At 39.5% G+C, this 144179-nt stretch overlaps 1 protein-coding gene and 1 non-coding gene across 5 annotated transcripts; one reads left to right on the forward strand and one right to left on the reverse strand.

Moving 5' to 3' along the window:
- The first annotated feature begins 18844 nt into the window (after positions 1-18844).
- On the forward strand, positions 18845-18951 carry LOC131232086 (small nucleolar RNA R71). The gene has a single exon (XR_009164689.1). It is a non-coding gene; the product is annotated as a small nucleolar RNA R71 (small nucleolar RNA).
- An 18706-nt stretch (positions 18952-37657) lies between these two features.
- LOC131231940 (signal peptidase complex subunit 3B-like) lies at positions 37658-102042 on the reverse strand. Of its 4 annotated transcripts, XM_058228344.1 has the most exons (7): positions 101790-102041; positions 101538-101585; positions 93686-93748; positions 86083-86136; positions 62628-62714; positions 60344-60436; positions 37888-38077 (listed from the first exon to the last, which is right to left on the reverse strand). In XM_058228344.1, the coding sequence occupies exons 1-6, from the start codon at positions 101913-101915 to the stop codon at positions 60389-60391; spliced, it is 426 nt and encodes a 141-aa protein (XP_058084327.1). In that variant the 5' UTR covers positions 101916-102041; the 3' UTR covers positions 37888-38077; positions 60344-60388. The 4 variants fall into 4 exon arrangements, with proteins under 4 accessions (XP_058084325.1, XP_058084326.1, XP_058084328.1 ...); XM_058228342.1 differs by lacking the exon at positions 60344-60436 and having other exon boundaries at positions 37658-38077; positions 101790-102036; XM_058228343.1 differs by lacking the exons at positions 60344-60436; positions 86083-86136 and having other exon boundaries at positions 37658-38077; positions 101790-102042.
- Positions 102043-144179: the final 42137 nt, after the last annotated feature.

The following is a 144179-nucleotide window of genomic DNA, read 5'->3' on the forward strand; positions in this document are numbered from 1 at the left end:
ACATGGAGTTCTGAAAGAAATTTGAAGGAATAGATTTTGAAGACCTGGTAGATTTGTCAGATCAAGCTACCAGGTATGAATGGTTGCTCAAAGACGAAAACCAAAGGAGAAACTCATCTTCGAGTACTTATTATCGTGATTCAAATTATTAGATTGTATTGGTTGAAATCCATCTTTGAAAGGTTTTTAGGAAAAATCGAGGATAAATAATCTCTTCAATGTTTTGGCGTAGTTAAGGGAGTTTCAAAACAAAATAATAGATGTTTCTTTGATATTATAAAGGCCAACGAGATATTTGATCTTTTGTTGACGACCAAACTCATCAAACTTTTATCGAAATAAAGAATCCATCTACCGAAGGAATTGAAAAAGATGGAGTATTATAAATGACACGTTTTGCATTCTCATTCTACAAGGAATTATATTGTTTTCAGGAATGTAATTATGAAATTGTGCCCATGGTGTAATGGGATTACTATGGCTACGCTTGCGGAAGCTTGGCGGAGCTAAGAAATGAAGGTTATGCCCTAAAAGGGGTGATTAGGACCTATTTAAAAATTATAACTATTTAAAACAATAATTGCTTAACTTAAACTAAGTAAGGCAATACAACTCTAAGGCTTCCAAGCCAATAGAGGGTCCAATCACATAGATTACAAATGATGTGCAAATAAACAACTAGTCTATACCAAGCTAGTGTAGATGTGTGTGTGGGATGTGCTACCTATCAATCACTAAGCGTTCATCTAATCATATATGTATAATACAAATGTTCAAATTCATAAGCATAATTAAACAAGTGCGCAAATGACAATCAGTGTACCGGATTTCACTATCGGAGGTTTTAAATTAGGTTTACCTCGAACCTTTATAGCTCTACACAAAGACTCTAAATTTAAGCTTTATTCCCGAGCCAAGGTCCTACATTAGAGCCTGGGTTTTAGGCCCTATGCAAAGGCCAAGGTCCTACATAAGAACCTGGAGATTTAGGCTCTACTCCTGAGCCAAGGTCCTACACAAGAACCTAAAGGTTTAGGCTCTATACAAGAACCTTGAGATTTAGGCCTTACACAAGAGCTAATGTCCTACACAAGAACCTAGTCGAGTTTGGTTTTGTAAACTTTTACCCTCAATCCTACATAAGGAAAGAGACTAAACTTGGACTCTTACAATTGATAACTTACTTGTCAGATTGAGCCTTTTTTGTAGCGTCTTCTTAGGTTTCTTAATCGTCGCTCTCTTGTACTTCAATTAGCTCCCCAATGCTCCTTTGACCATTGTGTCACTGCTTTAATAAGGCTTCAACTCTATGATCAAACACCTTACATATAATCCTCCTTTGAGGTGACCAAGGTGATGGGAGGTTGGTTGAATCTCCTACAATTACTAGGAAGTAGTTTTTCCTAAGGGATTCAACTAGATGGGTCTTATAGATGATTTGGACAATGGTATGCCAAGATTGTTTAAGTCCAATATTTAGAGAATGGAAGGGTTCAAGCACATCTTCAATGTGGCAGTTGAAATACTCATATGAGTGTGAATCTCAAGGAAGAGTGCTTAGAACTCCATGGAATAGAGGCTAAGGATGAGGAATATGAATATGGAATTACCCTAACTTCTGTTGCTCCAAAAACTCGTCAAAAAGTCCAAGAACTTATTGTCCTTTATAAAAAGTTTAAGCTCCAACGATAAAAAAAAAAATAGACAGAAAAGGGCTCTTTTAATATCATCAAAGGTCCTTCGATGTTACCGAAAATAGCTTCGATGTCATTAAAGGTTTCCTCGATGCCATCGATGAATCCAGACATTTTATATTGATTTGTCGCTGGACATATGTGAATCATTTCTGATGTCATCGAACATCCTTCGATGTCATCAAACTTACCCTTCAATGTCATCAAAGGTGTCCTCAATGCCATCAAGAAAGTCAAAGATAAATCTGATCTCTTTCTGGACTATTTTATCTCTCAATCGATGTCATCGAACTTATACTTCGATGCCATCGAAGGTACCTCGATGCCATCGAGAAATGTCAAATCTTGCTGGACAGTTCTGACTCTTGATCGATGTTATCGAGGGGTATTTTGATTTCATCGAACTTATACTTCAACGCCATCAAAGGTACCTTAATGTTATCGAGAAAATCAGAACATGTTGGATAGTTCTGATTCTCGATCGATGTCATCAAAGACTTATCGAAAGCTATTGTTTTAGGTTGTCTTTTACACAACAGCTTTGCACCTCTTCTAACATTGTTTATCATGTTTATCTTAGTTTTCTAAGGCTAAGGGATGATCAATTAGGTATTCCCATAAGGTCAAGATCATCTAGAGATATATGGGTTGTTTTAGGTCAAGGGTTAAGGTCACCAAGGAACTTCATGTACCTGTTCTTGCTTCCTTAATGCTTCAGCTTCGCTTGTGTCTTTGGTCTTCACTTTCCAAAGGCTCAATCGACTACATGACACAATGACTCAAGTGCTTGACAAACTAGGTGCAAAAATTAGTGTACTAACAAATTCAGGATAACATAAATTCAGGAATGCTCAAATTTTTCGACAAAGAGATTTATGCTATGTTGGTTGACGTTGACCCATTCCCACCAATGTTGGGGATTAACATAGCCAAAGTGGATCTATGAAGTATGGATACCTCTAAACCGAGAAAAGAAAAAGATAATTGGTAAGAATTAGCAATTATTATATTTAGAACTTTAGCTCCAATAAGGATGAATTGCAACATAATGTTTACACATCCTCCTAATATCTTGGCTAAACTAGATCAGTCGAGTAGTATTAAAGGAGACATTGAAGAAATTGGATCAATATTGATTAAAGAAGAAGAGGTTAACAACAATATAAAAAAAAAACACCATGAAGAGTCATATTCCATTAGTATCAAATCTGGCATAGATGCTGAGAAAATGATTTTCGATCTTAAGTCATTAATTATATCGGCCCATATGAACGGATATCCCATTCCCCATATTTGGGTTTACAATGGGGCAGCCGTGAATATTTTGCTAATCAAAATGTTAAGAAATTTTGGGAAAGCTTATGCGATTTGATTCCTACTGAAGTGTTTGTTACAGACTTTACAAGTGGAGTGATGAATACAGAAGGAATTTTGTTGGTTGATTTGGTAGTTGGAAGTAAGAGAGCATCGACAACTTTCTTTGTTATACCATCACATTCTAACTACAATATAGTTCTTGGCCGTGATTGGTTTCACACCAACTTCTGTATTCTTTCATCTCTGCATCAGATCATGATCTTCTAGAATAAGAGGAAAATTGAAATAGTTCCAATATATAGTAAGCCTTTTCAGGCTGGATTTAATGTAGCGGATGCATATTTGTATGAAAAAGGATGTTAGACCTGTAACTTTTATCAGGTGAGATCAATTCGATAATCTGACTGGGATATCAGTATTAAAAAAGCTAATTATTAAGGTAAGGGATGAAAGCTTACATGCTAAAAGGGAGGTAGCTGCTCCGTGAACAGTAGTAGTGTATCAGCCAAGGCAATCTTACATCATTGAGGAGTCTTCATGAATATGACCATAACAAGAAAGCAAGAAAAGGTTGTGATTACGGCCTGCTTCGCTAGGATCAAGCAAGCTCAGGAAAAAGATGAGTTAGGTAACTGCTATATGGTCAATATAATTGAATGTCTGTTAGTGTAGGATGAGATTGCTAAAAATGACATAGCTTTTGAGGAATTAGAGGTGGCACTTGCCAAACTCGATGATCTGTAAGAAGATGTGCAAGACCCCCTGATTGAAGTTAATCTTCAGAATGAATAATGTCATCAGCCGATGTACATTAGTAGTTATTTATCGTTTGATGAACATGTGGTGATGGCCGAACTTCTTCGATATTTCAAAGATTGTTTTACATGGGATTACCATGAAACACCTGGTCTGAGCAAGAAGTTGGTGGAGCACTGATTGTCGATTAAAGAAGAATTTTGTCTAGTCAAGTAACCACTGTAATGGATGACTATGGAGGTCACCCTGAAAATTAAGGATGGAGAGATATAGGGAATATGAATTGAAAGTGTTTGTATAAGAAGTAATAGCAATGATTATCTCCAAAATTTCTTTAATTTGTCGGTGCGTATGTATTGATTGATTTAAGGAAAGTGTACATCATGAAAATGGAATAACTTGACCAAAACTAAATTGCTGAGCAAGAAGGTTTGGCGAGTAGAATTTAACGACGTTCATCTGATATTTCCCTCTATTTTTGTCAGAGCCACCTATTGGGATATCTCAAGCCAAGAGATAGCTAACCCAGATCACATTTTTAACTTCGATTAGCTTTGTGTTAGTCATGTGGACTTTGAACCAATTTGGTTCAAGCTCCCTATTCACATAGGGGCAGAACATATATTAAGGTTAGTCGAATTGAACAAGGAAAAGAAATGAAGGCAGTCGTCAAAAGAAGTAATCTTGACATAAGCTTTTATCCGACAATATTAATAAGACTTCAATTTCTTAGTAAACCTTGCAATTTTGTTGCTAAATTCATGAAAATATTCACAAAACCATAAATGCAATAGCTAGAAAGGACAGTCTATCATTTGTGAACTAGTGAAGCCAAGGTATACATACTCTGGTAAAGATGGCCAAGCAAAAATGGAGCGAGTGCTACTTGCACCCTAGATGCTAGCAGATCAACTAGGTCGACATTTTCTTTTATAATTTTGGCGGCTTTAACGCAAATGAGTGATTTGTAAATCCACATCAATAAGAAAGTGCAGTGTTCTTAATGACTAACCTCCCCTTCGATCTTGTGCTCTTGTGTTATAAAAGTTATGTAAGCCATATAAAGATCATCAACGTTAAATATAAGTTCGCTAGACATGCATCCTAGTTAGAATTGATGGCTTGATGGAACTAGAGAGGTGAGAACACAAATGTCCATGACTGTTGGACTCATCAAACCACATTGGAAGTGAAATGAATTTGGCGAGCAACTCCAGAAATAAGTCATTGTGAGTATTAGGGATGGATGTGGAGTGATTTCACACACAAATAAATGAATGCATTCTATAATGCCAATTTCTATCCATTAGACATGAACTGCTTCTTGACTTGGGCATACCATTCAGGCCATCCATCAAGGTGTTCGGGCCATAGTTGCGGAGTACTTTCCCCGTATTTTCAATCAAAGGCATCATGAGAAATCAAGAAATTCTCTTCTATCTGCTGGAAAGTAGTTGGCAATGGCAGAGAGATCAGGAGAATAAGATGAATTAAATGTTGGGCCCAGATAAATATTAGAATCTAAATCGAAAGAAATGATCGTTTTTGTAGAAGCAAGAGGAAGAAGTGGCTCTAGAAGAGTATTGAAAGATGAGGTTAAAGGTGTTGGAATATCAGAAAGCTTTGCTATCTTTGGATACTTGTAGAAGAGGAAGAAATGATTTTGTGTTTTAGAAAAGAAAACAAAAGAAGAAAGAAATGGCATCTACAGAGCACCCACAAGGATATAAAAATATGTCATCTTCGCTACACATGGCGCTTGATAATAAAGAATGAGGCAATGGTGATGCCAACTAATATTTTGGAGGTAGAAAAATTGACATGTGTTACTAAAATCAACTCACAACCACATTTTCAACTCTTCTTTGTCGAAAAGCCATAAATGTGACGGAGCAGTGTTTGTACCAACATCCTTACAGATCATATGAACAATATTAATGTTACCACCTGGTGTCAAAGACATTTGAAAAGAGCAAACGGTATGAGGTCAGGGATCGACTCGGTCCTAGACATTTTTTGCATTTTAGCCTCATCGGATAAGGGTAAGTGGTTAGCCTAGCCATGTCAGCTTTAAGGTGCACGTTTATGGGTATGGGCAAAATCATGGTAGATAAAGTGTAATCGCTTGTTCTCATTTTTCAAAGATAGTTATAAGCATTGCGCTGGTAAAGGGTTTATGTTTGGATTGGAGGATTGGATCCCGATTTCGTGTTTTCTCCTGCTATTTATAGCCTCTCCTGCTGAAGTCTGAAGATAACCGATGGCCCATCAGCATGTAACCAGATGGGAAAGAGTGGTTATCATTCTCTCGATCATGGCTTGCCTCGGTTGAATGTGCTTCAACGCTGACATGTCGATAATGGCTATTCATCATTATCCGGAGATGGTTTGGCTGACGTTGCATCTAAAGATATTATCAACTCTTTGGATATTTGGCATTCCAACTGGACATACTATACATGCCACATGGCACAAATCATGCTATTAATTTGATCTGCTAGATTTTGGTACAAATAGTAGGCATGTAATCCCCTGATTATTGTTGCATAATTCCTAGCATTCCGATATTTTATGTGCATGCTTGACACCCTTATTGGACACATGTGACCGCGCCTGACATCACACGATCACACAATTTAGGGACACACATGCATTATAATTACACTTAGGTAAGTGGCCATTCACACAGCACATGATCACATAGTCGAATGACTGAACATACATCACAAAGTACAAAGGTTAAGAGGCACCACACCTACCACAATCCTCTAGGATAGTAGGCCACAAAAATACACAAGCCACATAGTCAGGTGGGCCCACAATTTTAAATAGTTCAGTCGACCTGCTAGTTTGTATAGTTGGGTGGGCCCCTTAGAGGGTTTAGATGGCAAATAAGCAATACAGTGGCCTGGACATTGTGAGAATACAACACATCGAGTTGGGACCTATCGTTTAGCGGGCAGCTTGCAAACATGCGATGGGCCCCACTTTCAACGACCACAAAAGTTTTAGATCAAGCGAATATTTATGTTGCGTGAGTATGTGTGAGGTGTGATCACATGGATCTAATAGGGGTGCCAAGCAAATGCACAAAATATTGGAATGCTCATGATTAGATAACAATAATCAAAGCTATTATAAGTCCCATGACCTAGTAAGACCTACTATATGGCCCAACCCACTTAGGCCCATATAGGCTCACTGTATGGCTCAACAAGATGTTGGCCCATAGCTTATTGTAGACCCAACATGCATTGATTTTTAAGTTGATTATTTATAAATTTGGGGGCTTAAATCAAATATTATAATGTACTAATTTTTGGAGATACGAGGGACTAATTTAAACATGTGATGAGGTATAGTTGATATAATTGAAAATATGGGCTTGTTTTAGAGATATAATTACTTTTCATGTTAGTTTTTTATTAGGCTTTATCATATTAAGAAAGATTAGATTGGTTTGTAATAAATTGTGATTGATTCTCTTACTTGATGAGATTTTAATTAAAAATTCATTTAAATTTTACAAAAGGGATGGTACCATAGAATACAAAAGGGATGGTACTATAGAATTAGTCATAGTGTGAATTTTCTTAAATTTTAGTAATGGAAGAAAGTTAATATCAATAAAATTCTCTCCCTCTACTTCATTGTTCTTATAAGTACACTTTTTTAATTTTTTTTCCAATTTGTGTATTGAGATCTCATTGACTCGATACCATTTTGGTATTAGAGTGGGCCATCTTTGGAGATTTTTTACTCAATGTCATCCTCTAATGGCTTCGAAGGAGGTGACACAGGAAGAGTTTGTACAATTAACTCAATTGATTCGCAGACACATAGAGTGAATATATTAACTCATGCACATGGTAGATATCGTCACTAATCAAGTAGGAGAGCTCCAACGTAGAGGGAATCTGAAGACCGAAGTTGAAGCACGTGGACACATAAGGAGAGGTCCCCACCAAGGTCCTAACCAACTGCGATCGGCTCTGATTTGTGAAGATGCCAACGATCAAATCCTTTGAGTGTTGGAACGTGATAGAGAGCCTAAAATTAAGGTATAAATTCTAAAATTTCATGGCCAATTGTATATTGACAACTTCATTGATTAGCTAATCAAGGTAGGAAATATGTTCAAGTATAAGGAAGTCGTAGATAATTGGAGTGTGAAGTTAGTAGCTGTGAAGTTTTTCAATCATACATTGGCATGGTGGGACAATTTCCAAGCCAAACAAATTCGTCAAAATAAGAAGAAAATAAATTCTTTAAAAAATATATGAAAAAGAAATTAAAATGGAAGTTTCTATATGCGACTTATGCACGTGTCCTCTATTAAAGATGTCACAATCTACATCAATGAAACAAGTCGATAAATGAATACATCGACGAGTTTCATACCTTAACATCCCAGGCAGGATTTTGCGAATATGAAGACCAAAAGATTTCAAGATATCTTGATGGTTTTAATCTACATATCATAAATGAATTTTCTTTTAAAGACATTTTAAAATGTCTAATGCATATACACTTGCATTGAAGGTCGAGGATATAATTAATTGGGGATTTGGGAGATGATTTAGTGCTCCACGAGGGTTGTCATTAACGACAAGGAGGCATGCTAACTTTTCACGTAAGGCAATCATAGGGCTTCCCATGAGCCAAGGGACAATGGGTCAATGTCCAATAATAAAGCTAAGCCCTAACTTGGGAAAGGTTATTATGAATGAGGGGCTAATGCACCCAGGATGGGACAAAGCAACATTCCTTTCACATGCTTTGAGTATGGGCAATCGGAATATCATTCCTTTCATTGTCATGGGCATCAATCCATAATTAAAGTAAATTTGGATGAGAAAATGAGAATATGTTGAATATGCTCCCGACTGCATGCAAACCAAAATTGAAGTGGACATAGAATATAAAGACCATGCATATGAAACTGAGATGGCTATTGGGGAAGATGAAACAAATGTGTATGGTGATAGAGGAGAGTTATTGGTTATCTAACGAACTATGCCATCAACACCTTGAGTAGTTGATGATGGGCAATGGCTATGACACAATATCTTTGCATCACTTATACTACTTGTAGGGAGATATGTATCATTTTAGTATAAAGAGGGAGTAGTGATAACATTGTATCATAAGAAATGGTGAACAGATTAAAACTCAAAGAATATAAGCATCTATGACCATATTAAATTGTTATTTTAAGAAATGAGGAAAAGTTTCTAGTAACTCCAAGTGTTAATTTCCTTCTCTAATGGATCTAAGTACAAGGATGATGTGTGATGCAACGTGGTTTCTAGGGATACATGCTTCATTTTATTAGGAAGACTATGATTGTGGGACCAAGATATGGTGCACATTACTCGATCCAACACCCTATTCCTTCATCAAGGATGGTGTTAATATCACATTGCATAGCATGAAACATCTTCCAACACCTATATCCGATAAAGAAAGGGGTAAAAAATTACTTTGTATGTAGAAATTTGAAGACGAAAATAAGGAAATTGACATTATTTATGTCCTAATTGCTAAAGAAGACGTGAAGAAAACGGATGTTCCACCTTCTATACAAGAGCTTATTCATGAATATAAGACTTGATGGCCGAAGAACTCCAAGCTAAACTTCAGTTTATGAGGAACATTTAGCACCACATCGATCTAATGACAAATATAAGCCTACTTAATCTTTCACACTACCGGATGACAAGTTACTGAGTTACTATAGAAGGGTTTACTTTTAGAAAGCATGTCACTGCATGTTATTCCTGCATTATTAACCCCTAAGAAATATGAGTCTTGGAAAATGCATGTGGATAGTCATGCGATCAACCAGATTATTATCAAGTATTGGTTTCCTATTCCCTGCTTTGATAGCAAATGTCTTTTCAAAGATCAACCTATGAAGCGAATATCATTAAATACATATTTAGCCCAATGACAAGTGGAATATTGCATTTAAGACTCGAGACAAGTTGTATGAGTAGCTTACATTCAGCCTTTCAAATGCATCAAGCACTTTCAAGAGGTTGATGATAGTAGTAATCCACCCTTTTATAGGAAAGTTCTTAATTATCTATTTTAATGATATTCTTATTTTTAGTCTTGATGATTTTGTGCATCTTGATTATTTACAACAAATATTTGATATACTATGGAGGGAGTCACTATTTGTTGACTTGAAAAAGTGCTCATTCCTTGTCGATAATGTTGTGTTTTTTAGTATATTATGTTTATAGAAGAAATCAAGGTAAATCAAGAGAAAATCAAAGCCATTGAGGAGTGGCCGACCCCACAAACCCTTTTGAAGGTTTGTTCTTTCCACAGCTTAGTAACATTTTACCAAAGATTTATTCAAAATTTCAGCACGATGATCACACATATTATCAATTGCATATGGGGAGGCAAGTTTGAATTGCCTAAGGCGACAAATTGAAACTTCGGGGTCATAAAAAAGAAGATGACAGAAACTCCAATTCTTGCACTTATGGACTTCAATAAAGTCTTTGAAGTGGAAAATGATGCTTCAAATATTGGTATTGGTGAGGTAATGAGTCAGGAAGGAAAGTCGATCACTTTCTTTAATGAAAACCTTAATGTTGCACAAAAAAACTACTACACGTAAGATATCAAATTCTATGCAGTAATCTAGGCACTATAGCATTGAATACATTATTTAATTAATCAAGAGTTCATTCTATACTTGGATCATGAGGTGGTGAGATATTTTAACTCTCGAAAGAAGTTGAGTGCTCATCATGCAAAGTGGATGACTTTCCTATGAGAATATACCTTCCTTTTGCATTATAAAGTTGAAAGCCATAATAAAGTGGTGGATGCTTTGTGTAGGAGGGTGATTCTATCAGGAACTCTCACAGTAGAGGTCACTAAATTTGAGGCATTAAAAGAAAAATACAAAGATGACCCCGTTTTTAGCAAAACACTCTACAGGTGTGTGGATGGTCGAGATCTAAAGTGTGATTTCATCTCACGCTATCAATATTTATTCAAGGGTTCTCGCCTATACATTCCTAGAAATGACCAATGTGAAAGAACATCCCATCTAAGCTACATAGAGGAGGATTGGGTGGACACTTTAGAAGAGGTAAAACATTGGTCATGATAGAGAAAAAAAAATTGATGGCCCTGTATGTAGCATGACATTAAATGATTCACAACACAATGTCACCGATGCCAAGTTTTCAAATGTCATGTGCAAAATACTTGTTTTTATACCCTGCTTCTCATTCTAGTCAAGCCTTGGGTGGATATTTTTATGTACTTCATTCTATGTCTTCCTAAGACTTAAAGGGAGAGCATATTTGATTTTCGTTGTGATTAACAATTTTTCGAAAATGGCCTATTTCATTCCATGCAAAAGGACAATGGACGCTACACATATTGCGAACGTATTTTTCAAAGAAATTATGCAACTTCATGGGTTACCAAAGATAAAAACTTTATACTATGATTCAAAGTTTGTGGGCCACTTCTAGGCACTTTATGAAAGTGATTTGAGACTAACATTCAATTCTCTAGTGCATACCATCCTTAAATAGACGACTAAATGGAGGTAGTCATAGGAGTCTTGGTAATTGTTCACAACCCCAAGTGTAGGGTCATGATGAAGTAATAATCTCGATAAGACTAATGTCGAATGCACAGGGACTGAACTCGTACGTTTCTGAAGGTAATTTAGAAATAGAACTAGAAGAAGATCAAAATTAGAAATCTGACATAAAAGAGTAATTGTGAATATTGTAAATTGAAACTTGTGAATTTAAAGGTGGGAATTAGAGTGCCAAGGATCCACTTGTAGCTATCAGGTTATCTTTTTTTTTTTTTCTTTTTTTTTCCCGGTTAGCTCATTAGTACACCCACTGTCAGTTCACATTTCACTGTTAGCCACCCCCTCTAAGGAATTGATACGTACAAAGACCTCAGTGTTGAAACGAGGTATCTTTCACTCAGTCTACCACTTGATACCACTATCAGGATGTTTTCTTATTTGATTCAAGGAATACAATTGGAATTGGAGTCCTATCCTATCCAATTGGAAGATATATCAATAAAATCAATCTGAACTATTATTGACCTAATTATCAATAGAGGAGAATTGTGAGGGTTGGAAGGGATTCCATCACCCTACCATGCTCAAGAGATAATGGAGAACAATAGGATTTACCAATCCCACAATCTCAAATAAGAAAAGAAGATACTCAAAGCTATTACAGATCTATTGTAATTTGAGACACAACAAACCATTAAAAACTAAAAGTATTCCTTAAATATCAAATTATGATGAAAGAAATTTAACAAGAACAAGAATCGAAGCAAGAAAAACATCCCAATACGTTACACGCTTCACCTCTTAGCCCTAGCTAAGAGGTTTAACCAACCATAGACATGATTGGATCTAAAATCCTCAAAGAAAGCATTAAAAACTGGGAAGAAAGGGAAGAAGAACTCTAAAAAGACGGCTCCACCTTTTGCTCTACTTCTCAAAACCCCAATATCCCTAGAAGTGTTTAGGAAACCCATATGTATAGCCTTGTCCATGTAAAATCGGAAGACTGCATCAAATTTAAGCAGTTTGTGTAACTCTACGTAACGCTTTCGATGTCATCGAATAGCCTTCGATGTCATCAAAGGGGTTTGAATCCGGAAGTCATGCATTTTCACCTTTCGCACTGCGTAACTCTTCTTGTCATCGAACATACCTTCGATGTCATCAAACAGTGCTTCGATGTCATCGAAAGGTCTTTGATCCATCGAGAATAAGTCCAGAGAGTTTTAGCGAGTTGCTCCAGAAATTCATAAAAAGACCGATGACATTAAATTGTCTTTGATGTCATCGACCAGATCTTCGAGTCATCGAACAGGTCTTCGAGCCATCAAGAAATTGTATCCAATATGTCCAGCGACCAACTTGATTTTCATGTAAAAATTCGATGTCATCGAACTGTGGTCGATGACATAGATAGTGAAGTGAATTTCAGCACTTTGTTCTTTCGACTTCCTTCCTTCTCCACTTGGTTTTCTTGGATCTTGAGGTCCTGAAATCTTTAATCTTGGTCTCCATAGATCCATTCCTTACCTTAGTGATTCTTGAGCACTAAATCCATCCTTTTAGCATTCTTTTCAATCCAAGCTCTCAAACTCACCTTGCAACACAAACATGCGTAAAGTATACCATTAAGCAGTACGATGTTCATAAAACCAAGATATAAATGGGGGAAAATATGCAATATTTGACACTCAACACACTCCCCAACCAGCATTTTGCTAGTCCCGAGCCAAACATGCGTAAAGTAAACCTCAATTCTTAATGTTCAAACCTTTTTCAGAAATCAATCTTTTGTGCAATCAAGTATGACCGAGTATAATTAAGATAAGAAAGTTAGCTTTCGAAGACCTAGAGCCGAATCATATAAGCAATTCATCAAATAAATTTTTTACCAATTACATCAGAGCATAAGTTCATATATCAAGTTTTTCAATATGTTCAGTGAAAAATAAGTTACTTCTCATAAGAGTACTATCATTTCAAAATGTCAGCCATGCTCACCATATTAGGATTTATTGAACAATCAAGTACTGATTCTGAACTTATCCCCTTCTCCTTCTTTTTCCAGTTTTTGATTTTATATCAATGGTCATTTTTATACATTCTTCTCAGATTTTGCATTATTTTCATCCTTCTTAGAATTTTCATGACCTATTTGTCGATCTCACTGTTTTTTAACTGGTTATTTTCATCTTTTAATGTGGATACAATTCTCCAGATTCAATTCTCAAACATCTATCAATGATTTCATGATAACAATCAAAGATTCTAGCACAACTCACAAAAAGCAGTTTGACGTGGCTTATGGCATAGATTGACGTGATATTCAAACTTTCTCTTAATCGATTGAACACAAGAACTGTAAGTGACAAGTTAGTTAATCAAACTCTAACAATTCAAACTTCAGTCTCTATCATATCATCATACTCAAAACATTCTTAAGAGCAAAAATTATCATTTTCCAAACAGATTTCAACTTGAAACATTAAGAATTTTTTAAAAAAAAAATTGCTCAAAGCTAAGAAAATACTGATTAGTTTACCTAATCCACACCCCCAAACCTAAAATCTACATTATCCTCAATGTAAAAGAAATCGGCATGCAATGCATATGAGGCAACGAAAAGAAATGGAGTAGTGATGGAAAGATAGTACCTGAAAAAGAAAGTTTCCAATTTTGCCAAGGATCTTAATATAAAGATGGGTCAGCACAAAATACGAAATAGACGAAAAGCAAACTATCTTAATCCTAAATTCTACGAAAGCAATAAACCTAACTACTCCTCCGTCAAACTAGGAGGTCAATCCTAATAAACGGGATCAATAAGAGGTATGGACATGTCCTCTGAATCAAATTTCTCAATAAACGGCTTTAAACGATGTTCATTCACTTTGAAAACATTGTCATTTGTTGGATTCTGAATCTCAATAGCCCTATGAGGATAGACATTAGTAACAATGAAAGGGTCGGTCCAACAAGATCTAAGTTTTTTTTAAAAAAGATATAGTCGAAAATTATACAGAATGACTTTTTGACCTGTTAAGAATGATTTTCGAAGGATGTTCTTATTGTGGAACACCTTTATCCTGTCCTTGTAAATTCTCAAGTTCTCGTATGCTTCATTTCGGATTTCCTCGAGTTCATTTAACTGAAGTTTGCATAGCGAACCAGCGTTGTCCAAATCGAAGCTCAGATTTTTAATAGCCCAGTAGGCTCTATGTTCCAATTTCACAGGCAAGTGGTAAGCTTTCTCATAGACGAGTCTAAAAGGAGACATTCTAATGAGACTCTTTAAGGTTGTACGGTAAGCCTATAAAGCATCGGTCAAGCGAATTGACCAATCTTTGCTATCAAGGTTAACCATTTTCTCCAGAATATGTTTCATCTCCTTGTTGGAAATCTCAGCTTGCTCACTTGTTTGTGGGTGGTATGGAGTACTCATCTTGTGAGAGATGTCATATTTTTTCATTAAATTTGCAAATGGCCTATTATAGAAATGTGAGCCTTCATCACTAATGATGGCCCGAGGCATTCCGAACTAGGAAAGGATGTTCTCTTTTAAGAATTTAATGACCGTTTAATGGTCATTATTCCGGCAAGGGATTACTTCGACCCATTTAGTAACATAGTCCACTGCTAGTAAAATATATAAATTCCCAAAGGATTGGAGGAGGTCCCATGAAATCAATGCCCCAGCAATCAAATGCTTCAATGATAAGAATTGGGTTCATAGGCATCATATTTCGATGAGACAATGCTCCCAATTTCTGACAATGCTCACAAGCTTTGCAAAACTCATGAGTGTCCTTGAACATAATGGGCCAGTAAAAGCTGCACTGTAGAATTTTGGTCGTGGTCTTTTTTGCAAATAAGTGACCGCCACAAGCCTGAGAATAATAGAAGAAGATGACACTTTGGTGTTCATTGTCTAGCACACATCTCCTTAGAATTTGGTTTGGGCAATACTTAAACAAGTACGGATCATCCCAGAAAAACTTACGTACCTCAGCAAAGAATTTTTTTTATCTTACGCAGTCCAATGTGTTGGCATGAAACATGTAGCAAGATAATTAGCAATATCAGCAAACAAAGGTAAGTGAGAGAGTTTAAACAGTTATTCATCAGGGAACATGTCGTTTATGAGTGTCGTCTCAAGTAAATCAGGAAAAACAAGCTGTGAAAGATGGTCGGCCACTACATTCTCTATTCTCTTTTTATCTTTTATTTCCAAATCAAATTCCTAGAGTAGAAGGATTCATCTTATCAAGCGTGGCTTAGCATCATTCTTAGAAAGAAAATACTTAAGCGCCGCATGATTGGTGTAAATAATGATCTTGGATCTGATCAAGTAGGACCTAAATTTGTCCAAGGCGAACACTATGGCTAAGAGTTCCTTCTCCATAGTGGACTAGTTCACTTAGGCATGATTTAGAGTTCTACTTACATAGTGAATGACATATGGCTTCTTGTCTTTTCTCTGGCCTAACACTGCCCAATAGCATAGTCAAACACATCACACATAATTTCAAAAGGAAAGTTTCAGTCAGGTGGCTGCATGATAGGTGCGATGGTCAACATGCCTTTGAGCTTAGAAAAAGCTTCCTGGCACTGCTCAGTCCACTCTTATGGTACATCCTTTTGAAGTAGATTGCATAAAGGACGAGAGTGGTGACTAAAGTCCTTTATGAATCTTATATAAAACCCAGTGTGTCCTAAGAAGGATCGCACGCCTCGTATTCTCTTAAGTGGAGGTAAGTTAGAGATAAGATCAATTTTTGCCTTATCTACCTCTATTCCCTTGGATGAGATGATATGTCTAAGAACAATTCCCTTACGAACCATGAAATAACACTTCTCCCAATTTAGTACCAAATTCTTTTCTTCACATCTCTTCAGCACATTTTTTAAATTATCCAAACATTCACTGAAGGATGGATCGAAGACAGAGAAGTCATCCATGAAGACCTTTAATTAATATTGCCCCACTATGTTAAAAAAATACTCAACATGCATCGCTAAAAAGTGGCGGGGGCATTACACAGTCTGAATGGCATCCTTCGATAAGCAAAGGTCTTAAAGGGACATGTGAATGTGGTCTTTTCCTGATCTTCAAGGGCTATCTCTATCTGGTTGTAGTCCGAATATTTGTCAAGGAAGCAACAGTAAGAGTGACCAGCTAGCCTTTCCAAGATTTGGTCAATGAAGGGCAAAGGAAAGTGGTCCTTCCTAGTGACGGTATTCAACTTCCTATAGTCAATGCACATTCTCCAAGTAGTAGTGACTCTAGTTGGCCTGAGTTCGTTGTTGGCATTGGCTACGACGATGATTCCGAACTTCTTGGGAACCACCTGAGTTGGACTCCGATATAGGGTATATAATACCCACATATAATAGTTCAAGAACCTCAGCCTTAACCACTTCCTTCATGTTTGGATTTAGTCTATGTTGTGATCGTCAAGAGGTCTTCGCATTATCCTCAAGATGAATGCGGTGAGTACAAATCAAAGGGTTAATTCCCTTGAGGTCCATAATTGACCATCTAAGAGTTCCTTTATGCTCAATGAGAGTAGAGATAAGTATGCTCTCCTGTTCTTTATCTAGGTGGGATGAAATTACCATCGGATATGACTCATCTTGACCTAAATAAACATATTTGCGATCAGAGGGCAAAGATTTTAGGTCAAGCTTCGGAGCCTTGAAGCTAGAGGCATTACATTAGTTTGGGGCAATTTTTCAAATTGAGGCCTCCACCGGTTAACTTCAAGTATCGGCGTAGCATCTAGCAAGGCATCCATCTCCCTAATCATGTCATCATCTATATCAAGGGAGTGAGCCAAACACGTCTCTAGAGTGTCAGAGTATAGAGTCAGGAGTGTTCTATCTTCCACAAAAGAATCGATCATGTTAATGTCATAGGTATCATCATCATCCTCTGACTGTTTGCTCATATTGAAAAAGATGTCGAGCTCCAATGTCATATTTCCAAAAGAGAAATTCATAACCTTATTCCTACAATTGATGATAGCATTGGATGTAGTAAGGAACAGGTGGCCAAGTATGACAGGAATTTGAGTGTTCATATCCACGATGGGTTGAGTATTTAGGATGATAAAATCTACTGGATAGTAGAATTTGTCAACCTGGACCAACACATCCTCAATTATCCCTCTCAGTACACGAACTGAGCGATCGGCAAGTTGTAATGTGATCTGGGTGGGTTTTAACTCACCTAGACCCATTGTTCGTAGACCGAGTAAGGGATTAGATTTACGCTCGTCCCTAAGTCAAGAAGTGCGTGCTCAATCCGGTAGTTCCCAATTACACAAGGGATGGTTGGGCTACCAAGGTCATTGTATTTTCGTGGCACATCTTGCTTGAGGATGGCACGCACTTTTCCTGTTAGAAAAATTTTCTTTTTAATGTTATACTGCCTCTTGGTTGTGCATAGGTCTTTTAGAAATTTGGCATATGAAGGAATTTGTTTCACAACATCCAGTAGAAGAATGTTGACCTTTACTTGTTTAGGACCCTCTAGAATGTCCTAAGAGTTAGAGAGAGGTTTCCATTGGAGGAATGGAGCCATTGGCTTATTTCAAGGTTCCGATTCCAACCCATCTGGGGTAGTGCTAGGTCTATCATTTGTATCTTCTTCCGGGTCCTTAGACTTTTTAGCCCTTACTGGAATAGATTTGTCAATTGTTTTTCCACTCCTAAAAGTTGTGATAGACTTGGCTTGCTCCATTTGGTTTGAAGAACTTGGTTCACTAACTCCGTATTGCGGTTTAGGATTGAGGATAGGTTGACCTGGAAGGATCCCTTTTTCATAACCGCAACGCATGAGTCTATCTTTTGTATAGCCTTTGTAAGTTCTTGTAAGGCTTGGAGAGTACTTTGCTAGATAAACTCTTGACTTTGTATGGAATTTTGAACCAAATCCTCTTGAGGTTTCCCTTTATTTAAAAATTGGTTAGGGACTCCTTGAGGATTAGCAGTTTGTCCATTCTTCCAGCTGAAGTTTGGATGATTTCTCCAACTTGAATTGTATGTGTTTGAAGTGAGTCCTTTAAAAAGCCTTCGGTAATTGTTCATGGCATTCGATTGCTCATTTAGTATTTCTTAACAAGCATGTATTGTTGGACAATTTTCAGTTGTATGAACATTGCAAGCACAAATACCGCAAACAGTTTCCTTATCCTTCTCCTTTTTAAGTTTCATGGCCTCGAGTTTCCTTGTGAGATTGGCCACTTTAGCATTGGTACCGTCTTCCTCTTTCAACAAATACATTCAGCCCCTCTCCTTTGATTGAGTAAGCTTAGAAGTGGTATTAGGTCTAGGGGAGATGTCCCATGATTGTGTGTTTTCAACAAGCTTGTCAAAATAATCCCACACATCATTGACATCTTTGCTCATGAATTCCTCATTGCACATTGTCTCGACCATTTGGTGCATGAAAGATGTCAGTCCATCGTAAAAGAAACTTATTATGCACCACATTTCAAAACCATGTTGTGGACATGAACTAACAAGATCCTTGAACCGCTCCCAACATTGGAAGAATGTTTCATCTTCCTTTTAGGCGAAGTTCATGATTGACTTTTTAAGGTTGTTCGTTTTATGATATGGGAAAATTTTCTTTATGAACTCCCTTGTCATGTCGTTCCATCTACCAATTGATCATGGACGTAGTGAGTACAACCATGTCTTAGCTTTTCCTTTTAAGGAGAAGGGAAAGAGTTTCAGCCTGACTGTGTCCTCAAACACATTAGGAAAATATAAAGTGGTATAATCTCATCAAACTCTTTTATGTGTAAATATGAACTTCCAAATTCAAGTCCATGGAACTTTGGAAGGAGTTGGATCACTCCTTGCTTGATATCCATGTTTCCTGTATTTTTTGAAAAAACCATACAGGAAGGTGTGCTCACCCCCGCCAGTTGTAAATAATTTCGCAAAGTGTGAGGCGGGGGTGCTTGATGCACCTCATTGTCATCCTGAATTTCCTCAATCAGAGGTTGAGGTTGAATTGCAGGTTGATTGGCCGGTTGATTTTCAGCCATCACTTCAATTGACTCTGAGGATCTCAAGTGGTGTCAAATCCTGTGAGGGATAGGCAACCCTTTGACCAATCCTCCTTCACTTAAGAGACGTCGAGTGTTGTCATGAACCCACTTGGGATGAAACATTCGCAGCCTTCAAGTCAAAATTTAAACCTAAATCTAAGAATTAAAAACTACAGCAAGAGAGAAGTAAGAAAGAGAGAGTTAGAACGAAGTTACCAGATAGGATATGCTAGGTCAAGATCCTACAAAATAGAAAACAAAGTTAGTTTCTAAAAGCAAAATAGAGAAATTTCTAACCTAGAAATAAAACAGAAAGTTAACCATAATCTTAACCTAATTCTAAAACTAATTAAATTTAGAAAAATGCAACAGTTAGTCCCTGACAACGGCACCAAAAACTTGTTCATAACCCCAAGTGTAGGGTTGCAATGTAGTAATAATCTCGGTAAGACCGAGGTCAAATCCATAGGGACTGAACTCATACATTTCTGAAGGTAATTTAGAAATAGAACTAGAAGAAGATCTAAATTAGAAATCTGGAATAAAAGAGTAATTGTGAATATTGTAAATTGAAACTTATGAATTTAAAGGCGGGAACTAGAGTGCCAAGGATCCACTTGTAGCTATCGGGATGTTTCCTTATTTGATTCAAGGAATACAATTGGAATTAGAGTCTATCCTATCCAATTGGAAGATGTATCAATAAAATCAATTTGAACTATCATTGACCTAATTCTCAATGGAGGAGAATTGTGAGGGTTGGAAGGGATTCCATCACCCTACCATGCCCAAGAGGCAATGGAGAACAACAAGATTTACCAATCACACAATGTCAAATAAGAAAAGAAGATACGTAAAGCTATTGCAGATCTATTGTAATTTGGTCACAACAAACCAATAAAAACTGAAAGTATTCCTTAAATATCAAATTAGAATCAAAGAAGTTTAACAAGAACAAAAATCAAAGTAAGAAAAACATCCCAACACGGTACAAGCTTAACTTCTTAGCCCTAGCTAAGAGGTTTAGCCAACTATAGACATAATTAGATCTAAAATCCTCAAAGAAAGCATTAAAAACTAGGAAGAAAGGGAAAAAGAACTCTTGGAAGATGGCTCCACCCTTTTACTCTGCTTCTCAAGACCCTTATATCCCTAGAAGTGTTTAGGAAACCCATATTTATAGCCTTGTCTGTGTAAAATCGGAAAACCGCATCAAATTTACATAGTCCGCGTAACTCTATATAATGCCTTCAATGTCATCGAAGGGGTTCGAATTCGAAAGTCGTGTCTTTTCACCTTTCGCACTACGTAACTCTTCTTGTCATCGAACATACCTTCGATGTCATCGAACAGTGCTTCGATGTCATCGAAAGGTCTTCGATCCATCGAGAATGTGTCCAGAGAGTTCCAGCGAGTTGCTCTAGAAATTCATAAAAAGATCGATGACATTGAATTGTCTTCGATGTCATCAAGCAGATCTTCGAGTCATTGAACAAGTTTTCGAGCCATCGAGAAATTGTATCTAATATGTCCAGCGACTAACTTGATTTTCATGTAAAAATTCGATGTCATCAAATAATGGCTTCGATGTCATCGAACTGTGGTCGATAACACAGACAGTGAAGTGAATTTCAGCACTTTGTTCTTTCGACTTCCTTCTCCACTTGGTTTTCGTAGATCTTCAAGTCTTGAAATCTTCAATCTTAGTCTCCATAGATCCATTCATTGCCTTAGTGATTCTTGAGCACTAAATCCATCCTTTTAGCATTCTTTTCTATCCAAGCTCTCAAACTCACCTTGCAACACAAACATGCATAAAGTATACCATTAAGCAGTACAATGTTCATAAAACTAAGATATAAATGGGGAAAAATATGCAATATTTGACACTCAACAGTAATCTCTTGAGTATTGTAGGCGAGTTTGCTTACAACAACTTAGTGAATCGTACTACTAAAAAATCTTCATTTGATATCATAAATGGAAAATGTTTACATCAGGTACTTGACTTAGTGTCATTACCAGTACAAGATCAACTGAGTGAAGATGTGATCGAACCCAAGGGTTAATAACCCCAAGTGCAGGGCTACGAGGTAGTAATAACTCGACGAGATCGATGTCAAATCCTCAAGGAATGGGGAACACGGTTTAGAACTGATCTAAATCTTTTTACTCCAACGATTCAAAGACGGGTTTTAAAATAATAAAAATAAAAGACTAAGAATCCAGGAATCCACTCATAGCATTCACAATATCTAATTTACAGATTTAATGTATAACTTAATTGGAATCGAAGTCATATCATATTCAATTGAAAGATAATTTTGTTAAACTAATTATGGACACTAATAAGAATATGATTTTAATTGAACGTTTCTCTTATGAACCACTCAGATCTCAATCGTAAGAAATCAAAAGCATCTGAAGCACCCTTGGCTGACAATAAATCAATCAATTATACAGATTGAATCATTATCCAATTCATGATAAACAATTATTAAATCAAAACATTCATTGTACCCGCAGCGCATAACTAATCAAGAAATAAACAATTCAAAGACTTTAAAATAAATCCAAACCAAATCAATCTACTATTATCATTCAATCCTTTGTTATTGAATCAAATGCTAAATATTGTAATTGAACTACAAGCTTCATCCCTTAGCCTTAGCTAAGAGATTAGCCTAGCATGGATAACATTTTAGAAGAAAAACTAAAAGAAAAATTAGAAAGATAAATTAGATTTGAAGGGAAGAAGAAGAAGGACAGCTCTATGGAAGCTCCATCACCCTTAGGTCTTTCTCTCAAGCCCTAATTTATAACTAGAAAAGTCTAAAATACTCCTTTAAATAGGAAAAATCCACACTCTCTTGAAATTGATTTCAAACTTATGCACTTTTTTATACTTTAGTCGCACCGAATATACACTTTGGTCACACTGAATTAGTCTCTCAGTTACATCTAAATTTATTCAATATTCATCCGGAGTCTCTATCTATCTTAGGTCGCATTGAACTCTTCTTCGGTGGCATCGAACATGTCTTCGGTTAGACCTAATGTCAAGGCAAAATATCTTTGAAAATCATTGTTTGATGTTGAACTATTCTGTGCCATTTGGATGGACTAAAACAACCTCAGGTGGGATTGAACAGTCTATTATTTCTATTAATGTATTTTGTGATTTTTCTAAACTTTTTTTTATCCTTTGTCCTTGAATTTCTTGGATCTTTATCATGTGAAATCTTTATTAATGTCTTCTAAATCTCTAATTATTCACCATCTTTGTTTTTATCTCCTTTTGAGCTTTAATCTTCTCTTCTAAGCATATATTTATCTTTAGATCAAAAATTACATTGCATGAAGAAAACACATATAATTAAATCGAATTAACACTTAATTACGAGGAAAGCTAATGTATTTGAGACTATAAATATACAATATTTAGGCGTTATTAAGATATTGATGCTTTCCTCAAGCAAGTCTAAGACTTGCAAAATTAAATAAAAAAGAAGATTGAAGACAACAACACCAGGTACCAAGAAGATGCAAACGAACATCAACACAAGAAGGTATATTAAGAAGGTGACTTGGTTATCCATGAAAAAAGATTTTTGATGGTAAATTACAATAAGCTCAAGTCCAATAAGATTGGCCCATGCCGAGTCAAGAGGAGTTGGGTAACAATGTCTATGAAATCGAGTTGCTAGAAGACTTAGGTATCTCATCAACTTTTAATGTGATGGATTTATTCAGGTATCATAGCGAGGCATCTAACATACAAGATGAAGCCATCAACAATATGGATAAATATTTCTCAATGAAAAATAAGGAAAAAGTCAAACAAGTGTTGCGAATAAAGACTACTAGCACTCGACGGGGCCAATGCAAACAATATTTGGTAAAACGGAATAACAAGGCTTATTCTAAATGCACATAGATCATAGGTGACAAATTGAAAAAATAAGATCCATACCACTACTAGTATGAAGCATCGAACTTGTCGAAGTCAAGTTCCTTCCAACCTAGGGGGAATGATCCAGGGCCACTATAGGGCCCAACCCACTTGGGCCCATATATGCCTGTTGTATGGCCCAACAAGACGTATGCTCATAGGCTACCATAGGCCTAACATGTGTTAATTTTTAGACTAAGTATTTATAGATATTGGAGCCTAAATCAAGGATTATAATTTACTCTTTTTTTTAGAGATATTTGGAGCTTATTTAATGATGTCATGAGGGTGTATTTTATATGATTCAAGATATGAAATAGTTTTAGAGATATACTTACTTTTCATGTTTACTTTTTATTAGGCTTTTACCATATTAAGGAAGATTGGATTAGTTTGTAATAAATTGTGATTAATTCTCTTAATTGGTAAGATTTTAATTAAAGATTTATTTAGTATCTATAAAAGAGGGTGGTAGTGTAAGAGTTAATTATTCGAATATTTTTTTTTCAAGTGTGGATTTTCTTAAAAAATTTATAAGAGAAAAAGGTTGATATCAATAAAGGTCTCTCCCTCTCTACTTCATTGTTCTTGTGAGTACACACACACACACACACACACACACACACACACACACACACACACACACACACACACACACACACACAATCTACGCATCAAGATCTCATTAACTTGATAATCAAGTTACACTAGTTTCATACCCATAGGAAACTCGGTTAGTCAAAGTAAAGCTGACAATACCTTACAGACACAGTTTGGCAGGTAAACCCAACACAAGCTAATTAGCTAGTGTTAAAGCTCTATGAGCCTCACCATGATATTTATGTTTTATCTACGTCATCCATTCATTTCGTCATATCATTTTACGATAGGAGCCCAAAAATGAGGCGGATCCAAAGCTCAAGTGTGTTGTCGTGATGAAGACGCGGAGGCGTCTCCTATTGAGAGATGGTCTCTCTCTTCATGTCTCCTTTTTCTCTATCTCTCATACATACGTACGTATGGTCTGGTGAAGGTCTAGTTAGTTCCTCAAGTATTTTTCACCGTCTCTCTCTATTGTGGTCTATATAAGGAGGACCATGGGCAAAGACAGGTACGCAATTTCATTAATTCATCTTCTGAGGTATTCTTTAATGTGGAGATTCCTAATACATGTTGGAGAGATATAAGCCTTATATTTTTATTTATCTTATTTCTAGTGAAGAACAAAGTTGATGTAGAGCGGGTCGCGGACAGTTACATAGCCAAGATGGATCAGAAAAGGCCCAGTTGACGACAGAAGTGATCCAGACCATCAAACCTTAAATCGGGTGTATCTTGCAATCCGGAATGAGTTATCTGACGTAAAATATATGATTTTGGGGTAGAACGAGCTACTGAAGCCAACCAACCCCGCTTGCCGGGTTGCGTAGCCCGGAATTGCGAAAAACCCCTGGATCGACAGTCGTTTCCCTGTTTTAATTTCGTTTTTACTATAAATAGTGAGTTTTAGTTTGATTATAACTCTTCATCCGTCGGGCTTTAGGAGTTGCGCCCAACGTGAAAAGAGCTTAGAATAATTAGGAGAACGGTTTGGTGAAGCCAAATAGGACACTTACTATTTTTGGCCGAAAACCTTACGCACTAGTAGACATCACGACTGTCTATAAATAGTAAGTTTACTATTTATAGTAAGTTGCGGATTCTAAGAGTTTGAGTTGTAGTTTGATTCTGATTTCTTTCCCATTGCTTGGTACCCCTATTTAAAGGGTTGTGAACTCATTTTTATTGATCAATTAATCAATTTCGAATTTATTAGAATTTATTTCTATTTTCTGCTTTCTTTCTTCGGGGATTCGAGAAGTCTCTATGAGGAGTCCAAAGAAGCTCCGTGGATTTAGAGTAGTTATCCTCATCACGTTCATCCCTACGTCAATTGGTATCAAAGCGAGGATTCCCCTCGGGCGGATGGCAAACAACGAAGGTATGAATCAAAATTCTGTGGACGGTGATCCAGGGATTTGTTATCTTTCGAAAAGAATGGAAGCTTTCCACCGGGAGAGTCAGTTGACCATGCAAGGGCTGCAGGCAACTCTCGACTGTCTTGCGGATGCGCTACTTCCGCCTCGAGCCCTAGGTAGTGCTCCACCACCCATGGTTGCTGTACGACACAACCCTGATTTTCGTAGAGCACTACCAGTGGCAAGCCATAGGGCTACACCAAATGATTCAAGTTCTAGCGACAAGGACCTTAATGAGGGTTTTGCTTAAGGACGAACCCATGGAGGTGATCATCTAGATCGTGCTGAAAGAGACTATCAAGGTAAGGTTGAACTTCCTAGTTTTAACGGTTTATTACGTATAGAAGATTTTCTCAATTGGCTAGCCGAAGTAGAGAGATATTTTGATTACATGGACATGCCAGATCATAAAAGGGTAAAATTGGTAACGTTTAAATTAAAATCTGGTGCTTCTGTATGGTGGGAACAATTACAACTCTTACGAGCTGCCAGAACAAGGCGCCCATCTCATCATGGCCACGGATGAGACGTCGTCTTCGATCATGATTTCTCCCCAGTGATTATGAGTAGATATTATTCCAGCAATATCAAAATTACAGACAAGGAAATCGAACTGTCACAGATTACACTGAAGAATTTCAACGGTTGGCTACACGAAATGATCTATCAGAATCTGAGTCACAGAAGGTATCACGATTTATAGGTGGGTTGCGACCTATAATTCAGGACCGAGTTCAGATGTACCCAGTCGGGACTGTGGATGAAGCAGTTCAATTGGCGGGTAGGGCAGAAACACAACTTGCAAGAGCTCCTGCTCATCCATATCCTTCAAATCGATCCCCATGACGGGTCCCACGCAGGTTTCAGTGTTGCCATGAGGAAAAGATCCAGTACCTTAACTTCCTACAACCGCAAACTGTGATACGGGGAGCGGCTCATCCAGACCTCAACGTGCAGCACCCACAACAGCGGTCCGAGTAAGATTCCAAATCCTTATACTCGGCCAAGGTCGAACAATTATTACCGCTGTGGCCAACCAGGCCACTTATCAAACACTTGTCCTCAACGTCCTGTAACGCACTTGACTATAAATTTAGGGGGCACTGAAGATGAGGTCGCAGAAGAAGACCATCGCTTTGATGAACATGAACAAACCACTGAAGAAATAGCAGGTGGCGATGAAGTGACCGACGAGGATCATGGCGAATTTCTAGTTGTGAGGTAATTACTGTATGCCCCACAAAGGGAATTACATCCATAGCGACACAATATATTTCGTACTCGGTGTACCGTCAACGGAAAGGTCTGTGATGTGATCATAGACAGTGGTAGTAGCGAAAACATCGTCTCGAGAGTAATGGTGGACAAGTTGTGGCCACCAATGATGAAACATCCTTCCCCATACTCAATTGGCTGGATAAAAAGGTGAATGAGACCAAGGTAACTGAACAATGCACTATCTCATTTTTAATTGGTAAAAATTATAAGGATCAAATACTCTGTGATGTGGTCGATATGGAAGCTTGTCATATGTTACTCGGTTGACCTTGGCAGTCGGACCGTGATGCGACCCATCGGGGACGAGATAATGTCTACGTATTCGTCAAGGATAGTCGAAAAATAATCCTTGCCCCTATGGTACCAGAGAACCACCCTGAAGCCTCTAAAGTAGAGGGGAGTTCCCTCTTGACCATTCGGAATTTCATGGAGGAATTCAAGGAAACTGGCGAGGTATACGCCGTAGTAGTGAAGGGCGAGGAAGAGGAACCCTCATACATCCCTCCAAGTTTAAGACTGTTGTTAAACGAATTCAAAGAAGTCTGGCCTGAGGATTTACTTGATGGATTACCCCCCATGAGGGACATCCAACATCACATAGACCTCGTCCCTGGGGCTAGCCTGCCCAATCGCCTTCATTATCAGATGAGTCCGAAGGAGTGTGCGATACTTTAGGGGCAAGTGGAGGAATTGATCCATAAGAGTCTCTTAAGAGAGAGCATGAGCCCATGTGTCGTACCAGCATTATTAATGCCAAAAAAAGATGGAAGCTGGTGCATGTGTGTCGACAGCCGAGCAATCAACAAAATTACCATCAAATATCGGTTCCTAATACCAAAGTTGGACGACATGCTCGATATGTTAGAAGGGGCCAAGGTATTCTCTAAACTAGATCTAAGGAGCGGGTACCATAAGATTCATATTCGACCCGGTGATGAGTGGAAGATGGTATTCAAGACCAAGGAAGGGTTGTATGAGTGGCTGGTCATGCCCATCGGCCTATCGAACGCACCAAGTACTTTTATGCGTTTGATGAATCAAGTTCTAAAACCGTTCACTGACCGATTTGTGGTAGTATATTTTGATGACATATTGATATATAGCCAGGATGAGGCGGAGCATAGGAAACATCTCAGGCAGGTGCTACAGGTCCTACAAATTAACAAGTTGTACCTCAACTTGAAGAAGTGTAGTTTTTAACTGACAGTCTGTTGTTTCTAGGATTTGTTATAACGTCCACAGGCATCCGTGTGGACGATGAAAATGTGTGAGCTATTAGGGAATGGCCGATCCCGACAAACATTCATGAGGTGAGGAGTTTTCATGGGTTGGCAACTTTCTATCGTCGATTTGTGTGAGATTTTAGCACCATAGTCGCGCCTATAATAGATTGCATGAAAAAAGGACTGTTCCAGTGGACTGATAAAGCTGATAAGAGCTTTCATGAGATCAAGCATCGTTTGTCTACAACACCGGTCTTGGTGCTTCCTAATTTCGACAAATTGTTTGAGGTTGAGTGTGACGCTTCATACGTCGGAATTGAAGGAGTATTATTACAAGAAGGCAGGCCGGTAGCCTTCTACAGCGAGAAGCTTAGCGAAGCCCGAAAGAAGTGGTCGACTTATGAGCTTAGGTTGTACGCAGTTGTTCAGGCGCTGCGACATTGGCGGCATTATCTGATTCAAAGAGAGTTTGTTTTGTACACTGACCATCAAGCATTAAAGTTTATTAATAATCAAACTAACGTGAATAGTGTACATGCTAGATGGGTTGCATTTTTACAGGAATTCACATTCCTTCTGAAGCACAAGTCAGGGTAGCAGAACAAGGTGGCTGATGTACTTAGCCGTCGTGCATCACTACTAGTTACAATGAGCAACGAGGTAGTCGGCTTCGACTGTCTCAAGGAGCTATATGCCGAGGATGATGACTTCAAAGATTCTTGGATGAAGTGTCAAGAAGGTCACCCCAGTGACCTTCATATACAGGATAATTTTCTCTTCAAAAGGAATCGATTGTGCATCCTCCAAAGTTCTCTGAGGGAACAGATTGTTCAGGAGCTATATGGAGGTGGCCTTGGCGGACACCTGGGGCGAGACAAGACGCGAGCTCTTATGGAAGAGCAGTATTACTGGCCGCAATTAGTACGCGATGTGAGAAAAGTCGTACAACGTTGTCATGTTTGTCAGACCTCCAAGGGGCAATCTCAGAATACGGGCCTCTACACCCCGTTACCTGTGCTTGATGGTCCTTGGGAGGATTTATCAATGGACTTCGTGCTTGGTCTCCCATGAACACAACGTGGCATAGATTCGGTGTTCGTGGTGGTAGATCGTTTCTCAAAGATGGTACACTTTATCCCATGTAAGAAGACCCTCGATGCAACACACGTGGTGAATTTATTTTTCAGGGAGATCGTTCAGCTACACGGGGTCCCCAAGACCATTACTTCTGATCGTGACACGAAGTTCATTAGCCACTTTTGGCGGACTTTATGGAATCAATTCGATATACGACTTCAATTCAGCAGTGCTTACTACCCACAGACTGATGGGCAGACCGAAGTTGTGAATCGCACATTGGGAAACTTCCTTCGCTGTATTTCAGGAGAAAAACCGAAGCAGTGAGATTTGTCCTTGTCCCAAGCAGAGTTTGCATTCAACAACATGGTGAACCGCTCGATAGGGAGATCACTGTTCCAGATTATCTACGGACGAGTGCCTCGCCACACACTTAACTTAGTCTCTCTACCCAAGCACCTAGGCACGAGCATTGCAGCAGAACATATGACAGACAAGATCATGGGCATCCATGCAGAAGTGCAAACCAAGCTACATGCCTCGAACGAGAAGTATAAGGAACAAGCGGATAAGCATCGGTGACAAACAGTGTTCGAGGTGGGCGTCCGCGTTATTTTCGATCGGGACGTACAACAAGTTGAAAAATAAGAAGATTGGACCCGTCTCAATCATCCAAAAGATCAATTACAACGCTTATATTGTTGATCTTCCAGATGACATGGCAATCTTACAGACTTTCAATGTCGCGGACTTGACCGAGTATTATGAACTAGAGCATGACGAGAACTCGAGGACGAGTTCTTTTGAAGTGGAGGAGACTGATGTAGAGCGGGTCGCGGACAGTTACATGGCCAAGATGGATCGAAAAAGGCCCCGTCAACAACAGAAGTGATCCAGACCATCGAACCTTAAATCGGGCGTATCTTGCAATCCGGAATGAGTTATCTAACGTAAAATATATGATTTTGGGGTAGAACAAGCTACTGAAGCCAACCAACCCAGCTCTACTAGGTTACGCAGCCCGGAATTGTGAAAAACTCCTAGATCAACGGCCGTTTCCCTGTTTTAATTTCATTTTTACTATAAATAGTAAGTTTTAGTTTGATTATAACTCTTCATCCGTCGGGCTTTAGGAGTTACGCCCAACGTGAAAAGAGCTTAGAATAATTAGGAGAACGGTTTGGTGAAGCCAAATAGGACACTTACTATTTTTAGCCGAAAACCTTGTGCACTAGTAGACATCACGACTGTCTATAAATAGTAAGTTTACTATTTATAGTAAGTCGCGGATTCTACGAGTTTGAGTTGTAGTTTGATTCTAATTTCTTTCCCATTGCTTGGTACCCCTATTTAAAGGGTTTTGAACTCATTTTTATTGATCAATTAATCAATTTCGAATTTATTAGAATTTATTTCTATTTTCTACTTTCTTTCCTCGTGGATTCGAGAAGTCTCTGTGAGGAGTCCAGAGAAGCTCCGTGGATTCGGAGTAGTTATCCTCATCACGTTCATCCCTGTGTCAAAAGTTTTATGTTATTGCCCCATGGAGTAGGTATACTATCGAACCATGTAAATCCATGTATCTCTTGTCTTTTATTTTTGTTTGACCCTTTTGACCATTTGTCTGATTTTCTTTTATGTTTTGGCCTCGTCTACATTAATCACATGTGGTGTTTCTCCATAATAATTAGTATTAAAACTAAAGATTAAGAAACCTTTTAACATAAGATTGGTGTTGGTGTTTATGTTGCAATAGTGTTTTAGATGGCTAGATCGAGTTCTATCAAATTCAAGGTGTCGAATTTTAATGAATTCAATTATGTGTTGTGGAACGTAAAGATGAACGAGGTGTTGGCGAAGGAAGGATATGCGATTGCAATTCAAAGAAAAGAAAAGAAGCATGTAGAGATGAAAGATGGGGTATTTGAAGAGAAAAATTAACTAGTAATGGTGGATCTTCTTCTTACACTAAATGATTCATTTGTGTTTAATATATCTAATCAAACTACTACAAAAAGTTTGTGGGACAAATTGCGAAACAAGCATAAAGGAAAATAGATGTCAAATAAAATATTTCTCTTATTGAAACTAAACAACTTGAAGATAAATGAAGAATCCTCTTTGCAAGAATGCTTTAATGGGTTTAATACCCGAATTGGCAAATTGACAGCAATCAATGTGAAGATTGAAGATGAAGAAAATGTTGCACTTTTTCTCTGTTCGATGCAAGATTCATGAGATGGTTTAATTATGAATCTCAACAACGGTCCAGATCGTAGTATCGAATCAGTCGTTTCTACGTTGCTTATCAAAGAGTCTCACAAAGAAAACACATGGGGAATCTACCAATGATGCCATGATGCTTAGAGGAAGATCTACTAAAAAAAGCACTAATGAAAGAGATCATATGAACTTCAAGTCAAAAGGGCACAAAATATGTGAGGTGGGAATAGCGAAAAGAATGACCGGTTACACAAAAAAATTTACACTTAGAAAAACAAATCAGGAATTTTCAAACCTGATTTGCATGATCAAGCATCGGACTCAAAGGGTTCACAAAGAAATATAGTTGAGAAAAATAATTCATCGGAAGACAGGAAAGTGTTGTAGACAGTGATTCTACAAGAGAATTTGAGCCATTAATAGATCTTAGATTCGAGCATTTAGTTCAATATGACTTCACATGGAGATTATTTTTACATATTTCGGTGATATGATGGTAGCATAGTTTATATAGGTGATAATAGTACATATAAAATTGCAAGAATTGAAGATATTAGAATTACTATGTTTGATAGTATTGCACATATAGTTTTTTGTGTGCAGCATGTACCAGACCTACAGAAGAGTCTTCTTTCATTGAAAAAGTTCGATGAAGATAACTATAAATTTTCTATTAAAAGAGTGAATTGAATATTTAAAAAGGGCAATGGTGGTAGCAAAAGGAGAGTTAATAGTGGTTGATATTGTTTGAACAGAGATACTGTAGTTATCAATGTTGTTATTGCCAAAGTCATGATAGGCCTACTGAAATCTAGCATAGGTAGTTAGGCTATATGAGCAAGGACTAAATGTATTTCTTAATTAAAATTTACTTTCTGATTTAAATTCTAATAATTTATATTTTTATAAAAATTGCCTATTTAAAAAAACTCCATAGAACTCGTTTTCTCCCTTCCACTACAAAATAAAAAAATAAAAAAATAAGGATGTTTTAAATCTAATCCATTCATATACTTGGGAGGCTCCAATCGAATTCTTTAGAGGTTCAACGTATTTTGTTTCTTTTATTGATGATTTCTCCAAGAAAGCATGGGTTGACATGTTATTTATCAAGTTTAAAGTATTGGTTATAAACTAGAAAGGAATGTGGATTAAGTGTCTGAGAACCGATAACAGAGGAGAATAGGCTTCGAAAATATTCAAGAATTTTTTTAACGACCATGGCACTGAGAAGCACTACCTAGCCCCTAGTACTCCACAATAAAAAGGAGTCACTAAACGTATGAATTATACACTTATGGATTGTAGTAGGAGGATACTGAGTTTAGCTAGGCTCGAGCAGCATTTTTTTGTCGAAGCCATTAACACGACCTGTCACTTGGTAAATCATTCACCTACGATTGCAATAAATTGTAAGATCCTAGAAAAGATATGGTCCAAAAAACTAGTTAATTATTCATTCATTTGTGCTTTTAATTATGATACTTATGTATGAATTTTCAAAGAGTACAAGACTAAGCTGGATGTGAGGTTTAGAAAATATATTTTTCTTACCCATTTAGATGAAACAAAAAATATAAATTGTAAGACCCTACTATCCCTAACTTAGTAATTAACCGAGATATATGTCTTAATAACGATTCATTGCATAAAAGATATAGAATTGCCAAGTTAGAGTCATAAGAATAATTGAATTTAAATCTTCAAATGATGTTCAAAATAAGCATATTGGTTCATATGATCAGCAAGTTGATGATATTCTTAAAGATGAGACTGATGAAGAACATACAGATGAGATATCAGGTGTTGACACTCAAAGTGACCAAGGTCGATCGAAGAAAGTTACAATACATTTTGTTTGGCTCAAGGATTATGTTATGTCTTATGCTTGCATGATAGAAAAGATAAACCGTATTTATACCAAGATGCAGGTGAATATGTGGACGCTAACCAATGGAAAGTGTCTATGGGTAGAAGATGTAGGCTTTACATAAAAACAAGACTTGCGAATTGGTTGAATTACCCAGTGGGCAAAAAGGTTATTGCTTATAGATGGGTTTATGAGCTGAAAAATTATACTAATAAGAAATATTGAAAGATACAAAGCCCAATTAGTGGTTAAAGGGTATGCTCATAAATCGGCATTGACTTTAACAAAAATATCTCTATAATTGTCTGATTGAGTATTATGTATGTTTGGTTGAGAATGACAGCGATGCTTAACTTGGAGCTAGAGCAATTGAAGTAAAAATTATTTTTTTTCACAAGAATTTTATAAAGAAATCTATATAAATAAACCCAAAGGCTTTATTAAAGAAAAAAAAAATCTGATTTGCTAGTTGAACAAATCGCTTTATGGTTTAAAGCATGCGCCAAGGTGTTGGTATAAGCTATTTGATTCCTTCATTATGAGTTTGAGATTTAAAAAATGTGTAGCAGATCATTATAGCTATGTTCATAGTTGTGGTAATGGTGACTTTATTATCTTGTTATTGTATATCAATGACATATTGGTTACAAGTATTGATAGAGATATGATTACAATATTAATAGCTCATTCGGCTAAAGAATTTTGCTACAATCCAGAGATTGTACACCCAAGTGCAGGTAGCAAAGTAGTAAAGTACTCGGTAAGACCGAGGTCGATCCATAGGGATTATGTAAAAATATTGCTAGAAAGTGATTAGAAATTTAGGTTTTCCTATTTAGGCAGATCAAAATTACTTAGAAAACAATCAATAAACAATAACTAAGGTGCTAGGGATCTACTTCTAATAAATTCTCAATATTTATTCATCAATTCAACTTGATAACTTAATTGGAATCGAATAGTGATTCCTTCCAATCCTAAGATAAAACAATTAAACCAATCTATAATTCTCAAGAAAGGTATGAATCTCGATTGATTGATTTAACATGAAAAACTAAGTAATTGATCACAATGAATTCCAATCATCTATTGTACTTGGAGTTAATAATAGATCAAGGAATTTTATTCACCAATACTAAAATTCAATCAAAACAATTATAATTCATCAATCAAAATATAATTCTTGAATTAAAAATGAATTAACAATAAGAATCAATCAAAAGGTTCACCCATTAGCCTTAGCTTAGAGATTAGTCAACCATAGCTAATAGAAAACTAATCTCAAAGAAAAAAAAACATGAAAACAAACTAAAACCGAAAGTTGGAGAAGAAGAACAATGTCAAAGGTCGATAAAGACGCTCCTCTCTCGCTTTCTATCTCTACTTTCAAGAACTAGGTTATGCTCTAATTGTGTGTAGAGAACATTCTTAAATACTTGTGCTTTCACTGATTTTGAAAATTATGCACTTACGAAAATATGTATGAATCTTCGAATGATGTCTTTAATCGATCAAGTGCAATCAAAGTTCCGATGATTAATCGAAATCTTCTAGCCGATCGAATCGAACATGTTCAAAAGTATCCAGTGGGATTTCTCTAAAATTTGGAATTATCTCGATCGATCGAATCATTCCTTCGATTAATCGAAAGTATCAAAAAGTGTCCAACGAGTTAATCTCAAAATCTCGTGATTTTCCCGATCGATTAACTTCCAATTGACATCAATCAAAGGTCTCTCAATCGATCAATACTTCTGATCGATTGATCGAAAATCTCTTATTTCTCTCGACTTCAAGGCACATGTTCAACGATCATCTTTCATGAAAAGCATCTTATATACTTTGATCTTTAATACTTTGCTTCTTTAAACTTCAAACTCCATCTTCATTTCTTTTTGGGTTTTAAATCTTCATCATTAGCTTGGTTTATCTTAAACCTCTAAAATTTTTCTGCATATTGAAAAATCATCTAATAAGGCCAGTTTATCATTCATATGCAAGGAAAAAGTATGTAAAATTGAGGTTAATCATACAATATTTAACAATTATCAAATTTGATATGATGAATTTAAGTGTCGTTAATCAGATTCTTAGAATAACCATCTTTAGAGATAGGAAGAACAGGAAAGTCTAAAAACCCAGCAGAGTTATGTTGAAAGAATTTTGTGTCGTTTCAATATGCAAAATTCTAATCTAGTTAGTACTCCATCCCATGTTGGTTGCAAGTTGTCTTTAAATCAGTGTCCTAGCATAAAAGCAAAAATGATAGATATGTGTCAAGTACCATATTCATAAGCAATAGGAAGCCTTTATGTTTGCCATGGGGTGCACTAAACTAAACAGTGCAAGCAGTTGGAGCAGTCAGTAAATACATGACGAACTCAAGTAGAGATAATTGGACTGCTGTGAAGTGGATTCTTTATTACTTGTAGGGTAATTCTAAAATGACTATTTATTATAATTGCCAAAATTTATAGTGAGTTAGGTTTGTGCATGCAAATTATGTAAGATATCATGATAAAAGAAGATCTACTATAGGTTATATTTTCTCTTTAACTGGCAGTGTAGTTAGTTGGATACTAAGATCACAATCATTGGTTAATAATTGAAATTCAAGTAAAAAGTGGTGGTGATTTACTGTGCCAGTTGAAGTGTGTTATACTTGGCAAAGAATCTGGTATTTCACACTTGGACTAAGCACATTGATGTCGGTATCACTTTGTTCATGATGTGGTTGAAGATGATCAGATCTCATTACAAAATATTCACACCGATGACAACGTAGTAGACAACTAATGCAAGGGATAAGTTTGTTTGGTGTAAGATTTTTCTCAAGCTTATTTTTACCTAGCGAATATGATGTTATGACATTTTTTTATTAGGGGTAGTTTTCGCATTATTAGAGAAACTAGTTTTTAAATAAGAGAATGTTGTTGCGATAAAGATGCGGAGACGTGTCTCTCTCTATTTATCTGTCTTGTATGTATGTATGGTCAAGTGATGGCCTAGTTCCTTTAGACTTTACAACTGGCTCTCTCTCTAGTGGTCTATATAACTAGGCTTGTAGGTAGAGAAGTATGCAATTTCATTAATTCATTTTCTAGAGCATTCCTCGGTGTGGAGATTCCTTGCACAGTTGCAAGCGATAATTGCCGAACGTAAATTTATGTACCTCTTGTTTTTTATTGTCCTTTGACTTTTTATTTGCCCCGTTTCTTTTGTGTTTTGGTCTTGACTAAATTGATCATGTGACGGTGTTTTCACAATAAAATGTACCACCACAAGAAACTTCTTAGGGACCCACCGTAATGCTTATTTGCAGTCCAACTATTCATAAAGTCACATAAGGCTGGATGAAGGAAAAACACAAACATCAGCTACTCCAACTGTTCATAAAGTCGCATAAGGCTGGATGAAGGGAAAAACACGAACATCAGTTAGATCCAAAACTTCTGTGCCCCAAGAAGTTACCAACACTAGGCATTCGATCCTCACTATTTCATGTAGTGGTCTACTTGAGCTTTGGATCTGCCTCATTTTTGGTTTCATGCCCTAAATTGTTTGGCAGAGTAACATCGTGGTGGGGCCCACAGAGCTTTGAGACCAGCTAGCTGGATGGTGTTGGGGTCACCAGCCAAACCACGTCCGTACCTTGCCCCGGTTCTTTCTTCTCTCCCTTTATTTGTTGTTCACCAATAGACTGTTTTAGCACTTTCCATCTAAGTAGAACTTCACCTTTAGACTGGTTTGGATCAGCCAACTACAGGTCCAGCCCCCATACGAAAATCACGTGCGTCGCGCAACTGTCTTCCACCATCCAAGAATGGTGAGTAGGAACTCAGCAAACATATCAAAATTTGCATTGTGAAGTGCTTTGCCACCTACTTCTAAAACTCAGTGTCTCAACTTGAAACTCAGCAGAGTCAACTCCACTCAACTAGAAATCAAACCGAGTTTATATGGCATGCATGACTCAATTCAGACTCGACATGACTCATCGAGTCAGCTCGCACATTCCTCCAACTCAACAAAACCTGGCATGACACCACATGCCAAGTTTATTCATTTTTAAATGATTTTTTTACCCCGTAATTTTCTAAGTATTTTTATTAGTGACATTGTTTCTAGTTTAACTTTTATATATCATGTCAAGTCCAATCAAGTTGACTCAAACTGACTTAACATCAGGTTGAGTTTTCTGAGTTTTTAAATTATGATTTCTATAACTGAATTTAATTTTTAAAATTTCAGTCAATCAAACGTTACTAAGCCTTTTGAATCAGACCAATATAGGACAGGTAACCCGATACAATGTCTACGCTATGCCGATTTTCCATTCTGACAAGTAGGCTCCATGGTTTGACGATCCAGGCCCACTAGTCTAGCACATCCCACCATCAATGCCTCTGGTCTGAAAATCCTATTGCCAAAACACTGCTAGATGTTATGCTATTCTCACTCTCTCAATGCACAAGGATAGGACTGAAAATGCCATTTGAGTGCCACGTTCCTAACCATGGCATGTCGTGCAAGATTTGGGCCATAAATGCAGGTAGAAACCCTCTGTGAAAAATGGATAATTAGAAGAAGATTGGGAGAACTCTATGATCAGCATGCAAGTGTGGGACACAGCTACAGTTGGTCCAGGACATGTTCATGGACAACAAGATGAATGGCCAAGATCTTGCACAGATGTAGCAGGTTGGCATGACCCATATCGTTTCTTCAGTCTACCCAGGCGTCCTGGACTCTCACAAAAGAAGATTTTGAAGTAAAGCTCATCATTTCCATTCAATCCCCACCACCTGAAATTTCCCAGTTTTCATCTTCGGACGTGTGCTAAAAAAAGGCTAACATTGATCTTTCAGAGAAGAAAGAGAAGAAAATTTAGAAAATAGAAAAGGCTATCTATATTCCTCGGGCAAGTGATATCCAGCCATGACTATTTTGTCAGCAGACATCTTGCCAGTCTTGGGCATGACATGCCAGTGCAGTGTCAAGTTGAAATCTTTGCCCCTGAGATTGCTTCCCTGCATTAAAATTAAAATTAAAATTAAAATTAAAAAAAAAAAACAAAAACAAAAAACAAAAACAAAAACAAAAATGCATTATTGTCAATATGTTGAATGCCGTGTACATTACCCTTAGGGTCTGTTTGGATTCATGAAAAGAAAAGTAAAGAAAACATTATTTCCCATGAAACTCCCTTTCCATTGTTTGCAAGCTTCTCCGTGGAAATTTGTGGGAAACACCATTTTCCACTTTTCTAAAAAATACACAAATATTATTTTCCAACCTCCACCCGTAAGAAGGGCATTTTCCCATAGTGGAAGGAAAATGGGTTTTTCAAGGGTTGAGCCCAAATGTGCTACCATCCATCTTCAATCGCCTCACATGTGACACATGTGCCAAATGAGTCATTGTCCATCTTCGATAATGCTCCACATGCACCACTATGCCACGTGTCACCACCCATCTCTTGCACCCCACATGTATAAAAGCATCTCACATGTCACAACACGTGCTAAATGTGCCACATGTGACACCATCCATCTTCCCTTGTGCCCCACATTTGCTAATATTGCACATGTACCACCGTTCATCTTCTCTCATGCCCCACATATACAAAACACTCCACATGGGCCCATCTGTTATGTGTTGGTCCATCTTCAATAGCTCTGGTGCCAATGTGCACAAGTGCTGCCATCTAGCTTCAAGTGCCCACGCGTCGACTGTGTTAATGTGTCTTCCGTGGCACAGCTTCAAGTATCTCACATGTACCACGTGTGCCACAATTCAGCTTCAAGTACCCACATATCCAACATATGCTACATGTGCCACTATCCATCTTCAAGCATCCTACATATGTGCCACGTGCTAATATGGCACATGCTATGACTGCCTAGATTATTATTTTTCAAGAAAATTTTTATTTTCACAAACAAAAAATTTGAAAATAGATCTTAAATAGAAATTTTTTGTTGAGAAACAAACAAGGAAAACAATGTTTACCTTCCCATAGTTTCCTGGAAATAAGGTTTCCCGTCCAACACTACTTCCTTTCCTACCCATTCCATGAATTCAAACAGGCCCTTAAAAAATGCCACTACATCACATTACCTGATATGAACCGGTATTGTCCACGACAATAAGGCTGTATTTGCCTGTGTCAGCCTGAAACAGCCCAATACAGACGATATGGGGCTGTATCCTGTACGATACCCAATTCACCATTTTTAAACCTTTCTTGAAAGACAGTAATCTTTATTGTATTTCTACTTCCTAGCAGACCTCATTATCCAAATTAAGAAAAGGATTATACAGAAAGCGAAGTAGAAGAACAATGATAGATGATTAATGGTTGATCAAGTGCAATAATAGATGATTAATGGTTGTTCAACTACATCCTACAGTTAATCATCTATCATTGCTAGGCCTGACCATTTATCACCATATGATCAAGGTATGGATCTAGTAATGATTGAAGATCAATGATCGGATCTAGCAATGTCAGACGAACAATGATCAAAATCTAATGATAATGAAACATCAACGGTGCTATCACGTCCATGCTCAGATATGTTGATTACAGATGATCAACAGTCAAATCTAGAAATGATGGAAGGTCAATGGCTAGAACTATTGATAATGGCTGATCAATGGTCAGATCTAATGACACTGAACAATCAGTGGTTGCTCTATTGGTAGTAGACAACCAATGGTCAGATCTCATTAAAACATAAACTCAGCAGTCAAATCTACTGATAATGGATGAATGACAACCAGAACTAGCAGCGATGGAAAATCAATGGCCACATCTTGTGATACCAGAATATAAATGGTTAGCGACACTGGATGACCAACGGCCAAATCTCATAATGGTGGACGATCATAGTTCGATATAGCGGTGATAGAATATCAATGGTTAGATCTAGTGATTGTGGAGAATCATTGGTCAAACATTTAAAAACCATATCTAACAATAGTGGATGAACAACAATCAGATATAGAGCAGTAGGAGAAAGTCAACAGTAGGATATAGTAATATTGATGACCAACAGCCAAAACTAGCACATATTTGGCATCAACTGATCCTGATGGAGCAGCACAATTTGAGTAGCTTCTACGTATTACATAATTGATACATGGTAACCAAATATGGATTTATTTTGAATAACTGTCCCTTACAGTACCATTTTCATCAAGTGACCATATGCATTCCATAGATGGCTTGGAATCCCAACAACTATAAAAGAAAAAAAAAAAAAAGTAGGATAATAGTTGTTTTGATTTTCTTGTCAATATAACTTTTTCATGGCAGTGTGTATAAATCATCACTGTTCATGTGTCTAAATCGATGGTGCGCTGGTGTTCTTATTTTCGTTTACTTTTCCTTTATATATATCAACCAAACAACAGATAGAAATTCCTAGATCCATGAAGACTCCCAGTCCAAGATGTAAACCAAATCAGAGTTGTCGATTATAGGACTAAGTTATACAGGATTCAACTCATTAAGAGTCCAAGCTCCTGAAACTTAACACCAGGAAGCCAAAATAATTTTCTTTTTCATTCCTCGAAATAAGAAAAACTGTAAATAGAAGAAACCTTTTTGCTTTTTCGCATTGCCATTTTCTTTACATACTGATGCAAATTTCTATATGAATAAACTTTCTTCTAAGATATAGGGGGTAGTTTCGAAATTATTGTTGGAAATAAGGTTGTTAACAACCTCGTTGAAGTCTTAAGAAAAATAAATAAAGGAAAAAAAAATGAAAAGGTGCAAAATAAAGAAAACATAGGTACATGCTTCTTCTCTTTCTTTTTTCTTTCTTCTTCTTCTGTTTTTTTTTTTTTTTGGAGAAGTAAACATAGGTGAATGTGCATGACATGAATGCTAATTTTGAAAAGCATACTAAACTCTGATTTATTTACCCTTTCTCATCTCCTTTTTCCACGGATCTAAACAGAATAAACCCCGATTTAGTTTTATTTGACCTGTGATTGACACTGATTAAATCAGGTCCTCACTAGCTTTAATTATATGGGACCAAAATGAAATGAAGCACAAGAAAGTAAACTAAGGCCCTGTTTGGTTTTCCTCGTTACTAGCAATTGGAAGTGAGTAATAATTACACACCAACTGCATTTGAATACAACATTGAATACTAGCATTTGATGAGGGTTGAAAAGGGGGGGAAATGAAAGTAAAACGTGGCGCCAAATCTCTTTCTCCCTGCATGTAATCGAATGGAGAAGACATCTCGATGGCGTCTGCAAATAAGACCATCTCTATTGACTAGTGGTCCGCAAGAGCACGATTGTACTCGGTGTCTCACATATCAGCTACATAAGCATGAGATCTGCATCTTCTGCTGAAACTCCCTTCTACGACTGAGTTGTCGAGTTTTACTCTACTGAAGTACTATATTCAGGTGTTGTTCTTATGCTTCCTTCCATATATAACATCAGATTTATCGTTTCCTATCCTCTGTGGTGTGTTGTAGAGATTTGAAAAACGCATTCCTTATACTTTCTTCTCTGTGGTGAAGGTCGAACGTCAGGGACGGTATCGGAGCTGTTTGGTTGGTTGGACATACGAAGTTTTCTTGGAAGGCAGGTTTTTTTATGCTTCAATGGAACCTTCTTCTTCTTCCGTCTCATTCCACCTATCGCAACAGGACTTCGAATGCCCGGCTTCTAATGTAGTTTCTTCCTTAATCCAACAGCAGGCTGATCGATACTACCCTGCAGACTCCACACATCAGGGACCCGTTATCCTCGACAGGTAGGTGCCAATCTTCCTGATTACATCTTCAGGAAATGTAGAGTTGTTTACCTTACTGTTTGAGGTTTCCACAATCATAACGTCATGTATTGATGGCATGGCTATCATGCATGTTCTTTGAGAACGATGAAGCCTCTTGCCATGACACACCATTCACGTCTGGTTTGATGTCCCGAATTGCGCAGAATTGGGTATTGTATATGTAGACCGATCGGGTCTGGCATGGGTGTCATATATGAATATCATGATATCGTCTGGCATGGGTATCATATATGAGCATCATAACGTCTGGCATGGGTATCGTCTTACGTTCCATGTCCAGATCTGTGTCTGTGAAAATCCCCAATGTGTGTTTCTTGCAGGCATTTGAGACGGTCAGTCCTTTTTTTTTTTTTTTTTCCTTCAAAACAACGTTAACTGCATATATGATGTTGATAGAGAACCAGTGTGCCCCATTTGTAAAAATGGAATATGGGTGCGTTTGGGGGGGCATTTGATAATGCAATATTGGTGTTACCACTGCTGTACATTTCTACTGTGACCGTGAATGGCTGATTTTTATTATTATTGTCTACATATATGAAAAATTCTATTTGACTGTCCTTTTTTAGGAGTCTTTGAAGATACTGTCGTCTTTGTAGCATTTGCTTTATTTTTAACTGGTAGGATATTATCTTTGGACTGATACATAACTGTTGAGCGAGCATCTGTGCTTCATGTGGATTGGATGCAATAAGGGCGTGAGTGAGGCTGGATGTGCATGTTTGGATCTTATATTTAATTTGAATTATGTCAATAGTTAATGAATTAGGGTGAATTTGGGTGTGTTGTTGATGGAGCTGACACTGGGTTGGGTAAACCTGCAGGCAGAACGACCCAACCATGCTTAACAGATAGGCTTTGGTTAAGCTTATGGGCTATAGGTTGGGCTCAGTTACAAAACATGTTCCATTTTCTGACTGGCTCAGGTTGGGCTCAGGTTGACAACCTAACTAGTTCAAAAATATCAGCTTCTTACAAATAATTAGTGAAGTGCATGTCCGTTGCATGTGGGAGAACGTCTTCAGGCCTTGAAAATCACTTCACTACTATCCTACTCATTGTGCAAGTGATCTGATGCAGGACATGAAAATTAACCATGATACGTAAGATCTCAGGCCTTAGATCAAACTAATTCAGAAACATTCACATAAAATTTCCACATCCCACACAAAAGTTCAAACATTCAAGTAAGGGGAATCTATGCGGGTCCAGGCCTACACATATTGGGGCTGGATCAATAGAAATTATAAGCCAAACGATACTCAAAGGGAGGTAAAACTCATCCACACATGCACAGTAATCAGTCCTTAATCCAAGAGATTTACCAGTTTCAATTCAGAGAACCCTACGATTAGAAAAAGGGCAAACAAATTGAAAATAATGCAATCTAGGGTTAGGGTTATGGAAAATAGGTATGAGAGAGGTAAAATAAGCGAAAATTCTGAACTTGGCGACAGTCCATGAGCGCGGACAATGGACCAAGCCTAACGCACGTGAGAGGGGGCCCCGAATGCGGAAAACGCTTCGGTGGCTCTAGTCAACCAGGGGAAGTCTTCAAAACCCCCGAGTTTCGTGTCGATCGGATGCGCAGTCTGTGCGTGGTGTTCCGCTGAAGTTTCAACCCTCCTGCAAGGCCAGATTTTGGAATCGGCTATAGGGAGAAGAACTGCTGCAAAAGTTGACGGATTTGAAGCGAGGATGGTTGTAGGAGGTGAGAAGAATGGGTCATAGGAGATAGGGGCAGATCGGGATAGATATGGCTTCGCACCACGGTATTTAACCCTTCGATGAAGGGAGGGCTTCACACTCAATTGGATTTCCACAACTCAAGAACTCAAAGGAGTAGAAAAACGCAGGAGTTTTTACTAAGCTTCAATGAGAAAAAAAAACTACAAGAGGTGCCTATTTATAAAAAAACCCTATACCCCAAAACTCGCGCAATGCGCGCAACCTATAACTTGGCAACGAAATAATAAAAATAATAACTAATCAAAATAATCTAAACCGTCCATAATATTCTAAATAATAAGCAAAACCTAAAATATGAGATTAATTGGACTAGTAGGCCACGATCATGAGAACCCATGATCGGCTTTACTTGACTATCGGGCCCACTCCAACGAACCAAAACTCAAGTCTTCTAACTAGGAGGCCCTCCCTGGACGTTGTCATCGAGCCAGATCGACAGTAGGGCCCTCCTCCTTGCATACGTGCGTAGGGGGGGTGACGTGCGTGTGCGTATGCGCGTAATGTCCCCATTAACTCTCCCCGACTGCGAAGATTTCGCCACTGGCGAAACAAAACTCCTGAACCGCTCTAGGATGTCAGGATCAAGTCTCTGAAGTTCCTCCTCAGTGAGCCACGTGCTGTCTGACACCGGGCGTGACTTCCATTTAACCAGGTACTTCTGAAACCTGCCGTCTAACATTGATACTATCTGATGGTCCAGAATATCTTCTATTTCTTCTCTAGGTGTGGGAAGGTTAGGTATGGGAGGTAAAGGCTGGGAAGAAAGGTCAAGAAGAGGCCATAGATTAAGGGACAAATCTGGAGAATCAGGATGGGTGGCCGAAGGGTCGGACAAAGTATCAACGGTCCCCTGACTAGATCTTCCACATGGAATGTGGAACTAATTCTCATAGAAGGTGGAAGATCTACCTCATACACATTGAGACTGTTTCGTTTTATAATTTTGAAGGGTCCAGCGCTACGCAAGTGTAATTTATGAACGGCCCCCTGAGGATACCGCTCGGGCTTAATGCTGACCATCATAGAGTCCCCAATATTGAATTCCTAGAAACGTTTATGCTAGTTTGCAGAAAATTTATAATGTTCATTACTAGTAATGATCTTTCGCCTGATTTCTTGATGCAATGAATGAACGTGATGCGCAAAGGACTCTTCAGACTCTGATGGACTATGAGACAGTGACATAGGGACAAGATTAATAGGCTTCTTAGGCTTATACCCAGTAATGACTTCAAAAGGACTTAGACTTGTGGACCTATTGACAGGAATGCAAACTCGGTTATAGGTAGTACGATGTCCCATGCCCTGATGTGCTCCCTTACTAAACATCTGAGCAAACTCCCTAAGCTCCTATTGACTACCTCAGTCTGACCATCAGTCTAATGGTGGTAGGCAGACGAAAATTGGAGCCTAGAATTCATCATGTGCCATAGTGTTTTCCAAAAGTAACTCATGAATCGCACGTCACGGTCAGATACTATGGTTTTTGATAACCCATGCAGTTTGATGACCTCACTAAAGAACAACTTGGCAACATGAGATGCATCTAAGGTCTTAAAACAAGGAATGAAGTGGGCTATTTTAGAAAAATGGTCCATGACAACAAATATGGAATCGTGTTTCCGAATAGTCTTGGGGAGTCCAATCACGAAATCCATACTGATGCCTTACCAAGGGATAAATGCAACTAGCAAAGGTGTGTATAATCCTGTATTTTGTTTCTTTTGCTTTGTCAGTTGACAAGTATGACACTACCCTATAATTCTGGCCACGTCTCGCTTGAGGCTTGACTAATGAACCTATCCTCCACTAGGGCAATGGTCTTGTCTCGACCAAAATGACCCGCGACCCCTTCTGAATGTAACTCACAGACAAGAAAATCGCGGAGGGAGGTGCATGGTATGCACAAGCGGTCACTCCTAAACAAATACCCGTTTAAAATCAAGTACTCGCTGCTAGCTCCTAACAGACTCTCTAACAACGACGCGTACATAACTATAAAATCTGGACACTCGGAATAATCTTCTTTTATGCGCTCGAGGCCCGTGACTTCGACACTCATGGAATTGAGTAACGTGACTCGACGACTCAACGCATCAGCAGGCTTATTCTCTACACCAACCTTGTGCTTAAGCACAAAGTGTACTCTTGAAGGAATTGAACCCACTTGGCGTGCCTAGTGTTTAATTTCTTCTGAGAGTTCAGATATCTCAAGGCCTCGTGATCTGAGAATAAAATGAATTCTTGCGGCAATAGGTAATGATGACAATGGCACAGTGATTACACTACCGCATAGAACTCTTTTGTCATAATGGAATATTTTTGCTTCGCCTCATTCAATTTATCACTAAAAAAGGTAACAGAGTGCCCTTCCTGACTAAGTACTCCTCCTATGCCAACTTCGACGCGTCACATGCGACTTTAAAAGCTTTTGAAAAATCCGGAAGTCGCGTGACTGGAGCTTCGGTCATCTTGACCTTTATCTCCTTGAAGGCCTTCGAGGCTACCTTTGTCCATTGAAACTCTCCTTTTTTTTATGCAATCTGTGATGGGAGCCATAATGAAACTAAAACCTCGAATGAACCGCCTATAAAAGGTAGCTAAGCCGTGAAAGTTGCGCACCTCATGAATATTGCGGGGTTCAGGCCAATTGGCTATGGCTTTGACCTTCTCGGGATCTGCCGATACGCCCTCAGTTGACACAATAAAGCCTAAGAAGATAACATTACTAGACAAAAATGCACACTTCTTTAGGTTGGCGTACAATTTCTCGGCTCTAAGGATCCCACAAACTTGCCTCAAATGGTTGAGGTGTTGTTCCTTGGTCATGCTATAAATCAAGATATCATCGAAGTATACGACCAGAAACTTCCCCATGAAGGGCCTCAACACTTGGGTCATTACACCCATGAAGGTGCCTGGGGGGTTAGTTAACCTAAAATGCATAACTAGCCACTCGTATAGCCCATCCTTTATCTTGAAGGTCTTCTTCCACTCATCACTAGGGTATATACGGATTTGGTGATAATCACTTTTGAGGTCAATCTTTGAGAAGATAGTAGCATTGGCCATCATATCCAACATGTCATCAAGACGCGGTATGGGAAACCGATACTTGACTGTGATTTTGTTGATGGCCCTACTATCAACACACATCCTCCATGTGTCATCCTTCTTAGGTGTAAGAAGGGCGGGCACGGCACACGGGCTCATGCTCTCTCGAATGAAACCCTTCTCTAGGAGTTCGTCAATCTGCCTCTTCAACTCAGCGTGCTCCTTTGGGTTCATTCTGTAATGCGGGAGGTTTGGTAAAGTCGCCCCAGGGATTAAATCAATGGCATATTGTATATCCCTCATAGGGGAAAGCTCATTCAGTAGGTCATCAAAAAAGACATCACGAAACTCATGCACTACCTGAACGGCCTCAGTGGGTAACTCTACACTAGCCTCTAGTACACTCTCCCTAGCTACAAGGGCGTATACCATCGAGTCTGCCGCCGTTTCTCGCTCAAAGTCCTTGGCATTTAGGATATGGAGTGGTTTGGACTTCGACTTCAACTCCTTCAATTCTTTTGAACCGCTCGCATCACTCTGTGGTAGACTCCTTTCCAGTCATGTTCTTGGGTGGAAGTGGATTTAGCTTGACTTTCTTGCCCTCGAACCAGAATGTACATACATTCGAACGACCAAATATAGTAACATCCTTGTCATAGAGCCACGATCTACCAGAATGATATGGCCAACATCCATGGGAACAACATCACACTAAAGTGTCTTTATAAGATCCAAACTGAATAGGAACAATACAACGGTGCAAAATTGGAATGGAAGTTTTATCAACCCAGGACACTCTATAGGGTTGAGGATAGGCTTCAAGCTTCAAGCCCAAATGGCTCACAGTGCTAGTCGATACCACGTTGACACAACTACTACTATCTACGATCATCTTACAATTCTTTTCTCCACATTTTGCATAAATATAGAAGATCGTGTTATAGCGCTAGTCATCAGTGTTCTTGGCTTGAGCCAAAGCGCAATACACAATTGCGAGGGTCACAGACTCTTGCGCTCCCTCTTCCTCATCACCAGGGGTCTCTACGGGCTCATATTCTTCCTCTTCACCATCACTATGTGGGGACACTACTTCTACTTGCCCATCAATAAGGAATACTTTGGTGCCCTCTCTCATGCCGCACTAGTGAGCAAAGTGACCAAACTCCTGACACCTAAAATACCTAGTTGCCCCACTTCCACGCGAGCTAGACCCGGCAATTTCTTTACCCATATCATCCTTGGGCCTAGGCTGAAAACTGTTGGAAGGTTTGTTTTGGTACCCAGTGTTAGGTTTAGCCCCAAAGGAGTTGGCCTTAGCACTAGGATCGCGAAAGTCAAACCACATTCCCATAAATACCTTGAGGTATTGCTCGACGTCTAACACTACTTAATACAACTGTTCAATAGTATCTGTCTTTGGCGAGCAATTCTCTCCTAATGTCAGGACGGAAGCCCATTTTAAAACGAGCAAGGGTGAGTACAGGGTCCTCATCAACCTCGCAACGGGTCAAGTACTCTTCGAACTTCTCAATATATTCAGCAACACTCATGGAACCCTGTCGAAGAGATTGCCATTCCTCAATCAACCATAGGTGATAAGAGAAAGGGAGGTACTTCTCCTTACGCGTTTCCTTCATTTCTCCCCAATGGACTATTGGGAGCTCCCTCGCTCTTTCTTTATTTCGCTCTACCGTTACCCAAAACCTCTTTGCTTGGCCCACAAGCTTCATCTTGGCGAATCGGACTCGATGAGCATCCAAAATATCGTACTACTCAAAATAGTGGTCCGTATCCGCCAATCAATCTAAAAAGGCTTTAAGGTCCAAGTGGCCATCAAATGTATGGACATATACTCTAACTCCCTTAAAGAGTTGTGCATCTGGGTCATATTGATCATGATGTCCCTCATGGGGTGGGGGCACGGGTGCGCGCCCATGACCAATTCCTGGGCGACTTCCATTCCTTTTGGTCTAACCTCCAGACCACCTGCCTGAAATTGGGCATCTTCCCTAATGGTGGGGTTTGCCCCGAGGGAAGTCTCTAGTTTGGTAACGCGCACATTAAATTGCTCAAGGCATTAGTCCATACGTTGTTCCAAGCGCTTACCCAAAGATTCAACCTGCTGAGTTAACTTGTTCACTGATTCTTGCAATTGCTCCATGTTTAGTGTAGAGTGCAAGTCAAAACCATGACCCGTACGTGTGGGCATACAACTGCTAACTCCACCTAAGGAACTTCTACTACGACTATATGCAACTAAATGGGACTAAATGATCCTGTGAGACTATATGAGGGAAACTACATAATGCTACCAAAATCCAGCAATATAGTTGTCAAAATAAGGGGATAACAGAAAGTTACAACAATGTAAATTGCTAACTTCCTGATAACAGAAATTTCAGTAACTAATATTAGGAACTACGGACTTCTAAACAACTATATATGATGAAACTGGATGTATGATGGACTTAACTAACCCTAAACATGTAATGCATTCCCCTATAAGAACCCTAGGCTCTGATACCAAATTTGACGCAGGACATGAAAATTAACTATGATATGCAAGATCTCAGGCCTTAGATCAAACTAATTCAGAAACATTCTCGTAAAATTTCCACATCCCACACAAAAGTTCAAACATTCAAGCAAGGGGAATCTATGCGGGTCCAGGCCTACACATGTTAGGGCTGCATTAATAGAAATTATAAGCCAAACGATACTCAAAGGGAGGTAAAACTCATCCACACATGCATAGTAATCAGTCCTTAATCCAAGAGATTCACTAATTTCAATTCAAAAAACCCTAGGATTAGAAAAGGGGCAAACAAATTAAAAATTATGCAATCTAGGGTTAGAGTTATGGAAAATAAGTATGAGAGATAAAATAGGTGAAAATTCTTAATCTGGCGACAGTCCACACACGCAGACAGCGGGCCAGGAGGCGCGTGCGCAGGGGCCTGGCCGCAAGTGTGAGGGGGGCCCCGAATGCAGAAAACACCTCCTTGGCTCTGGTCGGCCAGGGGAGGGTTTCAAAACCTCTAGTTTCATGTCAATCGGATGCGCGGTCTGTGCGTGGTGCTCCGCCGAAGTTTCGGCCCTCCTGTAGGGCCAGATTCTGAAAATCGGCCATAGGAAGAACTGCTGCAAAATCTGACAGATTTGAAGAGAGGATGGTGGTAGAAGGTGAGAAGAATGGGTAATAGGAAATAGAGGCGGATCGGGATGTGGCTTCGCACCACGGTACTTGCCTTTCGATGAAGGGAGGGCTTCGCACCCAATTGGATTTCTACAATTCAAGATCTCAAAGTAGAAAAACGCAGAAATTTTTATTAACCTTCAATGAGAAAAAGAACTACAAGGGGTGCCTATTTATAAAAAAACCCTATACCTCAAAACTCGCGCCATGTGCGCAACCTATTACTTGGCGATGAAATAATAAAAAATAATAACTAATCAAAATAATATAAACCATCCATGATATTCTAGATAACAATAATAAGCAAAACCTAAAACATAAGATTAATTGGACTAGTAGGCCACGATAATGAGAACCCATGATGGGCTTTACTTGACTATCGGGCCCATTCCAACGAACCAAAACTCAATCTTCTAACTAGGAGGCCCTCCCTAGACATCATCATTGAGCCAGATCGACGGTTGGGCCCTCTTTCTCCTTGCGTACGTGCATAGGGGGGCGGCATGCGTGTGCGTGTGCACATGATGTCCCCATCATGGTCTACCAATTTATAGTGTGTAGGACAATAATACAATGAAGAATAAAGAAATTGCAAATTATCGGATGGATAGTATGAAGTGGAGAAGAAATTTTTTGGGCATCATCCTCCCATGATGTGCCACATGAATCACCCATCCACCCGTCGTTGCCCAAATCCAGTGTGGATCATTAAAGAACAGGACCCTACAGTCCTTACACTCCTATTTAATAAAAATAAAATAAAATAAAATAAGAGGAACAATTTGGACTTGAGGCATTCGAATTCAACAAACCCGTCTGTACAAATGGAACCCATGTTCTGCTGATCTTTAACAATGATATGACAGGGCCAGGTACAAAATGTGTTTAGAAATGCTATTTTGATATATCATCCATTGGTAAATTGTTATCTCTTGAGTCTTTATTAAATACCAAATGGAGCCTTCTGTGGAGATGGATCCCATGTTTTGTTGTCTTACTCTTGTAGAGACGATCCTTGTTAGACATCACGTTTGACTATCAATAGTTTGTTATAGAAAATAGTGATACATTTGGGAATTATAATTTGCACGAGTAATTCGATTGCTGAATGTGGTTTTGGAAGAGCAAATATATTGATAGGAACAGTCATATGGAATTGGTGCTTGATATTGGACTAGTTGATGCTGACTCAATTTCCTTTGGTGTGTTGTACAAGAAAAAATCTAAACATGGAAGGACATGGATGGACAAAAGAGGAGATGACTACATATACATTTCTCAAAACATAATGGCCGCATGTACATTTGATATGAAGTTCGTTTATGTGCTCACCGAATGGGAAGGATCTGCCTCTGATGCACGCGCTTACAAAGTGCATTGACACATTGTCATGATTGTTTCACAATCTCGGAGGGTACTTCGTGTTTACCTATACGCTAGAACTTCTTCACAATATAATTAACATGAATTGATTTTATAACTAATCGTAATTAACTGTAGGTAAGTACTATGTAGTTGATGTTGGTTACGCACATACGCTCAGATTCCTGGCTCCATACCACGGAGAACGATACCACCTCAATGAATATTGCAAAGGCTGCAATCCTCTTAACAAGAAAGAACTATTCAACTACAGACATGCCCAATTACGAAATGTTATAGAGCAGATTTTTGGAGTACTGAAAGCTCGGTTTCCAATCTTCAAGTTTGCACCACCTTACAACCTTTTAACTCAACTGAAGATAGTGATCGCTTGTTGTGTGTTACACAACTTTATTTGTTTATTTGGGGGAGATGATATTAACGAAGATGAGGTCATGTTGACAGAAGTAACAGAAGGTATAAATCCTTCACCAGTTGAGATTAGTTCTCTTGACGAGGGACGGATGGTTATAAACGTCACTCAACATGAGAAGGACGAATGGACGACATTTTGAGACAATCTTGCTTCATGGATGTGGAATGATTCTCATCCTGGGAGTCATAGCCTATGATCCTCACTTGGATATTTGTTATTTCATAGTGGGCGAAATTGATCAGAATGTAGTTGGTTACCTACACGCATATGTATCTAGAATGATGTTTTTGGAATTTTGAAAATATGATTATTCTGCTTTTCAATATAAATCATGTTTGGAATGTGTAACTTTCGACTTGGCAAAATCTCACATTATATCACTTGTATGCAAGGTTGCAATGCTCGTTAAAGATGTTCATTTTACTCCTTGTAGATTTCTGAAGTTAGTGACACGGAAATGTCGCTCAACAAGCGAAACAATCAGTCCACACCTACAAAAGAAACGGATAAGGACCCAAACGTTACACCATGAAGGACAATGAGGAAATATAAAATAAAAGCACATGATGAAAATGCATCGTCTAGTGGTATGATGCATTGAACCGATGAAATGGATGACTGCCTCATTGATACATTGATGGATGTTGTTGCAAATGGTCGTAAGAGTGCTAATGGGTTTAAGAAAGAGACTTTTAAGACAGTTGTGGATACTGTGAAGAGTGCCCTAGGTATATCACTTCAAGAGAAACATGTTGGGAATCGCTTACGCACGTTGAAGAGGTTGTATTATGAGATGCGGGATACGCTGAATGCTAGTGGGTTTGGCTGGTATGATGACTTGAAGATTGTAACCGCCTAAGATAAGGTTAGGGAGGACTACATACGGGTGAGCCTGACATTGTTTTTGCTTTCCTATAACTTCATTATCTTTTTTGGTTTGGTACATAGTAAATATGAAAATGATGTTTACTTATATTGTCTTTTCATTGTTCTTGTGAATAGTCACATCCATATACACAACATGTAAGGGGCAAACCAATGTGAAGGTACGATGACTGGACGTACCTGTTCAACAATGACCAAGCTACTGGACGACGTTGTTCCACTGGCGACATACCCAATGGTTTGCATTCGAGAAGGTTCGGCGATCCCGAACTGTCGCCGAAAACGTCAGTTGATCTGAATGATGACATACTCATGTTATCCAGTGACGATGTAGGGGACAGTCAAGGAATGCCAAATCGGTTACGTATCGGCCGATACGGCCGATACGTAACGGTAACGGTACGCACCGTTACCCGATTCGGGGCCGTATCGGCCGATACCAATTTTTGTACCCGTATCGGCCGATACGGGCGTAACGGCCGATACGGGCGTAACGGTCACCCGTAACGGTCAGCGCCGTAACGGTCGAAAAACGGCCATTTTTTTTTGCATTTTAAGGTCCGTTTTTTATGTTTTTTCGAAACTTCTTGCTTCCAAACTCCTTCTCACTCCTTCTACTGCTAATTTTGACCAACCTTGGCTGGATATTTGAGGAAAAAACACATTATATTGGCGGATTTTGTTGAATCAAAGCTTGGTGGGCCATTTTTCATAAATTTGTCAAAAATAGGTATTTATACTTTTTTTAATATGTTTTGCTGTTTTAATTATCTCATATGATGTGTTAATCATAATAGAACATGTTAATATCCATTTTACAGATTTGGGGTGCCATTTAATATTTTTTTAATATTTTTTTCTATTTACGCATGAATTTTGCCCCTTTTTTTTAAAATTCAAAAAATCAATTTTTAATGATTGTTTTGCTGTTTTAATCACTCCATATGATGTGTTAATCATAGTAGAACATGTTAATGTGCATTTTACAGATTTGGGGACCCATTTTATATTTTTTAAATATTTTTTTCTATTTACGCATGAATTTTGCCCCTTTTTTTTAAAATTCAAAAAATCAATTTTTAATGATTGTTTTGCTGTTTTAATCACTCCATATGATGTGTTAATCATAGTAGAACATGTTAATGTGCATTTTACAGATTTGGGGTCCCATTTTATATTTTTTTAATATTTTTTTCTATTTACGCATGAATTTTGCCCCTTTTTTTAAAAATTCGAAAAATCAATTTTTAATGATTGTTTTGCTGTTTTAATCACTCCATATGATGTGTTAATCATAGTAGAACATGTTAATGTGCATTTTACAGATTTGGGGTCCCATTTTATATGTTTTTAATCTGTTTTTCTATTTACGCATGAATTTTGCCCCTTTTTTTAAAAATTCGAAAAATCAATTTTTAATGGTTGTATTACTGTTTTAATCATGCCATATGATGTGTTAATCATGGTAGAATATGTTAATGTGCATTTTACAGATTTGGGGTGCCATTTTATAATTTTTTAATATTTTTTCTATTTACGCATTAATTATGGCCCTTCTTTTTTAAATTTAAAAAATAATTTTTTAATGATTGTTTTACTGTTTTAATCATGCCATGTGATATGTTAATCATAGTAGAACATGTTAATGTGTATTTTACAGATTTGGGGTGTCATTTTATAATTTTTTTCTATTTTCGAATTAGTGACTTTATGTTTTTATTTGCTTATATTGGATAGGTTTTGCCTTGGAGCTTCTTAGGGTTTAGTTAGAATATAAAATCATCTTTATTAACATAGGTCATACACTCATACTCAAATCTAATTATCTAGTGTCTACCTAAGCCTAAAGAAATGTCTGGATCTGGCCAACAACAAGTAAGTGATGATATTGGATGGCAACATTGTGAGAGGGTTGGTGGTACTAGGCACCAAATGAAGTGCAAGTATTGTGATAGACTAGTGACTGGTGGAATTACCCGTCTCAAACAACATTTAGCACATCGAAAGGGTCAAGTTGCGCCATGTAGTAGAGTACCGAAAGAGATAATGCTTTTAATGCAAGCTAGTCTGGATGAGTCGAAGGGTAAACGTGCTGCTGTACAAAAGAAGAAAGATGATATTTTGGATGCAGCTCGACAGGAAGTGTTTGGTCCTGAATATATGGGCATTCGTGATGAAGATATTATTGATTCTGACGAAGATTCAGATCGAGAACTTACTATAGCTAGGAGAGAGAGCTTGCGTCTAGCTCGTGAAGAGGAAGAACGTCGCCGCATGTTTGGCACGCATGGGTCAGTGCGTGATACAGGGGGGGGCAGTGGGAGTGGGAGTGGGAGTGCAACTGGAAGTGCAACTGCTTCTGCAGGTGGGGGTGGGGGGGTAGGTTTGGTGGGTTACGACGTATGTTTGGGAGCCGACGACAGACATCTTCACATGATGCCCCTATACGTTTGGATGAAGAAGTAAATGAGCCTAGGAGACCCTCTATTGATCCAATCCTATTTAGGAAAGAATCAACTAAACAAAAGAAGATAAAACAAATGTGGAGTAGAACTTTCGTTGAGAAATTAGGTAGAGCAGCAGCAAAGTTATTTATACATGCCAACATACCTCCTAACGCAGCCAATTCTCCATATTGGCAGGTGGTAATTGATGCAGCAGCAGAAGCAGGTGAAGGAATAAAAGCTCCCACGGCTAAGGAGATTAGGGGGAAATGGACAGATGCAGAGTATGCGGATGTGAAAGCATACGTGGCTACCTTTAAACCTGTATGGCAAGCCAGAGGATGCACAATCATGTGTGATGGTTGGACTGGCCCAACCAGACGCAGCATGATCAACTTCATGGTATACTGCCACTTAGGAACTATATACCACAAGTCAATTGATGCCTCAGAGGCAACCAAAAATTCTACTTATATTAATGAACTAATGGATAAAGTTGTGGACGAGATTGGAGAGGAGAATATAGTGCAGATTGTGACAGATAATGAAGCAACATATAAGCTTGCAGGACATATATTGATGGATAAGAGAAAACATCTTTTTTGGTCACCATGTGCTGCCCATTGTATTGATCTTATATTGGAAGATATTGGGAAGAAGAAGAATGTTAAGGAAATGGTCGAAAGGGCAAGGGAAGTGACGACGTTTATTTACAACCATAATCAAGTAGTTGCAATAATGAGAAAGTTTACGAAAGGACGAGAGTTGTTGAGGCCTGCGGCGACTAGATTCGCAACAAACTTTATAGCATTAGAGAGTTTATTCCAGCATAGAGAAGAGTTGAGTGAGATGTTCGCTTCCCGAGAATGGCTCAACACAAAGCATGGGAAGAAGACATCAGGAATACCGGTCGAAGTTGTGAACACCATACGGGACAACAAATATTGGAAGAAGGTCAAGGCGATCCTAAAGGTGATGGAGCCACTAATGAGGGTACTCCGTCTTGTTGAATCCGATGAAGCACCTACCATGGGCTTCATATATGATGCCATGGATAAGGTAAAGCTTGCAATTCAACGTGATTGTAGAAGTTGGCAGACTTGTTGGAAGATGATCGACAAGAGATGGACAAACCAACTCCATCACGATCTTCATGCAGAGTTACTACCTAAATCCTAGGTATAGATATGCCCAATCATTTGTTGCGGATGATGAAGTTCGTGTCGGGCTAAAAATGTGATAAAGAGATTAGAGCCTGACTTAGATCTGCAAATAAAGGCATTAAATGAATTAGATACATTTGGAAATCACCTAGGTAGCTTTGGAAATGTTCTTGCACAGCATGCAGTATCTAGGTTGCAACTGGCCAAATGATGGATTAATTTCGGAGATAGTACGAAGGCTCTCCAAAAAATTGCAGTAAAAGTTTTGAGCCAGACAACATCTTCCTCTAGCTGCGAAAGGAATTGGAGTTGTTTCGCGCTCATTCATTCAAAGAATAGGAATAGATTGCAGACTAGAACATTAGATAGACTTGTCTTCATGCACTACAATATAAAACTAAGAATGTGACGACATCATAGGAGCATTACAACCGCTAATGATGTAGACTACCGTCCAATAAACTTGAATAATATTTATGATGAGGATGACCCGCTTCTACTTTGGTTGGAAATAGGAGAAAAGTAAATTGAAGAGAATAGTAAAGAATTGGAAATTGATAACCCAGAAATACGCAGAGCGCAACAAGAGAGTCGTGCAGATGTGTTGGACCCAGTAAGAGGGGCAGCGTTTATGCCACGTACAGATACGGCTCAAGATCAACAAAAGAGTACGAGCAGTGGTAGCGTGACCGTGTCGGATGAAGACGATGACCCCCTGCCCCTGGTGCTGGCACTTCTGGTGTTGCTCAGTGCCCTATACAGCCGTCTACAGATCACGATGTCGATGAACAGCGACGAGGTGGTACACGAGGTCGGACTTATGAGTGTACCGAGTCACGATACAGCCAGCAGGAGGTGGGTACATCTAGTGGTGCACCGGGTCCGAGAGGTTCGGAACATCAGCAGGCTCATGGTCTTGGTTATTATGATGGATATTCTTATGGTGAATTGAATTATGATGGTTATACTGAGCCTGTTCCATCACATTCATGTTGGAGTAGCCCTCCTGATCAATATCCATATGATTATAGATATCCAGATCCAAATCCAAGTTACTCATCACAACAGATGCACTCTCAATCTCAAGATTCTCAACATGAGTATGGGCACCGGTATGGCTATTCGACGCACTGGTAGATATCCTTATTCCTGGTCGAGTCGTTGCCTAGTCGGATCATCATCATCTAGTTTCGTTGATCTAGTATTTCCTTCTGAACTGGATATTATGGATATGTAGCACCTACACCTATCGGACAGCCAACCTGATGGTGACGATGACGATGATGTGGAGGTCGAGCAACCACAAAAAGCGATTTTCATTTTGGTGGTGACTTGTGATTGTGACTTGTGAGTATATATTTGTGTTAAGGTAAGTATTTGTTGCAGCAGACAGCTCACAATAGTATTATTGCAAGAAGCCATGCACACACTGGACACTACCGAACTTGTATTTAAAATAGCTCTCCTGGCAACCAATCAAGTGATCCTTAATCAAGTTGCAGGGAAGTATATCAGACACAACTAATTATTTTTTTTAATATTCTTGACTTGAGGATGACAGGTCATAGACAGGAATCACACTATCACAGTCACGTGCACACTGCACAGGTATGTTCGAGAAATTCCTCAAAAATAATTGCAAACACCTAATGTAAGATATTTTCATTTTACATTCATTCTAATATATCTATCATTGATAGTAGATAGTTAGAAAATTAAATATATGATCAAATTCAGGTTATCTGGTTCATAAATTCATCAGACAGTCCGATACAACTTCTCACCAAAGAGTGGACCGTTACACCACCATAAACATGTTCCAATTTATAAATGAATGCATATTTGGAATGCTTAGAATATTCTGGATTTAATCCATATTTTTTCATATTTTTTTGGCAAAAAAAAAATTTTGCGCCGTTACGGGCCGTTACGCCCCCGTATCATCGTTACGCCCCCGTATCCGTATCGGTTTTGGAGGACACCGTTACGCCAACCGATACCGATACGGGATACCTTGGGGACAGTGCACCTGAATTCCTATGGTCGTTTCAAAGTCGTGACAACACTAATAGATCATACAGAAGTCCGAATGTAAACAAGAACAACTTAGTTAACATAGGTAGCACGGTTAATTCAAGAAAGAGCACGAATGAGTCACCCATGTAACATCATTGGAAAAGGAATGAGCGACGTTGCGGAGACCGTAAAGTCACTGGCTATAACCATTCACCAAGGGAGAGACATGGTACGTATGTCACAAATTGTACCAGCTTTAGAGCATATAGAAGGCCTGACAGGACATGAGATCCTTTGCCCAACAAGGATTCTCTCAAAAGACGAACAACAATCCACCTCGTTTCCTTCACTCCCTGAGCATAGGAGGTTGGACTTTGTGCTAATACTGCTTTCACCAGATCAGTCGTCTGACTGAGCTCAGTCTTTGGAACATGGTGTTTGATATTTTAAATGATTAGCTGGTTTGGCTATGAGTTTTTTGGACTACTATTTTTTGCTTTATGCCTAGCTATGTTGGCTAGGTGGATGGATGTGCCTGTTTAAAACAGGGCATGTGTGACGTCTTTACTTTTTCTTTTTCTTTTTTTTGGATGATGACTATTAATATTTTGGATTATGATGTGTATGGATGATTGATCCTCCAAGGATCAAACCTCTTCTGAACATGTTTTATAGGTGGGTAAGTTGTTAAGTTGGTCACTTCACTCTTTATTTTTACGTAATGTAATGGATAATTTTGCAGGTGTTACTATTGAAGACAGGGTCAGGTATGTTCATTGAACAGGTAGAAAAGCAGGGTGCTCCGATGATTGGAAGAAAAACTGATACACTTTGTTCCAATCATTATATGGAACAAAAAATCTATTTATGTCATCTAGTTGTTATAATATTGTCCTGATATTTGCACATTTTATTTCATATTGTGCAGATGGGTAAGAAGGTATACGTCATATTCATTGGCCGTCGACCCGGGATACATTATGATTAGGAGTGTCGTGCACAGGTGGAGGGATATTCCAGAGCCCGTTTCCGCGGTTACAGTTCGGTTGCAGAGGCATCTATAGGTTGGACAACTTTCTATGAGAAAATTGGTCATACAAATGTACTAGGAGATGATATCCTGGATGGCTTTGAGAGTGCAAGGTCGAATCATAGTGAGCGTTGCAGTGCCAATTGCACGAGTCATTCTCTACATCGGTCCTCAAAACTGATCTGTAGCTATCCATCCACTAGTGGCACTGACTCACACAGAGGTGTTGAAGAAATGCGAGACGGTGATGCGGCGGTCATTATAAAGTTAATCTTCAGAATCTTAATTTTGGTTCTCTCTATTCAGTTCATGTCATTGCGCTGAATTAGTAAACATGTGGTCTGGTTGGTGAACTGCATGGTTGGGGGAGACTCTTTGTTGTTGGTTTAAGGGCCTATTTTGGAGTTTTATATGCATGATTTTGTTTTGAGCACCTACATGATTGTGGAAATGGGATCCGGAATTGGCCACTGCCACTAGGCAAGCCTAAAAAACTCATGGTGTGGTCAATGTGTATATACTATTTTCTATAATGTGGCCAACATGATGAGTGGGTAGAGCTGATTTTTTCACAGGGACACCCTCATGGTGGAGCGAAGCTATTGGATGGGTTGGATTTCGTATGAAGTTAATAGGTAGAAAGCTTTCGGTAGGTGGACCGTAACTTTGTGGTCCAACAAATTGGACGGGAGACCTGCTCGCATGTAATGATGTGGTCAAAATAATTCCTATGATCATAATCTAAGGTGAACCACTCCACAGCAATGTTGCGTCTCATATTCCATGCAACGGTCAGCAACTACACCTGAGTATGATGCAGGTCGTATCCAAACAAGATTTGCATTCATATGATAGAGGAGGTGGTGGACACCATAAGTCTGATATGACAATTACACCCTGTGCCCAAACACCCACACACTGATTTGATGCATGTTCTACGGAAAAGAGTGTAAAAAACAAACAATGGGCAGGAAAGTCATATTCCTCTGACAACCATTGTCTTTACAGGTGCAAAGTAATAATGACTTCTTTACCACCAATTACGTAGGTAATTGGAAAACCAAGCAGGCCCTAAAGCAAGCCAGTAACTTGATACAGACCGGGAAACAAGCAATTCAATAGAGGAATTACCAGGTCCCCAGCATCGGTGAACATACAGTTTGATGTGAGAAGCTTCTATCCGGTGTCACTCTCACTTTTAACTTGCAGTTCACACTCACATACCTACTCCCACTTGCCATGAGTCATCCTCACTAAAATTTTGAAACAGATGATAATGTGCAACACGTTTCATTCAATGCACTTTGCAGTGAAAGATTATCAGTCAACACATCATGAAATCACCATAAAATAAGGAGGAAGAATGGCAACGATCAAGAACCTCTGAACTTGGATTTTCACAGAAAAAAAATTTACAAGCACCGACAGTATAACAGCAAGAATGTTGCACCAAAACTGGTGGATGACAAGATGGAACTGAAGACGGAATAAATTTCCAGTTGCTGCCTGTTTCTTAGTGTCACTCTTTTATAGAATTATTATTCAGATGATGTTTGTTATGGTATGATTAATATGAAACATCATCACTTGCCGCATGTGCTGCTTGTGAAGCTGCGGCTATTTGATCAACAGATACAGCACGATGCTTGCCTTAATGCATAAACCTTGAAAAGGGATAGAATAAAGATCACTCTTAATCCTATGAAGGATGATCATGGGAAGAAGAATATGATAGGTCCAGCCTTTTTGGGATCCATAACCATTGAACAGCTGGACTAGCACTTCTCACCCAGTCGAACTGGTTGATTTGGAAATCTCAAACTCATGCCATCTCAGGGATTCAAGCCATGAAATAAAATAAAATCAAATAAAAAGAAGAAAAGAAAAGGAAACGAAAAAAGAAAAATCTCATAATGCCTTCGCTACCTAGCTATCTATAGACGAAATTGGAGCTAGTGAAGTCGTTTATTCTGTGAAGGGACATCCAGTTGAAGGAGGATCAGCTTGAGATTTGGAGGATTCCGCAGAAGGAATCAAAGGTTTCTTTGCTGACTTTGGTGATCTAATTCCTGAAGAGCTTTCTATTGAGTGTGAGACATCCAGCACACCATTGACTTGGTTATGTGGGCTAGCCTATATCAGGCAGCATGTAGAATGAATCCAAATGGAGAACATCAAGCTTTGCAGGCAAGTAGAAGATCCACTTGCTAAAGGATTTATTTCGTTCTTTCCATCTGCTCAAAGATTTATTTATGTAACATGTATCCTTGAATTCCTTTTCACCTAGGAGATGAATGAAAGACTGCATTCAAGATGGGGATGATATCTCAGGTACCATAGCCCTTCAATGGATTATTGGTAATTGCCAATTTTGATAATGTAATTGTTTATAACATGTCTTCTTCTTCTTCTTCTTTATCCTGCACCTCCTCCTTTTTTTGACTTCATTGTTTCTTCCTATGGAGTGGAAGCGAAACCTTGAGAAGGTTAAAACAATGGTTAGATGGACTATGCCAAAATCCATCAGCAGAAGTGCATTTGTCATGTGTTTGCCACTTTCTATGGGGCCTTCACCAGACATGCAGTCGTGGCTCCAGCAGAAGATTGCTTGAAAGGTGGGCATTCATATGGACCAAATCAGCAGAGAATACTCTTCTTGAAATCAAAAGGAGAATGAATATGGCCCAATTCTTCAACTCTAGGACTTTGAGATATGGGATTGGGGCAGTTCTGACTTCCGAGCCAGGGACATCATATCGCCTTCTTCACAAGAAGTTAATAAAGCACAGAGAAGATACTCAACATATGAAGTGGGATTTTATGCAGTTGTCCAAACTTCGAAGCACAGGAGGCATTACCTAGTACATAAAGGAGTTCATGTTATATTTTGATCATGAGGCACTAGGATGTGTAACTCCCAAAAGAAGTTGAACATGAATAAATCCAGTGAAAGTGTTGAAGCTTATGCTGAAAACATTAGGGATATCTGATCATATTTGTACCCATTCGAAGATCAATTTGATACTCTATTGATCGTTTATGGCTTGAAACTGAATCTACTCGCGTCACTGAACATCTTTACTGTCCAATCAAGCTTGCTGGGACAGTTGGAAAAGGTTTTGGAAAAGTGTATGGTTTGTCACAGGTGATAAAAGACATGGATCCACTTCTCAAAACTCGCAAGAATCCTAAACATTTGAATTCAATTATTTTTATAAAAATCCAGGTGGCATTTTCCAATTGTAACTGGAGGTGAGCTTCGAAGACCCACCTCATGAATTACAAGTGAATTTTTATGGTTTATCAAAATATCCATGAAATTCGACCGATGCCTGAGGAAAATTGCTTACTGATCAATGAAAATATCCATGAAATTGAACCATTGACCTGAAACAATGCTGAGGAATTTACTTACCTGGTCGATGAAACGGTACTTGTTTGTGGTATGAATCCAAAACTTTGCATGCTCTTTTAAGGGTATAATACCATCCCAAAGAGACACCTGTTCAAACTCATCAAAATCACATTCAGTACAAGCATGTAAGAGGTTGTTACTTCACTGATAAAATAAAAATAAAAATATTATGCAATCTAAATGCACTGGCAAAAACCAGAGATGCACATGCTTAGTATGCAAACTTAAAACAGAAATGTTATTAGTAATCAATGACTCCAACATCACATGAGCAGAAGGGGAGGCATGCAGCAAATCCAGCATCCGCTGATGTTGCCTTTTGGGCAAGTCTCTTGATTTGTATCGAGACCAAGCACCCAATAAAACTGGAGAACTATCGACGGGAACTCTGTATCAGCTAAAGGACTGTTAAATGGTAGAATGATGCTTCTACAATCATCATTTTCTTTCCTTCTCTTTTCTTTTCTTTTTTTTTTTTTTCCCTAACCCAACTATCGACAGTAGCTATGTATCTGTTGAATGGTAGAATGATGTTTTCATTTTCTTTTTTCTTTTTCTTTTTTTTAATACATTTTTTCCCTTTGTCCTTTTTAAAAATGGTAACTTTATGTAAAGGCAATACTGTCAATCTCTACTCCTTTTTTGAGTTGTGGAGTTGGGTTGTATTCTTTTCTCACCTTTTGGCGGGCTTTTAATAAAATTCAGTTCTCTCTCAAAGATAAAAAGGTAATCAAGAAGAAACAAAGAAGCACAACCCAATAGGAGCAGAGAGTAAAAAAAAAATAAGGAGAAGAAAAGAGAAAGCCAGATGATGAGCAATCGTCCAGCTCACAAATACACTGGCTAACCCCATGACTGAACAAGTTCCTTCATTCAATCACCTTTGCCAAACATTCTACCCTTTTGCCATGAAAGGACCATCCCTTTTGTTAAACAAAAAGATCTCCATTAGGGACCCCAATTTCATGTTAAATCCTCTGTTGTGCTCCTCCCATATAGACCACAATCAGCTAGTAGAGATGAACAGCTCATAGATTTATGGAACTTGCAAGTACACCTCCTATCCTAGGCTAGGGACATCGTGGGTATTGAACTGAGCAACACCCACATGATCTAGAACTCAAAGAATCCACTCCATATGTCCCTTGCAAACAACTAATGAACACAAATGATTGATGGTTTCTTCCCTTGGACAAACATTCACGATGAGCACACCTCTATTTATAAGGTGGTCACTAGTTGCACCTTACTTTTACCCACAAGCAATGTTCCAAATATCAGTAATATTGTCAAGAACATCGATAATATTAACAATATCATCAGGTAAGCAATACTGAAAACCCAAGTAAGATAATAAAAAATTTCAAAATATCCTTGATAATTTCTACATCATTGCAATATTTTGGCGATGCCAGTAATAATTTGGTCTCTGGACAGTATAAAAGTTCCCTGGTAGCAGCATTACCGACGATAATATTGCCGATACTTCCATAAAACACTGGAAATTCGCAAGAAATTTGGGGGAAAATACCAAAAATCGAAAAAGATATCATCTTTTGTGGGATTTTTTTAGGGACTTCATTTTGTTGCCGAATTCGAACACTCCTGGTTTTTGTTGAATCAATGCTTTAATTTGGGGAAGAAATCTCAACAAATAAGGGGATGGACCAAAACTCAAACGTGACAAAATCCAAACTAACTTTGTTTTTCAAATGTTAGCATGGATTGTGATGCATATTGATGGGGACATCAGAGGACCTACTCGGGTGTTCCAGAGACGAAGATGACCACCCACATCAGCGCAGCTTTCTTTGTGGATGGGAGACGAGTTCCAGAAGGGGCCCGCCAAGACATTTTGAAGACCCCACATGCATTGGACATGCATCAGGAAGGCCCCACTTTGAGATGAAGCATGTGGGCTACTTAAGAGATCATTTTAGTTATAGGATTTCTATTTCATGTCGATCCGACCGTTGGATCTTGTTGATCAGGCCATCAGGCCGCCAAATCTTTTAGATCTAGGCCCATTGGACTTTGATTTTTCTTTCTTTATGTTTTTTTTTAAAAAAAATAAATAAATTTAGGATTTATTTCATGGTTTAGATTGATAATAAATGTTTTAGTTTTCTTATTTTACATGATGAGTCACTTCCCTTAAGTGAGTGGCATAGTTGTAATTATGCTGGATTTTTAATTGTAAATTTTTAATTATAAAAGCACAGGGGGTGGAGTTCCAACCCTAGTGGAGATTTGAGGTAAAAAAAAAAAAAAAAAAAGGGAAAGCTCTCTTGTGTGAAGGAATTTTTCTCCTTATTTTCTAGGGTCTCCCTTCTAATTGAAATTATGGAGTGGTAGAAACTTGTTTGGTGGTAGATTTCCCAAGGTACATCCTTCCTCTTACTCTTCTTTGAAAAGCATCCTTCTTCTTTTCTTGTCTTCCTCTTTTCCCTTCCCATTACAACCTTCTAAACCTCAGATCTTCAATTTCCTATTTTTCCCAACTCCTAAAAACCCTAATTCCAAAATCTCCAATTCCCATGAACCCTAATTTTTCAAATTTCATATTTTCCTCTTCCTAACCCTAATTATAAAACCTAAAAGTATGTCCCTTGAGTGTGGAACGTGCCTATGCTAAATTGGAAGTTTTATCCTTCCATCGAGCCTAGTTTTAATTGATTTATGTGATTTCTTAGCATGTAGGCATACGATTTAGGTTAAATAAGATTTTATTTCCTATTATTTACTCTTAATTACTTAGTGGGTTAGCATCTTTTGTTAATTAAATTACTTTATGGAGTCTTTCATAATCTCCACGTTGCATGCTGGCATTAAATCATGTGTCCTGCATCAAATTTGATATCAGAGACATAGGTTTTGCATAAGATTTTTGTGTTACATCTAGGTTAGAGTCATATCTAAGGTTAGCTGAGCATGCATTGCATATAAGATCATATTGCTAAAATTTTATTTTATTTTTGACGTATCCTATTGCTGAATTTTCAGCTAGCGTTTCCACTTATCCCATTGCTGAAATTTCAGCATAATAATCTCACGTTGTCACCAAGGTGTGCAGAATTGGTTACGTATCAGCCGTAACGGTCGATACGTAACAGTAACGGCTGTGACCGTTACGGGGTCGTAACAGCCCCCCTATTTTATTTTTGACGTATCCTATTGCTGAATTTTCAGCTAGCGTTTCCACTTATCCCATTGCTGAAATTTCAGCATAATAATCTCACGTTGTCACCAAGGTGTGCGGAATCGGTTACGTATCAGCCGTAACGGCCGATACGTAACAGTAACGACACGGCCGTTACAGGGTTGTAACAGCCACACCGCCCCCTTGTAATCCAATAACGGTCATAAAACATTTCTTTCTTTCTTTCTTTCTTTGTTTTTTTTTTTCTTTTGAGCTCCGATTTTTCACATTTGTTAATACTTTTCTATTCCAAATTCTTCTTAAACCATTCTATTGCAAATTCTGACCACTCTTAGCTCGAAATTAAGGATCAAAACAAGTTATATTATGGATTTTCTTGATTCCAAGCTCCGTAGACCATTTTCCGAAAATTCTTCAAAAATAGGTATTTATACTTTTTATCCAATGTATTATTGTTTTAATGGTAGAATATGATGTGTTAATCATAGTAGAATATTTTAATGTTCATTTAACAAATTATGGTAGTGATTTTATACATTTTTTAATTTTTTTCTATTTTCAAACTATTTTCGGCCAATTTTTTTAAAATACGAAAAATCATTTTTTATTCAATGCATCGTTGTTTTAATGGTAGAATATTACGTGTTAATCATAGTCGGTGTTTAAATTATCGGCGACAATATCGAATTGTCGCCGATAATATCGGTATCGCTGGCTCAACGATACTGAAATCCCATTTATTCATTTCGGTGCCAGGTATCGCCGATAATATCGGATTGTCAATATTTTCGAAATTTCACTATTCCCACCAACCACGAGTGGGAACTGTAGCCAACAATCCACCTTTATCGATAAAAGGGGGACGTCGTCGGCGATAAAATCGTCAAAATCAAAAACAAAAAACACAAAAAAAAATACCCGTGTTTCGCCCGGATCTGTTTGAAGACGCGAATTCACAGTTGCTGAGTGCAAATCGGCGACTTTCCGGTAAGATTCAACCCCAAAAAAATCTACTTTTCCGTCGAAAAATCCTCTAGCAACTTCTCCAGAAAAGAATCGACTTGCGGGCTGAGATCTTATTGGAAAATAGAGATTTTTTTTTAAATTTGGGATGAGGGAGAGGGATTTTCGGGTTGAAAATCCGGAGATATTGGTGGGAAGGAGATGATTTTTTGAAAATTTTGGATGAGGTAGAGCGATTTTCGGGGTTTTAAAGAAATTTGGGGATCGGGCGTGCATTTGGCACTTTGACTGTGTAGGTCGGTGCTCCGTGGGCCCCACCATGATGCATCTGTTATATCCATGCTGTCCATTAATTTTTAAATATCATTTTAGAGCTTGATCCAAAAAATGAGGTAGATCTAAAACTCAAGTGGACAACACCACGGGAAAACAGTAGTGATTAAATGTCCACCATTTAAAACCTCCTAGGCCCACTATAATGTTTATTTGATATCCAAGCCGTTGATTAGGTCTTACATACCTGGGTGAAGGGAAAAAAGAAATATCAGCTTGATCCAAAACTTTCGTAGCCTGCAAGAAGTTTTTAATGGTAGATCGTAGACGTTCAATCAACATTGTGTGGTCCACTTGAGATTTTGATCCATCTCATTTTTGGACTGTTATCATAAAATGATCTAGAAAAATGGACCGATGGCATGGTTGAAACAGATGCATCATGGTGGGACCACAGAGCATGGACCAGTAGCTCTTTTTATCATAAAAATGATCCAGAAAAATGGACCGATGGCATGGATGAAACAGTATGCTTTTATCGTACTGAGTCAAGTCATTTGGGCCCATTGTTAATGTATGTGATTTATCCACACCTTCTATCTATTTTTTCTGCTAATTTTAGTAGTTGATCCCAAAATTTAAGTAAATCCAAAGCTCAAATGGACCATACAACAGGAAACAGTGTGGAATAATGATTTCCACCGTTGAAACCTTCTTAGGGCCCACGGTTATGTTTATTTGTCGTCCAACCTGTTCACAAGGTCGAACGAACCTCGATGAAGAGAAAACACAAAAATCAGCTTGATCCAAAACTTCTATGTGGCCTCCACGAATTTTTCAATGGTAGAGGTTCAATCACACTATTTTTTGTGGTGTGGTCCACTTGAGTTTTTTATATTCTTCCATTTTGTAGTAGAGCCATAAAATTATGTGTTAAAATGAATGAACGGAGTGGATGAAATAAATAAACAATGGTGGACCCCACAGTGTTTACGCAGTACGCTAAGGGTACTGACTAACTCAATACGCAATCCGAATTTTTGTCCCACCCCCACCCGGATTGTAATCCGTCCGGGTAGGGCTCTGTGGGGCCCACCGTGATGTAATGTTTTATCCATTCCGTTCATCCATTTTTACAGATCATTGTAGGGCTTTATCCCAAAATCGAGAGGGAAAAAAGTCTCAGGTGGAGCACACCACAGGAAAATAATAGTGATTGGATATCCACCATTTAAATCCTCCTAAGGCCCACTGTACTATTTATTTGACATCCAATCTGTTAATTTGGTCATATAGACCCAGATGAAGGGAAAAAAACAAAGATCAAGTTGTTCCAAAACCTTTATGGCCCCCAAAAAGTTTTTAATGGTCAAAGTTCATTCAACATTGTTTCCTGTAATGTGGTCCAATTGAGATTGGGATATACCTCATTTTTTTTCTCATACCATAAAATATCTATAAAAATAGATGGACGGCATGGATGAAACACATATCTGGTGATGGGGCCCACAAAGCACCGACCACCAGCCATTGGCTGGTGGCAGGGGGAGTACCCAATCCGTTTCCGCAGCAGATGGGCGCAGATCAAGGACGTGGATTTCCTGCGAAAGCCTTTCTCGTTCTACGCTGCAAGCTCAGGTGGGGCCCACTATGATGTTTGTGAGAAATCCTCCGTCCATCTGTTTTGTGATTTCATTTTAGGACATGTTGCCAAAAATGAACCGTATCCAAAGCTCAAGTGAGCCGTATCCAAAGCTCAAGGAAGCAACGATGCTAAGGACGCCCACTGTTGAAACCTTCCTAGGGCCCACTGTATTGTTTATTTTACATCTAACCCCTTGATATGGTTGTATACACCTAGATGGAGTGAAAAAACAAATATAATCTTGATCTAAAACTTCTGTGTTCCCTAAGAATTTTTCAACGGTAGTAATTTAATTACCACCGTGTGGCCCATTTGAGATTTAGATATTATATATATTTTGGATAATATTCTAAAATAATGAGGAAATGAATGGATGGTGTGGATAAATTTCATACATCACGGTGGCCTCTCAATGGCCATCGGATCCTCCGCCTTAATCCGCGCGTGGGATACGGTGAGATCCCGGACTCACTGGAAGTGGATTGGCTGGTGTACCATAGACTGTGTCGACGTCACCAAGTTTTGTGGGTCCCATCATGAGGTATGAGTTATATCCAAACCGTCCTCCCACTTGGTGAGCTCGTCGCAAGTCTTCATCCGAGAAATAAGACAGATCCAAAAATCAAGTGGACCACACTGTAAAAAGCAGTGGAGGATTGAACGCCCTGCCATTGAAACGGGCGCGGATTGGATACTGACAAGATCAGTAGCCAAATCGCTACTAAAGTGGCATCACCAAGCTCTATGGACCTGGGAGCAGTACTACCAACATGTTGGGCAACAGTACTACTCTCAACTGTCACGGGATCCGGACAATGATTGCGAGCCACCTCGTCACTCTATGTGAGGATGAAACATGGCCAGAAATGTGTATTTTTTTTAATTCATTTACTTTTGCATGTCTTAATTGTTGTAAGCTTGCATTTGTATTATATAAACTCATTTTGGTTACTATTTGAGTGATTTCTTACGATAACGCATGCCTTTTGGCCCCCATTAAATGGAAACTTCTAATTTAATGCATTATTTTTGTAATTTTTTCATTCCTGAATATGTAAATGTGTATTTAGGCATGTCCAGAAGTTTCACTGAAAAATTCCACCATTTTCTCCATGTTTCCCCCTTTTTCCCTGCATATCCGGTTATCGACGATACTGTTGGCGATAACGATATTATATCTTTATCTCCGACTAGTGAAACTTGTAACAATACCGATAACTCGAACACTGATCATAATAGAACATTTTAATGTTCATTTAACAGATTGTAGTAGTGGTTTTATATAATTTTTTAATTTTTTTTCTATTTTCGGACTATTTTCAGCCAATTTTTTAAAATTACGAAAAATCATTTTTTAGTCAATGTATTGATGTTTTAATGGTAGAATATGATGCGTTAATCATAGCAGAACATATTAATATTCATTTAACAGACTATGGTGGTGATTTTATATTTTTTAAATTTTTTATATTTTTAGACTATTTTCGGCCAATTTTTAAAATTTATGAAAAATTATTTTTTATTCAATGTATTATTGTTTTAATGGTAGAATATGATGTGTTAATCATAGTAGAACATATTAATATTCATTTAACAGATTATGGTAGTGATTTTATATATTTTTTTTAAATTTTTATATTTTTGAACTATTTTCAGCCAATTTTTAGAAATTACGAAAAATCATTTTTTTTAGTCAATGTATTGTTGTTTTAATGGTAGAATATGATGTGTTAATCATAGTAGAACATATAAATGTTCATTTAACAGATTATGGTAGTGATTTTATATTTTTTTTATCTTTTCTATTTTCGGCCAATTTTTAAAAATTATGAAAAATCATTTTTTATTCAATGTATTGTTGTTTTAATAGTAGAATATGATGTGCTAATCATAGTAGAACATATTAATTTCATTTAACAGATTATGGTAGTGATTTATTTTATTTTTTTTATTTTTTCTATTTTCAGCCAATTTTTTAAAAATACGAAAAATCATTTTTCATTCAATGTATTGTTGTTTTAATGGTAGAATATTATGTGTTAATCATAGTAGAACATATTAATGTTCATTTAACAGATTTTCATAATGATTTTATATTTTTTTAATTTTTTCTATTTTCGGCCAATTTTTAAAAATTACGAAAAATCATTTTTTATTCAATGTATTGTTGTTTTAATGGTAGAATATTATGTGTTAATCATAGTAGAACATATTAATGTTCATTTAACAGATTATGGTGGTGATTTTATATATTTTTTTTTTAAATTCTATTTTCAGACTATTTTTGGCGATTTTTTTTAATCATGAAAAATTATTTTTTATTCAATGTATTGTTGTTTTAATGGTAGAATATTATGTGTTAATCATATTAGAACATTTTAATGTTCATTTAACAGATTATGGTAGTAATTTTGTATTTTTTTAAATTTTTTTCTATTTTTGAACTATTTTGGCCAATTTTTTTAAATTACGAAAAATCATTTTTTATTCAATGTATTGTTGTTTTAATGGTAGAATATTATGTGTTAATCATAATAGAATATATTAATGTTCATTTAATAGATTATGGTGGTGATTTTATATATTTTTAAATTTTTTTCTATTTTCGGATTAGTGACTTTATGTTTATATTTTCTTATTTTATATAGGTTTTGGAGCTTCTTAAGGTTTAGAACATAAAATCATCTTTATTGATTAGATTCAGAAGTTTGAACTTTTTATTATTAATCTATTTACATTAGGTTTCGAAATTTAAATTAATAAATTCATTCTCCTATAAAAAGAAAAAACTGTATATAAATTTAGAGAATTGAGTAGACTCACAATCTCACATAGACATAGATCATATCTACCTAAGGAAATGTTTGGGTCTGGCCAACAAGTGAGGATATTGGATGGCAACATTGTCAGAGGTTTGGTGGTAGTAGGCACCAAATGAAGCACAACTATTGTGAGAGACTAATAATTAGTGGAATTATGCGTCTCAAACAACATTTGACACATCGAAAGGGTCAAGTTGCGGGATGTACTAGAGTACTAAAAGAGACGATGATTTTAATGCAAACCAGTTTGGATGAGTCGAAGGGTAAACGTGCTGCTGGATAGAAGAAGAAAGATCAGATTTTAGATGCGACCCAACAGGAGGTGTTTGGTCCTGAATATATGGTCATTCGTGATGAAAATATTATTAATTCTGACGAAGATTCTTGTTCGTGAAGAAGAAGAATGTCGCCGCATGTTTGGCGCGAGTGGGTCAATACGTGATACAGGAAGGGTGACAAGAGGGCAAAAGAAGTGACAACGTTTATTTACAAGTGGGGGTGGGGGGAAGGTTTAGTGGGTTACGATGTATGTTTGGGAGCCGACGAGAGTCAACTTCACGTGATGCTCCTATACATTTGGATGAAGAAGTAAATGAGCCCAGGAGACCCTCTATTGATCCAATCCTATTTAGGAAAGAATCAACTAAACAAAAGAAGATAAAACAAATGTGGAGTAGAACTTTCGTTGAAAAGCTAAGTAGGGCAACAACAAAGTTATTTATACATACCAACATACCTCCTAACACGGCCAATTCTCTATATTGGAAGGTGATAATTGATGCAGCAGCAGAAGCAGGTGAAGGAATTAAAGCTCCTACGACTAGGGAGATAAGAGGAAAATCGACAGATGCAGAGTATGCGGATGTGAAAGCATACATGGCTAGATTGGCCTAAGTAGATGCAACATGATCAACTTTATGGTGTACTGCGACTTGGGAACTATATACCAAAAGTCAATTGATGCCTCAGCCGTTACAAAAAATTCTGTTTATATCTTTGAACTAATGGATAAAGTTGTGGATGAGATTGGAGAGGAGAATGTGGTGCAGATTGTAACAGATAATTAAGCATTATATAAGCTTGTAAGACATAAGTTGATGAAGAATCGACCACATTTTTTTGTCACCATGTGCTGCCCATTGTATTGATCTTATATTGGCAGATATTAGGAAGAAGAAGTGTCAAGGAAATGGTCCAAAGGGCAAGAGAAGTGACAACGTTTATTTACAACCATAATCAAGTAGTCGCAATAATGAGTAAGTTCATGAAGGGATGCGAGTTACTGAGGCCTGCAGCGACTAGATTGGCAACAAACTTTATAGCATAGAGAGTTTACACCAGCATAGGGGAGAATTGAGAGAGATGTTCGCTTCCCGAGATTGGCTCAACACAAAACATGGGCAAAAGGCATCAAGGACACCAGTTGAAGTTGTGAACACCATACGGATAACAAATATTGGAAGAGGGTCAAGTCGATCTTAAAGGTGATCGAGCCACTAATAAGGGCACTGTCTTGTTGAACCTGACGAAGCACCTACCATAGGCTTCCTATACGATGCCATGGATAAGGCGCAGTTGGCAATTCAATGTGATTGTATAAGCTGAGAGTCTTATTGGAAGATGATCGACAATAGATGGACAACACAACTCCATCACGATCTTCATGTAGCAGGTTACTACCTAAATCCTAGGTACAGATATGCTCAATCATTTCTTGCGGATAATGAAGTTCGTGTCGGGCTAAAGAATGTGATAAAGAGATTAGAGCCTGACTTAGATATACAAATAAAGGCGTTGAATGAATTAGATGCATTTGGAAATCGCCTAGGTAGCTTTAGAGATGCTCTTGCACACCATGCAGTATCTAGGTTGCAAGGCCGAATGGTGAATGAATTTCAGAGAGAGTACAAAGGCTCTCTAAAAAATTGCAGTAAAAATTTTGAGCCAGACAACTTCTTCTAGCTGCAAAAGGAATTGGAGTTGTTTTGCATTTATTCATTCAAAGAAGAGGAATGGATTGCAGACTAGGACGTTGGATAGACTTGTCTTCATGCACTACAACATGAGGCTAGGAATGCGACGACATCATAGGAGCATTACAGGCGCCGATGACACAGACTACTGTCCAATAAACTTGGACAAAATTTATGATGAGAAGGACCCGCTTCTACCTTGGTTAGAAACAAGGAAAAAGCAAATTGAAGAGGATAGTGAAGAATTGGAAATTGATGACCCACTAATACGCACAGCGCAACAAGAGAGTCGTGCAGCTGTGTTGGACCCAGAAAGAGGGGCAACTTTCATGCAAAGTACGGCTCAAGATCAACGGAAGAGTACGAGCAGTAGTAGCAGCCCGATCGAGTCGGATGATGGTGATGACGTCCCTGCCCCTGGTGCTGGCACTTATGGTGTTGCTCAACACATCATACAGCCGTCTACAGATTGCGAGGCCGACGAACATCAACAAGGTAGTATACGAGGTCGGACTTATCACTGTACTGAGTCACGATATAGCTAGCAGGAGGGTAGGTCTAGTGGTGCACCGGGTCTGGGAGGTCCGGAACATCAGTAGGCACATGGTCCCAAGCATTATGATGGATATTCTTATGGCCAATTGGATTATGATGGTTATACTTATAGATATACATATGTATATCTATAATCATATAGCCAATTGGATTATGATGGTTATACTGAGCCTGTTCCATCATATTCATGTTGGAGAAGTCCTCCTGATCCATATCCATATGATTATAGATATAGAGATCCAAATCCGAGTTACTCATCACAGACACTCTCAATTTCAAGATTCTCAACAGCCCAAGTACGGGCACTAGTATGGCTATTCGACAGGCACTGGTGGATATCCTTACTCGAGGTCGGAGTCGTTACCTAGTCGGGATCACTCATCCTCTGGTTTTGTTGACCTAGTATTTCCTTCTGGCACTGGATATTATGGATATGTAGCACTTCTACCTATTGGACAGCAGCAGCCTGATGATGACAATGACGATAATGTGGAGGTCGAGCAACCACAAAAAAAGCAGATTTTCATTTTGGTGGTGACTTGTGAATTTTATTATGGTAATTGTAAGTATATATTTGTATTAAGGTAAGTATTGCAGCAGTACTATTGCTATATACCCATTAGTCCATTACCCACACATTCACCAAGCAAGCACACACTTGACACTACCGAACTTGTATTTAAAATAACTCCCCTGACAACCAATCAAGTAATCCTTAATCAAGTTGCAAGGGAGTATATCAGACACTACTATTTTTTATTTTTTATATTCTTGACTTGAGGATAACAGGACAGGAATCACAGCCACAGGATAGGAGGAGAAGTCTCTGACATGTTGAAGAATGAAGAATTTAAAATAGAATGAACATTGTAATTTATGCAAGTCTGAACTCTAGTCTAAACTCTATAATAGAGACCTCACTCCTCCTCAAGTATGTTAATAACTTAATATAGAATAAATTATGAAAAATAATTGCAAACACCTATACATGTAAGATATTTGTGAGTTTTGCAATCAAATCTAGGTTGTCTGGTTCACAAATTCATCAAATAGTTTGATACAACTTCTCGGCAAAGAGTGGACCGTTACACCACCATAAACATGTTCCAAATTATAAATGAATGCATATTTAGAATATTCCGAATTTAATGGATATTTTTCCATAACTTTTTTAAGAATAAAAAATAAAAAATTGCACCGTTACGGGCCCCGTATTGGCACCCCACATCGGCCGATACAGGGCGTATCCGTATCGATAAATTACACTCTTGCTAAATTTTCAGATTACACTCTTGCTGAATTTTCAGATTAGTGTCCCTAGTGTGTCCAACTTGATTTCTAGGTTGGCTTTGTCTTTATCATAACATTACCCTATGATTTAGGTTTTCCCCTAAAAGTTACCTTGTGTATGGCCACTCGTTCTGAACGTGGCTTTGGTTTACATCCCACTATGAATCTAGAGCAGATTGTTGAGGCCCTTAACGTTATCAACAACCGTTTGACAGCTATTGAAGCGTACAATAGGACCACCGCAACTCAATTGACCATGATCAATGCATGTGTCAATCAGCTTGAAGCCTCCCTTTAGGTGAAACACGACACTAGGGAGATGTCCAATCACATGTCGGGATCAAATTGAGATTGCGCCACTTGCAATTATTATTTGCACCTTAAGCCAAATTATAGAAAGTGATGATTGGCGCAGGAATTCAATTTTTCATACTTATGCCAAGTGTGGTGGCATAAATTGCAAGGTGATCATTGATACTGGCAGTTGCATCAATGTGGTCTCTACTAGCATGGGGGGCCGCTTAGGTATGTTAGTCGTTCCTCACCCTTAGCCCTATCGAGTCTCATGGGTTGACGCATCTTTGATTCTAGTTTCTCAGTGTTGTCCAATTCCCATCCAGTTTGGTTCCTATACGGACACATTGTGGTGTGATGTTTTGCCTATGGATATAGGCCGCATCATTTTGGGCAGGCCTTGGTTATATGATAGGGACGCAACACTGTTCGATCGCTTGAATACGTGTTCGTTTCTATATGGAGGCAAAAGGATTGTCTTGAAGTCTCTCCCACTAAAAAGCACCTCGAAAAAGGAGGACGTCAAGAAACGTGGTCCTGAAGGAGTGATGAAACTCCAACTTGAGTCTCTTCCTATAGTTAATGCCAAAGAGTCTGAAAGAGATATTAAAACTAATTTGACATTGTATGCCCACGTGGCAAGTCAGGTCACACCTAAGGTTATTATGGAGATGTCACCTGAGGGTAGTGCAGAGTTACCGTTAAGGTGAGTCCGGTATTGGAGGAGTCCCATGTTATTATTCCAAAGCACAAATCGGACGAGCCTATATATTGCATACCCATGTCTTTGTTCCATAGGCCTTCAAAGTCTGCACATGCATCTACATAACATATGCATGACTTGCATGAGGAGATTAGAAAAAGAATAAATATAAGTAATGAAACATACAAAATGATTGCTAACTCACGCCATAAATTTAAAGAGTTTGTTATGAGTGATGAAGTCATGATTAAAATACGTCCAAAACGGTTTCCACAGACAAGCCCGTAACACTGGACAATATAAAATCTTGAAAAGATTGGGTTCGAATGCTTACTTGATGGATCTTCCACCTAACATGGGTATCAATTCCACATTTAATGTGGAAGATCTTGTACTATTTCATGGACCTTTCCCTAACCCTCACATGAACTTTGATGATGATGCCCCTGCCCTGTCCCAAAACCCATGGCCATTACCTGACCCCTCTTCTCAACATTTACCATCCGTACCATCCATACCTATGAGAAGAGAAGAGATAAAGGATATCTTAAATGAAGAAGCAGTTTCCACACGACATAGCGGTTACCAAGAGTACCTTGTCAAGTGGAGGGGCAGACTAAAATCAGACAGTACGTGGATTGCAGAGGCAGAGCTTCAGCAACGAGACCCGGATCTCCTCGAGCATCACTACAGCTTTATTTCGCCAAAGGTAAAATCTCCTCAGCCGAGGGGAATTGATGGGAAAATCAGAGGACCTACTCGGGTGTATACCAAAGATGAAGACGGCCACCTACATCAGCGCAGCTTTCTTTGTAGATGAGAGATGAGTTCCAAATGGGGCCCGCCGAGCCATTTTGAAGATCCCACTTTGGGATGATGTATGTGGGCTGCTTGGGAAATCATTTTAGTCATAGGATTTTTATTTCGTGTCGATCCGACTGTTAGATCCTGTTGATTAGGCCATCAGGCCAGCAGATATTTTAGATTTGGTCCCCTTGGACTCTAATTTTGTTTTTTTTTTAATGTTTTTTATTATTTTTAGAATTTATTTGATGGTTTAGATTAATAATAAATGTTTTAGTTTTCTTATTTTGCATGATGAGCCACTTCACTTAAGTGAGTGGCATAGTTGTAATTATGCTAGATTTTTAATTCCAAATGCACAAGGGGGGTGGAGTTCCAACCCTAGTGGAGAGAGAGAGAGAGAGAGAGAGAGAGAGAAGCTCTCTTGTGTGAAGGAATTTTCCTCTTTGTTTTCTAGGGCCTCCCTTCCAATTGAAATTGTGAAAGGGTAGAAACTTGTTTGGTGGTGGATTCCCCAAGGTACATCCTTCCTCTTCCTCTTCTTCGAAAGGTATTCTTCTTCTTCTTTTCTTGTCTTCCTCTTTTCCCTTCCATTACAACCTTCTAAACCTCAGATATTCAATTTCCTATTTTCCCCTCTAAAAATCCTAATTCCAAAATCCCCAATTCGCATGAACCCTAATTTTCCAAATTTTAGATTTTCTCCTTCCTAACCCTAATCATAAAACGTAAAACTCTATCCCTTGAGTGTGGAACGTGCCTATGCTAAATTGGAAGTTCTATCCTTCCATCGGGCCTAGTTTTAACTGATTTATGTGATTTCTTAGTATGCGGGCATGTGATTTAGTTTAAATAAGATTTTATTTTCTATTGTTTATTCTTAATTACTTGCTGGGTTTAGCATATTTTAATTGAATTACTTTATGGACTCTTTCATAATCTCCACGTTACATGTGTCCTGCATCACATATGCATGATTCTTATGCATTGACATGGATTTGTGGCAAAACAAATCAACATTTGAGTATTAGTGAAATCCAAATTTCCTCATTTTAAGAATGGATGTTTTGCTACTCGCATTGTGTGGTATTTGAATGAAATGAACTCATGTTGGATATTATTGCACTATTTTTTCCAACACCACATGACTTAGGCCCCTATAAAATGGAAACTTTTAATGTACAGTTGTTTTTGGCATTATTTTGTTCCTAAATGTGTAAACATGTGTTTTATAACATCTCCTAAGGTTTCATTAAAAAATTCCACATTTTTCCCAATGTTCCCTAAGTTGGCAATTTTTTTAGTATCAATGATAGTATTAACAATATTGATATGTGTTTCCCTATCCAGATGATACACGTACCAATATCGATACTTTGAACACTGCCTAAAAAAATACCCAAACACCACCACTGTTTAAGGACCCTAAAAGAATCGCACCAATCGACGCCACCAAAGTTCCTACCATCCCATTGCAAAGCAAGCTATAAAAAAATTTTATCTTAAAACTGTCATTCCCTCTAACACCACCTCCACCTGGTGCACACTATGCAACAAGGGACTAGAATGCTTGAAGGCTTGTAAACGAACAAAATCAAAATTTTCTTCATTTGAAAGGTTTTGGAAAAAACGAGGCATGGTTACCACCCTGTCCATCACAACCAAATAGCGCTATGAAACCATAGCCTCTTTTTGTCTTCAAGCCTAAACAGAGAAGTGAACCTTGGATTCAAGGTTCACACAACATCATCAATCCCACCCAAAACTAGAATGTTGGAGGAAGGCCTGTAAACGAACAAAATAAAAATAAATAAATAATCTCCATTTGAAAGGTTCTGAAGACAAGGCTTGGTTACCACCTGTCTATCACAACCAAACAGCGCTTTGAAACCGTAGCCTCTTTTTGTCTTCAAGCTTGAACAGAGAAGCACGTTCCAGATTCGAGGTTCACACAACACCAACAATGCCCAACATCAAACACTACTCCCTCTGAATTAGCCTCGGCCTTGAATGCTGCTTTCCATGCACCTATATCTATCTTGAGACATCCCTTGTTACAAGCAACTTCACACCATATTCTTCAGCATCAATAAACCCCCACTACCCCAATAAGGCTACATTAATGACATACGTCTTTGAATTACTAGTCCCCATTGTGACAAGAGAACACACAAAATCCCATTCAACTAAATGAAGTTTGTGTTTATTGGCATTCCTTGCCCAAAAAAAAACTCTTTGCAACTTCTCAAGTTTCCTAATGTTTAAATAAGGCAACAAAACAATGATATAAAATAGATTGGTATTTTAGCTAATGCTGCTTTTGTTAGGGTAAAAGTCGTATCCTGGGTCTTCCTTCCCAATATCAAGCATTAGAGCATGATTTCAACAAAAATCCTTCTCAACTCTCATGGATAGGGAGTTGAAGCTTTGGGGGAGTAATCGCAGTGGTTCAATCAATAACCTTTGACGATTTACGGACATGAAAAGAGCATTCAAGTAGTGAAGCAAAAGCATGTTTATTAAAGAAGTCTCAAGTATTTCGAGATTTGTAAAAGTTGTTTCAATGCCACCTCACGGGAATTGGCATGAGCGCACAGCGCCATAAGAGAATGCAATAGATCCTCGCGAAGAGTAAATCGAGCATCTTCAACAACAACTCAAAGTGTTATCAACATGCAAAGTGTGTGGTTCCCTTTTGTTTCATGGAAGTGTAGATGCAAAAACTTCAAATTATTTAGATTCTTCTTCCCACCGTCACGTGCCTTTGCGCAGAGGGTGTATGAGGGAAGATCGGATAAGAGCGCGGCAAGCAGAAGACAATCGGCTTGATCTTGGTGTCAAGATCAAGATTCTGAAGTTCTACAGCGGACTCCACATCGACAATTTTGATGGGTGGCTCAAACTGTCAAGCAAGTGTTTGATTTCCACAAACTGCTGAAAGATTAGCTTGTTAAGATAGTGGCATCTCGTTTCAATGGTCAAGCATTGTCGTGGTGGAAGCAAACCCACTGTGTGTGAAAGTGCCAAGAGAAACCCAATATCTCCACGCGCACAAAGTTGCGTCAAATGATGACCAAGGAGTTCTCTCATTCCAACTACATACAATCATTGTGGTTAACTTCCGAGGCTAGATCTGGCCACAGGGTTGCTCAATTTTCACATCAACAACAAAGGCAATGAGCGATGAGAGGGTACAAGGCCGACAAGTCAGAAGCTGCAAGGAATCCAAGCTGAGGGAAACCCAAGATCTCCACGTGATCAAAGTTGCATTAAATGATGACTAAGGAGTTCTCCCAATTCAACTACATGCAACCATTGTGGTTTAAATTCCAAGGCTAGGCCACTAGAGTTGCTTGATTTTCACATCAACAACCAGCAATGAGCAATTTGTGAGAGTACATGGCCAGCAAGCCAAAAGCTGCAAGGAATCCATGCCTCATGACGATGGAAAACCTTTGGATCTTGATCACCATTTCGTTCAAGACATGGTGCACGAAATGTGAATTAAGAAACTGGTTTTGGCAAGAGCCCAATCTTGAACAGGGATTTGCTTCATCGCATAGCAGATGTTGGGGATCCAAACTTCCATGAGGATTCCTTCATTTGGAAGCCCATCTTTGAAGATGACCTGATTGAGATCCAAAACTTGAGCTGAGATCCAGTCTATAACACAGAGTTGGTAGCCTTGAAGAGCCATAGGAGACCAGATCTTTGATGCAGGTCCTATCAAACCATGAAGCATTTAGGAAGATCCCACCTCTTCAGCGGACCCTAGGCATGGTGTCAAAATTTTTGAAGAGTCTAAGGCAGATGACACTATGATCCTTAAGGATCACATCACATTTGTCACAACGGGATACCCGTTCACAGCTAGCGAGATCCAACCACAAGCTGACATGAATGAGGGGTGGGTGATTGTCGAAAGCAAACTGGTTGGGCTGTGGGTACGCATATGCTGATAAACCACAAGCTGACGTGAATGAGGGGTGGGTGATTGTCAAAAGCAAACTGGTTGGGCTGTGGGTACGCATATACCGATAAACACAACTAAGCTATACTCTCTTTCATTTTTCTATTAGCAAGGAGTATGCGGTTGCAATGTGTTATGGCAGCATAAGGTTTCCAATTTTTCATTGGTGCCGATGGAGGCAACACCCCAACCTGTTCAAGAGGAATGTGAATGCCATCTCTCCATGTTCTTTCCTCTCAACATAATTCATGATGACAAGAGTGTTTGATACCAAAGCACAAAAGGTAATTGGTGATGAATCTTCACGTGACCTTGCTTGTGTTGAAGCTAAATAACACCAGCATTGTTTGAAAGTTGCCCGTCAACCGACCTCAGGGGCAAGACCTTTTCGACCAAAAGGGGTGGTCAACGGGCCACGACTATATCTCAATGTTCATCTTTCTCAGTGCCCCAATCATGACACATTAGCCAACGAATTTCCAAAGCAGAGGATAGCAAAACCCTTTGTGTTGGGACCAATGGCCCTACATTCAGACACTTGAACACATTGGAGCATGGTGTGCCGTAACGGCCATTATGAGCTCATAAAGGTCATTATGTAGAGGTAACAGTAGCAACCATTACACGTAATGGGGTCGTAATGGCTGTAACGGCCATTACAGAAAAAATGATCCCTAATGGTTGTTACAGCCCTCGTAACGGCCCATTACACCCCATGTAAAGGCCGTAACGATCCATTATCGGTCGATACAGATTTTTCATTTTTATTTTTTTTTTTCACTAAAAAAAAATGAGACCATAACAGTCGTTATAGCACATATCATAAAGGTAACGGTGGTGGCTGTTACAGCCACTGTTACTATTACGGAATACCTTGCAAGATACAACTATAACCTCTATTTCTCAATTCAAATCCACCCTACAAATGCATTCAACATCAAACATCATATCCCATAGGACAAGTTCTCTTCAGTAGGGGGAGTTTTGCACAGCCCATGTTGGCCTCACTTATCTTAAGGGCCCACATCGAGAAGAATGACAACAAGGTCATTGCTATTTTGGATTCTTTGCAATTTTGAGCTTTAGTGAGGTTAGTTTAACAATTTTCTTTTACTTGTTATTTATCAGTTTTTAGTTAGGAAATTATAAGGTTATTGGAGTTAGTTTTTATTTTATTAGTAGATGGTTGATTGGATTAGCACGCTAATCACATGATTAGTCAGAAGTTAGAAGTTTATTGTAGGAAATCTATAAATACCTTGTAATGAGCATCGCAAAGTAGCTTTGAGTTTTGGAATGAAATTAAGATATTAGAGAGAGGTTTCTTTGGCTTTGTAAATGCTTGAGAGGTGTTTGGTTGTCAAATTACAATCCAAACGCCTCAAATACCAAGGATCCTCGAATTCTTTCTCCTCTTTTCTTCCATATCTCCTTTCAAGACAAACTCCCCCAGGTTTCCATCGATACACCATAATGTAAGGGCATTTTCACACCGGGCTCAAGTGGGGTGGCCTATGGGATGTAGGGGCACACTCGGAGTGGACCACCCATGTGAGGTGGGTGGCTCGTGTGAGGCGGGCCCCACCTGTGCGAAGCAGGTGGCTTGTGTGAAGCGGAACCCATGTGAAGTGGGGCCTACGAGGGGGGTTCGGAAGAGGTCCTAACCTATGGGATGTGGGGCCTAGGCTATCAGATAAAGGGATTGATTCGCCATGCTCTATTAATTTGAGCTTTTAAAGTGAATAGTTGTACTGCATCAAAGTGGTATTAGAGCGGGAGGTCTCATGTTCGAGACTCCTCACTGGGGGTGATTAATGCAGAGGCATTTTCACACCTAGCTCGAGTGGGGTGGCCTGTGGGATGCAGGGGCACACTCAGGGTGAGCCACCCATGTGAGGCGGGTGGCTCGTGTGAGGCCGGCCCCACCCGTGTAAAGCGAGTGGCTCGTGTGAAGCGGAACCTATGTGAAATGGGGCCCACGAGGGGGGTTCGGCCGAGGTCTTAGCCCATAAGATGTGGGGCCCGAGCTATGAGATAATGGGATTGATTCACCATGCTCTATCATTTCAAGCTTTTAGAGTAAGTGGCTAGTTATCCTACATCACACCAAATTCAGAGTTTTGTCAAAGCTCTTTACATAGTCTCCGTCAAATCTCCTTAGATAGTCTCCCCCTTCCATAGGATTCCAATAAATTCCAACAAAGCCCCTTTATCATCTTCCAAAATTGCAGGAATAGTGTGACCAAGAAACCATCAGGCCAAGGGGCTTTATCACACACAACCTTCTTAACTTCTTCCTCTCCAATAGGACACTAAACTCGATTTGACTCTTCATTAGAATTATACCCAAATTGAAGATTGTCATGCTTAGGTCTATGTCAAGCTGTTAAATGTCCTCTAATAGAAGATCCTTATAGAGCTAAACTATTTCACTACAAATTTCCTGCCCTTCTCCACTCTCCATGCATTTACTACTAAGCTACATATTGTATTCACTATCCTAAGAGCATCACCAATCCCATGGAGAAATTCCATGTTTTTGTCCTCTTTAGCGAAATCATTCAAGACCTTTGATGTCGTTTAATTTCCTCCACTTCCCTTGTAAATTCATACTTGGGATGCTACCTCCCATGGATATCTTGCCTTTTTCCTTCCTATCTAGCCTCTATAGCCTCAAGAATCACAGGTTTTGAACTTACTGGTGAGTAAAAGAATTCCTTCTTCCACTCTTTAACCAAGCCTTTTAACTCTTCACTTTTTGCATCAATTTATAGCCAGCCCACCCTCCAACCAACACCACCCTTTCACCTTCACTTTGAACCCTTTCTTTTTAAAGGCTAAAATAGGATTTTAATTAAATTCTCTTTGAACCCTTTTCTTCTCAAACCACATCAATTCGAGACGGAATGGTCCAGGGTCCTAGGACCACTAAAAAAGGGCAATGGTTCTACATTAGACCAAAAGGACCAGACATAAGAATCCTAGGACAATTTACCCCCTAACCAATCAAAACTAAGAATCTATCAAGTTTGGACATAGTTGGGTTTTCCTGTTACACCATGTAAACTCATGGGAAGGTCACACATCTCCTTTCTACCAGCTGATTCTGAGAAACTCCTAATAACGCTCATAATTCCGCTTCCCCTCTTTTCCTAGAAGAAGAACCGAATAAATGCTAAATCCCTTCCCACATACCATAAAGTATTCCATCTTGATCCAATGCCCTAGTGTTCCTGCCACAATTCCTTGCGATTATCCAGATGATTAGGATCATAAATCGATGAGAACATCAAAAAACCAACATCCATCTCCATGAAAAGAATTGAAACTGAGAAGTATTCAACCAGAGGGAAAATGTCAGGTAGGAGCAGGTCATGAAACTTTTGCCAAGCAATCATGAGAATTCCTATTTCTAATTAATTGGTGAAACATGATTTGCAATTTTGCATAGCCGATCCCAAATTGCTGGGAGAATGGTTGTAATGATGATGGTGATGACGATAAGCCAGACATGCATCGCATTGATGACAATATCATAAGTTAGCAACGAATTAAGATGATCATATGTCAAACTTGATATCATCAGGCGTCATCTTTTAATGGTAGATTCACAAACATTTATCATCAGCTTTCCACCAGACATTAACCTTCCTCTTTTACCCAGGCTCTTGGAAAAGTCATGAAAATGGCCCACATTGACAACACACATGCCAGCACGATCCCATCCAAAATTAAACCTAGACTAACTATTACATGCACATTCCAATGGGTGAACAAGTAAGGTAGGGTCATAGAGGAGAAGTTGACATGCCGCTAAGTGCAAAAGCACAGAAATGTTCACCATAAGACCAAAAGTAGGACATTGAATAGTTGGCTACAGGGAATACTAGGCAGCCCATTGATGCATGCAGAACAAACACCACTCACATGCTAACACGATCATGACTAATATTGCACTTTAGGGCCTGTTTGGATTAGCAGTTATCACAGTAATCTAAAGGAAAAGTGCAATGATTACAAATTGCTTTACCTATCTACTGACAACATCTGCATTTGACCATCAATTGCCGTGTTTGCTTCATCTGCGATAAAATCGTAATGATGGCACTATTCCATTACTTTAATATCAAATCATCACATCCATACACTAATGTCACTATTTGGATTTGAGATTTCTCCAGTAATGCCATGAAAAAGTGCAATAATTACAAATTCCTTTACCCATAATCTGGAAAACATCTGCATTTGACTGACGATTTTCGTGTTTGGTTTAGTAGTGGTAAAATCATAATGATGACACTTTTCCTTCACATTATCATGATAATTGGTAATCCAAACAGGCCGTAGCTTAATGATGATGCATTACCCTGAAAAGGAAACTTGCAAACAGAAAAAAATTTGCAAAAAATAAAAAGACTCTAGCATCCAATGCCAAATAAGTTGACTAGACAATATATTTCCAACATGACCAACAAATGAAATTACTCATATGAAGATCTTTAGAGATTTAGAACTCAGAATGAAAAATATTGGCATATAAGGATGAGAAGGTAATCTATACAAAAAGGATTCAAAAAAAAAAAAAAAGAGGGTGAGAAGAACAATGCATGACTGTCCAGTTGAAGTCAATATTCCTTTTCCTCATTGGTCATTTAGAAAGTGAATATAATATTTGGAAGAACAAATGCCTGGTGACAGACGTCAAATATATTAAGAATAGGTCTCCATATATGTTGGAAAACATGTGAACCAAAAGCTTTTTCAATGTCCATGTTGATCCAAATATGAAGAAAAGATTTTTTTAAAAAATCTCTAGTATTCAAGCATTGTAAATGGAAGCAGATTTAATTGCATCTTCCATTCTTTATACTGTTTTAATCGATATCTGGCAATCTAGTTGTATGGAGTCAAATTATGCAGCAATAATCCAGGTTCCTGTCCCTTGCTTACAAACTAAAAGAGAAACATAACAACAGATCAAAGGTGGATGTATCAAAGATCACCTGATTCAGAGAATTCTGTGGGGTCTCATACTCAGCTGCTACAAAAACGAATACCTGCAGTATGTAAAGAACAAATATTGGTTGAGATATGGAATCACTTTATTTCATCTAAAGGACACGAGACTGGAGAAGTCATTTTTCCAGCCTAAGGGCCTGTTTGGGACCGAGAAAATGACCATACAGAAATCAAAATTTTATGAAACAGACATTTCCAGGAAATGCCTAGAAATGAGAAGTTATTTCTGTTGTTAGGTAAACAAGTTGCACTCCAATGAAAATGAGTTTTCTTTTCCATTTCTGTTGCTTACAAGGATTTTCATAGGGATATCAACAACAACAATTCATGTAAGTGGCATAATATTGGAAGGCTATAATCTTCTAAACCCGGCAATGTTATAGGCATTCCACACCCGCGGCTGATCTATCATGTCAATTGTTTGCATGAATAAGAGAAACCAAATTACAAGGCTTTTCTCTTTCACTAGAACAAGAGAAACCAACTGGTTTGTATGAAGGCTAGGATCTTCTAAACCCAGCGATGTTATAGGCAGCACAGAACTTTTTTCTTTCGCTGGAACAAGAGAAACCATTGACATGATGTAGTGAATTTCGATGAGGAGGACGATCCTTATTATAGACACACTGTTGAAGAGTCTTTACAGGATCACTGGAAGATGGATCAACAGAGGTAGTGGGAGGCGAGTAGGCCCACATTTGAGGGGTCTATGCATGAGCGTGGTGTAAGGAGTGGAGCAAGGGGGAGCAGGGCAGGGGTAGTGGCGAAGGGGATAGTGGAGAAAGGGGCAATTCGAGGGAGGAGTGGAGGGGATAGCAGAAGAGGACGGATATAGGGTCTGGGCCACATCAATAGCATGCAGGTATCGGATCTAACTTCATATCTGAGGATGTACAATGAGGCTGAGGGAACATCGAAGAAACTGAAGGAAATGTTTAGAGGAGGGGATGTGAGAAAGAATGTGGAAAAGTTCAATACAAAGCTTTTTATTTATGATCACATCCTTGCAAATGCAGCAACGAACCCACACTTCAAGAATATAATCAGTGACTTGTAGCATAGGGGTGAGGGTGTGGTGCCACACACGCCACGTGAAATAATGGGCAAATATTTAGATGAAGAGTATGATGAAATGCAGCGTTATGTGTATGGGTTTCGTTAGTCGCAGGAGATGTACGGCTACACTGTGACGTATGACGGGTGGACCGGACCAGCAAGGATGTTGGTCATAAATTTTACGATCAATTGTAGGGGTCGAACGGTTTTCTTAAAATCCATAGCTGCTAGCAAAAAGATCAAAATTTCAGATTACATATATGGGCCGATGCATGATGCCATGAAAGACGTGAGCAAGAAAAACATCGTGCAATACGTTAAGACAATGGGAGCGCATTTTTAAGGTGGGGAAGACGATAATGAGAAAGTACCATATGTACTAGAACCCCTATGCAACCCGTTGCATAGATCTCATGTTGGAGGTGATAGAGGATAGGCCTTCAGTGAAGATTGTTGTCACTGATGCACAATTGATCACAAATTTCATCTACAACCATACCCGGTTACTATGCACAATTGATCACAAATTTCATCTACAACCATACCTGGTTACTATCTAAGATGTGCGTAAGGTGTGGTAAGGATATAGTGCGGCCTAGGGCGATGCTGTCGCACCCCAAACTCAGGAACCGGGCTCACAAAATTCCCGATCTCCGAATCCAGCGCCGACAGCATGATTACCTCTTACACCCCATGATGACTTCCCTATACCTCTCTCTCCCTCCCATTCTCTCCCATCTTCCTCATTTGCAACCCAAGGGGACCTTGGACGTCCAAGCAAGGAGAGAAAGAACCCATCACACCAACCCTCTTCTTAGCAAATCTCACCCAATCCAACCATTGAAGCACCATCTCCACCATTAAAGAAGCACCTTGGGAGCTTTGGAATACTAGGGAGCAAGAAGAGGAGAGGTGAGTGCTCTTTAGGGTAGATTTCTTCATTTTCATGCATGGGACAAGTGGGACCTACCAATTAATGGTAGAGATCCCATCTTGGACCTTGGGTGTGGCCAATGGCCCACCATGACTTGCATGTATGTATCCATGATGGGGCCATCCTCCATGGACCCCATCATGATGTTTACTAATGTACTATTTGTTTAAGGCCATCTACGCCCTCGTTTTGGGTGGGAATAGGATTTCCCACCTGATTTTCTGATGTATGGTCCACCATGATGAACATCATATCCACACCCTTCACATGTAATCCTGTTTTTGTATTTGGACAGCAAGTTCTAAAAATCATATAAAATCGACCATGCTAAGATCAGAGTTGAAACTTAGGAATAATATGAACCACAATATGAACTAACTCTGGACCAAATTTCGTAGCCATCCAATGGTCCAATCATCCGTAACATCAAGTTTACTTGGTTGTTGTCCAGCAACACATGCAGGATTCCGATTTGCCTAAAACGGACCCATTTTTAACTCCTTTAATGAAGGTATTAAAAATATATGTTCCGTTGGATTCATAGAAAATCGAACTAGCTTTCCAACAGTATATAATAAGACTCAATCGGAGTTCGGACGGCTGAGATCTTGACCTTATATGAAAGATGTATTTGGGGGTTTGTTATGACCATTCTTGTGTGGTCAATATCTGTGATTCCAACGGTCCGATGCATTTGATATTTGTTCTTAACTTGAGATAGTAAATAATCATATGGATGGTTCCTATGATCAGATTCTTTCATAATAAAATTTAGAAAGTTCTGAACTGACAGATACTTCCATAAGGATAAACCTTAAATTGTTTTGTATGGTCCAGATGGATCCAAGACTCTGTATGGTTGGAAATCTATATACAGCCTAAATGATGTATTATTAAACCATCCATTGGATCGGATTTTCCAACAGAGAATCTGATTATAAAAATTTGATTAATATATTTCATGTGCTACTAGATGTGTATATGTTGTACATAACATTCATCCTCTTATTGACCCACTTGGATGTGGGATCACTTGTGATTTATGCATTTTATTAGTTCATCCAATCTGGAAACCCATGTATATTTTTGTCTCTTATCTATGGTTTGCTAGCATGTGGGCCCCACTTGCCATTGGATCTATTTCATTTCCTTTGCACTTTCTGTTTGCTGAAATTTTCTAGGTACTTGATTGTATTTCATGTAGGCCTCTTTGACACCTTGTAGTAGGCCCCACACTCTGTAGTTAAGGGTCCCACTTTGGGGGATGTTTAATCCTTATATAAGTGAGCTAGGATGTCCCACCTTTTTTTGTCAAGAATGATCCCTAAGTGTTTGGAAATTGGGCCCTAAGTTGTGACAGACCCCATTGCTGAAAATTGTCTGATTATTTGTGTTTCGTACCAACTTTGGGCCTCTATAGTAGACCACACGATGGAGATATGAGTAGGCCACCACTTAGAACCTTTAACCTATACCAATGAATAGATAAATAATATTTTATTCGGGCTAAATCAGACCCTACATGATCAGGGAGTGGATCCCAAAATGGGACAAGGCATGGTTGTGCAGAAAATTATGTGCAAAAAATCAAAGTACCTATGTTTGGCCCTATATCAAATATTATGTGTACACAACCAGTTGGTCCCAACTTATAGTTTTTTAAGTACATATATAGTACAACCAAGGGCACTTGATGGGACACTGAAAGGTGGTCCCCTGTGATCATGGGACGTACTCAAGATCGGGCCAAAACTGATTCTGCACTGTGTTTCCTGCACATTTCCTCCAAGTACTCATTTTGGGACACCACCGTAAATTGTATAAACCAAACAAATAAGGATCGCCTTATACCTTTTAAAGCCCATACATAGAGCTACCAGATGGATCCTTCTTTTCACCAGATGTGAGTCCCACATGATCATAACTCTGAATTGTAGATGGCCAGAAACCAATATTGCATTGCACCCTCAGCATAAGACATTTGGTTTACTATGTTTCTGCATTGCATGGCCTAGATACGGCTGACGGTATTCATGGACTCGTAAGGATTTGCATATCGCATATCGCATTGCATCCACAATACATGACATTTGGCTTACTATGTCTCTGCATTGCATAGCCGACCTACATTGTTTCCTCAATATATGACATTGGCTTATTATGTCTTTGCATTGCATAGCTTGGATAAGGCTGATGGTATTTAGGGACCCACCAGTATTTCCGCTTACTCTGATATTTATATGGACTTGCTAATATTTCCGCTTACTCTGACATCTATATGCTTGGCACGTGCATTGCACACACTTACACCACCCTCTAAGCTTCTTGTAAGCTTATGCATGACCGTTGCGTGCAGGTGACGTTAGGTCGCAGCAGCATTGAGACAGGGCGTGCTAGAGCTTCGGAGTTTTTGTTTCATGTGTGTATTTCCCTTTCAGCATTATACTCGAGTGATTTTATTAGTGGATATGTGGTGATGATGTTATTGTTTGTGTATGGATTATGCTTATAGTTATGCTTCTTACAAAAAAAAAATCACGTTGAAAATCCTCCTTGTAGGATCCCAGGATCAGAATCCAGTATATGGGTGCTGGGAGCCGAGAATGGGGTACCACGGAGGCTGTCGGTGTCGGATTCGGCGATCGGGAATTTTGTGAGCCCGATTCCCGAGTTTGGGGCGCGACAGATTCGATTCACCACAAATTACATCACCCTAAATAACCTCCTAAAAAACAGGGAGGAGCTACGAGAACTTTCCAGCACTTGAAATATACAGATTGGAATCAGAATAGGAAGAGAGTAGCTTGGAGAGTAGATAATAAAGCCAATATATGTAGTGTTGAGGATAGTAGATAATGAGACATTTGTCGATGGGATCCTTGTATGCGTCCATGCAGTTACTGAGAGAAGCCATCCAGGTTAAAATCCTCGAAGCATATAAATGGTTGCACGCAATAATTGATAACTATTAGGAAATGACCCTTTCGCACCCACTTCATCAAGCTGGTAAGTAGATACATGATTTAGTTTTTGTTGTCTATATGCTACAGTAGTTTATTGTACGGCTATTTTATCATGTTGATTTGTGAATGTTTGCACCATATTGGGTTTCAATATACTTCCTGAATCCCAAGTACCACTACAACCATAGACTTTATGAAGACAATACCTTAAAGAGGGTTGTGCATGAGGTTATATTATAAGCTATTACCCAACTATTTGAGGAAAAGTAGCATTGATAATGAGATAAATATGTTTTGCACTTACATTTTCTCTAACTTCACCAAAAACTTTATACTCACACTTAATGTTAAATGACATCAACAGATTGTTAAATTCCGCAATGTTATTGGAATGTTTGGGTGCAAGGCCGTGTGGAAGGCAAGGAGCCAGATGATGGCATGTGAGTTGTTGCATTAGTTACCTCTTACAACTTAAAAGTTAGTTCCCATATTTTAGTAGTAAATGTGAAACTAGTACAAAATTTATCTATTTCGTACGCAAATGGTGGGCTATGTTTGGAAATGATTGCGAGACTTTACATCAATTGGCTATTCGTGTGCTTCAGAGACGGTGCCCTCCTCACCCTGTAAAAGAAATTAGAGTAACTTCTCACTCATTCAAACAAACGAGCACAACAGATTTGGGTACAAGCGACGTTAGAAGCTAGTATACTGCCGCTATAACATGAAGTTATGAAAGAGGCTGCCATGTACAGAAGAAAGAAAAAAAAAAAAAAAGCACAAGAGGACCAATTGAACTTGATGACAATCGGCCAGCATGCATATGTTGGAGAGGATACAGAGGACCCACTTTACAAGTGGGTTTAAGTCAGATGACTTGGACATTTAAGATGGGCAACCAGAGACGCATATAGAGGAGGCAGTGTCACAAGGGCAGCCCGCAACATCACTATCACATGGGACACGTGGTGACATGACCTTATCCAACACTGAGAGTGAGACAAAAAGCAATGCACGTGATGGGTCTGGTGATAATGATAACGACAATTTACCAATGGTGAAAAATTCAACCAATTTACCAATGTTTCCCCATGTTTCCCAAAAAGTGCGATAAATTAACGTGATACAATCAATACGTATCCGAATCCCAATACATAACACGATAACGATACAGTAAACATTGGTTCCACTACAGGTCTTTCCAGGGGCAAACTTGATATCAACTTAAACAAGTATCACATGAACTGTGACCAAGATTTCAATAAAATGCAGGGTGAAGCAAGTCTTCATTTCCTCATGGCCATCTTTCTCAATGACCATTAGTTTCACTGCAAATTGCGGTCGCAGATGAAACCTTTCAAGCATTAAGCTCTATTTCCTTGCCCCTGACATAACTTGGCCCTTAAATCAACCACTTATAGGATGAGTGGAAGATGATTTCATTTCTTCAATGCTGAAATAGTAACTCTAAAGTTCAAAACACTTTAAATGTTTTACGTGGCTGCTTTTATTTATAGCACAATATGAATTAAGCTCTATATGTCTGCCTCTGACAAAACTGGAGCCCTTCAAACAAAAATCAACTGATTAGAGGAAAAGTTAGAGAAGATTTCACTTCTTCAATGTTGAATTATAACTCTAAACATCAAAGCAATGTTTTGAATAGCGTAGTGCAACTATGATGCTATGTAGCGTTAGAAAATAGCATAAATCCCTGAAGCATACACTCCAAGGGTCGTAGTGTACGTCTAGCATATGTATTGCCGTAGCGTACGCATAGCGTATGTAGTGTGTGCATAACGTATGTAGGTTACACTACGCTTTTTTATTAATGATAATTGTATTTCGTATTTTGTACTTAATAGTCTAAACCTGCAGGATTTTAATTTCTTTTCAGAATTGTGAATTGCGATTTCAATTAGACATTATTAATTAAAGTGGTTTTCTTAGAAAGTTGCTGATGTGATCAAGATTTTATTTGGTTTATATATGTGGATTGGCTTTTGATAAATGATCATTAATAACTTGTTTGAACATGCTAATACTTGAAAAAAATCATCTTTTAAGCATTTTTATATATTCTTTTCTTACTATTTATCATATTTTTCCTATTTTTAAATATATAAAAAAAATAGAAGTATTGTGTAGCTTACGCTACTTACGCCACACGCTATAGAGGGCTGAATGTATGCAACACGCTACTGCTATTTAAAACACTACTTCAAAGCAGTTTGAAAGTTTTATGTGGCTGCTTTTATTTGTAGCACAATATGGACCTGCATAGACCATTCTTGGTAGCATACTTGGCAACCATTAGACTTGTTTTCTAACTCAAAATCTATAAAGAATTTATGAAAAAAGTTGACAAAAATGTAATAAACTCCAAAACATTCAATGTGTACATGTTAAAGTAAAACATGATCTAATTCAACCTCATCACAATGGAGTAAGGAAATGGAGTTCATGCCAAGAAATCATCTTTCCACCGTTCGAAATTATTATCAATCAGATGACTATTCAAGCTGAATACTAGCTGGAATGCAGAGTAAAATGGTGACTACCAAAACCCACTTAACAAGAACTATGAACAGAGAAATTCATGATCACAGTAAACAATACTTCTCCATGGCAGACCTGTTTTGTGTTCCATGTAAACATCCACTGTAGGTCTGCTGATATATTCAATGCCAAGCTGACCTGCAAGGCATAAGTAAAAGATTAACTTCAACTGGACCCAAGATCACTAAAGCCTTAACGGTTACTCTAGGACCAACAGGGAATTCATAAGAACGTAAAACACTAAAGAGTAAATATATCAGGACATTGCGAAGACAATTTCAAGAACAACATAAATGGATTGCTGACTTTTTTCAGCAGTTTGTGTGAAAACGTATATACAATCACAATTAAATGAAACTGCAACTCACAACAACAGTATACTAAAAAAATGTGATTTACGGGGGGAAAAGGAACAAAAAAACAGAAGAAGACTGTGATTTACTTTATTGAGTTGTGGGTTGTTATGAGTCTTTGGATGATGGAATGGTCAGTGAATCAGTCGTCATCTATTGCCATGCAATGCTCAGTGGTCATTTATTGCGACAAAAAAAGATAGGGATAAAAGGAGACAGGCAGTGATGGAGATGGAGGTAGGATGGAGATGAGAGAAGCAAATAAGGACGGCTGAATTACTGTGTGGAACAAAAGATGAAGCTCAAATCTAAAGTGACTGGTGGCAATCTCTTCACAGTCTTTATGGAAAATCTTCCCAAAAGAATGGAACATCACAGAATTCTGCCGTACTTTGGAAGATTCAGCAATGATATGGACACCGCGATCCTGGTGGAGAGAACTGGATTATGGGGGCTTTGCCTTCGTATGATTTGCACATATTGAAGAGGCAGCAATTGCAATGACAGTATGGATGGGTGTATCCTTGGAAATAGGAAGCTGACAGCCAGTTTCTCCAGATATGTCTGGAAGGTTCTCCGGCATGAAATAAAAGAGGACATCAAACTTCTTGAGCAAGAGAGAGAGAGAGAGAGGACGGAGGACAAAGGGAAAGTAGTGACACTGAAGGAAATCAATTCTAATCTCAGAAGAGAATCAAATGTACAGAGAGGAGATAAATCTTTCATAAAAAAATAAAAAATGTACAGAGAGGAGATAACATTATCTACCATGGCTGGAACGAAGTCTCACCATCCATTTTGCAGGAGGCCTGTTCAGCAGTTGTCGACATACTATTATCGGGAGGGAAGGAGACCGTTAATGTTGACTCTAGGGTGGTTATGGAGAATCAGAAGATCTTGGAAAAGATTGTTTGTGCTCATCGTCAGATCTGAAACCACCTCAAATAAGAAAGTGACTCGATGGGTGGGTAGGAGATGGAACCTGCTTGAGCAAGAGTATTCTATCAAATCCACATCTAGGTGGGGGCTCAAGCTACAGCCCCATATCAATTCAGGTAGATTCTTGGATGGTAAATCTATTAACGTGGATGGCCCAATCTCTAATATCCTTTGCTGGAAAGAATGGTATTGGCTACAAAACTATCCAGCTGGTTCATATTCTATGGGATTCCATTAGAAGCTTGGTCAGTGGCGGTTTTGCTCGCTGTTGGTTCTCATATCAGACTCATGGTGTCATATCTCAACATTTACCCACTTAAACATAAGGAACATGAGCGCTAACTGTCCATAAGACTGATAGGGAAAATGTCGCTACATTTATTCACATTGAACCAATGGGTTGTCAGAAGAAACAAAGATTACGCTACGAAGCAACAATGTTCCAGGTGCAAGGAGGAACCTTAAACCATTCTATTATAACTTACTATGGCCACGCCTTCCTTGTGCACAACTAATTTTCTGTGGTTGGAATAATGAATCCCTTCTCAACAAGAAAACATGCAGGTAATCTGACACCTTGACTCGCACCAACTTCACTCGATAACGATTTTTCAAGCCAACAGTGTCAGGCATCAACTTTCAGAATCTCACCATTCTAAAAAATAGAATAGGTGGGCCTTCAATTGGTTGTGTAGGCTCATCCGTCAGCCGTAGAACTGTATTTCCATGGTCTTGTACACTTTATGGAGACATTATTTCTCTATTGGTCTTATTGCTGGGATCTTATTAATGGATCAACATGCCTCCCAGTCCCCAGAGGTCTTATGTGAGGTCAAGTTATTTCTTCCAATAGATCAGGAGAACATGATTTCACAAACACATACCCACCACACACCTTCTAGCGAGAGGATATTGGGCCATATATAAATCATCATCATCATCTAAGCCTTATCCCAATTAATTGGGGTTGGCTACATGAATCCTCTTCCGCCAGTCCACTCTATCAAGGGTCATAACTTTAGCTAGACCATATGTCATCAAGTATTTTCTTAGTACCTCCACCCACGTCCTTTTGGGCCTTCCTCATCTCCTTTTAGAGCCTTCAACTTGTAAAAACTCACTCCTAACCAGTGCAGTTCTTAGTCTCCATTGCACATAACCAAACCATCTAAGTCTACTTTCCCTCATCTGATTACCCATTAGTGCTACTCCTAACTTCTCTTGAATGCATTCATTTATAATTCTATCATTCCTTTGCTTGTCACTCATCCATCTTATTTCTAATTCTACTCCTAACACCCACACTGCATTCATCCTACGAACATGTTTCTTAACTGCCCAACATTTCATCCCATAAAGCATGTCTGGTCACATAGTTATCCTATAAAATTTCCCTTTCAGGTTTAGTACACGACAATTACATAAAACTCCAGAGGCATATTTCCATTTCTTCCACCTCCCTTTATTTCTATGGTCAACATCCTTGTCAATCTCTCCACTCTTATGAATTATCGACCCAAGATACCAAAATTGGTCCTTTGGGAAACTTCTTGATCAGCAACCTTAACTAATTCCTTGATTCACCCCTATTATTACTAAAATTGCACTCCATATACACTATTTTAGTCCGACTAATTTAAAATTCTTTAAATTCTACGCACCGCTCCTAAATCTAGCTTCGCGTTTAAGCTCCCCCTCGTCTTATCAATCAAAACTATGTCATCTGCAAACAACATACACCATGGGATCTCTTCCTATAAATGCCTTGTTAACTCATCTATAACAAATACGAAAAGGTACGGACTCAATGTCAACCCCGGGTGCAAGCCTACACTAATTGGAAACTCACTTGTCTCTCCACTAGTGGTCCTCACATTTGTCGCCACTCCCTCATACATATCCTTAATTATGTCAACATATCCACTTGAAACGTTTGCTTTCCCAACACCCACCATATTAACTCTTTGAGGACCATATCTTAAGCTTTCTCTACGTCTACAAAGACCTTGTAGAGATCCTTCTTCCACTCTCCATATTTCTCTATCAATTGTCCAAGTAGGAAAACAACTTCAGTGGCAAACCTCCCTAGCATGAAACCAAATTGATTTTCTGATACATTCATCTCATGCCCTAGTCTTTACCTGATCACTCGTATGGCTCACAAGTTTAATCCCATGATAGTTAGTGCAACTTTGTATCGCTCCTTTATTCTTATAAACAGGTACAACAGTACTTTTCCTCCATCAAACTGCCATTTTCTTCAATCTTATAATCTTTTTGAACAACTTTGTCCACCAAACTAACCCATTATCTCCACACACTTCCAAACCTCTATTGGCATACCATCTAGTCTATGAGTCTTTCTTGTTTTCATCTTTATCAAAGCCTCTTTCACATTAGATACCATAATCCTACGAAAGTATCTATGGACTCCAATGTCATTTAAGTTTATAATTCCTTCTATCCCTATGCTCTCAGAGTGATTATCATTTAAGTTCTGACAATAGCTTCTCCAACTTTCATTGATCCCATTGTCCTTGACTAGTACCCTTTAGTCATCACTCTTAATGCCTCTAACATGTGACATGATCCCTTTGGATGCATGCTACATTTTGTTAGGGAGACCATAGTTGTGGGGCCAAGATATGGTACATTTGACTCGGGCTAACACCTATTCCTTCATTAAAGATAGTGTTAATATCACATTACAGTCAATGAAACATCTTCCAGCACACAAATCTAATACAGACGAAAATTTGCTCAATGTAAAAAAGTTTGAAGAGGAAAGCAAGGAGACTTCCATCATTTATGTCTTGGTTGTTAAAGAAGACCAAAAACAATCAAATGTTCCGCCTCCTATACAAGAGCTTCTTCACTAATATGAAGATTTGGTGTTGGAAGAACTCTCAGTTGGACTTCTTCCAATGAGGAACATTCAACACTTCATTGATTTAGTGCCAAGTTTGAGTCTATTGAATCTTGTGCACTACCAAACGAGTCCAACCAAACATGTCGAGCTCCACAGATAGGTTACTGAGTTATTGCAAAAGGGTTTAATTCAGGAAAGCACATCACCAAGTTTTGTTCTTGCATTATTAACCCCCATGAAAGATGAATCATGGATGATATGTGTAGACAGTCATGCAATCAACCAAATTACTATCAAAAACCGGTTTCCATTCCTCACTTGGACGATATGTTGGACATTATGCATGGAGCAATGGTCTTTTTAAAGATCAATTTGAGGACGGGATATTATCAAATAGTATCTGACCCAAGGACAAGTGGAAGATCGCATTTAAGACTCAAGACGAGCTATGCAAGTGGCTTGTCATGCCACTCAGTGATGAGGACATCCGAGCTCCTTTTAGAGTTTATTAGAGACGAAGGAGAGTTACCCCAGTTTTGTTATGGCTAGATGATCATTACATAGGGCCTAGTGGGCCCAATTTAAGTTCCTAGCCCCGTTGAAGACACCACATGCATGACCGTGCATCTTTGAAGACCCTACATTAGGAAGATGCAAGCGGGTTGCTTAGGGGTGTTGGACCATTGGATTTCGCACGTGGACTATTGGATCATGACAATGGATCATCTTGATCGTGGACCATTGGACACAATGGAGCCATTGGGATGGTGTAATTTAGTTATTTTATTTATTTATTTAGGTATTTTGGTTTATTTTATAATTTAGTTGAAATAAGGGCAATTTAGACATTTTATATGCAATAAGAGTATTTTTGTAAAAACATCCCAAAAAGACTATTAAAGGGTTGGGCGTGTGAAGCCCTAGGGGGGATATTGAAAATAAAATTTTCTTCTTTGTTGCTTTGAGCAAAGAAAAGCTTCCCGTGATTGGAGTTTGTTGTGAAGCCATGGAGTGATTCCAACCATCTTCTCTCCCTTTTTTCTTCTCTTCAATGTATTCTTTTCACTTTTCTCTTCTTCCCTCTCTCTATTTTCTTTCTTTATCTTTTGTTTCCTTCCAAATCACATCACGCCATCCCCCCCCCCCCCCCCTTTTTGGTCCTTGATCCTTTAAACCCCCCTAACCCTTCCAAACCCTAATCTCCTAAATTCCATAAACGTTAAGTTGTCAAACCCTAATTCTTTTAAACCCTAATAAAGCACAAGCGAATCCTCGTATTTAGATCAAATCCTATGATAGATGGAAGTTGTACCTTCCATTGGGTCGTTTCCGATTGATAATCTTAAGATCTATCTGCGGGATTGTGATATAACCTTGAATTTGGGCATAGTTGATTACTTGATTTCTTTAAATTTGTGATAGATTGGCCACATTTTATATTTTGATTTACTCTAATAATCCGTTTATTAATTCATTCGCATCATTATTATAGTTTAGCCTATCCATCCTGCATCAAATTTTGGTATCAAACCCTAGGGTTTAGCATAAGGTTTTCATATCGCATTTAGGGTAGGTTTTCATATTGCCATGTCTAGGGTTAGCAGTCTTTCCAGTATCATCACATTGCATCCAGAGTCTTTAGTTCTTAATGTCTTTTTCAATAATCCCTGAAGTTTCATTGAAAAATTCCACCATTTTCCCAATGTTCCCATGTTTCCCAACGATACATTACGCTATACAACTGATATATCCCATGCAATAACCGATATGTATCCATATCCCAAGGGTGCGATACATTACGCGATAACGATATTTAAAACATTGCACGCCGCCAACATATTCTTCACAAAAATTGTGCAACTTCACAAGTTACCAAAAATAATAACTTTGGACTACGATTCGAAGTTTGTGGGGCACATCTAGCACACTTTATAAAAGCAATTTTGGGACTAAGCTTCAATTCTCTTGCGCATATATTATCCTCAAGCAGATGGCCAAACCGAGGTAGTCAACAAGTGACTTTGTACCCTATTGAGGAGTATCATAAGTGAAGATGTTTCTTAGTGGGACTTTACTCTACCCCAAGCCGAGTTTGCCTATAACAACTCTGTAAATCTAACAATCTCCATTTGAAATCATAAATGGGAGAAGTCCACATCATTTACTTGACTTTACCATTACTGATAAAAGATCCAATGAGCAAAGATGCTAATGCTTTTGCCAAGCACATCCAAAACTTGCAAGCTCAGATAAAGAAGAAGATTGAAGAATGCAACACCAAGTATTGAGAGGCTGCAAATGAACATTAGTGGGAGAAGACATAAAGAATGTGACTTAGTTATGCTTTATCTCTACATAGAAATGTTCCCTAAGGGAAGTTACAACAAGCTCTACGTCTAAGAAAATTAGTCCATGCCGATTTAAGAGGAAGTTGGGTGACATTACCTATGAGATCGAGTTGCCGGATGACTTAGATATCTCGTCAACTTTCAATGTGGCAGATTTTTCGAGTACCATGGCGAGATGTCTAACATGCAATATGAAGTCATTATCAACATGGATAAACAACTCCCAAAGAAAAAAAGAAGAAGTTGAACAAGTATTGCATATAAAGACTACTACACTCGATGGGGCTAATACAAGCAATACTTAGTGAAATGGAAGAACAAGCCTTGTTCTAAATGCATATGGATCACAGGTGACGAATTGTAAAGATTGAATCCAAACCTCTACTACTTGTATAAAGCGTCCAACACGTCGGAGTCGAGTTCTTTCCAACCCAAGGGGAATGATGCAAGGCCCACAGCCTAGTATGGAGTTCAGCATGTGTTGATTTTGGACTGTTTATTTATATATTCGAGGCATAAAATCAAGACCTATAATTTATCATTTACGAGAGATAGAAGGATGTGATGATTATATTGGGCTGATTTAAAGATGTGGTCAAAAAAAAATTAGGATTACTCCTAAATTTTCTTTTACCATTATTAGGCTTTTACCATCTTAGGTAGATTAGATTAATTTGAAATCAATCTCTTAGTTGGGGGATCCTCATTAAAGGTTCCTTTAGGGTATGTAAAAGGTGGGGTGGTGCAGGAAGTAAGCATTTTAAAATTTTCTAAGTGTGAGTTTCCCACAATTAATTTAAGAAGAAGTTTGATAACAATAGTTATTTCTCCCTCTCTATTCCATTATTCTTTTGGCATACTATTATCCATTTCTTTGTGATTTGGGTGTTGATATCCCGTTGACTTGATAAATGGGTTGCACCAAGTACACAGGTATGACATATAATGAAAGAGAAATTTCATAGGATAAGTAAAAGACTTGGGATGCTTTGTGTGGAAAATGTTGTGCAATTAAGGAATAACATGTTCATAGGATAAGTGTGGCTGACATGAGGACGTTGAGATAGATGAGTGGCAAGACAAGGATAGAAACTGGTATCTTAAACCAGGACTATTAGAAGTTAGCTCCCCAGTAATGAAAATAAAAAAGCAAAACAGAGGAAACATGCAGCCGCTGGTGATCTTAAATCACAAGCCTTCTTCCCATCCCATGGTGATCCAAACCATTCATCTAGGAGATCCCACCATGAAATGGGCCAAGTGACAAAAACATCACAAGAAATTAGAACCTCACCGTACATACAAAGGCGATGGATCATCACGTGGTAGTCCAGAGGGAGCATCCCAGCGTAATAACCACAATTTTAACAAATATTTATATAGAAAGAAAAAAAGGAAGTGGGAGAGGTGGGCCCCACCTCATCATGTCCATTGGGCTGCTTCTGAAACCAGTTCACATTCAGCACCTACAAAATAAAAATTAATAATAATAATAATGGAGATTAGAGAGGAATAAAGAACAAGAAAGCAAGAAACCGGAGACTGAGAAAAAATCCGATGGGAAAGAAACAACGGAGAGATGTTGTTCTATCATTAGATTTGAAGGATTTGAAGGAAACTGGGGCAGAAAAATATATAAGAACGAAAAGAAAAGAAAGGGATTATAATACCTTGACATCTGCAGACGGAGAGGGAACGTTGAGAGTGTCGGAGAGAGAGGCCATGGCGCACATTACCGCCAGTATCGTCACGGCGAACGTTAGCACCGCGTTCGCACGGTATCCGAAGGAATGCATCCCCGTCTCTCTATGTCTATCTTCTTCTGCTTCTTTTCTGTCCGAAATGGCTTGCGATGGCCCGTAAGAACGAACGGACGAATTATGAACGGCAGTTTAGGGTGATAGTTCACCACCAATTTTAAGAGAAAGTGCGACACCGGCCGATGCCACTGGCCAACTCGACGATCGCAGAGGCTTGATTTTACATTGCACTACACAACACCCGCTCCACTCGGAGCCACACAAGTTGTCGAATGTGGTGTTTGAATTGCATCTAAATGGTCATCCCATGCATTGCAGCCCAACCGTAAAATGAGACGCCTAAGCAACCAGGTCAATCCACCCGTCTAATGCATCTTTCATTGGGCATTGGATGGTGGCGACTTTAGGAGGGATGTGGATTGTCTGCTGACGCTGCCAGTAGCAAGGTGGCTAGTGGACAGTCCTTTGCGTGCACACTGTTGTCTACCTTGTCCATCTTTTTTTCTTTTTTATTCCTATCATTTTAAAGCAGCAGCCTGTGAATGCTACATGCCCTCACTTGCTTGGCTCTTTTTCCATGTTGCTCTAGTTTAGTTTGATATGATTTAAATACGGGATTAGCTTAAAGGTAAAAGTGCATTTAACTTGTAGTCATCATTAGCTAAATGAAATTTAAAAGTTTAAGAAACCATGTGATTCTCTTACTTAAGTGACTTCTGCAGTTAATCTATGACCATATATTTAAAGGTTTCGATTACAGAAAAGTAATGGGTTAGACACCATTTTCCGTTCTCACGGTATGTGGCCTCTACTTTATAGGATTTTGCAAAAAAAAATTATTCGGTAAAGTTTCAGCATTATTATATCTAGCAATGCTCCGCAGAGCTTAAGACTCTGTATAGGTAAAAGGAGAAAACAAAACAATACTTAACCTTACTGCATAGGGTTTAGACCCCGAGTAGGCAAAATAAAGTTTAAAACAAAAAGATGGACAAAATAAAGTATCGTAGAATAAAAGATAAAAGAAAGTGAGTGTATGGTTTTGATATGTCTCGGATGTGTGGACTGGAATGCAAATTGATTTGAAATGAAAGAAGGAAAATAGGAGATCTGATATCCTTTTTTATGCAAAATGATAGTCGAATATCCCCGGTTCTAATCCTACTCTTAACTTTGTTGGCTTCTATTAATAGGATGTTCCTTCTAAAGCTGGCCGCCTAAGTCGAGCAGGGCTTCGGCGTCGATCAGATGTCTTCGAAGTCTATGAAGAAGAGGGCCCACTTTAGTCTCTCTTTCTCTATGTCCTTCGAAATGGCAGTTGTTGCGTTGTATTTAGGGCATATTTGATTTTCCAAACCTTTGGTAAATACATTGCAAATAGGTAATAATTATTTTCTTTGGTAATTATGGCATTGTTTATCGATGCTTGATTTGACGCTTACTTTTTTTAGCTCTAAAGCCGATGACACTACCAAATATATGTGGGGCCCACTGTGATTTCTGTGTCTTATCCACATCGTTCATCCGTTATGCCAGCTGAATTTAGGGCTTGACCAAAAAAATAAGGCTGATACAAATCTCAAGTGGACCACAACACTATTTAGGGAATCAAACATCTACCGTTAAAAACTTATCGATGTCACTGTTTCCTTTAGCGTGAGCCACTTGAGTGTTGGATCAGCCTCATTTTTCAGCTCATCTCTAAAAATATTACGGTAAAACGGATGGACGGTGCAGATATATCATATATATCATGGCGGGGCCCGAAAATTTAAATCTATCTTTTTTACTTAGTTTTCAAAACAGAAATGCAATTGCATTTTCAAACAGGCGGAGGAGTAATAATTACTAATTCCAAAGGCATTTACATGCAATTTGGAAAATCAAACAGGCCCTTATAGATTGAAACCTTCGACTTATGGTGAGCTGATGGTGGACACTTGTCCCCTCCTCTTGAAGCTAGCATCCGAGAGAGGGGATCGTGATCTTAAATAAGTAAAAAGCTTGTCAAGTGATTGTCAGCTCGTGGCAAGCCAAAGGTCCACATGGTACTATTCTATTTGACAAAATAAGCTCCTTGACACTTGTTGGTTCGAAAAACAAAAGTATGGATGACGATGTCACCATCGGCTCACCATGAGCCTACTTTTTTTTTTTTTTTTCATTTCATCAATTGGGTTTGTTGGTTAAACCCTTAATGTGCGACCCATTTTGGATTTGTGATGCGTTACAAGTCAAATAGAGACAGAACTAAGGCGTTAAATAGGTTTTCCATAGGGTTTGGATGCTCAGTTAAGATTTGAATTGTCATGTTCAAAATCTATCGATCAGGTCTGTCGGTTGCTCTCGTGACACACAGAGAACCATGCCCATTTGATCGATTGGATTTTCAATGATCCTTAAATTGTCCAGGGGTGATTTATCGAAGCTCAGGTGAAGTCTGCAGAGTTCTATGGTCTTGTTTTGGGTGGGGTGTCTACAGAGCCCAAAAATGAGAAAGATCCAAATCCCAAGTGGAACACACCACAAGAAAACAGTGGTGATTTGTAATGCCCCGAAATCTAGGGGTCAAGTATATCCATGATCCCCGAACTCATGAGCATTACTAAAGCATGTAGAAATGCAGTTTAAAAGTTAAATTAATTGGAATCAACTTGTTTATTAAAATTTAAATGAAACATCACATAATAGCTAAAATTTAAATGGTTAAATACAATTACACTAGTATCCATACCCTCATTCATATACAACCAACAACTTCAATTAATCGAGGTCTCGAAATTTATGCCTAAAAATAATTTCATAGCTCGATACTTCTATATAACACTCCAACGATGATCTCAAAATCGGAGTGAGTCAGAATAATCCCGATCATCAATCATAGCAGCCTCAGTAACACATGTATTCATAAGATCTGGTTGGTGTTTTAAAACACCGTCCCAAGTGGGACTGAGTAGCTAACTCAATGTTACTATTCCCTAAGTTAAATATAATATCAACACGATCAAGTCCAGATAATGAAGCGTATCATCGCAAGCACTTTTTTAATCTACTTGTTTAGTGCATGAGTACAAATGCATGGATACATGTTCTGGAAACTTTTAACGTGAGGCTCTCTCACCTACCATGACATGGGGTTCTTGTCGAACAGTCAGGCACTCAATGACACCCTATGCACATGGATGCATGATTATTATGCCTTTATTAATCTGTAGTCAAGCAACAATATTAGGGAAGCCAAATTACCACAATTGTAGTACGAGTCAACTACATGACTCGTCACCAGGGTCCTTAATCTATTTAAGGTCGTCCCCCAATGTTTGAAGTCATCAATTTCGTAGGTAATGACATTTTCCTATGACATAATTCAATAAAGTAATGGCTTGTCACCCAAGATCAATGATGGCTGGCTCGTCACTCCCATTGATGCTCAAGACTTGCTACAAGGTTCGTTCATCTACAAAGGTTGAAAACAGCACAGACACTGTATCTCATACCACCATGCCTGGCCCCATGAGCTTTAATGAATAGCTTGTTGAATCACAGTTACAATCAACTATAAATGATGACTATATATTAATGGTAATTGTGGTATACTGGATTTGATAGGATGTGTGACATCGTTCACAGAATAATGATTATCCCTGGATTAGATTAAATTAGTGGATTAAGGGAACATGAACCAGACCGACCTTGGGTACAAAGCAGCACATGAGTAGCCGAAGCTAAAGTTGATTAGTCATGTTCCGCCATCGATCAAACCAGTCTATGGCAACCTAACCTAAAGTAGGAAGATCACAATTCTTACGATTTTTTAGAGACTATTTTGAAACAAAGCAAGTCCATGATATCGTAATCATGTTCATAGGCATGAATTAATCATATTTCATCAAATTTCACACATAGGCATTCAACCAAACATTTATCGTGCGAAACACCCAATTTCACATATACACAAAATCATTCCTAAATGAATACCAATTTCATGTAACTCAAGAATCATGTTATCAACTTAACACACATGGCATATAAATCACAACCATATAATAATTCTAATATTTGAATACATATAATTTCAATCAAAACATAAAATTTACCAACTAAAACCATTATGGGTTGATAAAAGCTAACTTAAAAGAATAGTCCTCACCTTAAGATACAATTCCATGTACTAATGATGTCTATGATCTAAAATTTGAAGAAAACTCTAAAACCTTACACGAATTTTAAACAAAATTCAATTAGAATGTTTTGATATTAAAAAAAAAAAAGTGATTTTGAAATATTTACATTTTAAGAATAAGTAAGCTCAAATAGAAGAATATTTGTCATCACTTGTTCTTGTTACATTCATTACATTGCCCTTGATTCTAAAATAAAGTACAATTAATATTGAATAATGATTGAAAAGAATAATTTTGACAGTATTTCTTTTCATATTGAAGAGTCTTCAAAAGGATAGCAAAGTTGAGCAGATTTCGAGCTCTTTCTGTATACTCTCAAAAGATATTATATGCAATTTAGAAAGTTATTTCTTTTATCATGTGAAGAAGTTGCACGGCCGCGCAATTGCACGATCACGCAACTTATTTAAGAATTGTAACGTCTCGGAAAAATTCATATAAAGACCCGAGTATCATCTCAGGCAGAAATCACTCAGGACCAAATCCTTTAGAAATTAGACGAGAATTAGCTAGTGCTACGCTAGAGTACCTGTAAATTTAGCACTACCCACTTTATATATGATCTGTAAGACTCAAAATGTGTAGAATCATTGGCGCTGCATTACCCTGAAATCTAGGATCAATCTCTAAACCCAGTTGCTCTCGGGAGCACCTTGAGACTCCGTATCGGACCTGGACCACGCGTCGAAAGTCCGATTACTGCGAAACCATACAGTTAGGACCACATTCCTGGCCTTGACAACCACCTCAGAAATCAAGTCCAACGGTACCCAGAAACGCACAACTTGAGCCCGGAGCGAAGTGTGTGAAAAACACGAATACCTTTAGAAAGTGAACTGAAACTTAAGTGAATTGAGTCGTTCGCTTGTAGGCTAAATCTAAGGATTCAGACCATCAGAATCTGACTTAATTACACCCTCAGATCAGGGAAAATTTTCAACACATGTTAGTACACTTGTGGCCCTGATCGAGTATCGGTGACCGTTGAACTGAAACTGGTTCGCCAGGTCGATCTGTAAATCCGATCGGACCAAAAATTTAACTCGACCTAGATCCAATATCAGGAAGCTTAAGTCTGACCGCATGTAGAAAAGGGGCCTCCAAAAGTGTTCTGTTGGTTCGGAACAGATGTTATTTGGCTGTAACCTAAGTATACCTTGGCCCTAGGGCCATTTCCATCAATCCTAGGCCTAGATAAGGGTCTTAAACCCTCTCTCTCTCATTCCATACGAATATGGAAAACCCTAAGAGAGAGAAGAGAGAAAAGAGAAGGAAAGAGAGAGAAAGTGAGAGAGAGAGTCGGCGTTTCTTCCTGGGATTCAATCCCGCCGCTCCACGTGCTTAACCACCATTCCTGTATCGCTATTCCGGCGATTCCGATTTCATTCTTAGGTAAGTAAACCTAACCCTAATCTGTTTTAGGGTTTTTAATAATGTAAGTGATGAAATAGCTAACTTATTTCATGTTATAAGTTGTTGTAGTGTTGTAGACAAAGACTTAGCTTTTAAACTGAGTTCGTTACGAGTTTACCGACGAAAGGTGCGGACTATAAATGTTTAGGTTATGGTTTTCAAGGCTTTCTATGTCAGTTAATGATTTATGACTGACTTGAATGCTATCACAATGGCTGTTATGCGTGTGACAACTCCTTGGTGGAAGGATTCGCCCTAACACTCGTTATCGCTAACATACGTTACGTATGTTGAAGTGGGTAGTCTAAGTGCTTGTAAAAATGTCTGAATGAGTAAATGTTTGTTTAAAGGTATGATATAAGGGCATTGAGACAAGATTCTCAACCCCCTTATCTATACTTATGGTTTCCTTATGTAACCTACCTTGCAATTATGTGATTTGTGATGAAATGCCTATGTATGTTGACATGTACACTATGTGTTTGTTAAAATGCTCAAATAAGATCTCTATGTGGATTGATTATCACATGTTGTTCTTGACTATCACATGCGAAATAAATTGGTTTAGAGTGCGTTTAGGACTATGGTATAGTCCAGGCAATCGGTAATAGGTCCTGGATTGGTGGTTGAGGTTGTTTCGCCACACCGGACGTGTTCGATGAATCCAAGTCGTACTTAGGTTGTCGATAGTCGTTAGGCCACATGGAGTGCTTACACACCCCATGTCGATTGGCTCGACGTACGCTCGTACTAGTCGAGCTTGTCAAGTAACCCGATTGACCCGATGTATGTTCACTATGTATGGACGCTACTGCTTGAATCTAAGGTACCAAACTCACCAGTGAAAAGCCCATTATCCTTGGTACCTTGATCCGTTAAGACTCATGATCCGGACATGCTGGTATGGGACACTGTTGTCGAGCTGTCGGCTTACGCTGGGGCGATGAGCCTCCTCGTAGTGACTAGTGAGCAACACCTCCTCGTGAGCCGAATACGGTGGTATGGGATACTGTATTCGAGCTGTCGGCCTACACTGATCAGGTGACGAGCCCTTTGTAGTGACCTCGAGCATACTCTAAGACTGCGTTGAGGCGACGAGCCTTTCCGTAGCAACTAGAGTATAAACTAGGCCTACACTGATCAGGTGACAAGCCCTTTATAGTGACCTAGAACCGCAACCGCAACTTCGTATAGGATTTACTAGGACTGACGACCCTAGAATGGATCATTATTTGAGAATTGATATAAGGGAGGTACCTTAGCTTCCCAGTCCTGCTGTATGAAAAGGTCTAATAAGAACTCGATAATCATGTTCATGCACCTCATTGCATGTGCCTTTGGCGTTGGAGTTGAGCACTGTGGAAGGGATGCATGCCGCGACCGTGAGATGAAGTTCACAGAGGGAGTGCAGGCGAGGGCATACATCATTACTACATAACATCCTTGTATTAACCAGAGTACTTAGGAATGCTTGTTGTATTGCTTTATCATTACTGCTTAACTGAATTGATAACATGTTATCCTTTGCTTTATAGCTCCACTGAGTTGATCACTCACTCCCATGTTCTGGGACGGTGTTGTGCACACCAACCAGACTCTGTCTTAGCTGTAAGTGGTGGCGATGCCTACAAGGCAGAGCTAGACTTCGAGGATGACGATGAGGCATTCTCCTACATGCAGTTATTGGGCAGGTTCATGTGAGCCGTGTCCTGATCCCGAGGCTACAGGGACACTGACTAGATGCCCTTACACTATTATTCTGTATTTTGGAGCACACATGTATATTCATTTTATACATTTTGGAAGTATACATGTATATATTTAACCTGGTAACATGATCACACTTTGGAGACCTATTACAGTTCATATATCTTATACATGTATTAGTCTTCCGCTTACAAAACTCACTTGTCTCTGGAGTATGATATGCTGTTTTGGTATAATCTCATTCATGTTTAATGCACTAATATGGACAACTTTTAATCATCATTATCTACATTGTATAAGTGATGCGTTAGAACTCGGGAGTTGGGCCTATGCTCGACCCCCAATTTTCAAGGTGTTACAAGTTAGTATCAGAGCATGATTTGGATTAAAATGGACTTGGGTTATGGTCACACGACACACACTGACGTACTTTGACTTACGAGGGAGAGACAAAACGTAGGAACAGGCATAGGATTCCCAATTTCGCCAATCGGCAAAATTTATCAAAATCGACCACCGAAATTGGACCCGTAGGCCTCAATGATCACGTAGAATGACCCCGGATCACTTCTAGACCATCAATCGATGGGTTTAGACAAAGATTTAACCCATTCCAACCTTAAACGACCTGAAAAATGTGAATGTGCATGAGATATGACCCGAAATGACTTGAACGGACTCCAGGGCCAAAATTGTACAAATCGAGGGGACCCAGAGTGGACCTCGCATGTTTCTGGCACAGGGATGGCATTGCTCAGGGGGTGAGCCATCGTCGGATCGGCAAGCCCTCGTCGGTCGGGCGCACCAGGCCTATCGAGCCGGCACAGGCCGGTCGGGTCGATGCTGGTGGGATGCTGTGGGGCCCACGAAATCACATGGGGACCCCTATTTCACTCCCATTTGCTCCCCTCTCCCCTCTATTACACCTCCAAGCTTTCCTTTTCCTCCAAAAACTCCATTTTCCCTCTCAAATCTTCCCTCCATTCCCATATTTTCTCTTCTTCCTTCACTTTTTACACCCCTCCACCATTTGTATCAAAATCCCTCTTCTACTTCCTTCATTTCCTCTCATTTTGAGCACACAAACACTACTTTGTGCCTCAAAAATTTTGAAATCCAACAACCCATCTTAGCCCCCATTGTTATCTCACTCAAATGGCTCTCTTTGAACTTGTGGTGGCCATATTTTCACTTTCCACACTTCTTTCCCTCATGGGGAAGAAGAGAGCTCCCGTGGATGAAGCCAGGCCTAGTCGCCCTACTCGTTCAAGGAGACTGAGAAGTGCCGTCATAGATACGAGCGTTGATTGGGAGATAAGGACCAAGCGGGATCTCGATCCCCAGGCTCCCATTGAAAGGGCTCTGTTGGCGGAGCTGTCTCATGAAAGGTTTGAGGGTCGTAGGGTCCTTTTCGAAGTGCATGTGGACGAGAGGCTCTTTGGGGAATATCTGTTGATAGACCACCTAGTCGAGGCCGGGTGGGGTCCCGTGTTTGAGGGTAAGTCTCGTGTGAATGCGAACACTATCCGAGCCTTCTACACGCATATCCGGGAGCCAACACTGGAGCCTTTGCAGTTCAAATTTTCTGTAGGAAGGGGAGACCTCATAGTCAATGTTGCTTTGATAGCCCGAGTAATGGGAATGTCGCTTGGTGAGCTCCATGCTAGTGAGAAGAATCTTTCAAGTGCACGGGAAAGGGACTGCTGCACGTGATTCTTTTGTGGCCACCTGGTCCAATGAAATCCAAACAATAACCTCTTAGCGTCTAAAATGACTGACGACTTCCGCCTGCTCCATCACATCTTCACGTACAACATGTATCCCAGGTGGAGCAATCGCAGCGAGTGCACACGCCTGATGGTAGAGTTTCTGTACCAAGCTGGGCAAGGAGAGAAGCTATGCGTGCCTATGTATGTGTTGCTACAGATAGTGCAGACTGCGCGCTCTACTAGGAAGGCCATTTCACTCCCATTTGGCAGACTCATATGCAAGCTTGCACGTGAATTCGCCTACAGGCTTGACACAGAACTCCCTATGCCGATCCACTTCATCAACGACATGACTCTCCACAACATGGAAATTGGGCCACGACAGCGTCGAGCCCGACGTGAAAAGAGTGAAGATGAGGCGGAGAGTGAAGAGGAAGAGACTGACGAAGAAGGCGATGAGATAGAAGAAGAGCAAGAAGGAGGGGAAGAGGAGGCCCAGGACACTGATGAGGGCTCTCCTTCTGCTACTACGCGAGAGCGTGACAGTGATCGGGCTGCTAGGGAAGCCCACTTGGCTCAACTGGAAGAGGGCCAAGTTGCCCTGCGACAAGAGATTGCGCAGATCCGAACCAAGGTTGAAGAGACCGAGGCCTTCATGAAATGAAAATTCAAGAAAGTGACTCGCACCTTGAGGTTCATCCTGTGCTGTGTACAGGATAAGAGTACACCTCCACCATCGCTAGATTCTGACGACTAGTCCTGCACGTAGTCATCCTTTTAATTGCTTTGTGTGTTTCTTTCCTTGTTGGTATGTATAGCTATGTTGGGCTTAGTCTTATGGTAGGGTTAGTCGTATGTTTTAGTGTTTAAGCTAGTTTGAATTAGCTCACATGCATTTTCTGTTATGATTCATGTAATACTGCATCTCATGTATTGTGACAATTTTGGTAAATGGAATGCATGAAGTTTCTTTAAGCTGTGTGTGAATGTTGTGATGTTGAGTTGTGATTATGCTAAAGCTGACCTGGGTTGCACCCTATGTTGTATATAGGGAATGCCACCTAAGGTCGCACAGACTACGGCATGTCACACTCCTGGCAACTCGATTGACGGGGCTCCTCCCCTAAGCGATAGTTAGACGGACCCTAGTTTGGGCCCGACTCACGACACTATTCCAGATTCTCAGCCGACCACTGGCCCCACTAATGGGCCGATGTTAGGGAACACACCAGTAGTCCTAGAGTTTAAGGACGTGTTCAGGGCGATACCTGGACTACCTCCTCGGTGCAAGATCGACTTTACTATCGACCTGGCGCCCGGTGCGACACCCATTTCGCTACCCATGTATCGCATGCTTCCGTGTGAGATGGAGGAGTTGAGAAAATAGATTGATGATCTGTTAGATGTGGGCTTCATATGACCCAGTGTGTCTCCTTGGGGAGCACCTGTGTTGTTTGTAAAGAAGAAGGACAGTTCACTGCGACTATGTATTAATTATCACAGGTTGAACCAGGTAACGGTGAAGAACAAGTATCCTTTGCCCAGGATAGATGATCTGTTTGATCAGTTGAAGGGGGCACGATACTTCTCGAAGATCGATTTGCAGTCAGGGTATCATCAGTTGTGCGTCAGGGATAAGGACATGCAGAAGATGACTTTTAGAACCAGTTTTGGGCACTATGAGTTTCTCGTAATGTCGTTCGATCTTACGAACACACCGGCCGTGTTCATGGATCTGATGAACAGGGTGTTTCGGCCGTTTCTATTCTGATTCGTCATCATGTTTATTGATAACATTCTAATATACTCTAAGAGTCAGGAAGAGCACTAGGAACACCTGTGAGCAGTCTTGGGTACTCTGAAGAAGAACCAGTTGTTCGCACAGTACAAGAAGTGCGACTTCTGGAAAGAAGAAGTCAAGTTCCTGGGACATGTGGTGTCCAAGGAAGGGATAACAATTGACCTCGCTAAGGTAGCCGCGGTCTAGGACTGGGAGCAGCCCGGTTCGATTATTGAGGTGAGGAACTTTCTTGGTCTAGCAGGGTACTACCATCGATTTATTAGGGACTTCTCCAAGATTGTTAGACCGCTATCTCAGTTGACATGGAAGGATCTGAAGTTCGCCTGGAATGAGAAGGCGGAAGCAGCTTTTGAGGAGCTGAAGGTCCGCCCCTGTGCTAGTATTGCCAGAGCAAGGGGTTAAGTATACTACATACACCGACGCGTCTCGCGTTGGTCTAGGCTGTGTTCTTATGCAGCAGGACATGGTGATTACTTATGCCTCGAGACTGTTGAGGAAACACGAGGAGAACTACCCTACACACGAACTAGAGTTAGCGACCATCATCTTTGCACTAAAGCTCTGGAGACATAACCTCTACGGAGAGGAGTTCGAGCTCTTTTACGACCACAAGGGCCTTAGGTACATATTCACCCAGAGGGACTTGAATATGAGGCAGCGACGGTGGATGGAAACCTTGAAAGACTTTAAGTTCGAGGTTTCCTACCATCTTGGCAAGGCCAACCTTGTGGCAGACGCGTTAAGCCGCAAGAAGACCATAGAGTTTGCGGCTCCGCTGATGGTGGCAGAATAGGGTATGGTAGAGTTCGTGTGAGATTTCGAGCAGAAGCTCACTGTGGAGGAGCTATTCGAGAGCGTCGCGCACGTTCGTGTGCGGCCACTTATTGATGATAGGATCATTGAGGCCCAGAAGGACGATGGGCGATTGTCTAAACTTCAAGAGTAGGCTAGCGACGATGAGGACACCGAGTGGAGAGTTGGTATGGATGGAGGCTTACGTTACCGTGGCCGCCTATGCGTCCCAAATCTTCCTGACTTGAGGAAGGAAGTCCTCGAGGCTACTTACGATTCGAGGATGACAATGCATCCTGGCAGTATGAAGATGTACCGCGACATGAAGAGGTCACACTGGTGGGACAACATGAAGGCCCACATAGCAGAGTATGTGTCTCGTTGTCTCACGTGCCAGCAGGTCAAGGCCGAACACCGTCGACCTCCTGGACTGATTCAGCCCATGCCTATAGCTGAATGGAAGTGGGATTTCATCTCTATGGATTTTATATCAGGGCTACTGAAGATGAGGAAGGGGCATGACTCCATATGGGTAATTGTGGACCGGTTGATGAAATCGGCTCATTTCCTCCCTATCAGAGTTTCGAACTCAGTAGACGAGTTGGCCAGGTTGTACATCAAGGAGATTGTACGTCTGTATGGAGTTCCTCTGGAGATCATGTCAGACCAAGTCACACAATTCACATCTATCTTCTGGACTCGTATCCAGGAAGCGATGGGTGTGAAACTGAAGTTCAGTACTGCGTTCCACCCACAGATTGATGGGTAGATGGAACGAGTAAATCAGGTGTTGGAAGATATGCTGCGAGCTTGCGTGCTGGATTTCAAGGATAGTTGGGATGATTTTCTTTCTTATACAGAGTTCGTGTATAACAACAGTTTCCAGGCGAGTATTGGCATGGCTCCCTATGAGGCCTTGTATGGGCGTCCCTATCGGGCGCCGCATTGCTGGGCAGAGATTGGTGAGAAGAGTCTGATTGGCCCAGAGTTAGTTCAGGCGACCTCAGAGAAGATCGACATTATCAGGCATCGACTCCTGACAGCACAGAGCAGATAAAAGAGCTACACCGATATGAGGCGGCGGCAGTTAGAGTTTGAGGTCGAGGATCATGTGTTTCTGAAAGTTCCCCCCATGAAGGGAGTTCTTCGGTTTGGGAAGAAGGGGAAGCTTACGCCGAGATTCATTGGCCCATTTCAGATACTTGATCGAGTGGGTGTGGTAGCGTACCGCCTTGCTTTGCTTACACCACTTGTAGGCGTGCACAACGTATTTCATGTATCTATGCTGAAGAAATACATTCCCGATCCTTCCCACATTATCAGGTGGGAGCAGGTACAGTTGAGTGAGGACGCTGCATATGTACTGCGACCGACGCGTATCTTAGACAGGAAGGAGTAGGTGTTGCGCAGTAAGGTTATTCCACTGGTGAAGGTATTATGAACGCATCACACTGAGGAAGAGGCTACTTGAGAAACTGAAGCCGAGGTCCGCAAGAACTACCCTCAGATTCTTGAGGAGTACGAGAAGGTACTAATTTTAATGATGAAATTTTTCTTTAAGGGGGGTAGATTGTAACGTATCAGAAAAATCCGTACAAAGACCCGAGTATCACCTCAGGCAGAAATCACCCAGGACCAAATCCTTTAGAAATTAGACAAGAATTAGCTAGTGCCACGCTAGAGTACCTGTAAATTTAGCACTACCCACTTTATATATGATTTGCAAGACTCAAGATGTGCAGAATCATTGGCGCTGCATTACCCTGAAATCTAGGATCAATCTCTAAATCCGGTTGCTCTCGGAAGCACCTTGAGACTCCGTATCGGACCTGGACCGCGTGTCGAAAGTTCGATTACTGTGAAACCATACGGTTAGGACCACATTCCTTGACTTGACTACCACCTCGGAAATCAAGTCCTAACGGTACCCAGAAATGCACAACTTGAGCCCGGAGCGAAGTGTGTGAGAAACGCGAATACCTTTAGAAAGTGAACTGAAACTTAAGTGAATTAAGTCGTTCTCTTGCAGGCCAAATCTAAGGATTCAGACCGTCGGAATCTGACCTAATTACACCCTCGGATTATGAAAAAATTCCAATACATGTTAGTACACTTGTGGCCTTGAGCGAGTATCGGTGACCGTAACTTAAACTGGTCCGCCACGGTTGATCTTTAAATCCGATCGGACCGAAAATTTAACTCGACCTAGATCCAATATCAGGGAGATTAATTTCGATCGCGTGCAGAAAAGGGGCCTCCAGAAGTACTCCGTTGGTTCGGAACAGACACTATTTAGCTGTAACCTTTGTATACCTTGGCCCTGGGGCCATTTCCATTAATCCTGGGACAATATAAGGGTCTTAAACCCTCTCTCTCATTCTATACCAATTTGGAAAACCCTAAGAGAGAGAAGAGAGAAAAGAGAAGGAAAGGGAGAAACTGAGAGAGAGAGTCGGCGTTTCTTCCTGGGATTCAATCTCGCCGCTCCACGTGCTTAACCACCATTCCTGTATCGCTATTCCGGAGATTATGATTTCGTTCTTATGTAAGTAAACCTAACCCTAATTTGTTTTAGGGTTTCCAATAGTGTAAGTGATGAAATAGCTAACTTATTTCATGTTATAGGTTGTTGTGGTGCCGTAGACAAAGACTTAGCTTTTAAACTGAGTTCGTTACGAGTCTACCGGCGAAAGGTACGGACTATAAATGTTTAGGTTATGGTTTTTAAGTCTTTCCATGTCAGTTAATGATTTATGATTGACTTGAATGCTATCACATGCTTAGACACGATGTTTCCCACGCTTTACATATATATATGAACTATGTTAAATATAGTGTATTCCATATGTTTGTTGGTATGATTAAATGAGTATGGAATTTGGATTCGTGCTTACTATGATTATTCATTGTGAATGTATGGCTGTTATGCGTGTGACAACTCCTTGGTGGAAGGATTCACCCTAACACTCATTATCACTAACATACGTTACGTATGTTGAAGTGGGTAGTCTAAGTGCTTGTAGAAATGTTTGAATGAGTAAATGCTTGGTTAAAGGTATGATATAAGGGCGTTGAGACAGGATTCTCAACCCCCTTATCTATACTTATGGTTTCCTTATGTAACCTACCTTGCTATTATATGATTTATGATGAAATGCCTATGTATGTTGACATGTACACTATGTGTTTGTTAAAATGCTCAAATAAGATCTCTACGTGGATTGATTATCACATGATGTTCTTGACTATCACATGTGAAATAAATAGTTTTGGAGTGTGTTTGGGACTATGGTATAGTCCAGGCAATCAGTAACAGGTCCTGGATTGGTGGCTGAGGTTGTTTCGCCACACCGGACGTGTTCGATGAATCCAAGTCGTACTTGAGTTGTCGATAGTGATTAGGCCACACGGAGTGCTTATGCACCCCATGTCAATTGGTTCGACGTACGCTCGTACTAGTAGAGCTCGTCAAGTATCCCGATTGACCCGATATATCTTTACCATGTATGGACGCCACTGCTTGAATCTAAGGTACCAAACTCACCAGTGGAAACCTCGTTAACCTTGGTACCTCGATCCGCTAAGACTCATGAGCCGGACATGGTGGTATGGGACACTGTGGTCGAGCTGTCGGCCTACGCTGGGGCGACAAGCCTCCCCGTAGTGACCAGTGAGCAACACCGCCTCGTGAGCCGAATACGGTGGTATGAGACACTGTATTCGAGCTGTCAGCCTACACTGATCAGGTGACGAGCCCTTTGTAGTGACCTCGAGCATACTCTGAGACTGCATTGAGGCGACGAGCCTTTCCGTAGCAACTAGAGTATAAACTAGGTCTACACTGATCAGGTGATGAGCCATTTGTAGTGACCTAGAACCGTAACTTCGTATGAGATTTATTAGGACTGACAACCCTAGAATGAATCATTATTTGAGAATTGATATAAGGGAGGTACCTTAGCTTCCCAATCCTGCTGTATGAAAAGTTCTAATAAGAACTCGGTAATCATGTTCATGCACCGCATTGCATGTGCCTTTGGCGTTGGAGTTGAGCACTGTGGAAGGGATGCATGCTGCAACCGTGAGATGAAGTTCGCAGAGGGATTACAGGCGAGGGCATACATCATTAATACATAACATCCTTGCATTAACCAGAGTACTTAGGAATGCTTGTTGTATTTCTTTATCATTACTGCTTGACTGAATTGATAACATGTTAACCTTTGCTTTATAGCTCCACTGAGTTGATCACTCACTCCCACATTCTGGGACGGTGTTGTGCACACCAACCAAACTCTGTCTTAGTTATAGGTGGTGGCGATGCCTACGAGGCAGAGCTAGACTTCGAGGATGACGAGGAGGCATTCTCCTACATGCAGTTATCGGGCGGGTTCATGTGAGCTGTGTCCTGATCGCCGGGGCTATAGGGACACTGAGTAGATGCCCTTACACTGTTATTCTATATTTTGGAGAACACATGCATATTCATTTTGTACATTTTGGGAGTATACATGTATGTATTTAACCTGGTAACATGATCACACTTCAGAGACCTACTACAGTTCATATATCTTATACATGTATTATAGTCTTCTGCTTGCAAAACTCACTTGTCTTTGGAGTATGATATGCTTTTTTGGTGTAATCTCATTCATGTTTAATGCACTAATACGGACAACATTTAATTATCATTATCTATGTTGCATAAGTGATGTGTTGGCACTCGAGAGTTGGGCCTATGCTCGACCCCTAATTTTCAGGGCATTACAAGAATACTCCAACGCTTTAACTTTGATTTCTCCATTTTTCGCGATACACTGACTATGGCCAGTGTATTTCTCCCAAAGAATAGTTGCAGTGTGGCTGGTCCTATATACATTTCTTCTGGGTGAGACTTCTAGTTACTCCCAATTCTTGAAAAGTAAAAAATGAAAATTCCCAAATGAGGATGTGTGAACGCTGGAAAATTGGCGCCCACGCTGATTTTGTTGTTGGTTTTCTATGATGGGGTGATTGGATTGATGATGCAATAGATTTGGAATCGTCACTAGCCACTTAACTCAAAATCCTGTAGTCAGCTAGAACCTGCAGAATATGTAAAGCTAGAGAATCCGAAGACTCTCTTGCTTTAAATTGACTCCTGATATACGATTTGAGATTCTGAGTAAGGGACCTTAGTTACAAAAAGGGAAGGTGTTAGGCACCCTCTCTGCCCATACATATGTACGGTCTCTACTTCGTGCGGTACGATAGTCTTAAGAGATAGGATGATAAGATTGAAATGGGACTAGCAGACTCATATTTCTAATATGGCAAGGTCTGGAATTCCAGCAAGCCGCAGAGCATACGTCCAAAGAATATCTAGAAGAGTTTTTGAATAGATGTGATTATACTAAAATATTATTTAAAAGGGACTAGGCTACCATGAGTTTCTGATGTGACAGGATCCAGAGTTCTGGTAAGTCACAGAGCATATATTCAATGGTAACCTAGAAAAGTAAGGGGTTGAGAAGGGAAGTAATGATGTGATTGATGAAATATGAATGCTACTGATGATTACATGATCTTTTAGCTTGTACTTGACATGGCTTGAATATTTAGGTGCATCATGGTTGGAAGGATTGACCTAAATGAGATTGAGAGGCTAAGAGATGGCTAGATGAGGCTAGAGGGAGACTAAAAAATATGGGAGCTTGAGAACTCAAGCACTCCCTCTTACTCTCACTCACTTCCTCTCTCTCTCTCTCCCTCACTCTCTTTATCTTTGTTGGTTGGTAGTTGTTTTTTTGTTGGTTGGAAATGAAGAGAAGTGAAGGGTATTTATAGCCTTTTGAGATGGTCTTTTAGTAATTTTAAGGACTTTGGAGGGTGAATAATGATGTGGTAGCTTGTGATTGGTGGAGGAAAGGGTAATGCCACATGGCGCTTCCTTATAGGTTCATGAGCTTGGTAGGATGGTAAATAGTGTGAACCTCAGGGTCAAATTAGTGAAAGAGTTAACTTTAGGAGAGAGCAACTGTTGAGGCACAAAAATAATAATAATAATAATTAAGAAAAGAGAAAAGCATAAAACAAGTTGCGTGGGACCTGAGTTGCGTGGAATATAAGTTGCGCAGGTCTGTGCAACTCGCTCGAGTTACTCTGGGATGAAGTTGCGTGGAACATAAGTTGCGCGGGTCTGCGCAACTTGCCCAAGTTGCGCTGGGATGCGCAAGTTTCATTAAAGGAACTAATGATGCGAGGTGGGGTCCATGGCACAGGAATCGAGGGTTTACACGTGCAAATGCCTATAAATACCCCCTCACCCTCTCATTTGAGTGATGGGATGTTCAGAAGATCAGACTCTCTGACAGGTATTGAGGGTAAAGAGAATGGAGGAAAGAGGGCTGCACAACTCATACAAGTTGTGCGGGTCTGCGCAACTCGCCAACCGCACAACTCTGGTATGAGTTGCACGGATTATCTTTGAGGGTGGCCATCATGCTGAAATTTCTAACAAGATGATCAAGTTATTTCAAATATTTTTAAGGGATCCCAGCAGGGGAAACCCGCATAACTTGTCTCCCTTGGAGATTTGATGAAAATGAGTCGGAATGCTGTCGAAATTTACATTTTGATTATACCTGATTTCATGTATTCTTTTCTTTGTTAAGAGATTCTATTTTGAAATCAGAGGATTAAGAGGATGTAATGAACTTAGAATAAATGAAATTGATGAGTATTCCCTTTGTTCTATTCTATCGATGTTAAATAAGAAATTCTCCTAGATCGAATGCATTTCGTTTCTGGTCGAAACAAAATGACGACTCTGCTGGGGACATTTCTCTTATTTAATGTCGATTCAAGGATAACTTAGGAGATTTTATCACTGTTTGGCGTCTTATAAGATGCCAAAATGGCGACTCTCAATGGAAACATCTTCCCTTTCATCTCCAAAATAGAATCCATTTACAGATAAACATCAACTGACATTGCACATGATGTCTGACAGGAATATATATACATTCAAATTCCAGAATACTAGAAGATATGGCACTCTCAGCAGGCAATGCAACTTTCTACTTCACGCCAACAAGATTTGTAGTTAAGTATGCGTCAGATCAATATCACACTCTGCAGAAGCAGCCGACATAGAATAAAAATAATATACTGGGAGTCACTGTTAGAGTGGTAACAGTCTCCCTAGTGACACAGGAAAATGAGAATGAATGGGTAGTAGTGACGCGTCGAAGATCAAGGGTCGTAGTTAAGATGAGTCCATCTATGCCAAGAACCGAAGGAACCCTTACACGAATTGCAGTAAAGAAAAACCCTAAACTTGCCCCTCTAGCAATATATCTAGAAAAAGTTTCATTTTCATCATCACCCTAAGAACTTCCGGCTCTACCCGCAACAAGAATTCAGTGGACTAGGAGACAAAAGGGCAAATCATGTATGGAGGATTCGCCAATCTATGCATCACCACGAAGTTTTTTGCCGCAATTAGTTGGACTATACGAAAACACGGCAGGGTCAAGTAGAACGCCTTGGTCGATAAGTCCTTTCACGCCGTCTTATTCTCACTCTCTTCCGGCAGCAGTTTCACCAGGAAACGGAGAAGCCACAGTATGTATGGCTGGGACAAGTGAAAACCCTTCGCCCACTGCCGAGGACAGGTTAGTTGAAATGGCTTGAGCACAAAAGGCATTAATGGATGAATGTAAGAATCTGTGGGAAGCTTTAGCCACTCTTGCATACAACGTAGCCCAAATAATATCACCTCCGATGATGGCTACTTCGAATAAATAGGAACAACAACCTGAAGGCTCCCAACTTCCTCGAGCAGGCTCTCATGGATCCATCCCTGCGTCGACAGTTATAACACAAGAAGAAGTGCGACAAGTGGTTGCAAAAGCCGTGAGAGAGCATGATAGTATGGGAAGGTTCTGGTATCGAACACCATATCCGAAAGAAGTGGAGGACATACCCTTTCTTACTAATTTTAAACACCCCGAGTTTTAGAAATTTAATGGAGACGAATCACCTGATGAACATCTGATGCATTTGATCACATCTATGGGAAATTTCTCCGCTGTTCCCCAATATTGTCTGCGTCTATTCGGGTCTTCCTTGACGCGCAAAGCATTTCGCTGGTATTCAAGTATACTCCCGGAGTCAATACAAATGTGGGAACAAATGCAAGATGCGTTTATGTTTGATTTCTTCTCGTCAGATCGTGATGTTAGCATAACAGAATTAGTGTCCGTAAGACAAAGGGAAAATGAATCAGTGGAGAAATTCATCGGTAGATGGAAAACTTTAGGAGCAGCATGTCGTCATTTGATTGAAGAGAGGGAACAGGTAAAAATGTGCTTGAGTTCCATGGATACGAGGATCGCATTTGGACTTACTAATGCCAATATAAAGACTTTTCGAGATTTGGCTACCAAAGCACATGCGTTAGAGTTGATGACTAAAAAGATGCCCGCGTTCCAAGCTAAAATTGAAAGGAGAGGGCCGAATAGGGCGGTGGTGAATGTTGTCGATCAGGAGAAAAGGAAAAGTACGTTCCGAGATAAGAAGGAAATAAAAGGAAGAGAAGGGTCAGACTGACAAAGAGATTATAAGAATGATAAACGACCACGGCCGTACGATTCGCATGAAGAGCACGCGTTCAAAAAAGAGGATATATTGCCAATGATGGAACAATTATTGGCTGCCAAAATTATCAGATTGCCCTCACCAAGGTACCCGAAAGAAGCTGCGATGACAAAAGAAAGGAATTATTGTCGCTATCATCGCTGCTTGAGACATCAAATAGAAGACTGCTTCATGCTAAAAAATATACTGCAAAGAATGATAAGACTAAGAGAAATTGTCCTGAGAAAGGACAACGAGAGGCGACAGAAGGCGACAACAAATCTAACAACTGTAAGAAGATCGTCAGTGATGCTGGTTAGGGAGACTGTTTCAGGAAATCTATTTTCTATCAACGGCCAAAACAACGAATCAATGGGGCAGTTTATTGATTAGAAGAGGCGCTTAGTGATATCTATATTCGAAATGCCTGATAATGGAGAGTTGGAGTATTGTAGCCTGAATACCCGATAAAAAGGAGTGAGGAGGAAGGTGTGGAATATTTTCCATAAAAACGTATATGTCTGATTTATCAGTAACAAGCTGGCCTATAGAGTGACAACAATTTTGGTTATAAAAGGTATTGATGACATACCTTTCAAACCCAAAAGGGGGCAGAGTAGGTAGTAAAAAATAATGATGAATGAAATGATTACGCCAATGATTACGCCGATGATTATGTCAATGATTATGCCAACAATTACGTTAATGATTATGCCAATGATTACGTCGGTGATTACGCTAATGATTATGTTGGTGATTACATTGATGATTACGCCAATGATTACGCCGGTGATTACGCTAATGATTACGCCAATGATTAGCTGGTGATTATCACTGTCAATATTTATCGTTCGTGCAAGTTTGTCTTATCAAAATTGCTATCATCGCCAGGGCTGATATATATTATTTTGAATATAATATGAATACTGGCAGAACATTATTAGCAATGGTGGAATATCAATTTTAATTCACCATTTTGGCAGTGGAATAAGACTATATGGCCAACCGCATATAAAGTCGATGACAGTAATGGGAGCTTATCATTTAAGGCAGCGTAGCCAATCCTCTTACGGCCAACTACGCATAAGACTTATCATCGTCAGTGACATATATATCTATATATATATATATATATATATATATATATATATATATATATATATCATTCGGGCAGCACTGGAATCTGTGGCCTTAAAAAGCCCATAGAGAGCTTCATATGCACTCATGCGGGCAATTGACGAAGCAGCCATGTAAGACCCATGCCGTTTGTATAGTTTTAGACAACGTCATAAGGATGGTCGGAGAGCGCCCCTTGTGAATAGGTCTGACCATGCAGGCAAAGGAAAAGTGAGTTTTCGAAGCAGGATGACTCCCCAGATCTCTGGTTTGATTTCAGTAGTAACTCATGGGGGCAAGTCTCTGAAGTAAGAGGCCCTCCACTGATGGACTGGCGGCCTTGGACCTGGTACCCCATGATAGCCTTGCGCACCCCGTGAACTCTAGAGAGTTACTGTGGCCAACCCTGTGTGTAAATCCTATTGAGTGCACGACCCCGGTAGCTTCATTGGGCCCCTCTAATGGATCGCGGTTTATGAACTCCTCGGCCGCGATAAGCCCCGTGAACTCTAGAGAGTTATAGCGGCCATTCGTATAAGACTAACTCCAACTACTTGTGAGTCTAAACTGTGGTAGCTCCAACTACTTATGAGCTTAAACTGTGTGTGCTACTAACTGGGACCAAAACTTAGTGCCACCCATACGAAATAACACTATATAAATAACACTATATGATTAATAATAAAACACAAAATAAGAAAATTGACTGATTAAGCATGATGTCTAGTCATTATGTTCAAATGATGTTTGTTTATAATAAGCATGCATGACTCATCAAAATTTGTTTATAACGTCAAAGAAAAAGAGATAGCAAGTGTGAAAACGAATTATGATAAATATTTTTTTTAAAAAAGAGGTTCACATATCATCTGAAATCCCCAGAGCAAGCATATAATGACACAGATCATCTCTCAGATGAACTTCGGTGGTTCCTCTTTCAACTTCAATCTAATGATAAGCCTAGCTTGATCTGGAGCATCGGTTGGCTCCTGCTCTAAAGAATTTATCACCTTTTCCCATCTTGAAACCTCCAGCTGCTCCAGATCGGCTATCCGTCTGTTAATTTCAATATCAGTTTTAAGATGACTTGCCTTTGAATTTATTTCACATTGCTGAGTCTCTAGATCCAGAATTTGTTGCTTGAGTTTTGCAATTTTCTCTGTTATCATCACCAAGGAATACTTGATAACCTTTACTTGTTCCTCCAGAGAATGAAACTCCTTATCATAAATAGAAACTGATGTTGTTGCTTTTGAAACCTTTTCTCTAAGCTATAATAATTCCTGTTGCCGAGCTAGAATTTCAGGTGCAATAGTCATCTTGCGGACATCCACCGAATTGCAAAAAGTCTTGTAAGAATGAGATAAAGACTTGCGTAAAGGAGAAATATTGAACCTAACAATTCGTGCGGCATTTTCCAGGGAAGATAACACTATTTCTAAGTTAGACCATTGAGATGGATCCTTAAAAATGTAAACGGCTGCTGATATGGAGCTTCTTAATAAAGATAGTGCTGGGGGGGAAATCTTTTCCAAGGATATGGTATTTGATACAGTAGCAACAAAATTTGAGCTTGTAGAGCCACTCGAGACAGCATGAACTACGAAATACAGGTAAAATGCATAAGTTAAAGGATAAATATGTGTATTGCAAGGAAGTTAATATGAAACAGGGGAATAAAATGGAGTATACCAGCGATTGCTGAAGTAGATGGAGCTAGAGTTGCGGCTTCTATTGATAACCTTTCCTCTAAGGGAGGTTCGGGTATGTCCGAAGCCATGATTGTAAAAGATGGAGCTCTAAGTTCAATAATAGATGCCACAGTAGTTGGGGTTGTAATAGTAGCAGGCTCTGTTTATAAAATTATGCCATGAATTGCTTTGCTATTCTTGATAGGAAGTTTGGGAAGTTCTCTCTTCTTTTTAGTAGAACGCTTAGTGGAGCTAGAGGTGAGAAGAGTAACTTGAACCATATCCACGAGATCCGGAAGAATCTTTGGGGATGCCACAATATCAGTCGGAGGAATGGAAGGTGTTACACGTGGAAGGGGAGAATAATTGCTACTAAAAGATATAGTTAAGTCGTTTATGTCCTCATAATCTCCATAGTCTAGGGGTTCTTCTCCGTCATCAGCATCTTCAATAATGACTGGAGGAATGTCTATCTCAGGAAGTTCCTTGTTAACCACAGTAGTCATGTCGACTTTGTCATCCTCGCCGGTATCTACTTCTCCAGTAGTCATGCCGACTCTGTTGTCCTCACTGATATTTACTTCTCCAGTAGTCACGCTGACTCTGTCGTCTTCGCCAATATCCACTTCCCCTCCTTCCATTTCTTCTATGACCTCAACTTCTTCTGCGTCAGTATTCGATTCACTTTCTTCTCCTGATCTGCTGGAAGAGGTTGTTCGACTGATAGAAGTGGAGCTACAAGAGATGAACTCTTTGTCTACTTTCTCAGAGGACGATCAAGATGATGAAGATCTCAGGGGAGATTCTTCGGTAACTGCTTGTTTCCCCTTTCGTATGGACTCCTTCTTTTTGGGAGAAGCTGGGTTTTTTTGTAGCAGTAGCCATAAGAGAGGCAGAAGATCTTGCTCACGTTTGTGACGGGGTCACAGGCGATGAGGATTCTCTATGAGAAGGTTGTGATATAACAGACGGGAAACCTCTTGAGGTTCTGAAGGCCCAGTAGTTTCAAAAGTGTGAACGGGAATCATAGGAGCTGGAATAGGAGTTGCTCTGTTGACATCCACAGGAGCATTTTCTTTGTCAACGTCTGTAGGGGCAGTTTCCTTAGCCGTAGGCTTTTTTTCAGATTTGAAATACGTTAGTGGAAACCTGTGAGCAATCCAACCTTTGAGGGTATTAGCCGGTTTAACCTCACGAATGTGTTCTCCTATGGAAATCTTCACGCAAATATCGTCAGGAGCAGGGGCATGATCATGTTCAACGGTGTAGCCTATCCCATCTCTTCTGTCGCATTTCCTGAGTCAAGGAGCAGGGATCCATATTTGTGAATTTAGTGGCAAGCATTGGCGAATGAGAAATGATTGATGTGCCCACCACCGCATCCATGGATAAGTTGTGCGAACGAAACAACAAAAGCCTGGTATGATGAACTTTGAGTTGATACGGGCTGCAAGAAGTTGTCTCCAGACTAAACCCCAGTTGAATGGCCTTGTACCATAACAATGCATGTTGCAAGTTACTTCTTCTGAATGGTCAGGGATGGTCTGATCATATCCAAATTGTTGCGTGAATCGGCTGGGGTAATACGGTTCTCTCTAAAACTCACTACCTTCTCGTAAAGGCAAGTTGTTAGACCGTATTGATATGAAAAATGCTTGCTTGGGCAGAGGAAGATTGTCATCATCAATAGCTTCGTGATCCATGATATATTGGGTGAATGACAATTGGTAAAAATCAATGGCATTCATTAATTCAATGGCATTGATGACCCATTCATACATCCGTTTTGGCATAACTCTTCTCTGATAGTGACATAAAGGGAGTCAGGACGAATGAACTTAAGCTTTTTTTAGATCATCATATGTCCATGGGAAATATATACCCTGCCACCCAGAAAAGTAGTGCCACGGGGTGAACGCTGAACTGGGCCCGATAGATGGATTTTGGTAATGCGTAATAACGTCCCTAAAGTCTAGGTACAATGAGCAAAGCATAGAGGGCGCTAATAAATATCTTCATCCTTTTGCTACTCCACTTGCAACAATAAAGACGGACGGTCTAATGGCGTCTGCCCATTTTGAACTTGGAAGTATCACTATACTTAGCCAGTACACAAAAAAAAGCCGCCAATTCACCCTTGGATGAAAACTCTAATGGGTTTCAAATTTTGCGATGCACATTTTCCAATTCGTCTGAATTATTATTTTTAAACCTGCCAAGGAAAGAAAATCATGAGAGAAAAAAATGATGATTGATGAATATAAGAAGATCACAATGAAAAGGAAGAGAATATACTGTAGCTCTTAGGAAAAATGAGCCAGCCAGAGGAGAGGAGAGATTTTGCCAGTGTCGAGAAATTTGGACATCTCCCTAAAAAGCTTAATAGTAGCATCTGATACTAGCACTTGTCTTTAAGAAGAAGAGAAATGCGAGAATTCTTCATTGGTGGGCACGTATTCATCATAAAAATGACCTGTCACAGGTAAACCCGCCATCTTGTGAAGATCCCATAAGGTAATGCTGACTTCACCCAAAGGAAGATGAAAAGAGTTTGTGGTAGGACACCAATAGCTCAGGAAACCCTTATAAATCATGTGATCCTTGTAAAAATACTCAGAAGTTGCTTCAATAGCGCCATAGAGGCCCACATACATCAGTGTTATAGTATATTTGGTGAGGATAGTTTTGGCCTAGTCAGTGTAATATTTACGAGATGTTAGGAAGCCTCATGTGCGAAATTCTCCAGATTCCCATAACGATCTTCTCTCTCTAAAACATTGGCGTATCGTTTCATAAAAGACTATAGAGAAGCATGCATGAGGGCTATAGCTTAGGACTAGGAATCGCATATGAATGTACTTTGCCAATTTGTTGTTTTGAACCTCTCTCTGAAAGAATGTCATTTAACATTCGAGGCTCTCGAATCAACCAGTTCTGAGTATACATCATACGGCTTTCCAAGGTTCGATCCGTTGGCTCGCTCTTAAGGATGGACTGATGTTGTCGAATATTCAAAGGAATTGTCACTAATTCATTCTTGAGGGGGTTGTTGAATTTTATAAAACCATCCTGAACTTTATCGTGCCCCAAGAGTTTGGGATTTTCTTCTTTTTGTGTTCTTGAATCTTTTATTGAAGTATCTGTTATTTTGACTTCTTCCACTTCTTCTGAGAAAGAGTGGGTGGTGGTGTATCTTCTCTTATTGGCGATCGAACAGTGTCTGTGCGTTGATTGGCTGTGGATCTAGCCAAGTCTCCCAGTCAACTTCTCGACTTTGTTATGGAGGTGATGTTATAACTCCAAAGATGATTGCTTGGCATATTGACCAAGATAGCAACTTGACTCTGTCAGAAAAATCGAGGACGGGTAATATCGGTTCCTTTATATATGTGAATTGTTTCTTAGTCACCTTAACTCGTTTACGTGGTGGACTTTCGTGAACTGGAGAAGAAGGAGCGACTGCTTGGGTTGAAGAAGAAGGGGCTATTTGAGTTGCAGGAGTTAGTTAAGGATCAAAAGTTGGAGGAGAATTTGGAAGGCCAGCATGAGAGGGATGATTTGTGGGTGGATCTACTACGCGAAAGGTTCTCTTAGTACGAGCCATAATTGGGAAGTTTGAGAAAAATGGTTAAGTCTAGAAAAAGTTAGAAATTTTGGCAAAGTTTCGAGACAAGAATTCACTGCACTAAGTGCAGATGAGTTGCGCGCAAGACTTGCGTGGGCAAGTTACGTGTCTAAGATGCGCAGGAAATTTGCGCGGAAGAGAAGAATCACAGGAAGATAGAAAGATGAGAGATGAGAATGATTAGAGGGAGTTGATATTTATAGGCTTAAGACGGAGAGTTGCGTGGAGTTGGAGAGTTGCGCGGGCATAGAAGTTATGTGAGATCGTGCAACTCAAATCCTCTATTGCAAAGTTTGATCCTTCAAATTGATTTGGAAAAAAAATTAAATTTCGGATCAAAGGGGCATCTGTTGGGGCACAAAAATAATAATAATAATTAAGGAAAGAGAAAAGCATAAAACAAGTTGCGCAGTACTTGAGTTGCGCGGGTCCGCGCAACTCGCCTGAGTTGCACTAGGATGAAGTTGCGTGGAACATAAGTTATGTGGGTCCACGTAACTCGCCTGAGTTGCACTGGGATGCACAAGTTTCATCAAAGGAACTAATGATGCGAGGTGGGGTCCATGGCACAGGAATCGAGGGTTCACACGTGCAAATGCCTATAAATACCCCCTCACCCTCTCATTTGAGTGATGGAATGTTTAGAAGATCAGTCTCTCTAACAGGTATTGAGGGCGAAAGAATGAAGGAAAGAGGGTTGTGTAACTCATACAAGTCCGGATCTGTGCAACTTGCTAGGCGCGCAACTCTGGTATGAGTTGCACGGATTATCTTTGAGGGTGGCCGTCATATTGAAATTTCTAACAATATGATCAGGTTATTTCAAATATTTCTAAGGGATCCTAGCAGGGGAAACCCGCACAACTTGTCTCCCCTGGAGATTTGATGAAAATGCGCCAGAATGCTGTCGAAATTTACATTTTGATTATACCCAATTTCATGTATTCTTTTCTTTGTTAAGAGATTCTATCTTGGAATCAGAGGATTAAGAGAATGTAATAAACTCAAAATAAATGAAATTGATGAGTATTCCCTTTGTTCTATTCTTATCGATGTTAAATAAGAAATTCTCCCAAATTAAATGCATTTCATTTCTGGTCGAAACAGCAACAGTTGTAGTTCCGGGCACATTTGTTGAGAGGGGGTAATAATCCGATTACTGCCCGCAATTATTAGATTACTGCCTCTGACTATTTTGGTCCGAAATTCAACCAGCTAACTCCACACGCAATTTTCAAGAGGGGGCGGTAATCGGATTACTGCCGGTAATCCGATTACCACTCGGGTATGATTGCTCCTACAGTTTAGCCAATGGGCCTATTTCGGGCCCCATGGGGGTCCAAAGCCCATTTTGAATATTTGGCTCGAAAATGGCTCGATTATGACCTGAAAGTGGCTCGAAAAATAGATTGATTGTGGGTGAAGGTTTGGGCATGCTTTGGCTTGGGTGATGGCTTGAGTTAAGTTAGGGTTTGGGGTAGTGGCTTAGGTTCGGCTAGGGTTTGGGTCAAGTTTGGGAAATGGTTGCGGTTTTGGGTAGGGTGTAGGATTTATGTTCAGTTTCTAAGGTTCATCCATGCTTTATCAAGTTGCTAGCCTGGGTAGGGTGTCTATAGATGCCCCTCTTTGGCAACCGAATGCCAAAGCAAGTGGACATCCCACCCCTCTGGTTAGAAAAGATTATGGTTTGGACCTGTTGCCTGCCATAATATCATTGTCAGCTTACTATCTGAAAAAGAGATAACTTGCATATATCATGAGGGTTTGAGGAAAACATTGTGATTGCTCCTACACTTTCTGTGGCATTATGGGCCATGAATCACAACCCTTTCGCATCGAATTGATAATAACATCGGAGGGTAAATCTAAAAAGTAGGGCCCCAGCGCTTCGCGGCTTTATAGGGATTCTCGTACTGTTTGGATGTATGATGTTCCTTTGCTACATGATCACCTTAGGAGTACTTGTTCTATTTGATGGTCAAAGTGGTTAGCTACCCTGCACGTTCTGTGGCCTTACTGGGAACTCACTACGCCGACTTGGACTCGATCAGACTTTCCAAGCATCTCGGACTAAGTATGTGTGGGTGACCTATTTTCCATGCAGTCTTCTGATTTTGATACGTTGGTTACAATCGATCATTTCCATTCTTTTGAAACGATCACTCTGACCAGAGTTGGATCGTGCTTACCATCACTTTGCATTGAACTTCATCGTTGCACGACCATCTTGACATTGAGATCCAGGCCAACTGCACTTGTATCGCATACGGATTTGACAACTCCTGGGGGAAAGTGGAAGTGGTCGAATCTTATTTTGTTGTTTGTACTGGATACCACTGAGAGGTATAGAAGATTTCCTAGTGCCCTGGATACCGACCACTATTTTTAAAAATTTTGTTTTAAAAAGTATCCCACATGAGGAGCTACACTTCATGGGGATTTTATTGTAAAATTTGAAGATTTTTCCGAGGCCTTTTGAAAAGATCCATTAGATCTCGCGGGAGGGTGTTGTTGTTCGGTTTTTATTTTGGCCTTCATTTTTTTTTTTAAAAAATAAGTCCAGACAGTTTGGTTGCCTCCAATGGGGGTTCTATGGGACTTCCGACTGGTCTGATTTTTATAGGAAGATCGATTTATTGAAAGACATGTTTTTTGTGATTTTTTAAAAAGGATCTAATCCGTCATTTATCATTCTATCCCTTGCGATCGAGATTAAATTCACTGGGGATGCATATTTCGGCTTTTTTGAAATGGTCCAACCCATCATCTCTTGATCCAATGGTTATAATCAAGATCAGTTCTAGATGATGGGAGCATGCTGGCCATGATGGTTGGTATGGATTGAAATTGCGGTAAGACCACTATAGTAGAAGTTGGAATAGGTCAAAGTGTCCTAGAGGGGGGTGAATAGGACTTTATATACTTTTCTTCAATAACTAAAAATCCTATTAATCCTAATCTTGATCTATCATGCACTCATCAAGATATACTCATTTAACTCTAATCACTTCCAAGCCAAGTAGAGGATGCAATCACAAGATTACTCAATATTCAAATAAGATGTAGTAATTTATCTATGATGGATGAACTACGTGACAGTGTGCATGGGTTGTGCTTCTTAGCAATTCTAAACATTCATGTTATCATGTTTCATGTAACCATTCAAAGTAAGCATAATAAATGAATATGCAAATATCAATCCCAAACACAGTCGTTTATAGTGGTTCGGCTATGTGCCTACTCCACTCCCGGTGGACGCACTCAACCCTTGAGTGTACCGGATTTCACTAACGGAGGTTTTAAATCAGGTTCACCTTTAACCTTTACAACCTACACAAGGTCGACTCTAGGACCTACACAAGGAATTAGACATGCCTACGTAAGGCAAAAGTTTATGCCCTACATAAGAGCAAAGGTCAACACGAAGCACCTAGTTTTATACCCTACACAAGAGTAAAAGATCCACACTTGGAACCTAGGTTTGATGCCCTACACAAGTGCAAATGATCCACACAAGGAACCTGGGTTTAGACCACACAGGTCAAGGATCCACACAAGGACCCTAGGTTTTATGCCCTATGCAAGAGCAAAGGATCCACATAACGAACCTGGGTTTAGACCACACAGGTCAAGGATCAACACAAGGACCTTAATTTAGGCCACATAGGCCAAGGATCCACACAAGGACCCTAGTTTAGGCCACACAGGCCAAGGACCTACATAAAGGACCTAAGTTTATGCCCTACACGAGCAAGGTCAACACACAACACCTAAATGTACACTACCCTCGGAGGCCTCCTATGAGGGCTTGAAAGGGTGAGATGTACCTATGACCCATTCCTACACAAGGAATGATCAATAGGGTCTCTTGACTCTAATGACTTATAGATAAGTAAATGAGCCCCATTCTGCACGTTGATGAAGATATACTCCCTTGATGACGGAGATTCTTCAGCTCCCTTGATCCGCAACACTGATGATGCTCCAATGTAGGTGACGGGTTGGGTCAAGGTTATGTTAGAATCCACCATAACAAATGTTTATCTATTTAAGGGAAGGGATGATTCCAAGCCATCAAGTATTCAAGGGATCCTAGCTCAATGATTTGCCATTAAGATGGTAGCTGGATGATCCTTGAATGGGAAAGTTCATTCACCAATCCACTCTATTGAATATCAATAAAGAGGGTGGATTGAAGGATGAACTCCCATGAGAAAAAGGGCTTAAGGTATATGATATGCAAGTATTCTCTCAAAGCTCTCTCTCTTTTTTCTCAATACAACAACCGAAAATAAGCCCTCCTTATAAAGGCAAAAAATCCCAATGGAAATAAAAGTGTCGGTGATTGACTGAGTTCGATGTCATTGAACCTGATTCGATCTCATCGAACGTATACTTTCGATGCCATCGAGAATCAGTTCGATGATATGAACTCAACTTAAAACACATTTTGGGAACTTTTGATAGAAGATCAATATCATCGAAATAGATTCGATATCATCGAATTTTGAATTTCGATGTCATCGAATCACTGTTCGATTCCTCGACATGACATTGCTCAGAGCTTGCTGGACTTTTTAAAGAAGGCATCGATGTCATCGAACCTGGTTCGATGATATTAAAATTCAAATTCCGATGTCTTCGACTCCCAGTTTGATTCCTCGATCTTTTTGGATGATATATCATAAAAGCTCGCTGGACACTTTTGTCCACTTTTCAATTTCATCGAGATGTCCTCGAGGTCATTGATATTCAAATATTGATGTCATCAAGGCTATCTCGATTCCTCGAACATTTTCACAGATTTTCCTGTTAAGCTTGTTGGACACATCTAGTCCAGACTCGATATCATCGAACCCGTTTCGATATCATCATAATTTGAATTTCGGTGACATCGAAACTCGTTCGATTACTTAAGCAATATTAAAATATTTTCCAAAAAGATTTTGCTGGATAATGCTCTAAGTCATTCGATGATATCGACTAGCCTTCAATGTCATTGATTACTGATGTTCGATGTCATTGAAAGTATGTTCGATCTATCGAAAATTCTGTCCAAATACTTTGTGGTTGCTGGACATAAAAGGCCTCAATTTGATGTCATTAAAGCCTATTTGATGTCATCGACATTGAGTACTCGATGTCATTGACAACAGCTTGATGTCATCGATCTGAGTTGAAAAACTTAGAAAATTTTTCTGTTTAAAAATAAGTTTTCAGACTTTTAACTCTTATGTTGTTCTAAGGTTTTTAATGATTTATTTACTTAGGTGTTTTGGGACATGGTATGTGAGACTTAATTTACCTTTGATGGCTCGGAAGACACATCTGGTTGAGGTAATGGCTTGAACGATTTTATTATGGAGCTCAATTTAACTCATCGACTCAACAATCACGCTAATTGACAAACCAGGGCATTTTCAATCTTTCCCTTCGCCAATTACGTGACAAAACACAAAACACCTAGAACAATACCTAGAACAACATCCTAGATTGCGTGTACATGAACTTTACACAATTTTACAAATGATCTATTTGAGTTCACACACAAAACGAAGTGTTCATGTAGCTGCTCCCCCTATCTCCTTGCAGCTGCTCCCCCTATCACCTGTATCACCATGCATATAAACCATATAGGATTGTTCTCATGGTGGGATTTGTTCTCCCCCTTTTTGTTAGTCATTGGCAAAGGTTAGGATATACCAATTGCAAACATATTGATTGAAGTTGAATTTGAAGATAATGGGAGAATCAAGACAATAGGAGGGCCATGTAGGGAAGTCTCATTTCATAAAGCAATAGAGTTCATTTTACAACAGATAACCACATCTTCAAAATGCATAATATAGATATCAGAGTATACAGTATTCCATGAGAGACATAATAAGCATATATGCATTTGAAAATAGAGCATTGAAATCATCACTTAACAATCAGAATTAAACCCTTTTATGAGCATATAAACAATGATAAACTAATCACCATCCATAGTATTCAATCCCTATGAGCATATAATATGCAATATTTAGCATCCTATAGACATGATTCATCCTCATAGACAATTTAATATCAAGCTCAGAAATATCACTATTCATTAAAGCACAGAAAATTGCCCAAGCTTGGCAACGAGCAAACATTTAAAGTATCTAAAAAAAAAATCATCTAGCTCATTCTTGGGCACATTTACCCTCAACAAAAAAAATCCAACCATATTCACAACCAACACTCAATATCCCATCATTTAGAAAAAACTTTCCGCCCTTCCAAAACAACATGTTAAACTATCCATTGTTAGTAGAGCATCACATACACTCACAAGTACTTGGGACATTTCAAAAAGATACTCATGTCCTAAGTATTGAATGAGGAATCGGTGTATGTGATGATAAAAACAACACTATGGTGATGGGGTCGAGTTGGATGGAGCCGTGTTGTCACGCCGACAAGTGAGTAGATCAACCATATGTTGAGCCTTGCGTTGCAAAGCAGCCACCATCTGCTCCAAACCCAAGATTCGCTCCTCTTGTTGATCGAATCTATCTTCAAGGCGCGCCACCCCTCTTAGAGTCGCCTTGACCTGATCTTGATGCCGCTTTTGTCTCTGTGTCTATGCGGAGTCAGGTGTGGTTAGAGTGACTCGTGGTCCCTGCGTCTCTCCTTCGGTTGGCGCTGCTGCCTCCCCCATCTTAGTTCTACCTCGTGTATCATGCCCCAAACTCGAAAATCGGGCTCACAAAATTTTCGATCGTCGAATCTGGCGTTGACAGCCTCTATAGTACCCCATTCTCAGCTCCCAACACCCATATGGCAGATTCCGATCATGGGATCCTACATGAAGGATTTTCAACATGAATTTGTTTGAAGATAAGCATAACCACAAGTATACCCAAATCACAAAGACAACATCATCATCACATATCCATTAATATCAAAAAATTTAGTACAATACATGAAAGGAAAATACAAGATAATGTCAAAAGCTCCAGAAGCTCTGCCACACGCTCCTGCCTCAGCTCGACTGCATCTTAGCATCACCTGCACGCATCTATCATGCATAAGCTTATAGAAAGCTTAGAGGGTGGTGTAAGTGTGTGGGTAAGATAAGTGCCAAGCACACAATATATCAGAGCAAGTGGAAATACTAACAAGTCCAAAAAATATCATCAACCTTATCTAGGATGCGATGCAAAGATATAATAAGCCAATGACATATACTGAGAAAGTAATGTAGGTCGACTATGCAATGCGAAGACATAATGAGCCAAATATCAGATACCAAGGATGTAATACAATATGTAATTCTAAAGAGCTATGAATACCATCAGCCTCATCTAGGCCATATAAATGCAGAAACATAGTAACCCAAAATGTCATATGTCGCGGATGTAATACAATATGCAGTGCGAATGAAATGACCAAGCTGGAGTGTGAAGTCGGGATGATAGTACGTAGTATCACAGGCTATGGGGTCCATTACAAGAGACTTCTATCCAAACTAGTCCCATACTTAAATTTGGAAAGTCAGACTCATTGTGGTAAACTCCTGATCTCAGGTTAGTCACGCGCCCCAACCGAAATCCTGGCTATTACGAAGGTACACATAACAATTAGTTGCATACCACTAGCCCGAGTGGATAGTGAATGAATGAATGAATGGTTAAAATGCTGAGTATGCAACTCCTGCTCAATAAGTCCACATATCAGTACTGTACATCTCTGGGATCATCACCGGGGTCTAGTACACTCCAAGTTGGCTACCGCCCTGGCTGGCCGTGCAGCCCAGCGAGTGAAGAAGACCTCACTACCCGCCTGCTAGTAGTATACCAATGGCTACCCGACTCATCGATAGCAGACATATTTAGGAGTTGCTCAAACTCAGCCTAGCTTACAGCCCCCTCACTCAGGCGGATAAGGCCACACCCCCTCCCAACTGACCACGACACAGTGGGAGATGCGACCTACTAGTATTCAGCACTCGGGCTCTCATGTATCCACTCGGTCTAGATGTTGGGGTGTCTCTTAGCCTCAGAGGTTTAAGGACTTTCACCCACGGACATTCAAAGTGTCCAGATACTCGAACCAAACATTTTCAATGTCCCATCTGGCTATCTATGATGTGCCTGTGGAGGCCACAACCCTGATGTCAGTAGGGTATATAGTAATCATAATCACACAAACATGCAGATGATGCGTATGGGCATGCATCATGATGCTATGCTGTCGCATACTCATAATCGGTATCGATAACCACACTGATAATCGGCATCGATGTTCGGCCTCGATAAAGGGCCTAAGGGAAGGTCACAATGTGAACATTTAACCATCATTGCCTATTAATGTGGACATTTAACCAACATTGCTCCCAATGAGTGGCCCTCATAGGGCCAAACATATAGTGGGCCCATGGCCTCACATAAGGGCCTCATACACAACATAGTGGGCCACATGCAATCTCGATGGGCCGCATCACATGTGCCACATATACATCACAATGAGCCGCATCACATGTGCCACATATACATCACAATGGGCCGCATCACATGGGCATAATATACATCACATTGGGACGCACATATGGGCCTCTCATACATCACATCGAGCCTCATCAAAGGTCACGAACACATCACAATGAGCCTCCTTACGTGGGCTATATATACATCACAATGGGCCTTACTCATGGGCGTCAAATACATCATATCGGGCCTCATACCTGGGCCACAATTACATCATAGTGGGCCTCACCAAATGGGTTACAAATATATCACATTGGGCCACACATATGGGCCCCATATACAGCACAATGGGCCGCTCTCATGGGCCTAATATACATCACAATGAGCTGCTCTCACGGGCCTAATATACATCACAATGGACCACTCTCACGGGTCTAATATACATCACAATGGGCCTCATATACATCAAGTGGGCCGCATCACATGGGCCTCAACAATGGGCCTTATATACATCAAGTGGCCCACACGGGCCGCACCAATAGGCCTCATATACATCAAGATGGGCCGCATAAATGGGCCGCACCAATGGGCCTCATATACATCAAGATGGGCCACAACAATGGGCCGCACCAATGGGCCTCATATACATCAAGATGGGCCACAACAATGGGCCGCACCAATGGGCCTCATATACATCAAGATGGGCCGCACTAATGGGCCTCATATACATCAAGATGGGCCGCACCATCTACACCATTCATCTATTTTAGAGATCTTTTTAGAGCATTACCCAAAAATGAATTACATTGGAAGATCATCTGGACCATACCACAAATAACAGTGGAGATAATGATCCAAAAGATCATCTAGACCACATCGCAAATAGCAGTAGAGATTGTGATTTTCACTATTAAAAATTCACAGGGCCACCATAACATTTATTTTCCATTCAGTCTGTTCATAAGGTCACAAAAACCTGAACTAAGAGGAAAAACAAATATCAAATTGATCCAAGGACCTAAAAAGGGTTTCAATGGTAGACGTTCAATCCCTTGCCTTTTTTTGATGGTGTGGACCACCTGAGTTCCGTTAACGGCTAATTTTTGGGGGATCCTAGTTTTTAAAGGGGACCCATCAAATGCACGGTGTTAATGTTCAACATACATCAAGGTATGGCCTGTGGTGGGGCCCACCGCCCCTGTCCATTTTACAAGTAGCAGAACGCTGGCAGCAACAGCGTCAACTATATATATATATTGTTTTTCTGAGGTTTTTCATAAGTGGGGCCCACATCAAGATGATCCAGTCCATCCATTGGATTTTATGGCTCATGACAGACCTAACAAGCCCAATATTCAGCATGTTTTGACGTGCAAAAACATTACAGTGGGTCCTAACACGTTTTAACAGTAAATATCATTATTTTCTATGATGTAGCCCGCTAGAGTTTCAGATTAGCTTCATTTTTCGGCTCAACGCCTAAAATGAGTTGGGAAATAGGGTGGATGATGTGGATTGGATACATACATCAAGGTAGGGTCCACATGTGTGGACAGTATAGATATACAACACAAACATCACGTTGTCCCAGCGGGTCTAGTTAGTGCGTCTAGCACCGTCCCATGTTAGACGGTGTGGACGGCACACATGTGCTATCTGGCCCCACTGTCCCAGCCTTTGGACGATGGTGGCATAACAGATACATCAAGGTGGGTCCACGTAGTGGCCCACCATAGTTTGGACCAAACTGATATTTGTGTTTTTCTTACAATCAGGCTTGTCCCATTGGACAGGCAACAAGGTAGGGTCCAACACATGGATGGACTGGATCAGGTGGGCCACACTCCATAAAAGATAGATAGAGAGAGAGAGAGAATGAGTGATGGAGGGACCCCGACACTATGGGCCCTCCCTTCCATGCTTTACAACATACATCAAGTGGGTCCCATTACATGTGGGCCCACTAATCAAAATCAACGGTGGAGATTCCACAAAGATGTAAGGTCTAGATGACCCTTTTCATACAAGGAAATAAACATCATGATGGGGTCCATGGAGAATGGCCCCATCATGGGATGGATATATGAATCATGGTAGGTTATCGGCCACACCTAGGGTCCAAAGTGAGATCCATACCATCAATCGGTAGGCCTCACTTGGCCATTACTAAAACATGAAATCTAAGCCTATAAAACACCAACCGTAAGATCTTCTTGGTCCGATGAAATGCCAAACTCCTTGGCTCTCTCTTTGATGGAGGTTGATGAAGGTTGAAGGGCTAGGATGAGAGATCTTGGGGTAGGAAGTGGGCCACACACAAAGCTCTCTCCCCTTTTCTCTTGCTTGGATGGTCACCTCTCTTGGTGCTTGGGAAAATGAGTAGAAAATGAGAGAGAGAGAGGGTGGGTGATGGGATGAAAAGGGATGGGTGATGGGTGAGTAATGGGTGTGTAAGAGATGAGATGGAAAGGTTGACTTTTGGGTGAGAGAGAGATGGGTAGGGTATGGGTTATACTTGACTTGATTGATTAATGGATCGATGTGATGTTTAGTAGAGATTCTCTCGAAATTACAAATCCGTGGCGTTTCTTCGAGATAGACACGGGCCCACATCTCCTCGCCTGGGTATCGTATCGACACGCAAAATGCGGCGATGGCGCGGTCACAAGGGTACAACTCTCGGGTTAAGTCGACTCAGATATACAGGCTGCGACTTAGGGTCGTGCACAAAAGCTGATTACATATGCGGGTTGCCAAAATATGACATGGAGGACCGTGAGAGTCTAAGGAACGGTACGGTTTAGGATATGGGCCTTACATTGTGTCTCATCCTCGTCCTGCCCTTCTGTGAGTAGATGAAGCTTGAGGTCCATCTTCTGAATGTTGACTTTATTGAAGAGTTGTAGAGGACAGTCAGGATCGTCAGTCATGGGTAGTCCCAACTCATCGTTTGATAAATGAATGATATGAGGAAATGGGAGATGAGTTGATCAAGATGAATGGACGACGACTGCCAATTGATGGACAATTAAAGTAGGCAGACACAGTTTGATACTTGATGCAACACTATACAAGACCAAGACCATGAAACAGGTAAGATCGGCTCTATTCGTTCCCCAAGGATAGACATTAGTCGAGAAAATTGTTACAACAACTGGTATTTTAGGAGCATGAACGTTGCCTTAAGCGCATTCCCTTGATGCTAAGGAACATCTCTACCATGGTATAGGAACTTGGTGGTCAGGGATCGGACCATTGGGTCATCTAGATCGAGTTTGGATTGTTCGATTGGAGAAAGAGTGAGACCTAACAAATTTGCAATGGACTTAGTCGTGATCTCTGCACTCTTTTCTCTAATGGTAACTATTACAGACGGAGGATCAAGCACTATAATAGGCGAGGAAATGGCAGGTTCTTTCATCATGACATGGTCCCTCGAAGTCCAATACTGGGGACCAATCGATAGCAGACAATAGGGATTCTAAGTCGTAGGCTCGAATGCATTCCTATCCACCCGATGTTCATGCACAAGACTCCTCCCCATATATTTTTCCAATACATTAGCATGGGGCGGAGGAATTGCTGCTGCTGGAGGAGGTGCAGGCACCGCAGATGGAGCCTCACCGCGTGACGACTGTCTAGCGGTGGTGCCACGACGACGAGCAGGTGATTCGGGAGCTCTGACTCTTTCTCGTGGAGCCAGAGCCTTTTTCTGAGTAGGCCGCCAGGATTTTCCAATGATTGGAGCTTTTCCTTTATCCTTAGACATGATAGCTTTGGCAAACACAGATGCAAGATAAAGGATGACTGAAAACCCAATAGGCAGTTGAAACACTGAGGAACAAAAGGATATTTCCAAAATAGACTCCTAACAAACCTAGGATAACTCAATGAAATGATAAATACCTTTGAAGGAATGGAGAAATATGGGGTACAAATGACTGCCCAACACGTTAATGGTGTCAAGAAACTCAGGGAAGAAGAAACGCCTAAAACTAAAAACAAAATAAAAATTCCCCACTCGCACGTCTTTTATCGGGCGACCTTATTAGATGTCATCAAATTAGATTCGATGACATCGATAGCCCCTAATCGATGTTATCGAGGAGCTGTTCGATGACAGACTATCAGGTGCGACATTTCCAATTATGAGAGATCTTCAATGACATCGATGAGTCATTCGAGTCATCGACTGACTTATCGAAGAGAAGAATATGACATTGATCTGTGTACTTCGATAACCTCTCAGATATGCATATCATAAAGTGTTTTCTTATCAGCTTGTATACATAGCACAATTTGTACAAAAAGTTGTGGGACTCAAAATTATAAACATTTGTTATGTTCATTATCAAAAAGAATTTGATGAGGTACATAAACCTCGGATATAACATATTAATCACAAAAGTGCATCATTTCACACACATGTCTGGGCCTAGATGCCATGACCTGAACTTATTATCTATGCTCAAGTGATATCAGGCAGATGGATCATCCTTCCCATTGCCCTTAATGACATAACACTGATCACTAGTGTGCGGACCCTTCATAACCAATTTTCCTGATATGTCTGAGATCTTGCACTCTTGTTTGGTGAATGTTACCATATGCTTGTTGTCACATATTTGGAAAATGCTTAGAAGGTTGTGTGTCAACCCTTCTATGTGAAGAGCACTCTCATTTTTTAGCATCTCCATTCCAACTATAGTTCCATGCCCCATTACCTTAGCAGTGCTTTCATCTCCAAAGGTGACTTTTCCATCATCATGTTTTGAATAATTTGAGAGAAGGGGTTTCTCACCTATTGCATGTTTTGAACACCAGCTATCAAGGTACCATTTAACATAATTGTCTGTATTGAGAGACAAATAAGTTACTAGGCAATTTCTTTTGGTTTTTGCTACCCATTTTGTAATAGTTTTTCTTGGGAAAGTTGTTTTTCCTTCATTATGGGCTTGTTTGGGCATCTTGGGTAACTGAATCACATTTCCTTGTTTCACTATTTCTTTTGTTTTTTGATTCAGTTGAGCCACTTGACTCAATAGCTCCTCCATTCTTTTTGTCATTCTAGTTGGAGACGGATGTTTCTTACTTCTTAGCATGTACCTTGGTGGACTCTTGAAGTTTGCATTGTTCTTCTGATTGGTTTGTATTTACTAGAAGAGTTCAAAATGGAATCAAATTGAGTCATGCCAAAAGTAAGGCATTCAAACTTATAATGTCCAGAGTCTCCACATGAGTGACAGATAGGAGTAGCCCTTGTATTACTCCCTGATGCAGCAGTTTTCTTAATCATTGGAGTGCAGGAGTGCGACTTGGTTTGAAATTTTCATATCCCAGTCATCTCTTATCTTTTTGTGGTCTTCCTATCCCTAAGAGTCTTTCTAATTTTTCACTACTTTGGGAGAATTTGTAACTAAGCTCAACAGATTTTTTAGAATTTTCTGTATAAAAAATAAGTGTGTGATTTTCATTCTTAAGATGCATGTTTTCATCTTTTAATAATTCAATTTGTTTGTTTAGTTTTGCTGACTTAGTTTAAGAAATGAATTAATTCTTTCCAGCCTATCATTATCTGAGTGGTATTGCTGAAGGTCATTGATCAAATGGGTATTCATCTCTAAAGTTTTGTCTAGATCCATTTGCAGCAGTTTATTCTTATTTTCATTAATACCAAGTCTTTTGAGGATATTGATGCTATGCATATAGAGTTGATCATAGGCATCTTGTATATTATCCTTTTCTTCCGCTTCTTCTTCTTTCTCATCATCTGATGGAAATGTCCCTTTGGCTCGTGGTTCATTAATTTCCTCAGTTTCCAAAGGAATGTTTGTAGGTGTGGAGATCATAAGTATTTTCAAAGATTTATGGTCTCCATCACTCTCTGAATCACTAAAATCGGAGTTTGATTCTTCAATGTCATCCCAAGTGGCTGTCATGGCCTTTCCCTTAGTCTTTTTGGTGGGACATTCAGTGGACAAGTGCCCAAATTTTTGGCAACTGTAATACTGAGGCTCTTTGGACTTTTTAAGAGGTTTGCCTGTATGGCGCTTGTTGTCCAACCGTTTGCCTTTATAGTTGAATGGTCGGCCACAGTTTTTGTTAAAGAATTTCTTGAACCATTGAGCTAAGAGAGCCACTTCCTCATCCTCATTTTCTCTTTCACTCTCCTCCTCCTCCTTAATGGCGGTGTGTTTTGTAGCTTTGAGAGCATTACTTTTGGATTTGAGGGTTGGTTTGAAGTGTAGTTCAAATGTTTGTAGGGAACCTACAAGTTCTTCTACTTTCATTTCATCCATGTTTCTACACTCTTCGATAGTTGTTACTTTGGAGTTGAAACGTTCCAGTAGGGATCTTAGAATTTTCCTACAAATTTTTTAAACTAGAACTTTCTCTCCCAATCTACCAATGGAATTACAGATGATGTTCAGTTTTGTAAAGAATTCCATAAATGTCTCATGTTCCTCCATTCTGAGATGTTTAAACTAAGATGTTAGAAGTTACAGTTTGGATCTTTTCACAGTGCTGGTTCCCTCATGGGTTGTTTCCAACAAATCCCATGCTTCTTTTGATGTGCTAAACATACTAATTTAATTGAAGACTTCTTAGGACACAACCCAGTAAATAACATTCATTGCTTTTGCTTCGGATGTTTGTCTTTCTTTATCGTATGTGGTCCACATTTCTTTGGATTTAGGTTTGGAAATAGTTGTTCCATTTTCAAGTACTATTTGATCAGTTGGTGACACATATCCAGTTTCGACTATGTCCCAAATGTCATGATCTAAATATTACAAAAAATAGTGCATCCTTGCCTTCTAGTATGCATAGTTTGAGCCATCAAATACAGGAGGTCTGGACATAGATGAGCCCTCCCCTTTGATCATGATTCCCAACTTCAGTCAAGATCACATAAGGAACCTAGGTTTTATGCCTGACTCGCTTTGATACCAATTGAAATTGCGGTAAGACTGCTATAGTAGAAGTTGGAATAGATCAAAGTGTCCTGGAGGGGGGTGAATAGGGCTTTATATACTTTCTTCAATAACTAAAAATCCTATTAATCCTAATCTTGATCTATCCTGCACTCATCAAGGTATACTCATTTAACTCTAATGACTTCTAAGCCAAGTAGAGGATCCAATCACAAGATTACTCAATGTTTAAATAAGATGTAGTAATTTATCTAT

Source organism: Magnolia sinica, chromosome 17 (genome assembly GCF_029962835.1).
Source record: "Magnolia sinica isolate HGM2019 chromosome 17, MsV1, whole genome shotgun sequence".
Classification (NCBI taxonomy): domain Eukaryota; kingdom Viridiplantae; phylum Streptophyta; class Magnoliopsida; order Magnoliales; family Magnoliaceae; genus Magnolia; species Magnolia sinica.

Coding starts and splice junctions, on each gene's coding strand:
- LOC131231940 (XM_058228342.1), bottom strand. CDS start 101,915: ATGCATTCCTTCGGATACCGTGCGAACGCGGTGCTAACGTTCGCCGTG. Junction 101,586..101,789: donor CTCCGTCTGCAGATGTCAAG/GTATTATAATCC, acceptor TTTATTTTGTAG/GTGCTGAATGTGAACTGGTT. Junction 93,749..101,537: donor AGCCCAATGGACATGATGAG/GTGGGGCCCACC, acceptor TATGCCTTGCAG/GTCAGCTTGGCATTGAATAT.